General features: G+C 43.5%; 4 protein-coding genes and 1 pseudogene across 8 annotated transcripts in view; 2 read left to right on the top strand and 3 right to left on the bottom strand.

The window, feature by feature from the left end:
* Positions 1 to 9,510, bottom strand: part of rela (v-rel avian reticuloendotheliosis viral oncogene homolog A) — a 12,566-nt gene extending 3,056 nt beyond the window's left edge. Inside the window, exons 1-11 of one of the 2 annotated variants that reach the window (XM_084156169.1) lie at positions 9,249 to 9,510; positions 8,037 to 8,072; positions 7,540 to 7,676; positions 6,598 to 6,743; positions 6,084 to 6,175; positions 5,517 to 5,651; positions 2,520 to 2,624; positions 1,911 to 2,126; positions 1,556 to 1,633; positions 1,389 to 1,466; positions 1 to 1,188 (exon numbers count right to left, since the gene is read on the bottom strand). The exon at positions 1 to 1,188 is cut by the window's left edge and continues 3,056 nt beyond it. In XM_084156169.1, the coding sequence (XP_084012295.1) occupies positions 425 to 1,188; positions 1,389 to 1,466; positions 1,556 to 1,633; positions 1,911 to 2,126; positions 2,520 to 2,624; positions 5,517 to 5,651; positions 6,084 to 6,175; positions 6,598 to 6,743; positions 7,540 to 7,676; positions 8,037 to 8,072; positions 9,249 to 9,255 (1,794 nt within the window). In that variant the 5' untranslated portion in view covers positions 9,256 to 9,510 and the 3' untranslated portion in view covers positions 1 to 424. Of the gene's footprint in view, positions 1,189 to 1,388; positions 1,467 to 1,555; positions 1,634 to 1,910; positions 2,127 to 2,519; positions 2,625 to 5,516; positions 5,652 to 6,083; positions 6,176 to 6,597; positions 6,744 to 7,539; positions 7,677 to 8,036; positions 8,073 to 8,381; positions 8,518 to 9,248 lie in introns of those variants that run through there. The other variant, XM_084156170.1, reaches the window with a different exon arrangement.
* Positions 9,511 to 28,666: 19,156 nt separating this feature from the next.
* On the top strand, positions 28,667 to 56,922 carry LOC311113014 (serine/threonine-protein phosphatase PP1-beta catalytic subunit). Its single transcript, XM_084156132.1, has 8 exons — positions 28,667 to 28,864; positions 49,855 to 49,986; positions 50,305 to 50,535; positions 50,804 to 50,908; positions 51,342 to 51,413; positions 51,941 to 52,092; positions 55,828 to 55,962; positions 56,380 to 56,922. The coding sequence occupies exons 1-8, from the start codon at positions 28,813 to 28,815 to the stop codon at positions 56,482 to 56,484; spliced, it is 984 nt and encodes a 327-aa protein (XP_084012258.1). The 5' UTR covers positions 28,667 to 28,812; the 3' UTR covers positions 56,485 to 56,922.
* A 4,058-nt stretch (positions 56,923 to 60,980) lies between these two features.
* LOC311112906 (equilibrative nucleoside transporter 2-like) lies at positions 60,981 to 91,387 on the bottom strand. The gene is made up of 13 exons (XM_084156045.1): positions 91,213 to 91,387; positions 74,050 to 74,106; positions 73,564 to 73,645; positions 72,579 to 72,724; positions 72,143 to 72,282; positions 71,760 to 71,894; positions 71,442 to 71,539; positions 71,060 to 71,129; positions 70,255 to 70,421; positions 69,920 to 70,022; positions 69,614 to 69,699; positions 69,182 to 69,381; positions 60,981 to 62,379 (listed from the first exon to the last, which is right to left on the bottom strand). Exons 2-13 carry the CDS (start codon positions 74,079 to 74,081, stop codon positions 62,268 to 62,270), a joined length of 1,371 nt encoding a protein of 456 aa, XP_084012171.1. The 5' UTR covers positions 74,082 to 74,106; positions 91,213 to 91,387; the 3' UTR covers positions 60,981 to 62,267.
* Positions 91,388 to 91,643: 256 nt separating this feature from the next.
* Positions 91,644 to 123,988, bottom strand: LOC311112875 (uncharacterized protein). Of its 3 annotated transcripts, XM_084156013.1 has the most exons (10): positions 123,627 to 123,974; positions 123,354 to 123,463; positions 122,501 to 122,609; positions 122,237 to 122,355; positions 117,912 to 118,007; positions 117,159 to 117,369; positions 108,636 to 108,724; positions 106,283 to 106,409; positions 105,978 to 106,120; positions 99,375 to 99,600 (listed from the first exon to the last, which is right to left on the bottom strand). In XM_084156013.1, exons 1-10 carry the CDS (start codon positions 123,898 to 123,900, stop codon positions 99,457 to 99,459), a joined length of 1,422 nt encoding a protein of 473 aa, XP_084012139.1. In that variant the 5' UTR covers positions 123,901 to 123,974; the 3' UTR covers positions 99,375 to 99,456. The 3 variants fall into 3 exon arrangements, with proteins under 3 accessions (XP_084012140.1, XP_084012139.1, XP_084012141.1); XM_084156014.1 differs by lacking the exons at positions 99,375 to 99,600; positions 117,159 to 117,369; positions 117,912 to 118,007; ... (2 more) ...; positions 123,354 to 123,463; positions 123,627 to 123,974 and adding exons at positions 91,644 to 92,787; positions 92,942 to 93,037; positions 108,846 to 109,230; XM_084156015.1 differs by lacking the exons at positions 99,375 to 99,600; positions 105,978 to 106,120; positions 106,283 to 106,409; ... (1 more) ...; positions 117,159 to 117,369; positions 117,912 to 118,007 and adding an exon at positions 118,169 to 119,288 and having other exon boundaries at positions 123,627 to 123,988.
* A 5,862-nt stretch (positions 123,989 to 129,850) lies between these two features.
* On the top strand, positions 129,851 to 138,932 carry LOC311112997 (UDP-glucuronosyltransferase 2A1-like; annotated as a pseudogene). Its single transcript has 7 exons — positions 129,851 to 129,856; positions 133,713 to 134,087; positions 137,397 to 137,545; positions 137,696 to 137,818; positions 138,058 to 138,145; positions 138,251 to 138,470; positions 138,593 to 138,932. The product of its transcript is annotated as a UDP-glucuronosyltransferase 2A1-like (transcript).
* The last annotated feature ends 5,247 nt before the right edge of the window (positions 138,933 to 144,179 follow it).

Here is a 144,179-nt window from a genome sequence, read left to right as displayed (position 1 = left end):
TAGTACGTCAAGGTAGCTTACAGAATAGCTATAGCTAACTAGCCAGCTAGCTTTGTAGCAATGGATTGTGCACCTTCCATTGTTTAGCTAAGTAGCTAGCTGGTTGATGTTTTCCTTTTGTAACCAGAGCAGACAAAGGCAACATTCACCTCCACAAATGCTGTTTACATTGATATCCATACTGAATGAAGCAGTTAAGGGACCTCATGGGCACCCTTAACTTTTGTACTTAATTTAAGGGGAAAATTCACCTTAAAATGTTTTGTGCAACTGACTTAAAGTTAAGGGAAAATATAAGGGGAAAATTAACTTAAGGTGTTTTATGCAACCGGGCCCAGGGTCTCAAGGGCGAGGGAAAAGCTAAAAGTAGTCTGCAAGGGGGATTATGTCAAAAATCATGTCAGTCAAATCACACGGATGTCTCTTAGGTCTGATGACCGGACACAAAACCGGTCTGGTTGCTACTGTTCAGGATGGACATGAGACAGTCTTCGTCCATGGAGCCGAAGACGTCCAGGTCGTCAAGGACGGCCGGCTGGCTGGCGTTGCCGGGGGAACTGTCCATCATGCTCTCGTTCTGGAGCAGGTTGACAATGCTGTTGGGGTAGTTCATCCAGGTGCTGCCGCCACAGCTGATGGTGGAGGGTAATTGGCAGGGTGCCTGAGGGGCTGACGGCCCACTGCTCCCTGGTCCCTCTCCAGCCAGACCACTCTGGCCCAGAAGAGCCTGGAAGTCGTCAACGTTTATACTATCTAGAGTCCCTGACGGTTGTACCTCAGAAAAGCTGGGGAACTCAGGTAGCTCCTCATCCACCTTGAACTGGGAGCCCTGGACCCCGAAGGTAGAGGTGGGCTCTGGGGTAGCGGCTGCACTCACCGGCTCCTGGGGACAAGCAAAGGTGGAGAAAGCGAAGCCGTGGAGGTCCGACAGGTTTACGGTGGAAAAGGCCTGGGCGGAGGAGGAGGAGGATGTGGCTGCAGAGGCCTGGGGGTTGGTGAAGCTGGCCACGGGGGTGGCTTTGGGATGGGAGTCCAGAGTCAGGCTGTTGAGGAACTTCCAGGTCTCTGCTGTGGTGGAGGAGGCCTCTGCCTTGGGTTGGGTTTGAAACAGCTGGCCTGGCTGGGGGCCTTTGTAGTAAGGCTGGGGCTTCACAGAGACGGCACTAGGGGGCACCACTGGGTTCACCACTGAAAGAGACAAACAAACAGTCAATACCACTGTCCCTTACCCAATGCTGTATCCTGCCAAATGTACAAATAAATGTAGGGTCCCTAAACAGTAGTTTCCATGTTAACTTCTGACCACTAATGTTACATACAGAACAACACCCTTTACTGTATTAACGCACCTATTAATAATAAACAGCTAAATAAATAGTATGGTTTACCAGGCTGGCTAGCTGCTAGCTTGGCGGTGACTGTTCTCCTGGCAGTGTTGAAAGGCCTTCTCTCTGCTGGCATGGCCCCTGGAATTCAAACAAACACCATCACACATTAAAACCATCAGAGGACACAGCTGCCTAGTTCAGCAACATGGATCATTTTAGACACTTACCTGGCATGATGGACCCCAGCTTCAGATTCTGGAACATTCCCTCGGTCCGTTTTCTCTTCTCCATCAGTCTATATTCATCTGTACAGTGAAAAAATCTAGAGTTAGCCTGGGTAAAATGTTTTGCATTACAACCACACAGGCTACAGGAGTGATGCCAGAGAAACATTTTTACATATTAGTCATTTAGCAGACGCTCTTATCCAGAGCGACTTCCAATTAGTGAGTGCATACATTTTTCATACTGGCCCCCCGTGGGAATCGAACCCACAACCCTTGTGTTGCAAGCACCATGCTCTACCAACTGAGCTACAGGAGGGCCAAAGCGGGTCACCATTGTAATGGAAAGGGAAGTGACCTGGGTCGGAGGGCAGAAACTGGAAGTCCATTGGCTCGCTGACCTCGCGGTCCGAGGGCCTGCGGAGCTGCATCTTCACTCGGATTGGCTCGGTCAGGTTGGTGTCGCAGTAGGGCGGGGTGCGGAACACAATGGCCACCTGCCTGTGGACGTCCGCTTGGGAGAAGGTGCCCTTCCCCTCCCACGAGTCCTGGAAGAACCGCACCTCGATGTCCTCTGTGGAGGGGAGAAAGAAGAGAGTGGGAGAGGGGAGGGGATGGGAAGGAGGAGGGGTGGGACAGTGAGACGAGATTGACTGTCTGGGAGAATTGATTCTGAGCCAGTCTAACTGACTTGGTAACATTCTGTAACAACATTCTTTCATTGGCCACCTTTTCATGTAATACAGAAAGGAGATAACGTAGTCCATTGGTTCTAAGTTTGACCAACTAAATAAGTGGTTACCTGTGGGCTTATATACAATACTTTCAAATGTGTGTCTGGCAAAGAGGAACTTCAAAAGAGGACATACAGGAACAAAGCCGTTGATGGAAGGTTAAAGAAACTAAAAAAGGCTCAACTCATTAATACCAACAAAAATAGAAGCGCGTGTGTGTGTGACAGAGAAACCTTTTTGCACTTTGTCACAAAGTAAGAAGATCTCATCCCCCCCTCTGCAGCTTCCAGAGTTTCTGTTCACTCGACAGATCTTCAGTTCTGCTGTGTTGGGTGCTCCTGTGAGACGGAAGAGAGAGCTGGAGTGAAGGAGTGTAAAAGGCCTACAGCGGCTGTCTAGTTCATGTTTAGAAATGAGTGAAACTGACAGAGTCAACTGTGAAACATGCATGCATACGTTTTGGCACTGTTTAACTTCTATGGAAATATGTTGTTGACGTCTTAGGAAAATGTTGTCCCGCTCTCATGCTCTTTGGTTATAACCCAAATGTCCACATCTCTTTTCAAGAAAATTGATTAATTATAGCAGTTTCAACAGCTGTGAAGAAAAAACATTCTTAAAAGCTGGTTTGAACCGAATGTTGTACTGTGCAGGCTTTGGGTTTTCATGTACAACAACATTTGTATATTAGTAAGATCAACTGCCAAAATTGTGGGGTGTGTATGATTGTGTGTGTGTCAGAGAGGATGTGAAGGCCTGTGTGTGTACAGATGGTTACAATGTTTTCATAAGTTTAAAAGCTCTTTGTATCCATAGAGACAGTTATTGTTTCCTATAGTCACACTCATTTAGAATGCCTGAAGCTTTAACAGTACTTAAAAGGTGTGTGTGTGTGTGTGTGTGTGTGTGTGTGTGTGTGTAAGAAAAAAAAGTGTGTGTGCAAGTGTTAAACATCAAGGACATTGATAAGAGGGAGCAGGCCTACTTAAACATTGGGAGCATTAATAGCTGAATGTTACAGTGGCTTCTGTGTTTTTATGGTGAAAATGCTATTAAAACTTTCTGATGTAGATTATTTTGTGTTTCCGACCTTTACAATCAAAGCATAGTATGCCTGTAACTCAATGCACTGCTGTTCAAATTTAAAAAATCTTTATTTTAGGGCCAAATTTGAGCAAATTCAAAAACGGTTTAAATCGCGATTTCAAATCAAATCCCATTTTATTTGTCACATGCGCCGAATACAACAGGTTTCACCTTACAGTGAAATGCTTACTTACAAGCCCTTAACCAACAATGCAGTTTTAAGAAGCAATACCCAAAAAATAAATAAAAAAATAAAAAAAATAACATAATTAAAAGAGCAGCAGTAAAATAACAATAGCGAGGCTATATACAGGGGGTACCGGTACCAAGTCAATGTGTGGGGGCACCGGTTAGTCGAGGTAATTGTTTACTAATGCCATTAACTCAATTCATTATTTTAAAACGTTTAACAGCCCAAATGTGTATATGTATGTATGCAATTTGATTTCCTTCACTCGTCTTTATTTATTATTTAGTTTTTTCTCGTCTTTTTGTGTGATGTTGCTCCCCCTGGGTACTGCTTGTATGTACTGCTTATACACTGCTAAAAATAAATAAAGGGAACACTTAAACAACACAATGTAACTCCAAGTCAATCACACAAGGACTGGTTTTGCAGCTGGTGACCACAGACCACTTCTCAGTTCCTATGCTTCCTGGCTGATGTTTTGGTCACTTTTGAATGCTGGCGGTGCTTTCACTCTAGTGGTAGCATGAGACGGAGTCTACAACCCACACAAGAGGCTCAGGTAGTGCAGCTCATCCAGGATGGCACATCAATGCGAGCTGTGGCAAGAAGGTTTGCTGTGTCTGTCAGCGTAGTGTCCAGAACATGGAGGCGCTACCAGGAGACAGGCCAGTACATCAGGAGACGTGGAGGAGGCCGTAGGAGGGCAACAACCCAGCAGCAGGACTGCTACCTCCGCCTTTGTGCAAGGAGGAGCAGGAGGAGCACTGCCAGAGCCCTGCAAAATGACCTCCAGCAGGCCACAAATGTGCATGTGTCTGCTCAAACGGTCAGAAACAGACTCCATGAGGGTGGTATGAGGGCCCGACGTCCACAAGTGGGGGTTGTGCTTACAGCCCAACACCGTGCAGGACGTTTGGCATTTGCCAGAGAACACCAAGATTGGCAAATTCGCCACTAGCGCCCTGTGCTCTTCACAGATGAAAGCAGGTTCACACTGAGCACGTGACAGACGTGACAGAGTCTGGAGACGCCGTGGAGAACGTTCTGCTACCTGCAACATCCTCCAGCATGACCGGTTTGGCGGAGGGTCAGTCATGGTGTGGGGTGGCATTTCTTTGGGGGGCCGCACAGTCCTCCATGTGCTCGCCAGAGGTAGCCTGACTGCCATTAGGTACCGAGATGAGATCCTCAGACCCCTTGTGAGACCATATGCTGGTGCGGTTGGCCCTGGGTTCCTACTAATGCAAGACAATGCTAGACCACATGTGGCTGGAGTGTGTCAGCAGTTCCTGCAAGAGGAAGGCATTGATGCTATGGACTGGCCCGCCCGTTCCCCAGACCTGAATCCAATTGAGCACATCTGGGACATCATGTCTCGCTCCATCCACCAACGCCACGTTGCACCACAGACTGTCCAGGAGTTGGCGGATGCTTTAGTCCAGGTCTGGGAGGAGATCCCTCAGGAGACCATCCGCCACCTCATCAGGAGCATGCCCAGGCGTTGTAGGGAGGTCATACAGGCACGTGGAGGCCACACACACTACTGAGCCTCATTTTGACTTGTTTTAAGGACATTACATCAAAGTTGGATCAGCCTGTAGTGTGGTTTTCCACTTTAATTTTGTGGGTGACTCCAAATCCAGACCTCCATGGGTTGATAAATTTGATTTCCATTGATAATTTTTGTGTGATTTTGTTGTCAGCACATTCAACTATGTAAAGAAAAAAGTATTTAATAAGATTATTTCATTCATTCAGATCTAGGATGTGTTATTTGAGTGTTCTCTTTATTTTTTTGAGCAGTGTATTTAGCCTTATATAGAAAATAACAAAAAATAATTGTTCACAAAAACATGAACAGCCAGGACAGAACAGTGACAGATGAGTCAGTGTGTACTTGGTGAGTGTTTGGTGTGTGGGTGTGTGTGTGTGTGTGTTTGTGGGGCAGACTCACTGTTGTCGTAGATGGGCTGGGACACCACGGGCTCCAGAGGGCAGAGTTCCCCGGTAGGTAGAGTGATCGAGGCCTGGAAACACAGCCTCACTGCATTCAGGTCAAACTCCTCCTCCCACACCTTTGCCTCAGGAACTGCAGCCAAAACACAACACATCAGACACAAAGCAAATTGGTGTGGCATCTGAGATTGGCTATCTGACACTGACTGTATCCTGTCAGTCACAGTCAACGGAGGAAAAATAAATTCCTATTCACACAATATTATTGGATTAAACCAAGGTAAACAAACATTAAAATTTGATTGGAGAAGTGAATTATATAACTGGTATAATGTTATGACAGTGGATTGTCACGTGTGTTCTTTTGGTTTACCTATCCTTATGGGGACCAGAAGTACTCACAAGGATAGTAAAACAAGGAACATTTTGCCAGTCCCCACAAGGAAAAAAGCTATTTTATGCTTTGGGGTTAGGGTTAGAATTAGGGTTAGGAGTGGGAATCAATTGTTTGGTCCCCACAATGATAGTACAACAAATGTGTGTGTGTGTGTATGTATGTACTCACTGTTGAAGGGGTTGTTTTGGGTCTGCAGTCTACAGGAAACTGCTTCGGCCACATCCTTTTTCTTCACACACTGAATGCCCAGGTTCTGAAAACTGAGAGCAGACAGTGAGACAAGGAGTCAGAGTGAACGTGTGTGAAAGTGAGATACTGTAGATATCGACCAGAAGAGGGTGCTTCATTCAACCATCCTCTGGTTCTAGCCTTTAAAATCAAGACCACGTGAAACAACTTTTTCTAAATGGTCATATAAATCATTAACTGGTACCCTTTTGTCATCCAAGTGTATGTCCTCGATCAAGATATTGGCAGATGCACACTGCACCAAACAAACATTTTGTTCCTTTGTATTTCATCACACACCCACCCACTAACATGCTTGCGACACACACGTGCACATACACATCCATGCCTGTCTAGTAATTTCCACAGACCTGCCCTCGCATACACACACACACAAACCCTCAAGCCCCCAACACACACACACACACACACACACACACACACACAGTCTAACCTGTGTACTCGTCTCTCCTGCAGGTCTGCCTCATAGTAACCATGTTTGCAGTCTTTCCCCACCAGTTCATGGGGGTGGGGCTTGTGAGGTGGGTTCTTGGTCACCAAGGACACTCGGACACGCAGGGGGCCATTGTAGTTGTGTACCTGCATGGTAGCAAGCCAGGTTAGCAGGATGTGTATCATCACTCACCATAGAATCTCCACCACTTAATTATCACCTTCAAATCTCCATAAATCATGTGTCGTAAAGCATGGTGTAGTACTGATTAGCTATACCATGGTTATAACTAGACAAAATTGCTAATTTGTATAACAAATCTTACTTTGATTAATAGTTTATTCATTAACCATCTCAGAATATATGGTGACTTAGCTACGATTATTAAAGGGATACTTCGAGATTTTGGCAATTTTTATCTACTTCCCCGGAGTCAGGTGAACTTGTGGATACCATTTTTAAGTTGCTAACTAGTGCAATTACTAACTAGCGCTTGCGCAATGACTGGAAGTCTATAGGTATCCACTAGCATGTTAGCAGAAGATACCAATAAACTTCCAGTCATTGCACTAACATTTACATTATTGTCATTTAGCAGACGCTCTTATCCATTTTTCATACTGGCCCCCCGTGGGAATCAAACCCACAACCTTGGCGTTACAAGCGCCATGCTCTACCAACTGAGCTACACGGGGCCAATTCTAACACTACCTCTAACTTCCTTCATACTGGACACAGAGACATAAAAATGGTACCCACGAGTTCATCTGAATCTGGTGAAATGGATAAAGGGCCTTTTTTGCCACAATTCCGAAGTATCCCTTTAAGGTATCGGAATAAATTAATTGAGCTACAGTGTAAACGATGGCATGGAATCATTGTAAAATTACAGGTTAATTATCTGAGTGCCATTATCTGTGTGTTATTAAAGGGCATCCTCACCTTAATGGCAGGGTGTGTCTTGGTGGTGTCATTGCTCTTCTCTCCCGGGGTGCTTCCCGCAGAGCGCCCCTCACACTTGTACCTGAACCTCATGCCCCTCTGCTTGGGCTGTTCAATGATCTCAATGAAGGGATTCCCTGCAGAGAGAGAGAGAGAGAGCGATAAAGAGAGAGCGTGAGAAATCGATATATAGAGAAATAGAGAGAGAAAATAGAGAAAGAAATAGAGAGAAATATATGTAGAGAGATACCAATGTAATTAAGGTCACAATGTATCTCTAAACTATCACAATGTAATTTATCTAATGCTGTGTTGAGCTTTTGCAACAGCTGTGATTCATCATGTTTGTATGTGTTTTAAAACAAAGCTGGAGATTCAATTCAATACAGTCATGATGAGGGAGAAGCCAAAAAGTTGACTCACTGATTGTCACCCATCAACATGAAAAGTTGAGACAAACAGAAAACGGTTACACAGAGTGATATAACTCTCCTTACCTTGGTTCAAAGGGGTCTGTCCCCATCCAAACATTCCTATGGAGATGGCAGAAATTTACACAAAACATTTACTAGAACAAATAAATCAGTAAGAAAGGATGATCAACCAAAATACACAACCTATAATTTCCCTCAACTATTCTCTGATAAGTAATGGCACACAATAACTGGTGACGTTGAAGATCACAACAGTTCAGCACAGATCTGCTGTAGAAATTCAGCTCCTACATATGGAGAAGGGTGTTAACTAAAAGTAGAAGTTAATAGCTTTTAATTGAAAACACTGGAGGTTCCTCTTAATCACAATAGTAGCCAAGGCATAATTGCTCATAATGTTAGACCTGCTAGGATCGGCCTGAACGTGTACAGCGGATGAATAAAGAAAAGTATTCACACGGGGACAATAAAAGGTCTCAGATTAGTTCGCTCCTATTGTGTCTGTGAGTAGTCGGTGTCCAATTTAACACATCTACACTAAAAGTACTGTCCTGGTTCATGGAAAAGACTGGAAACTTCATTTGTGGTGCTTGTTCATAGCCCCACCCACCACTATTTCATGGATTACTTTTCTTTGAAATGGCCACTAACGGAAAGGGATGTCTTCCATGTGTGTTGATTGTCTACAATGTAACTTTTCGTAATGTCATATTGTTGCGTAGCTTTATTAAACATGCTATTAACCTATATAGGTATAAGCACAAAACCTGTGACGACGTTGGATATTTTCATAACTTTACATTGCAAACATTTACGCCCAGCTAGCATACATTTATCATTGATTTGATTACGTCATTTTGGGGACATCGGCGTCCCCTTATCAATGAAGTGTCAAAGCTGTATATCTTGTCATAGGCCTACAAGTTAAATATCTCCCTGTGACTAAAGTCAAATATCTCGGAGAATCACGTAGGCGCTTGACTACCGCACTAGTCTAATGTTTGGATTTTAAAAAGCATCCATCATGAGCATAGGCTATGATATGTTCTACTAGATATGATGTGCAATTCTAGAACTATAGCCTAATAGACGCAGGCCTATTTACTTCCTAGTACAGTGCGGGCAATGATCTCCATTATTTTGTATTGACTCCTCCTGAGGTAGTACTAAACCAATGGTATCCGGGCTTCACCCTTGTGCGCAAACAAGTTGCTAAGCTTCACACGAGACTCTAAAATTCATTTACGTTGAGGATCAGTTTGTAAACAAACTTACCATCCATTTCCAACTTCGGCCACGGTGATTAATCGAATAGCCTTTTCCCTATAGGTTATTTTTTCCCTTGAGCACAGTGTTAACTTCTCTTGACAGCTTGCTCTTTCGCCTCCCTCGCGCCACCACCACCTTCGAGCCTCCAATTCAACTTGCAACCACCCACTCAAATGATGCGGAAATACCCAAATTACGTAAACATATGTTAAAAAAACAATCTGCAGTTGCTACTTATTTTTTTATTTTTTTCTTAGTCTTTTTCTTCTTCTTCGATGAGTTTTACGGTGGTTGGCATCCAATAAATGTCGCATTACCGCCACCTACTAGACTGGAGTACAACTCCCTTATATTTTGCTTGAAAAAATAAATAAATAAATACCCTACCATCTAACACTACACTACCAACAACAACAACAACAAAATGCACAAAAAATAGAACAAAAGAATAACACCACCCTACTCCACTATTTAAATCTATTTAGTCCTACCTCAGGCCAACAACCTGAAAGGATGGACACCACCACTGAACACACCCTGTAACTCTTCTGATGTCAAGTCTCGCACACCCAAATACCTCTCTTCAGCTGCCACCACAACCTCCATTTTCTGTGACTTATGTTCCATCCCTGCAGTACAGTTGATAACCATTGCTATAAATGCTAAAAATCCAATCTTACTGAAACATATATAACTTGTTGGCCTATTCCTCTGTACTGGTACAGATCTACTACTCGCACCACTCCACTCAGGATCCCTCCCCCTTGACCCATCATCCTCTACTTTCTTTACTGCCTCAGCATATGACAACTTCTGCACTACTCTAACCCTGGAAACCTCAACCTGCCTCTCTCCCACGGGACATTTCTGATCCCCAGCCCCATGGGCACCCCTACAATTAACACATACCACTACATTCCCCAATGCTACACATTCCTTTGTCTCATGCCCTTCTGCACACTTCTCACACCTAGTAACCTCCCTCCTACACACTGCTCCCACATGCCCATAAGCTTGACACCTGTAACAATGTAATTTATTCGGCACAAAATCTCGTACAGGATAACTTATACACTGCTCAAAAAAATAAAGGGAACACTTAAACAACACAATGTAACTCCAAGTCAATCACACTTCTGTGAAATCAAACTGTCCACTTAGGAAGCAACACTGATTGACAATAAATTGCACATGCTGTTGTGCAAATGGAATAGACAACAGGTGGAAATTATAGGCAATTAGCAAGACACCCCCAATAAAGGACTGGTTTTGCAGATGGTGACCATTTACATTTTACATTTACGTCATTTAGCAGACGCTCTTATCCAGAGCGACTTACAAATAGGTGCATTCACCTTATAGCCAGTAGTACAACCACTTTACAATGTTTTGATTTGTTCTTCGTTTTTTTCTATTTTTTTTTATTTATTTTTTTAGGGGGGGTTGGGGTAAGGGGGGGGGGGGGTAGAATGATTACTTTATCCTATCCCAGGTATTCCTTAAAGAGGTGGGGTTTCAAATGTCTCCGGAAGGTGGTGAGTGACTCCGCTGTCCTGGCGTCGTGAGGGAGCTTGTTCCACCATTGGGGTGCCAGAGCAGCGAACAGTTTTGACTGGGCTGAGCGGGAACTATGCTTCCGCAGAGGAAGGGGAGCCAGCAGGCCAGAGGTGGATGAACGCAATGCCCTCGTTTAGGTGTAGGGACTGATCAGAGCCTGAAGGTACGGAGGTGCCGTTCCCCTCACAGCTCCATAGGCAAGTACCATGGTCTTGTAACAGATGCGAGCTTCAACTGGAAGCCAGTGGAGTGTGCGGAGGAGCGGGGTGACGTGAGAGAACTTGGGAAGGTTGAACACCAGGCGGGCTGCGGCATTCTGGATGAGTTGTAGGGGTTTAATGGCACAGGCAGGGAGCCCAGCCAACAGCGAGTTGCAGTAATCCAGACGGGAGATGACAAGTGCCTGGATTAGGACCTGTGCCGCTTCCTGTGTAAGGCAGGGTCGTACTCTCCGAATGTTGTAGAGCATGAACCTACAGGATCGGGTCACCGCCTTGATGTTAGCAGAGAACGACAGGGTGTTGTCCAGGGTCACGCCAAGGCTCTTCGCACTCTGGGAGGAGGACACAACGGAGTTGTCAACCGTGATGGCGAGATCATGGAACGGGCAGTCCTTCCCCGAGAGGAAGAGCAGCTCCGTCTTGCCAAGGTTCAGCTTGAGGTGGTGATCCGTCATCCATACTGATATGTCTGCCAGACATGCAGAGATGCGATTCGCCACCTGGTTATCAGAAGGGGGAAAGGAGAAGATTAGTTGTGTATCGTCAGCATAGCAATGATAGGAGAGGCCATGTGAGGATATGACAGAGCCAAGTGACTTGGTGTATAGCGAGAATAGGAGAGGGCCTAGAACTGAGCCCTGGGGGACACCTGTGGTGAGAGCACGTGGTGCGGAGACAGCTTCTCGCCACGCCACTTGGTAGGAGCGACCGGTCAGGTAGGACGCAATCCAAGAGTGAGCCGCGCCGGAGATGCCCAGCTCGGAGAGGGTGGAGAGGAGGATCTGATGGTTCACAGTATCAAAGGCAGCAGACAGGTCTAGAAGGATAAGAGCAGAGGAGAGAGAGTTAGCTTTAGCAGTGCGGAGAGCCTCCGTGACACAGAGAAGAGCAGTCTCAGTTGAATGACCAGTCTTGAAACCTGACTGGTTTGGATCAAGAAGGTCATTCTGAGAGAGATAGCAAGAGAGTTGGCTAGAGACGGCACGCTCAATAGTTTTGGAGAGAAAAGAAAGAAGGGATACTGGTCTGTAGTTGTTGACATCAGAGGGATCGAGTGTTGGTTTTTTGAGAAGGGGTGCAACTCTCGCTCTCTTGAAGACGGAAGGGACATAGCCAGCGGTCAAGGATGAGTTGATCAGCGAGGTGAGGTAGGGGAGAAGGTCACCGGAGATGGTCTGGAGAAGAGAGGAGGGGATAGGGTCAAGCGGGCAGGTTGTTGGGCGGCCTGCCGTCACAAGTCACATGATTTTATCTGGAGAGAGAGGGGAGAAAGAAGTCAAAGCATAGGGTAGGGCAGTGTGAGCAGGACCAGCAGTGTCATTTGGCTTAACAAACGAGGATCGGATGTCGTCAACCTTTTTTTCAAAGTGGTTGACGAAGTCATCCACAGAGAGGGAGGAGGGGGGGGGGGGGGGGGGGAGGAGGATTCAGCAGGGAGGAGAATGTGGCAAAGAGCTTCCTAGGGTTAGAGGCAGATGCTTGGAATTTAGAGTGGTAGAAAGTGGCCTTAGCAGCAGAAACAGATGAAGAAAATGTAGAGAGGAGGGAGTGAAAAGATGCCAGGTCCGCAGGGAGTCTAGTTTTCTTCCATTTCCGCTCAGCTGCCCGGAGCTCTGTTCTGTGAGCTCGCAATGAGTCATCAAGCCACGGAGCTGGAGGGGAGGACCGAGCCGGCCGGGAGGATAGGGGACATAGAGAGTCAAAGGATGCAGAAAGGGAGGAGAGGAGGGTTGAGGAGGCAGAATCAGGAGATTGGAGGGAGAAGGATTGAGCAGAGGGAAGAGATGATAGGATGGAAGAGGAAAGAGTAGCGGGAGAGAGAGCGAAGGTTGCGACGGCGCATTACCATCTGTGTAGGGGCAGAGTGAGTAGTGTTGGAGGAGAGCGAGAGAGAGAAGGATACAAAGTAGTGGTCGGAGACATGGAGGGGAGTTGCAGTGAGATTAGTAGAAGAACAGCATCTAGTAAAGATGAGGTCAAGCGTATTGCCTGCCTTGTGAGTAGGGGGGGACGGTGAGAGGGTGAGGTCAAACGAGGAGAGGAGTGGAAAGAAGGAGGCAGAGAGAAATGAGTCAAATGTAGACGTAGGGAGGTTGAAATCCCCCAGAACTGTGAGGGGTGAGCCATCCTCAGGAAAGGAGCTTATCAAGGCGTCAAGCTCATTGATGAACTCTCCAAGGGAACCTGGAGGGCGATAGATGACAAGGATATTAAGCTTAAATGGGCTAGGGACTGTGACAGCATTGAATTCAAATGAGGAGATAGACAGATGGGTTAGGGGAAAAATTTAGAATGTCCACTTGGGAGATATGAGGATTCCTGTGCCACCACCCCGCTGACCAGATGCTCTCGGGGTATGCGAGAACACATGGTCAGACGAGGAGAGAGCAGTAGGAGTAGCAGTGTTTTCAGTGGTAATCCATGTTTCCGTCAGCGCCAAGAAGTCGAGGGATTGGAGGGTAGCATAGGCTGGGATGAAGTCTGCCTTGTTGGCAGCAGAACGGCAGTTCCAGAGGCTGCCTGAGACCTGGAACTCCAGGTGAGTGGTGCGTGCAGGGACCACCAGGTTAGGGAGGCAGCAGCCACGCGGTGTGAGGCGTTTGTGTAGCCTGTGCGGAGAGGAGAGAACAGGGATAGGCAGAGGCATAGTTGACAGGCTGCAGCAAATGGCTACAATAATGCGGTCCTCTGTAGCTCAGCTGGTAGAGCACGGCGCTTGTAACGCCAAGGTAGTGGGTTCGATCCCCGGGACCACCCATACACAAAAAATGTATGCACGCACGACTGTAAGTCGCTTTGGATAAAAGCGTCTGCTAAATGGCATATTATTATTATTATTATTATTAATGCAGAGGAGATCGGAATGAAATGAACTAAACATCTGAGAAAGGAGAGACAAGCATGGAGAGGAGAGACAAGCATGGGAAACAGTGTTTAAACCCTTTACAATGAAGATCTGTGAAGTTATTTTGAAATTATCTTTGAATGACAGGGTCCTGAAAAAGGGATGTTTCTTTTTTTGCTGAGTTTATATAATCCTATTAAATTATTGTAATTGCTCATTCTATGAGTTACGTCCTAAATGGCACCCTATTCCCTATATGGTTCAGTACTTTGGACCGTAGATTCAAATATATATAGTGCCCTTTGTAGGGAATATGGGCCCATTTGTGTCATGGGCCTCTCACTCCACCGGGTTACCACCTTAATTTTCTTCCACTCTGCTCACCACTCTCTCTACTCAGCCTAACTAGCTCCACCTGTCCCTGCTCTGCTCTGCTCTAATTACTCTGCCAGCTGCGCTGCATTACCCACTACCTCTCCCAGTATTTAAGGCCCTGTCTTTCAGCTCTCCGGTGTCAGATCGTCTGCAAAGCTCACACCCGGAACCTGTTTGCTCGCGCTTCTGGCTCACCCTGGTTTTGTGACCCCGGACCTGCCTGTTTTTTGGATACTCTTCTGCCTCAGGAGATCCAGACCTGCTTCTGCCATTACGACTCCTGACTACTCTTCAATCCCGGTAACTCTGACCAGCCTTCTGCCTTGCTACTACGTATTTTGGATTTCCCTTGAACTGTACTGCTGCCTGGTTTCATTCCGCCCTGTTGTGTCTGTGTCTCCCCCCCCCAGGACTTCTGGACCACCCACCACCGGCTTCATAGGACGCATCGCTGCCACTGGGGGGGGCACAGACCCAGCGCATTGGACGGGATCCCTGTTACCCCTGGAGCCTTCATTCACTCCCTACTTCCCTTTTCCCTTAAGTTTAATAAACTTTCTGGTGTGACGCAATTGTGGTCCTCTGGTCGTCTGTCTGAACCGTGACAGTACGATCTGACCATTATGGACTCAGCGCACACTTTCCCCGACATGGAAACCGATGAGCATGAGCAGCAGTTCCGGCAGCAGCAACAACAACTCGCCATGATCATTCAACTCCTCACCAACCTTACCCCAGCCAGTCTGCCCACCAGCCCAGCCCCCGAGTTACCTGCCCCGGTCATTGCAGCCGCTGCTCCGGAACCCAAGATTGGAAACCCCGAGCGGTTCAACGGCGATTCAACCCAGGTCCGGCCATTCCTGACTAGCTGCCGACTTCAGTTCTCCTTGCAGCCAAGGACCTTCGCCACGGAGGGGGCTAAAGTTGGGTATGCCATCACTCACCTGACGGGCCGAGCTCGACTCTGGGGAACAGCAGAGTTCGAACGTCAAACCCCCGCATGTGCAACCTTCGACCTGTTTGCTGAGGAGATGCTGAAGGTGTTTGACCTGGATTCACCCACCGCAGAGGCGTCTCGTGAACTGTTCAGTATTCGACAAGGCAGACGTACAGTCGCAGACCATTCCATCGACTTCCGAACCCTGGCTAGACGAAGTTCTTGGAACACACCATCGTTGGTGGACGCGTTCTTCCATAGTTTGGCTGACTATATCAAGGACGAGTTGGTCTCCCATGAACTGCCTTCCACTCTTGATGAAGCCATCGCACTGACTGTCAGGATCGACAGAAGGATACAGACCCGTCGTCGTGAGAGGGGGCGCCAAGGTCCACCTACTACCGGCATTCGGAGAGATCCGACTGGGCTCCTGTCATCTACTGCCACTCACCCAGGTCAGCTTGATCAGTCTGAGCCTATGGAGATTGGGCGAGCCTCCCTCACTCCTGCAGAGCGCCAGCGCCGCTTCACCTCAAACCTCTGCCTCTATTGTGGAGGTGAGGGACATCGTGTGGTAACCTGCCCTTTAAAGGGCCGAAGCTCACCGGGCATAGGGGGAGTCCGGTTGAGTTCAATGACCATCCAGTCCTCCGACCGCAAACCCCTGCTGCAAGTTCACCTCCGCCTCTCTGACTCAACTCACACCCTGGCTGCTCTGGTGGATTCTGGCGCCGAAGCCAACATAATGGACATCAAGCTGGCACGCCAACTGGGACTGGAGAACCTCCGTTTGACACCTCCTATTCCTGCCCGGGCACTGGACGGACACTTACTCGGATCGGTCACTCATGTCACGGCCCCGGTCTCGATGGGTCTGTCCGGAAACCATCAAGAAACTATCCAGTTTCACCTGCTCCCCTCTCCAGGCCAACCCCTCATCCTGGGTTACCCATGGCTCCGCCGGCACAACCCTCAGCTCGACTGGGTGACCGGGGTGATCAGGGAGTGGGGAGAGGACTGCCACCGAACCTGCCTGCTTGCTGCCGCACTACCCCCTCGGCCAGTACCTACTAACTCCGCTCCTGACCTCTCCAATGTCCCAGAATGCTACCATGGTCTCAGAGAGGTGTTTAACAAAGCAAGAGCCACATCTCTGCCCCCTCACCGACCGTACGACTGTGCCATCGACCTCCTCCATGGAACAGCTCCTCCAAAGGGTCGTCTTTATTCGTTGTCTGCTCCTGAAAGAAAGTCCATGGAGGACTACATCAATGGCTCTCTGTCCGCAGGATTAATCCGTTCATCTTCATCTCCTGCTGGTGCTGGCTTCTTCTTTGTGGGGAAGAAGGACGGATCTCTTCGCCCCTGCATCGACTACAGGGGACTCAACGACATCACAGTGAAAAACCGTTACCCTCTGCCTCTGCTCACCTCTGCTTTTGAGTTGCTCCAGGGAGCCACTGTTTTTACCAAGTTGGATCTCAGAAACGCTTACCACCTAGTGCGGATCCGGGAGGGAGATGAATGGAAAACCGCATTCAATACACCAACAGGCCACTACGAGTATCTGGTTATGCCTTTTGGCCTCACCAATGCTCCTGCTGTGTTCCAGGCTCTAGTGAATGATGTACTGCGGGACATGTTAAACAAGTTTGTCTTCGTTTACCTGGATGACATCTTAATCTACTCCAGAAACCTGTCTGAACACACCCGCCATGTCCAGCAAGTCCTTCATCGTCTTCTGGAGAATTCCCTCTACGCCAAGGCAGAGAAATGTGAGTTTCACGTCAAGACAGTGGCCTTCCTGGGGTACATAGTGGCAGAGGGAAGTATCCAAATGGATCCTGCCAAAGTATCAGCAGTCACTTCATGGCCTGTTCCGGAGAACAGAAAGAAGCTGCAACAGTTTCTGGGGTTTGCTAACTTCTATAGGAAGTTTATCCGGAACTACAGTACCGTTGCTGCCCCTCTCACTGCTCTAACCAGCACCAAGCAACCCTTCACCTGGACCCCAGCAGCCGACAAAGCCTTCAGTACCCTCAAGGTGAGGTTCACCTCCGCTCCCATCCTCCAGATGCCTGATGTGGACCGGCAATTCATTGTGGAGGTGGACGCCTCGGATGTGGGAGTTGGTGCTGTGATTTCTCAGTGGGCTGCGGAGGATAGGAAGCTCCATCCCTGTGCCTTTTTCTCACGTCGGTTGTCCCCCTCTGAGTGCAATTACGACATAGGGAACCGTGAGCTGCTGGCTGTGAAGCTTGCCTTGGAGGAGTGGCATCACTGGCTGGAGGGGTCCACCATTCCATTTCTCGTTTGGACCGATCATAAGAACTTGGAGTACATCCGCACGGCCAAACGGTTGAACTCCAGGCAGTCCCGCTGGGCCCTGTTCTTCACCAGGTTTAATTTCACTCTGTCATACCGGCCTGGATCACGCAACACCAAGCCAGACGCCCTCTCCCGTCAATTCCAGAAGGATGACACCCCCTCCAAGGACCCTGTGTCGATTCTGCCAAGTCCCTGCATCGTTGCAGCTCTGACCTGGGCTGTTGAGGAACAGGTGCTGGAGGCTCTCCGTAACCAGCCAGGTCCCAGCACTTGCCCAGCTGACCGCCTTTTTGTCCCCGAAGACCTGAGGTCCCAGGTCGTTCAGTGGGGACATGACTCCCGCCTAGCTTGTCACCCTGGCTCCACCCGCACTTACAACCTGCTCGCCCAGAGGTTCTGGTGGCCCTCTCTGAGGAAGGATGTACGGGAATTCGTCCAAGCCTGCCCCATCTGCAACCAACACAAGTCGTCCTGCCAGCCCCCAGCCGGATTGCTGCAGCCCCTGCCTGTGCCCAGACGTCCCTGGTCTCACATCGCCCTTGACTTTGTCACGGGGCTGCCCCCTTCAAGTGGCATGACCGTCATTCTCACCATCGTTGACCGTTTCAGCAAGATGGCACACTTCATTCCCCTCCCCAAGCTCCCAACCGCCAAGGAGACCGCCCAGGTGGTCCTGGAACACGTCTTCAGGATCCACGGACTGCCAAAGGATGTAGTTTCTGACCGTGGTCCACAATTCTCCTCCGCTTTTTGGAAGGAGTTCTGTCACCTGCTGGGAGCCACAGTCAGTCTGACTTCCGGATTCCATCCCCAATCCAATGGGCAGTCAGAGCGGGCTAATCAGGAGCTCGAGAAGGCACTGCGATGCATGACTTCACGCAACCCCCACTCCTGGTCGCAGCAATTGACATGGGTGGAGTACGCACACAATTCTCTGACCTGCTCTGCCATCGGTATGTCCCCTTTCCAATGTGTTTATGGATACCAGCCTCCTCTATTTGCCAGCCAGGAAGAGGAGGTTACTTGCCCGTCTGCACTTGCTTTTGCCCGTCGATGTCGCCGCACCTGGTCACAAGCCCGAGCCACACTCCTCAGATCCGTTGCCAGCTACACTACCGGGGCCAACCGTCGGAGAATTCCTGCTCCCACCTACCATGTTGGTCAAAGGGTGTGGTTGTCATCGAAGAACCTGCCACTCAGGGTGGAGTCGCAGAAGCTGGCACCTCGGTTCATTGGCCCATTCCCTATCATAAGAGTGATTAGCCCAACTGCTGTCCGGCTCCAACTGCCTAATTCCCTGAGGGTGCACCCCACTTTCCATGTGTCTAAGATTAAGCCCATCCATGAGAGTCCGCTGGTCCCTGCTGCGCCTGGTCCTCCTCCTCCACGGCTCGTCGATGGTGGTCTGGTTTACACCGTCCGCCGCCTGCTTCGGTCCAGACGGAGGGGTAGGGGTCTCCAGTACCTCATTGACTGGGAGGGCTATGGACCTGAGGAGAGGACCTGGGTGCCAGCTAGTCGGATTGTGGATAGGACTCTCATCACCGCTTTCCACCAACGGCATCCTGATCAACCTGCAATCCGTAGGGGCCGCCCCAGAGGGGTCCCTAACCGTCCGGCCCGCTCGGCTTCCTGTCCTGTGCCTGATCCTGTCTCGGGACCTGTCCCATCTCCCGACCACGGCCCTCCGGCTTCCTCCGAGGATGAGGACGTTCACTCGGACCGTTCGGAGGAGTTCTAGCCCTCCTCCGGCTCCCCTCCTCCCGCCCGGCGTGGTGTTGCTCTTGGGACTTCTGGGGCCGTCCCTTGGGGGGGGGGTTCTGTCATGGGCCTCTCACTCCACCGGGTTACCACCTTAATTTTCTTCCACTCTGCTCACCACTCTCTCTACTCAGCCTAACTAGCTCCACCTGTCCCTGCTCTGCTCTGCTCTAATTACTCTGCCAGCTGCGCTGCATTACCCACTACCTCTCCCAGTATTTAAGGCCCTGTCTTTCAGCTCTCCGGTGTCAGATCGTCTGCAAAGCTCACACCCGGAACCTGTTTGCTCGCGCTTCTGGCTCACCCTGGTTTTGTGACCCCGGACCTGCCTGTTTTTTGGATACTCTTCTGCCTCAGGAGATCCAGACCTGCTTCTGCCATTACGACTCCTGACTACTCTTCAATCCCGGTAACTCTGACCAGCCTTCTGCCTTGCTACTACGTATTTTGGATTTCCCTTGAACTGTACTGCTGCCTGGTTTCATTCCGCCCTGTTGTGTCTGTGTCTCCCCCCCCCAGGACTTCTGGACCACCCACCACCGGCTTCATAGGACGCATCGCTGCCACTGGGGGGGGCACAGACCCAGCGCATTGGACGGGATCCCTGTTACCCCTGGAGCCTTCATTCACTCCCTACTTCCCTTTTCCCTTAAGTTTAATAAACTTTCTGGTGTGACGCAATTGTGGTCCTCTGGTCGTCTGTCTGAACCGTGACAATTTGGGACTTAACATTGATCACATAAGTATCAATATGGCAGCTTTCATTCAATGAGCCCTTTGGAACATGTTTTAATGTACAACTACTAGATAGATTATTTGAATAGCCTGGGTCATCCAGGATGGCACATCAATGCGAGCTGTGGCAGACCACTTCTCAGTTCCTATGCTTCCTGGCTGATGTTTTGGTCACTTTTGAATGCTGGCGGTGCTTTCACTCTAGTGGTAGCATGAGACGGAGTCTACAACCCACACAAGTGGCTCAGGTAGTGCAGCTCATCCAGGATGGCACATCAATGCGAGCTGTGGCAAGAAGGTTTGCTGTGTCTGTCAGCGTAGTGTCCAGAGCATGGAGGCACTACCAGGAGACAGGCCAGTACATCAGGAGACGTGGAGGAGGCCGTAGGAGGGCAACAACCCAGCAGCAGGACTGCTACCTCCGCCTTTGTGCAAGGAGGAGCAGGAGGGGCCGCACAGCCCTCCATGTGCTCGCCAGAGGTAGCCTGACTGCCATTAGGTACCGAGATGAGATCCTCAGACCCATTGTGAGACCATATGCTGGTGCGGTTGGCCCTGGGTTCCTCCTAATGCAAGACAATGCTAGACCTCATGTGGCTGGAGTGTGTCAGCAGTTCCTGCAAGAGGAAGGCATTGATGCTATGGACTGGCCCGCCCGTTCCCCAGACCTGAATCCAATTGAGCACATCTGGGACATCATGTCTCGCTCCATTCACCAACGCCACGTTGCACCACAGACTGTCCAGGAGTTGGCGGATGCTTTAGTCCAGGTTTGGGAGGAGATCCCTCAGGAGACCATCCGGCACCTCATCAGGAGCATGCCCAGGCGTTGTAGGGAGGTCATACAGGCACGTGGAGGCCACACACACTACTGAGCCTCATTTTGACTTGTTTTAAGGACATTACATCAAAGTTGGATCAGCCTGTAGTGTGGTTTTCCACTTTAATTTTGAGGGTGTCTCCAAATTTGATTTCCATTGATAATTTTTGTGTGATTTTGTTGTCAGCACATTCAACTATGTAAAGAAAAAAGTATTTAATAAGATTATTTCATTCATTCAGATCTAGGATGTGTTATTTTAGTGTTCCCTTAATTTTTTTGAGCAGTGTATATCCTAACATCACTTTGTCGGGCAAAGACTCAATATCAAAACTCAAAAGAACAGACAATGACTCTTCTGTTTCACCACTCACGCCACCCTGTCTGCATCACACCAAACGACGAGCATCACAAACACCGGGAATCTTCCCCTTCAGTTGGTCAACTTTTACATTTACTGCTACCCCAGCAATCACTCCTTTCAATGGTGCCCTTTTCTTGAGCACAAAACAATTCACATCTCTTGCCCCCATTCTTTTAACACGGAGCGCCTGCTCCCTCTGACCAGCAGAAACACAAACAATTATCACAAGACCACTTCTGGTTACCGTCACCGATTCCAAAGCACCCAACTCTGTTTTCACCCACCCTGAAACCACAAATTGATCAGCCAAAAGACAAGGGTCCACTTTTTCCAAAAAGTTCACTCCTACTGTCACACACTCATCTTTATCCTGACCATTGGTGCAAGCCTCGGGCTCCAACAACTTCACCACACCTACCACCTCCGGTACTTCGCCCTCATTCACTTCCATTTCTCCTCCTGTCTTCAGCTCACTCTGCTTATACTTTCTATCATTCTTCTATCTCCCCTTTCCCCACCATTTTTAACAGACTCTAGCTCACCCTCTTCCTCTCTCTCTTGGACCTCCTTGTAAACAAAGTAAATGTAAACACTATATATAGCCTCAAAACATGGATAAACAAAATGTTGATATCATGGATGGTCAATCGTTGCATCAATAGCTCTGTCTATGAATTTGAGAATGCTCTCATTTCTTCAGCCCCATCCCTCAGCTTTCTAACGTAACAGGGGAAGAAAAATGCTTTAATTTGTTTTACTGCTTAATGCTGCTATAAAGGAACATAACTATATATTGGTTTGGTAGCAGTCATAGCCCTACCGCAGGTATTCAAAGTAAAAAAAAATAAACTGTTAGACTATTGCATGGGAAAAGATCAAATCAAATCAATATTGGTCGTGTATACAGTTTAGCAGATGTTATAGCGGGTGCAGAGTTATATTACTAGCTAATGTTACGAACTATATAGTAAAATGGCAAACAAGTAGCCTACACAAATAATCTATTTTGTTTTGTTTTTTTAAACAATACATTTTGAACGAATCCAATTAACCGAAATAGCACTGTAACAGTAATCCAAATGCAATGTTATATATATATATATATATATATATATATATATATATATATACACATGTATATATATACACATACATACAGTACCAGTCAAAAAATTGGACACACCTATTCATTCAAGGGTTTTTCTTAATTTTTTACTATTTTCTACATTGTAGAATAATAATGAAGACATCAAAACTATGAAATAACACACATGGAATCCTGTAGTAACCAAAAAAGTGTTAAACAAATCAAATCATATTGTATATTTGAGATTCTTCAAATAGCCACCCTTTGCCATTATGGCAGCGTTGCACACTCTTGGCATTCTCTCAACCAGCTTCACCTGGAATGCTTTTCCAACAGTCTTGAATGAGTTCCCACATATGCTGAGCACTTGTTGGCTGCTTTTCCTTCACTCTGCCATCCGACTCATCCCAAACCATCTCAATTGGGTTGAGGTCTGGGGATTGTGGAGGCCAGGTCATCTGATGCAGCACTCCATCACTCTCCTTCTTGGTCAAATAGCCCTTACACAGCCTGGAGGTGTGTTGGGTCATTGTCCTGTTGAAAAACTATTTAGAAAAATTTGATTTCAGGAGTGCGTACAACCTGGTGTGTGTCCGGGAAGGGGACGAATGGAAGACAGCATTTAGCACAACCACCGGGCATTATGAATACCTGGTGATGCCAAACGGGTTGATGAATGATCCATCAGTCTTCCAGTCCTTTGTGAACAAGGTGTTTCAGGACATGCTTGGTCGCGGTGTGGTGGTCTACATCGATGACAATCTGGTGTATTCCCCTACGCGCCCCGAGCATGTGTCCCTGGTTCGCAGAGTGCTTGGCCGACTGTAGGAGCATGACCTGTATGCCAAGGCTGAAAAATGTCTGTTCTTCCAACAATCCATCTCCTTCCTCGGATACCACATCACCACCTCAGGTGTGGAAATGGAGGGAGACCGCATTTCAGCCGTGTGTAATTGGCCGAATCCAACCACGGTAAAGGAGGTGCAGAGCTTCATTGGCTTTGCCAATTACTATCGGAGGTTTATCAGGGGCTTTGGGAAGGTCGCAGCCCCCATCACCTCTCTGTTGAAGGGTGGGCCTTCCCGGCTCCGCTGGTCTGCTGAAGCTGACAGGGCTTTCAGTAACCTGAGGGCTCTGTTCACCTCAGCCCCGGTACTGGCCCATCCCGATCCATCATTACCGTTCGTAGTGGAGTTGGACTTGTCCGAGGTAGGGATAGGCGCTGTCCTATCCCAACGCTCGGCTATGCCACCCAAGCTCAGCCCCTGTGCCTTCTTCTCTAAGAAGCTCAGCCCGGCGGAGCAGAACTATGATGTTGGTGATCGGGAACTGTTGGCTGTTGTCAGAGCCCTGACAGCATGGAGGCACACGCTCGAGGGGGCAAAACACCCTTTCCTCATCTAGACTGACCACCGTAACCTGGAGTACATCCGGGCAGCGAGGAGGCTGAACCCTCGCCAGGCCAGGTGGGCCTTGTTCTTCACCTGGTTTGATTTCACGCTGTACTATATACCAGGCACGAAGAACGTGAAGGCAGACACACTGTTACGGCTGTATGACACAGAGGAGAGGCCTATTGACAACACCCCCATTCTCCCGGCCTCCTGCATTGTGGCGCCAGTGGTGTGGGCGGTGGATGCGGACATAGAGTCGATGAGGGCCTGCTAGTTCCACCCGGACCCAGCCGCTAGAGTTCTAAACTCCAGGGCAAAGTCTTGCGCGGTCCTCATCCCCTGCCTCAGATGGACCAGGCACTCGCCCGCCTCTCTTCCTTCGGGGGGATGATCGAAGACTGCCCGGAAGAGGCGAGCGAACTCTCTGTAGTTGTTCAACGCGTCTCCTCCTTCACTCCAGACCGCGTTGGCCCAATCCAGGTCATTCCCCGAGAGGCAGGAGACGAGGGCGGACACCTTCTCCCGCTCCGATGGAGCAGGGCTGATGATGGTGGTGAAATAGAGGTCAAGCTGCAGGAGGAAACCCTGGCAGCAGGCCGCTGTCCCGTCGTATTTCCTCGGTCGAGACAAGTGAATACCTCTGGGTGCTGGGGTGTGGGTGGCTGGATCCGGTCGCTCAGCTGGTTCCGCAGCGTCGGGTCCTCTCCTCTCCAGGCACTGGACAGCCTGGAGAACCCGATCCATCGCTTCGCCCAAGCTGGCTAACGTGTTGGAATGCCCCCGGACCCGCTCAAAGACTCCAGGCATATTCCCTGCTCCTGCTGACTTCATGCTGTTGGGTGTGTGATTCTGTAGCGGGTGATTTGGACGGAGTCAGGCGCAGTAGGTGTAAATCACAGAATAATGGTTTATTCGGCCAATACAGTGGTTCACAGCAATGCGTAAAACAACTACAGTCCGACTTAACGGCGCACTGGGGAAAACAAAACACACGGGTGAATATCCCGGCGATAAAGTACATAATGCTCCACCGAGCTATTGACACCTCCACATGGAAACAATCACACACAAAGACATGGGGGGCAGAGGGAATACTTATACAGGGACTGATGAGGGGATATGAACCAGGTGTATGTAAAAAACAAGACAAAACAAATGGAATGATGAGAAGAGGAGCGGCAGTGACGACGAACGCCGAAGCCTTCCCCAACAAGGAGAAGAGGCAGCTTCGGAGGAAGTCGTGACAAAGGGTGGCTATTTGAAGAATCTCAAATATAACATATATTTTGATTTGTTTAACACTTTTTTGGTTACTACATGGTTCTATTTGCGTTATCTCATAGTTTTGATGTCTTCACTATTATTCTACAATGTAGAAAATAGTAAAAATAAAGAAAAACTCTTGAATGAGCAGGTGTTCTAAGACTTTTGACCGGTAGTGTATATATACACCGGATATATTTACACAAGACATAGACCTACTAAGAATGATATATATGTACAGCAGTAGATATATTAGAGTGAGCTACGTCAAGAATCCAGTAGGCCCTATATTAATAAATATGTAGTGTGTATAAACAGTGTAACTAAAATGCAATGTACAGTAGTATAAATAATAGAATGAGCTATGTCGGGAATATAGTATTTAAATACACAATATTAAACCCCATGAACTGGATAGAATTGCAGGAATTCAGGTACCGGACCAGAGTCCGGAATATAGATATATATGTTTGTGAATGGTGTGTATAGACAATATGGACAGTAGTCTATGTGAATAGAAAAGGTGTGTACAGCAGTAGTTACATAGGATGAGCCATGAGTAAAATGCAGTATATACATATACAGTGGGTAGAACAGTATGGAAACATTTCCAAGTGACCAGTGTTCAATGAGTCTATCTACTGTAGTGCATTCGGAAAGTATTCAGACCCCTTGACTTTCTCCACATTTTGTTACGTTACAACCTTATTCTAAAATTGATTAAATGTTTTTCCCCCCTCATCAATCTATGCACAATACCCCATAATGAAAGTAAAAACAGGTTTTTAGAAATGTTTGCACATTTATAAACATTAAAAAAATTAAATATCACATTTACATAAGTATTCAGACACTTTACTCAGTACCTTGTTGAAGCACCTTTTGTAGCAATTACAGCCTTGAGTCTTCTTGGGTATGACGCTACAAGCTTGGCACACCTGTATTTGAGGAGTTTCTCACATTCTTCTCTGCAGATCCTCTCAAGCTCTGTCAGGTTGGATGGGGGGCGTCACTGCACAGCTATTTTCAGGTCTCTCCAGAGATGTTCGATCGGGTTCAAGTCCGGGCTCTGGCTGGGCCACTCAAGGACATTCCAAGACTTGTCCCGAAGCCACTCCTGTGTTGTCTTGGCTGTGTGCTTAGGGTCGTTGTCCTGTTGGAAGGTGAACCTTCGCACCAGTCTGAGGTCCTGAGCGCTTTGGAGCAGGTTTTCATCAAGGACCTCTCTGTACTTTGCTCTGTTCATCTTTCCCTCGATCCTGACTAGTCTCCCAGTCCCTGCTGCTGAGAAACATCCCCACCATGCTTCACCATAGGGATGGTGCTAGGTTTCCTCCAGACGTGACGCTTGGAATTCAGGCCAAAGAGTTCAATCTTGGTTTCATCAGTGCAGAGAATCTTGTTTCTCATGGTCTGAGAGTCCTTTAGGTACCTTTTGGCAAACTCCAAGCAGGCTGTCATGTGCCTTTTACTGAGGAGTGGCTTCCATCTGGCCACTCTACCAGAAAGGCCTGATTGGTGGTGTGCTGCAGAGATGGTTGTCCTTCTGAAAGGTTCTCCCATCTCCACAGAGCAACTCTGGAGTGACCATCGGGTTCTTGGTCACCTCCCTGACCAAGGCCCTACTCCCCCGATTGCTCAGTTTGGACGGGCGGCCAGCTCTAGGAAGAGTCTTGGTGGTTCCAAACTTCTTCCATTTAAGAATGATGGAGGCCACTGTGTTCTTGGGGACCTTCAATGCTGCAGACATTTTTTGGTACACTTCCCCAGATCTGTGCCGCGACACAATCCTGTCTCTGAGCTCTACGGACAATTCCTTCGACCTCATGGCTTGGATTTTGCTCTGACATGCGCTGTCAACTGTGGGGCCTTATATAGATAGGTGTGTACCTTTCCAAATCATGTCCAAACAATTGAATGTACCACAGGTGGACTCCAATCAAGTTGTAGAAACATCTCAAGGATGATCAATGGAAACAGGATGCACCTGAGCTCAATTTCGAGTCTCATAGCAAAGGGTCTGAATACTTATGTAAAGAAGGTATTTCTATTTTTTATTTGTTATAAATTTGCAAAAAAAATCTAAAAACCTGGTTTCGCCTTTTCATTATGGGGTATTGTGTGTAGATTTTTTTTTTTTAATCCATTTTAGAATAAGAATGGAACATAACAAAATGTGGAAAAGGGAAGGTGTCTGAATACTTTCTGAATGCACTGTATATAGGGCAGCAGTCTCAAAGGTGCAGGGTAGAGTACCGGGTGGTAACCGGCTAGTGACAGTGTCTAAAGTTCAGGGCAGGGCAAGGCCGGCTGGTGATGACAGTTTAACAGTCTGATGGCCTGGAGATAGAAGCTATTTATTAGTCTCTCGGTCCCAGCTTTGATGCACCTGTACCGTCTCCGCCTTCTGGATGTTAGCGGAGTGAATAGGCCGTGGCTCGGAAGGCTGAAGTCCTTAATCAACCAAGAGTTTTAGTGCAATTTCGATGCGTATTTGTTGTATGTTACATTCTATTCATAATCCCATATATTCTATTCTATTTTATAAGTTTAGCCTATATTATAGGCCTATTAATATGTTGAAGCTGAGTAGAGACGTAAGAGACTAGGTCAGCAAGGCAGAATACAGTGGTTTGGTATATACAACTGGGCCAGTGAACCTACAGGCATGTGGTATCACTATTTTGTCCAATAAAAAGGCCAAATCTTTATTGAACCTATATGTACATTTGTTGTGCTAATGTACATGTACCTGTATATGTTCTTTATAGAACATAAATTGGTACTGTCTTCGAGCGAGTTAAAAGGGTAAAGTCACCAGTGTGGGCATTTATCCTAGTGTGCTCTTGGATCAAGGGCAAAAAGCCAAGTTTAGAAGCTGACCCATCACCCTCTCTCCAGTCTCCACTAGCCTACTCAGAAAGTCAACTCAACTCCAAGAGGAATAAAATATTTCACTCCAGGAGGAATAAAAACAAGCCAGTCTACAAGATTGCCAGTATTTATATAAATGAAATTCACTATTGATTTTGAAGTGATTTACAAATCTAGGCTACCCAATGAGATGTCTTTCATTTTTACTGAATTATTTACTAATTTGTTTATGTTTTTTGCTTTAATCAAGAATAACATAACAGTGCAGTTATTATACTTTGGTTAAGTGCCTTGATCAAGGGCACAACGCAGGGGATGCTACATCGATCGAAGACTAGCAGCCTTTCAATTCCACATGTATGCTTACTTTTTCATGTATAGGCTACATAGACACGCCATCAATTATTGGTCATGGAAATGTTGTTAAAAGTCATGGAGAAGTCATGGAAAAGTCATGACTCCATCTGTCAAAATGTGTATGAACCCTTAACAGTGAATACTCCGAGCTTTATAGGATAATGTCATTTGTGAATTTCGGTGAACATATGCTAGTCTAATGGACCGACCTCTTTCATCCCTAATCAAGCACTGACATAAGCAAACCGTGAATGAAGAAATCGCTTATTGCAATTTCCTATAGCCTACCTTACTGAATATTACGCATGGGCTTTGGGCATATTGGATTTCATTCAATATGATAATTAGGCTATGACTGCATTGCTATTGATCTATAACACATACACTAGCCTACACCTATTATGATTAGCCTACATGTTCATACTGGAACGGTGTTATTATCATGAACCTGTTGCATTATATAGGCTTATATAGGCTTATATAATACATTTTGGTTCCCTCCCATTACCAATTAAAATTCGGGCGTAGAGACCCAGGAGCGTGCATTCCGTAGCTGTGAGGCGGCGGCGGTGTTCAGGCGGTGCCTGCCAGGGTCTGTGGCAGCAGTGAGCAGTGGAGAGAGCTCTGTCTGACAGCAGCACCCACTACAGAAATGGCGGAGGGGGAGTTGGACGTCGACTCGCTGATCGCCCGGCTATTAGAGGGTGAGTTAATCAAAGCCTTTATATTCTTTATTTCATATTTCAAATCAAGGCGCTGGCCATTGCATTGTGGTCTAAAACACTGTCCTTGTAGTGGTTAGTTTACAACAGGAGGCCGTGGTTCGAGGGAAGGAGCGCCCAGAGTTTGAGTGTATAGGACTAGCCGTCAGTTATCACAAACACAGGCACACCTATGCGTTTAACATCCCCTCTTTCTGCCACTAATATTTGCACTCTGCTGGATGTTACAGTTGTAAATCAAAGGTTACGGTTGCCGATTAAATAATTTGAAAATAATTTCATTCTAAATAGTTACAATCTGACAAATGATGAATTTTGTTAAATGTTTACAAAGTTGCAAAACTAAAGTGTTTGTTTGGAATTATATACAGACTGTTACTGTCAGGCTGAATTAAAGGATATAGGCTATTTTAGGAAAACAAACGGAGTATTGGGTCAATAACCGCTCTACTCACCAGTGGTGGGAAAAGTACCCACATGTCATACTTGAGTAAAAGTAAAGATACCTTAATAGAAAATGACTCAAGTAAAGGTGAAAGTCACCCAGTAAAATACTACTTGAGTAAAAGTCTAAAAGTATTTGGTTTTAAATATACTTAAGTATCAAAAGTAAATGTAATTGTTAAAATATACTTAAGTACCAAAAGTAAAAGTATAAATAATTTCAAATCATACAGTGAGGGAAAAAAGTATTTGATCCCCTGCTGATTTTGTATGTTTGCCCACTGACAAAGACATGATCAGTCTATACTTTTAATGGTAGGTTTATTTGAACAGTGAGAGACAGAATAACAACAAAAAATCCAGAAAAACGCATGTCAAAAATTTTATAAATTGATTTGCATTTTAATGAGGGAAATAAGTATTTGACCCCTCTGCAAAACATGACTTAGTACTTGGTGGCAAAACCCTTGTTGGCAATCACAGAGGTCAGACGTTTCTTGTAGTTGGCCACCAGGTTTGCACACATCTCAGGAGGGATTTTGTCCCACTCCTCTTTGCAGATCTTCTCCAAGTCATTAAGGTTTCGAGCCTGACGTTTGGCAACTCGAACCTTCAGCTCCCTCCACAGATTTTCTATGGGATTAAGGTCTGGAGACTGGCTAGGCCACTCCAGGACCTTAATGTGCTTCTTCTTGAGCCACTCCTTTGTTGCCTTGGCTGTGTGTTTTGGGTCATTGTCATGCTGGAATACCCACCCACGACCCATTTTCAATGCCCTGGCTGAGGGAAGGAGGTTCTCACCCAAGATTTGACAGTACATGGCCCCGTCCATCGTCCCTTTGATGCGGTGAAGTTGTCCTGTCCCCTTAGCAGAAAAACACCCCCAAAGCATAATGTTTCCACCTCCATGTTTGACGGTGGGGATGGTGTTCTTGGGGTCATAGGCAGCATTCCTCCTCCTCCAAACACGGCGAGATGAGTTGATGCCAAAGAGCTCGATTTTGGTCTCATCTGACCACAACACTTTCACCCAGTTCTCCTCTGAATCATTCAGATGTTCACTGGCAAACTTCAGGCGGCCCTGTATATGTGCTTTCTTGAGCAGGGGGACCTTGAGGGCGCTGCAGGATTTCAGTCCTTCACGGTGTAGTATGTTACCAATTGTTTTCTTGGTGACTATGGTCCCAGCTGCCTTGAGATCATTGACAAGATCCTCCCGTGTAGTTCTGGGCTGATTCCTCACCGTTCTCATGATCATTGCAACTCCACGAGGTGAGATCTTGCAAGGAGCCCCAGGCCGAGGGAGATTGACAGTTCTTTTGTGTTTCTTCCATTTGCGAATAATCACACCAACTGTTGTCACCTTCTCACCAAGCTGCTTGGCGATGGTCTTGTAGCCCATTCCAGCCTTGTGTAGGTCTACAATCTTGTCCCTGACATCCTTGGAGAGCTCTTTGGTCTTGGCCATGGTGGAGAGTTTGGAATCTGATTGATTGATTGCTTCTGTGGACAGGTGTCTTTCATACAGGTAACAAGCTGAGATTAGGAGCACTCACTTTAAGAGTGTGCTCCTAATCTCAGCTCGTTACCTGTATAAAAGACACCTGGGAGCCAGAAATCTTTCTGATTGAGAGGGGGTGAAATACTTATTTCCCTCATTAAAATGCAAATCAATTTATAAAATTTTTGACATGCGTTTTTCTGGATTTTTTGTTGTTATTCTGTCTCTCACTGTTCAAATAAACCTACCATTAAAATTATAGACTGATCATTTCTTTGTCAGTGGGCAAACGTACAAAATCAGCAGGGGATCAAATACTTTATTCCCTCACTGTATATAAAGCAAACCAGTTGGCATCATTTTCTTGTTTTATTTTATTTATGGATAGCCAGGGACATGCTCCAACATTCAGACATAATTTACAAACCAAGCATGTGCTTATTGAGTCTGCTACATCAGAGGCAGCAGGGATGTTCTCTTGATAAGTGTGTGAATTAGGCCATTTTCCTGTCCTGCTAAGCATTCAAAATATAACGAGTACTTTTGGGTATCAGGGAAAATGTATGGAGTAAAAAGTATATAATTTTCTTTAGGAATGTAGTGAAGTAAAAGTAAAAGTAGTCAAAAATATAAATAGTAAAGTACAGATACCCCAAAAAACTACTTAAGTAGTACTTTCAAGTATTTTTACTTAAGTAGTTTACACTACTGCTACTCACATATGATAAGAGGTAGAACCCCAATCAATCGATATAGATATCGATTTGTTTTGATGTGCAGAAAAGTGAACAGTCTAGCCTACATAATTAGGTAAGTTACTGTCTCTTTCTGAAGTAGCCTTCCTACTAAAAGGACAACATAGAAGCAAACCACCAAATATCTTTTAAAAACGTAATAAAAAAACGAACAATTGTTGGACTTTTGAACTTGATATACCTATTCAACTGTTGCAAAGAACCCTTCAAAAAATGCTTGCCTATATCACCATATAATGCTTATAATACACTGAATATACTCTGAGTCAGATGCCTAGTATTATATCGCTAAGGAAGTTGGGAAATGACCTTATGTATAGTCATCATAAAGAATTTAAGGAGGGTTGTGCTCTCCTTCTAGCATGGCAATGATTTAGTACTAGCCACAGTGTGATGGACAGGCTTCCCTGTTCAAAAGTAGGCACTTTTCACACTGTAAGGTGCATCATATCTACACAGAGTTTAAGTCTCAGCCATTTGGAAAGTCCCTGTTTGTTCAGAAGGTTACATTTTGGCAGTTCTTTCCTAAAGTTAAGAAGCTGATTACTTAAACATGGCAAAAAAAATCGTATTTTATTCTAAGATTTTGTATTATTAATGCAACACAGCATTAGAGTTTTAACCTTAAAGCTACTGCATCAATAATAATATTCTTAAGTACTCCTGACCCGGTAGGTAACCTTTTTTCTTTCTTTCAAAGAAAGCCTATTGTGCCCATAGCCAGTGTTATGAGCAGAGTTAGCTAGGGATGATGTCTCACTGAAGCAAGGCTAAATAAGGGATTTCCAGATAGGTGTGGCTATGTGCTCTTATGAACGAAAGTCAAAGATAGTGTTCTTCCTATGTGTTTTGTAAACCTGTATATGGACCAAAGTACTGATGTACAAACATTGAATACACACACAGAGACCAACAGATGGACGGACACACACACACACACACACGCACACGCACATACACACACACGCACACACATTTAGTGGAATGTAGTCTCTGGACAAACAGAGAGAGAGCGAGAGAGCCAGTAGTGGAGAGGATGGATGTCTGCAGAACAGAGCCAGTTGTGCCCAGAGACTGAGCCAGAGGCAGGCTGCATTTTTGGCCAAGCACTCCGTAGCACTGAGGAAACTCCGATGGGGAAATTGGCCTGATCTGGTCCTAAAGGCTTCCAGGTCTGTGTGTGTGTGTCCCACCAGAGACCTAGCAGGAGGACAATTAGGAGAGCTAACTTTATGCACTACTGCTGGCCCACTTTCTCTCCTGCTGGCAGGAAAAACACTGTCAAGCCATAAAGGTGCAATCCGCAGTTCAAACTACAACAACTCGGTCACCCTGCCACTGTTTTGGTAAACAGCTGAGGGATGGGGCTGGATAAATGTAACCACTCTTAAATTCATAGACGGAGCTATGGATGTAAGGACTGAACGTCCATGATGTCAAAATTATAGTTTCAACCATGTTTTGAGGCTATACAGTGTTTGTTTACCATTACATTGTTTTCAAACCAGTTCATACATTGGGTTATGATGGAGTATAACAGTTGAACTAAGCTCTTGAGGCATTTATAAGTCCTATTCTTCAAGAATCAATGGGTATTTATCATTAATTTAAACGTCTAAAAATGGATGTACCAATAGCAGATTACCCCTTTTTAATAGGGGTGCAATCAAAAAGTTGGGCCATGGATAGACCCTCATCACACACACACACACACACACACACACACACACATATACACACACACACACCTAATGAACACGTCCCAGGGTTGGAGGTTCCGGGTTACTCCCTCAAATCGTGGCCTCACCTCTTTAACGTGAGCCCTAGTGCCCCTCAGCTTCCCTCCTCCCAACCCCCCTCTGATCCCTCATTAAATGTAAACAGACGCAGCTGTCCCCCTCTGAGGAATTACCCACACACCCCTTCTGGTGACACAAACAGAAACACACAGCAGCAGCATACTGCACAGTTTTGGAAATTGCCTCTTATGCTTCACATCTGTTGTTCTCTTTCTTCTTTATCTCTCTCTCACATATACCCACTTCAATCAATCTGTCTCTCTCTCTCTCTCGCTCTCTCTCTCTCTCTCACACACACACATATACCCACTTCTATCAATCTGGCTCTCTCTCTCTGTCTCTCTCTCTCTCACACACACATATACCCACTTCTATATGTCTCTGTCTCTGTCTGTCTGTCTCTCGCTCTCGCTCTCGCTCTCTCTCTCTCTCTCTCGCTCTCTCTCTCTCTCTCTCTCACACACACACACACATATACCCACTTCTATCAATCTGTCTCTCTCTTTCTCTCTCTCTTCTCTCTCTCTCTCTCTCTCTCTCTCTCTCTCTCTCTCTCTCTCTCTCTCTCTCTCTCTCTCTCTCTCTCTCTCTCTCTCTCTCTCTCTCTCTCTCTCTCTCTCTCTCTCATTCATATATATATATATATATATATATATATATATACCCACTTCTATCTACCCCTCTCTCTCTCTCTCTCTCTCTCTCTCTCTCTCACATATACCCACTTCTATCTACCTCAACAAGATTCAACAACTGAGACATAAACTGAACAAGTTCCACAGACATGTGACTAACAGAAATGGAATAATGTGTCCCTGAACAAAGGAGGGTCAAAATCAAAAGTAACAGTAAGTATCTGGTGTGGCCGTCAGCTGCATTAAGTACTGCAGTGCATCTCCTCCTCATGGACTTCACCAGATTTGCCAGTTCTTGCTGTGAGATGTTACCCCACTCTTCCACCAAGGCACCTGCAAGTTCCCAGACATTTCTGGGGGGAATGGCCCTCACCCTCCGATCCAACAGGTCCCAGACGTGCTCAATGGGATTGAGATCCGGGCTCTTCGCTGGCCATGGCAGAACACTGACATTCCTGTCTTGCAGGAAATCACGCACAGAACGAGCAGTATGGCTGGTGGTATTGTCATGCTGGAGGGTTATGTCAGGATGAGCCTGCAGGAAGGGTACCACACGAGGGAGGATGATGTCTTCCCTGTAACGCACAGCATTGAGATTGCCTGCAATGACAACAAGCTCAGTCCGATGATGCTGTGACACACCGCCCCAGACCATGACGGACCCTCCACCTCCAAAATGATCCCGCTCCAGAGTACAGGCCTTGGTTTAACGCTCATTCCTTCGACGATAAACACAAATCCGACCATCATTTTGGCGAAAACCAAACTCTGCATTCCACAGTAAGAACATCATACCAAAGGTCAAGCATGGTGGTGGTGGTGTGATGGTTTGGGGATGCTTTGCTGCCTCAGGACCTGGACGACTTGCCTTAATAGAAGGAACCATGAATTCTGCTCTGTATCAGAGAATTCTACAGGAGAATGTCAGACCATCCGTCTGTGAGCTGAAGCTGAAGCGCAGCTGGGTCATGCAGCAAGACAATGATCCAAAACACACAATCAAGACTACATGAAAATTGCTAAAAAGCAACAAATTGGAAGTTTTGGAATGGCGTAGTCAAAGTCCAGACCTAATCCCAATTGAGATGATGTGGCAGGACTTGAAATGAGCAGTTCATGCTTGAAAACCCACACGTCACTGAGTTAAAGCAGTTCTGCATGGAAGAGTGGCCCAAAATTCCTCCACAGCGACATGAGAGACTGATCAACAACTACAGGAAGCATTTGGTTGGAGTCATTACAGCTAAAGGTGGCACAACCAGTTATTGAGTGTAAGGGGGCAATTACTTTTTCACACAGGGGAATTGGGTGTTGCATAACTTTGTTTATGAAATAAATATGTAGTTGTTGTGTTATTTGTTCACTTATGTTCCCTTTATCTAATATTAGGTTTTGGTTGAAGATCTGATAACATTCAGTATCACAAATATGCAAAAGTAGAGAAAATTAGAAAGGGGGCAAATACTTTTTCATAGCTCTGTATATCTATCTATCCATCTCATCGACAGACAGACAGACAGACACATTGTGGTTTGTTGATGGTGACAGGCAATAGGCAAGAGCAGGGGGAGCCTGTCTTTCTACTGCATAGCTGCCTAGCTGATCTAGTGACAAGAGTATTGTCTGCTCTCCCTCCTGTTTTATGAATAGAGAAAGACTTCTGGCCCTATTATGTGGAGGTGAAGAAAGCCACAGGAGCAATTTAACAATACTTTAAGATAAGCTACTTTGCTCTCTGTCTGTGTGTTTCTGTCTGTCTGTGCATGTCTGTGTGTTTCTGTCTGTCACAGGAGGTTGGTGGCACCTTAATTGGGGAGGACGGGCTCGTAGTAATGACTGGAGCGGAATCAGTGGAATGATATAAAATACATCAAACACGTGATTTCCAACCTCGGTTCTAAGACCACAGGCATGGGACTGTTCCCGCCATTATTATAAGCCGTCCTCCGGCGTTGTCTGTGCTTCTTCTCAAGCGCGTGTGTGCTTCTTCGTGAGGCCGTGTGTGCTTCTATGTGTGTGTGATGAACTGTTTACATCAGTCCCATGCCTGTGGTCTTTGATGTCACGGCCACACACACAAGAACCGAGGTTGTTTGACATTTGTTCCATCTGCTTTACTGTCAGTCTGTCCCTAAGCCACTGGCCTCCAACAGTATAGTACGATCTTCTGATAGATGGACTCTCTATCTCTCAGGGGGTCTCTCTCATTCTCCATACCATACATATACATTATATTCTCTTGTCACACTGTTCTATCTGGGTTATTTAGTGCCTAGTTTTGTACAGGAACGTGAGCATGAAAGCAAGTAATTGGAATTCCAGCCATTGGTGCATGCCTGCTAGGAAAGCATATCCGAGGACAAAATGTAATTGAGCAGTTTCCTATACCACCAGTTTCCTATACCACCAGTTTCCTATACCACCAGTTTCCTATACCACCATTAATTTTCATCTTGTGTGTTTTTATGTTTGTTTCAGTTTTACATCTCCCCCTCTCTTCTTCTCGTTAGCTTTATTAGTATGTGTGTAATATGCAAGGGAGCCAGCACTAACTGTTCCACTGCATGTCTCTCTCTCTCTCTCTCTCTCCCCCATCTCTCTCTAGCCCCCATCTCTCTCTCTCTCTCTCTCTCTCTCTCTCTCTCTCTCTCTCTCGCCCCCATCTCTCTCTCTGTATGCCCACATGCCCTAGCTTACCAACAACATCCCAACAGCAGCCTCTCTGTCTCGTTGCCATCACAGGTGGCCCATGGCCTTTTTACCGATTTTTTTTATAGGGCACAAACAACACCATTTCGCCATACATGAGCATGGCAACCTGCAGTTAGAGCTGGAGTCATTTTGTGTTATTCTTGTTTACAGGGTATTAGAGGGGCGTTTTTCTATTCATTAAGTGAACTGAGTTGAGTTGATAGAGCCTTCACTGTGGGGCACAGTGCAGCTATGGGCTATGTCCCAAATGGCACCATATTCCTTATATAGTGCAGCACTTTTGACCAGAGCCCATAGGGTGCCATTTGGGACGCAGCCATGCTGTTTGGGTCATTCTAAATGAACCAAAACCTACTTGAGATCCTTACTTACTTGTAATCTTGCGTTGATGTCAATGGAAGATCTACATGAAAATGTACGCATATAAATTACACTCATGGATCACAAGTTGTGTCCAAATCCATTACTAAACTGAGCACAGTACAGTACAGTATACAGAGTATAGCTATGTTTCTTTAGGTGTTGTTATTTTTGTTGATGGGTATGATGGTGCTCTCTGTGAAGGGGTAGAGGATGGATTGATGTTGAGCAATGACAGCGAGGGTGGCGCTCCACTGTTATGGAAACAACAATGGGGGTGCCTGTGTGTGTGGCCCGGGGCGGGCAGCGCGGAGCGTCTCCCCCTGGCACCAGCCATGGAACAGCACTGGGCTCATGGAGGCTTTTCAGCTCGAGAGCTTTTCAGATAAACTGCTCTCATTCTCTAATCTCTCTCCCTCTGGCACACATGCTTTTTCTCGCTCGCTCTCTCTCTCGCTCTTCATCCATCACTCTCTCTCTTTCTCTATTTTCTCTCCCTCTCCCCTGTTACTTTCTCTTGCTCCACAATGACGGCCATTCACCACGACACTTCACCAATAACAAAGTGCTCTGAAGAAAAACGAAGGAGAACAAAATGTCTGAAATGCCATGGAAGGCAGTTGGGATTTCTGCTTGACATTCTCTCCTGTTCTCGGACCCGGAGTCGAGCCACTGCGTGTCCACTGTGGGGCCATTGTTTTCCATCCCCTGTGTGTGGGAGAGAGGGATGGAGGAGGTATGACGGGAGTGGATGGGGGGCAGCTGAGCCAGCCTGGCCTGGTGCCCAATGGGAGAAAGCGAGATGCATGACAACAACAAAGTAGAATGGAGATGGATACTGGGGAAAGGTCACAAAGGCTATTACCATAGTTGAGCCGTTACACCTGTGGTGGTCCCGAAAAAGCTGCTTGAAATTCAGGAGTTTTGTTAACTCGTGTGAAGAGACTGCAATGTTTTTGTGGAGACTTTAAACCTTGATTGGATGTACAAAAAGCAAATATATTTAATCCGACAATTTATCTGTTAAAACCACACTAAAAAGCATTCCCAGTCAATGTGGTATGTCAGTGTGACATCAGTCTGAGTTGCCCTTGCTGCCACATAGTGAATGGGCTGACATTGTGAATGGCTGACTGCAGCTGACAGGGAATGTATTGTTATGGGCCTCCGTCATCATGGCTGCCAGTGGGGTGAGTTGTTGTTGTTCTTGTCAGATGTTGTTAATTGAACATGGCTAGCTAGTAGCTACAGGGCCGTAGCTACATACGAGGACACCGAGGTCCGGACCTCTGTAATTTATTTGAATGAAATCAAATACAATTTGGGAACTGAGTTGGGGTCTCAACTTACTGTTGCGAGGTAGAATAGTAGAATACACGAGGTGAAATTTCGAACCTTGGTTGTGCATCAGCAGTTTTCCTCTTGTTATAGTATGTCACTCACTGACAGTCACTCAATTAGCCCATGTCAGTAAAAAATGTTTTTTAGATAGCTGGCTAGACTAACTAGACTAATCTTAACTTGTAGTAATCATGGCCCAATTACCAGCCAGGCACACAGGGCACGTGCCCAGGGGCCCTGACCTCCAGGGGGCCCCCATTTGATTTTCTTAGTCACTCTCACTTAGATATTATATTACTGTAACTTGGCATAAGTCATGGCAAAATGTGTAGAATTGCAGGAAATGAGTTGTAAAACTACAACAACAAAAAGTTATGTAAAGCAAATGTATTTGTTTACCTTTTGTTTATAAAATACTTGTTCTGCGAACAAAGCCCTCTGTACGTATTAAATTATAGCTTTTAATCCCAGTGCTGAGTTAATGTTTAGCGGCTAACTGTATAGCTAATAGGCTATGACCGCTATGTGTTTGTAGATCGACTGGCGTGAATGAAGCTACAGCAACTAATGTGATAATGGCTGGGGTCATCTTTGCTTGTTTTTGCTGTTCTCCTCCAGACCTCACTAAAACCCAGACCCTGGCTACAGCCAGCCTAGCTAGTGCACTTAGCATCAGTTGGTCGTGGCTGAAGACTTTTGAAGTGCTCTCCCTCAGTCCTCATTCGTCTTGAGTGATTACTTCCTACTTCCTCTCCTCCGAAACAGCACCCATATATGGTAATGCTGGGAGAAGCACGGTCTGACTGTGATTCAGTTTCTCTCTCCTTCTATGCTCTTTTCAATGAATGGAAAACTTCTCAACCCACCTGACCCCTTTCCTAAATAAAACACAGCCAAGGAAGCGAAAAAGATGACTGCTAAATAGGCTACAAGTTGCCCTATAACTAACCACAAGACTACCTTTGTGTTGTCTAGAATACAACAACATACATACACAAACTGAAAATACAATCCCCCCCACAAATGTTTATTAAGTCTTCCATGTTCCAAATGTTGTTTTACCCACTAGACAGCCTTGCATTACTTACATTTACATTTACGTCATTTAGCAGACGCTCTTATCCAGAATAACTTATTACTTGCTAAATGTGAAAATGTTGGCCGTTGTCCAAACACTAAAAACACAAGGCAACAATAACAGGGCAAATGTAATGAAAAATTATCTCTAACTCCAATGCCTTCAGCCCTGTCTCTGAATAACAGCGCTCTCTGCTCTAAGCTGCTTAGATATGTACCCTGCTTTAGTTTCCCTCTCCACACTGTCCTTTTTAGGCTCATCATCTACCATGGATCGCTTTGTGATGCAACTCTCTCTGGTTGGGTTTGTTACATCAGGATGTAGTGTAGGAACGTGACTGACTCCTCTCCTTTTTGGCCCAGACAAGACAAGCTAGCCCTCAGGAGGTTTTCTGCTGTGTTGTGTTGTGTGTGTGTCTGTGCTCTGTGTCCCAGCTAGCACATTTTGTTCCTTGGAAGTTGTGGAAATGTATGTTTTTGGTTTGACGTTGGTTGTAGGAATGAAGCCACAATTTGAGAAACGCTATGCTGAACTACTGAAATTCCCACAGCAGAATGTTGTTTCTTAATGTTCATGGAACAATTTGAGAACATAACTTTAAATAGAACCATGAAAAAACCTGTAGGAAACGTTATGAGGTACTGAAATTCCCACAGAAGAACGTTGTTTCTTAATGTTCATGGAACAATTTGAGAACATAACTTTAAATAGAACCATGAAAAAACCTGTAGGAAGCGTTATGCTGAAGTACTGAAATTACCACAGAAGAACGTTGTTTCTATGTTGCAGCTATCCTGCATCATTCCCAGAAAGTTGTGGGAAGATTGTATGCAATATAAGTATAGGACATATGCTTCTCAGAACATTATGCGCTAGCTGGGGGGGGTGTGTGTACACTAAGTGTGTGTGTACTGTGTTGTGTGTGTGTGTGTGTGTGTGTGTATGCATAGGCCGTGTGGAATGTTGTGTGTCTCAGGGGAGGGGCAGTGCCAGGCTGTCCTTTGAAGTCACACACAGTTCACAGACAGATACAAGATAGAAGGTGAGGGGGGGTGGAAGGACCACCTAGCTAGCACATTTGGTTCCTTGGAAGTTGTGGGAATGTACGTTTTTGGTTTCCCGTTGGTTCTGGGAACGAAGCCATACGTTTCCTGACCGGTAAAACAGAACATTTTTTAAATGTTCTGAGAACGGAATTGAAAATGTTGCCTGTTCTGGAAACGTCCATTTTTAGGTTGCAGGGAGATTCCGAGAACCTTTTTACTATGGTTCCCTGAAAGTTTTCCTTGGAGGTTTTATTAACGTTCTGAGAACGGAAATTATAGGTTATTTTGAGGTTTTTGAATAACTTCCTTAACTTGCAATAACACTTTTAATAACACTGCTAGCTTAGTTTGGGTTAACTGTTTTGAACTCCAAGCACATAGGACACATGGAAATACATTTTCTTGGACATTAATGCAAACACATTTATTTTTATTATGGCAGGGCGTCAGTGAGATTTGAACCTGATTTTCTGTTCTCTATCCATAGAATTAGTCCACTGCACCACCATTTTAGTCTATTCAAACAGACCCCATTTCAAAGAAAACAAGAACTCATTAAGGTCAGGCGTGGCCAATTAGTGGACGCGGCCAACACACCTGAACACACTTAACAAAATAGAGGATAGAGAGAGTTTTGTTGACGAATGGAATGTTTTTAAATAACATTTTTAGAACGTTCTTAGAACGTTACAAATGTTTTCTTGTGGTTTTTATGGAACGTTTTCTTAATGTTCTGAGAACATGACTTTAAATAGAACCTTGAGGAAACCTGTAAGAATTGTTATGAAGTACTGAAATTCCCACAGAAGAACATTGTTTGTTAACGTTCTCTGAACTATTTGAGAACATTCCCAATGTCAAACCAGTTGGAAAACAGTAATGAAATACCAAGAAAATAACATTATTTTATCAAGTTCCTTTAAATGTGCTGAGAATGTTTCAAATCCAAGCAACTATCCTGCACCATTCCCAGATTGTTGTGGGAAGGTTGAATGCAAAATAACCTTAGGACAACCATGCTCTCACCAAGCTCTAAGAAACATATGGTTCTCAGAACGTTATGCGCTAGCTGGGCAGGATTCCACAGCTTTTAGAAGAACCATAAGATAAATAGAGAGAGGGAGAAAGGGGGAAAGAAGAGGAGAGGATAGAAGAAGAGGGTCTGGATGGGAGAGATGCATAGCAGTGATCTGATCTGGCAGAGGGAAGAGTGCAGGCCACTGGAAAGGACATTTTGTACTGGCATAGGAAGGGTCAGGTTGTGTACCCCTATTCTCCTCTGACCCCCCTTTGCAGTCTGTACGTGTGGGTACACACACACACACACACTGTCAGAACATGGCCAAATTAGGAGTGATGAATTGGATGTTGGAGTGAGAGGTTCCCTTTTCAAACAAAACCAAAGTAAAACCTAACTTGTAACCCATACCAACCTCTCATACAAAGCAATAGAAATCCACAAAACACTTCAATGTCTTTTCAACTCAAGCACATTTGACAAAATTACAGTTTATTCTATAGGGCTCTGGCTCATTTTGACTCGGCGCAACCGAACAAGTGGTGACGCCTATTCATAAACATCCTGGCCCTAGGGTGTGCTGTTGTAGTCTGCTCACCACGTCAGTCAGTGGCCATGACATGACACATTAGTATTCACACCATGGAGTAGGTGGAGTGGAGCTCTGCCTTCAGCTAGCAACCAACGCTCATCAACATCTTGCCTCGCAGATGACCTGCCTGGTGTGTTGCCATGGTGACTGCCTGTGGTACCACCCCTCGCCGTCGAACGCTGCAGTGCAGAGAAAAGGGGCAGGGTTAGTGGATTGATACCTCCCATGAATCCTCCAGTGGTTGCATCTGAAGTCAAGGTCACAAGACTGTGGGTGGCAGGCAGCAGTGTGTGTGTGTGTGTGTGTGTGTATGTGTACGTGTCAGTGTACATGTCTTTCTTTCTGTGTGTGTGTGTGTGTGTTTTACAATGATGTGTACATGTGTGTGCGCACATCTTTGTGTGTTGTGTGTGTGTGTGTGTGTGTGTGTGTGCGTGTAAAGCACATTGTCTTGTGCCTTGTAATTCCGTTACCAAAAACCCACATATCTTTAAGATATTTTCTAATTTCTCTCCATCATGAGGAGGGAGGATGATGAAAGTTCACAGAAGTAACAAGTAAAGGTAGACCTACCAATTAGGTATATTGTTTTTGTTTATTGATTATTAAGTTATTAAAACTCATAGTTCTGTTACCAAATCAGTAACGAAATTACTGCAATTGAAATTGGCTACAATGGGAAATCATAGTAGTCACAAACTACAGTTGGGTCACCTGCTACTGTCCTCCCTTCCACTGGCATACTGTTCAGCTCATAACTGTCTTTCTGTCGTCAAAGCAAGACTGTAAAAAAACAGTCTGGACAACCCCTCCTTCTCACTTTCGCTCTCTCTCTCTTTCTCTTTGCCGCTCTCTCTCTCTCTCTCTCTTCTATTTCTCTCCAGTTAATGTCACCTCTCCCGGCTCTTACTGACACCTACCATGACACTTACCACCTACACTCTTAGAAAAAATGGTTCCAAAAGGATTATTTGGCTGTCCCCATAGGACAGGGGTGTCAAACTCATTCCATGGAGGGCCTAATGTCTGCTGGTTTTGTTTTTTCAGACCTAGACAACCAGGGGAGGGAAGTTCCTTACTAATCAGTGACCTTAATTCATCAATCAAGTCCAAGGGAGGAGCAAAAACCTGCAGACACTCGGCCCTCTGTGGAATGAGTTTGACACGTGCCATAGAAGAACCCTTTGTGGTTCCAACTAGAACCATTTTGGGTTCCATGCATAACCCTCTGTGGAAAGGTAGCACCTTTCTAAGAGTGTACCCTCTTTCCATTTACTGTAACAAGCATCCTCACCCACTGAGCACCGACCCACAACGGACGTCCATGGACTCTGAAAAGTAGGAGAAATTTGGTCAGTCTGCCCTGGCCGGACCAAATCTGAGCCAATCATAGACGTCTGTTTCACAAGTTTGGACAGCACAGTAGAGAACAGTAGAGAACAGTAGAGTACAGTAGAGCACAGTACAGCTGGCCTATCAGCTAGAGCGTTGAGCCAGTAACCGAAAGGTTGCCAGTTCGAATTCCCGAGCCGACAAGGTGAAAAATGTGTTGTTCTGCCCTTGAGTAAGGCAGTTAACCCTCCTCAACAACAGCTCCCCGGATGACCAACGTGTCAGCCCCCTGCACCTCTCCGATTCAGAGGGGTTGGGTTAAAAGCGGAAGTCAGGTTTTGGTTGGACCTTGTGTGCAATTGACGATACAAATAAATGTAATCCTTTACAGAACAGTAAAGTAGAGTACAATATTGTAGACTCTTGAGCACACTAGAGTACAGTATACCGTACTCTATTGTACTGTAATCTACTGTACTGAACATATCTACTTTACTGTACTGTACAGAACTCCACTACTCTACTGTGCTGTACTGTGATGTCCAAACTTGTGAAACATAGATGTCTATGATTTGGTTCAGATTTAGTCTGGTCCGGACCAACCAAATGTGGTCTTGTTTGGGGGCGGATTACAATAACAGCCAGTGTGTACAATAATACCCAAATATGCAAAAGAAGGATATTGCATATCACCATGAAGAGAATTATATTAATATCTGTAATTATGCATTTCTGCATCAAGGATGCAATTATGCACCAGGGACCCATGATGTAATTCCGTTACCGGATGTAAATCCACTTTACCAACTTTAGTTCAATAACCAAAATAAAACAAATTCTACTCAAGGTGTCATGTCATAGCTGACACCCCATTCTTCCTGCAGACATATTTGAATCTTAATTTGGAGCAGATATTTAAGAGTTTTTGGAAAACGGGGTCACATAAAAAACAGAAGGCGATTTAACCGTAATTCTGTTTCCAAACTTTGCATCTGCACAGTTCTTCCAGAAATAGTTTTTGTTACATTTTCTGTGTAAATCGTTCAAAGTAGTCCTTGCCTTATGCATAGAGTTGTATGGTTTGTTAAACTATGAAAATCAATGGTTTTTGTTTGGCAGACATTTTAAAGTGAGAAATCTGAGTCAAAGCGTAATTCCGTTACTGTGGAATTGCCCTGTAGCTTCGGCTGCGAGTGTGTATGTCTGTCATGTAGACCTTTCCATTACGTGTAAGGCGATCCACTCCAGTCCAGTGTTGTGGTGGCCGGCTGTGGTATCTGTGTTGATGCTCTCCTCTCCTATGTTGGGACTCCCAGTCGCTTCTCTGCAAACACCTCACCACTGGTCTGAGGGGGAGAGGTGGAGGGGGTGTGTGGAGGGTCTGAGGACAACACACACAGAGACATGCACACACCCCGCTGACCCCAGCCTCCTCAGGTTTCATCCTCACTGGAGTCTGTGTGTGTGTGTGTGTGTGTGTGTGTGTGCTGGAAGTCGGACGGTGTTGTCTATATTTCTGAGTATGACTATATTTTCTGATAGAGACCCCTCTCTAGATCACCTACTAGGAGGGCAGACTGTTCAATAGGAAGGCTAGGTCCACTTAGGTCTACCTCCTGGCCTCAAGGTATATGACTCTCTTTGGGATGCTAGAATGTGTTTAGATGTGTTTAGATAACGTTCTCCTGTGGGTTTGGAGGAGAAGAGGGAATGTTTATACAGCTTGATTAAGGTCTCGGTGCAGAAATAGCCAGGTCACACAAAGTACCAGTCGATTTGAATTCAATCACTTTTTGACAGCATCCCTTTTCATTTATAGAAAACTTTCCATACATGTTTGTCCGTGGAAGAAGTGGTCAGAAATTGACTTTTTGGACCTGAATTCCAAAACATTCAGGAGATAAAGGTGCTCGAAGTTGACCCATTTTGTATACCCCAACATACCATGAGACATGAATGTCTTTATCACTGGAAAGGATAAATGGTTGAGTTTGATATCATTTAAAAGCTTACAAACAGGGTTGTCAAACTATTTTATACATTTTGAAAACATGTTTTTTAATAAAAAATTATGACTTTTTATTAACCTTTAATGTCAATTATCTAAAAGCTCGTGAACTCAGTTTATTTCCTTCATATTCGCAAATGTTGTAGTTTAGACCCTACTCTACATCATCTGTGGTTGTTGTGTTGAGCCTGCCATCGTTTGAGACACAAAATGCTCTTGAATACAGGGTGGGTGTCATTTCAATCATAGAAATATAAAGCATAGAATGGACATATCCCATCAAACCACTGCAATTTAGCTGGTACACCATTTACATTTTAATTTAAATTTGAACTTCTAATTTCTACACCGGTCCTCCCACCGTCGAATGTCAACTTAAATGGTCATGTCCATTCTATTATCTATATTTCTATAGGTTTCCTATAGAGGATTGACAGTATAATTTAAAACAACTGATATTCTCTGAGTTGAAATTTAAATTTGATTCCCATTTTAGTACATCTATCAGCCAAAACATGACACCCACCCTGTATTCAAGAGCATGTTTTGTCTCAACCGTTTGGCGGGCACAACACAAAAACCTCAGTTGATGTAAAATAGGGTCTAAGCTACATATTTTTAGATAATTGACGTTGAAAGCAACACATTTTTACAGGATTTATATATTTCAATTAAATAAATTATAAAATAGTTTTACAACCCTGTTTGTAAGCTTTTAAATGATATCAATCTCAACAGTTTATCACTTTCTGTGCACTTCTACAACGGGCAAATATGTATGGAAGGTTTCATTCAAATCAAATGGATTTACCCCAGTGCTACGGGTCGGGTGCTAGGCAGTGGCTCAGTCATTTCTAGGAATCTCTGGTTCTCTGGCTCATGCCTGATCTGTAGTCTGTCATTAAATGGGCGGCAATGAAACTGCTAAATGGTGTACATGCTTACGGATATGGCAACTAATCCATTGTGCATGACTTTGGCAATCTGCAATCTACATCTGCAATGTACAATTTTTTGAATATTTTGTGCTTTTTTCCTCCAAAATGCATGCAATGAAAACCCTTTCTCGTAGTTATAACTGAAGAAACCTAGTTTGCTCAAATCTATGATGAATTGTGCCCATTGTTCACAATTGACTTTTTCATTTGGAATACTTTAGGGCCACCTGTGTCTACATATAGCTACCTAAATGAATGTGACCCAATTATGTCATGTTAAATAACAACAACAACCACAGCCAGTGCTGTTTTACTGTTACAGTAGGCCTACCTGTAGCTAACATAGTGTGAGAAAAGGCACTTACTGTACACAGTCCCAGCCCTGCCCCAGTTATTTTGAATGGCTGGCATTGTGCGGGAAAATAGACTATCAGTCTATTTGGACCGCTGTGTTGACACAACCCAGGCCCTCATATTTACCCTGTTTGGCTTTTTCATGAAAACCTCACCCTTGGGACACTGGGCCGGACTGACTCGCCATGTGTTCCTGTTGTGGTTATAAACACAGATTTGAAAAATGTGAAAAGGAAGTAAAAGGAAGAAGGGGTGGGTGCTTGGGGGTAGTAGATGGTACCTGCTTACTAGTGTGTTGTGCCTGCGCTCCTAACCTGAACTGGACTAGTCCATTTTCCCTCCACTCCACCCCACTCCAGTTATCACTTCAGGCAGGCCTCGGTAGTACTGAATTTTTTACATGTATTTTTATTTCACCTTTATTTAACCAGGTAAGCCAGTTGAGAAGAAGTTCTCATTTACAACTGCGAACTGGCCAAGATAAAGCAAAGCAGTGCGATAACAACAACAACACAGAGTTACATATGGAATAAACAAAAACGTACAGTCAATAACACAATAAGCATATCCCAGTTTAGGTCACCAAGCAGTACGAACTCTGAGGATAGATGGGGGGCAAGCAATTCACATATGGTGTGCAGGGCACAACTGGGAGCTGAGGGGGGTCTGTAGCAAGCGGCAATAGTGAGAAACGTATTTCTGGAAAGGTGGATTTTTAGAAGTAGAAGCTCAAACTGTTTGGGCACAGACCTGGATAGTATGATAGAGCTCAGCTGGTAGAGCACGGCGCTTGTAACGCCAAGGTAGTGGGACCACCCATACGCAAAAAAAAAATATGTATGCACGGATGACTGTAAGTCGCTTTGGATAAAAGCGTCTGCTAAATGGCATTATTATTATATTATTATTATATCTCTACAGTAGATTGCAACTCCGCCCCCTTTGGCAGTTCTCTCTAGACGGTAAATGTTGTAGTTCAGGATGGACATTTCAGAATTTTTGGTGGCCTTCCTAAGCCAGGATTCAGACACTGCTAGAACATCAGGGTTGGCAGTGTGCTAACACAGTGAATAACTAAAACTATTATCACGCTGACTTCTGAGAAGCCCAAAAAGAACACTGTCACATATAGAATGTACAGTTGAAGTCGGAAGTTTACATACACTTAGGTTGGAGTCATTAAAACTCGTTTTTCAACCACTCCACAAATGTATTTTTAACAAACCTATAGTTTTGCCAAGTCGGTTAGGACATCTACTTTGTGCATGACACAAGTCATTTTTCCAACAATTGTTTACAGACAGATTATTTCACTTATAATTCACTGTATCACAATTCCAGTGGGTCAGAAGTTTACATACGCTATGTTGACTGTGCCTTTTAGACAGCTTGGAAAATTCCAGAAAATGATGTCATGGCTTTAGAAGCTTCTGTTGGGCTAATTGACATAATTTGAGTCAATTGGAGGTGTACCTGTGGATGTATTTCAAGGCCTACCTTCAAACTCAGTGCCTCTTTGCTTGACATCATGGGAATATCAAAATAAATCAGCCAAGACCTCAGAAAGAAAATTGTAGACGTCCACAAGTCTGGTTCATCCTTGGGAGCAATTTCCAAACGCCTGAAGGTACCACGCTCATCTTTACAAACAATAGAACGCAAGTATAAATACCATGGGACCACGCAACCGTCATACCGCTCAGGAAGGAGACGCGTTCTGTCTCCTAGAGATGAACGTACTTTGGTGCGAAAAGTACAAATCAATCCCAGAACAACGGCAAAGGACCTTGTGAAGATGCTGGAGGAAACGGGTACAAAAGTATCTATATCCACAGTAAAACAAGTCCTATATCGACATAACCTGAAAGGCCGCTCAGCAAGGAAGAAGCCACTGCTCCAAAACCACCATAAAAAATCCAGACTTCTGTTTGCAACTGCACATGGGGACAAAGATCGTACTTTTTGGAGAAATGTCCTCTGGTCTGATTAAACAAAAATAGAACTGTTTGGCCATAATGACCATCGTTATGTTTGGAGGAAAAAGGGGAACACTTGCAAGCCGAAGAACACCATCCCAACCGTGAAGCACGGGGGTGGCAGCATCATGCTGTGGGGGTGCTTTGCTGCAGGAGGGACTGGTGCACTTCACAAAATAGATGGCATCATGAGGAAGGAAAATTATGTGGATATATTGAAGCAACATCTCAAGACATCAGTCAGGAAGTTAAAGCTTGGTCGCAAATGGGTCTTCCAAATGGACAATGACCCCAAGCATACTTCCAAAGTTGTGGCAAAATGGCTTAAGGACAACAAAGTCAAGATATTGGTGTGGCCATCACAAAGCCCTGACCTCAATCCTATAGAAAATGTGTGGGCAGAACTGAAAAAGCGTGTGCGAGCAAGGAGGCCTACGAACCTGACTCAGTTACACCAGCTCTGTCAGGAGGAATGGGCCAAAATTCACCCAACTTATTGTGGGAAGCTTGTGGAAGGCTACCCGGAACGTTTGACCCAAGTTAAACAATTTTAAAGGCAATGCTACCAAATACTAATTGAGTGTATGTAAACTTCTGACCCACTGGGAATGTGATGAAAGAAATAAAAGCTGAAAGAAATAATTCTCTATTCACTATTATTCTGACATTTCACATTCTTAAAATAAAGTGGTGATCCTAACTGACCTAAGACAGGGACATTTTACTAGGATTAAATGTCAGGAATTGTGAAAAACTGAGTTTAAATGTATTTGGCTAAGGTGTATGTAAACTTCCGACTTCAACTGTAGGTCTGTTGCACCTGGCAGAAAAGTGAAGTGTCACTACAGATGAGATGCAGTTCTTAAAGGGACATTACACTTTCAAATCAAAGTCTGTCAGAAGTTTTCAGACCTCTGAAGTATTCTAATGTCAAGATGAAACCACAACTGATGTCGTGGGACGTGGTTTCATCTTGACATCACTGAACTTTTGAGGTCTGAAAACATATTTATGAGTGAAATGTGCCTTTTAAGTTCCAGTACCCTTTGCCATCCAATCTAACTGTCTGTGTCGCTGTGTCAGTGCGGGGATGTCGCCCTGGGAAGATCGTGCAGATGTCAGAGGCTGAGGTGAGGGGCCTCTGCATTAAGTCCAGAGAGATCTTCCTCAGCCAGCCAATCCTCCTGGAACTGGAGGCGCCCCTCAAAATCTGTGGTAGGTGGTGATGATGATGACAATGATGATGAATCCCCACTACATCCCCCTCCACTTTTTAACCTCATCACATTGAGTGTGATTATTATAGCACCATACAATTACATTATTATAGGATATCTATGTCTAGCGCATTGAGTAAATGCTTCTCCAGGGATTATGAAGATCTGTTGGTCTGCGCAGAACCTGTGTATCTCGAACACACATTGTTTCCCTCATGTCCAGTTCTGCACCTGTTATTCATTAATTGCCCTGACTGTTGATGGCTAGGCTATGGTGGTTAAGTATCTCCTTTCTCTCCCCTCCTCCCTCTCTCAGGTGACATCCACGGACAGTACACAGACCTGCTGCGGCTCTTTGAGTACGGGGGCTTCCCACCAGAGGCCAACTACCTGTTCCTGGGGGACTACGTGGACCGAGGGAAGCAGTCCCTGGAAACCATCTGTCTACTGCTGGCCTACAAGATCAAATACCCCGAGAACTTCTTCCTCCTCAGGGGCAACCACGAGTGTGCCTCCATCAACCGCATCTATGGCTTCTATGATGAGTGTGAGTAGTATGTGTGCTTGCACACACGCTCTGCTCACATACACACACAAACATTTCAATACATTGCCTCATGCAATTGTTTGTGTTTTATACAAGTAATTGAGCCAAATACCCCACCCCCACACTAATTAATGTTTTATTTGGAAAAACAAATGCAGCCATTCAACACAGGCAGCCTCTGTTACAAGAGTAAAGTTGCTGAATTGACAAGATCCCAGATGATGTTATAAAGTGTATTTAAGCTTAATCTCTCTTACTCTTTCTCCAGGTAAGCGCAGATTCAACATAAAGCTGTGGAAGACATTTACTGACTGCTTCAACTGCCTTCCCATCGCTGCCATCGTGGACGAGAAGATCTTCTGTTGCCATGGAGGTACAGTACTGCTGAAGGAGCTGTCACTCAAACTCCCTGTCTCCCGATCATAGCGTTTTGTCTTGCTCAGCAAATGAATATTAAAGTTGATGTAGCAAACCTTTTCTCCTAACTGTCAGTCAAACGAACACCCTATTGAACATCATTATTTTGTGCATTACAATACTTATTACATACTATGTATGCATGTATTCAATATGTATACAATGGAATAACAATGCAAGCAGGTGTTGGACATGAGTCATGACTATGACTAAGTGCAAAAATAGTTAAAGACTCTGTGTAGAGCAGTCTCCTACAACATGCTGGTTCTGGCAGGAGAACTGACCTTGAAAGTGTGTGGAATTGTGTGGATTTGAAACTGATGTGTTTTGGATGACTGTGACTGAGTGCTGTTGGCTCAGTGTCTCTGTGCTCCTCTGTCTCCTACCAGGCCTCTCTCCAGACCTGCAGTCTATGGAGCAGATCCGTCGCATCATGAGACCCACAGATGTCCCTGACACGGGTAGGTCCACATACACGCACACACAATCTCCTTTCCAACTCTCCAACACTACAAAAACATGTGCTATTTCCTTTAGTGGAGAGTAGAGGTCAGTATTTCCAAAGCAAAATTTGATTAAATTGCCTACAGTAAAGCGTGATCCCAGATTATTGTACTGTACAGTAATTATTTGTTAAAGTTTTTCTGATTCTCTAAACCAGTTGACTGTTGACATTACCATAGATGGGTTATTTAAACATTCTTTCAAAGACTGTTTTTCTGTCCATGATCAACCTATTGTTATTTCAATACAGTAGACCTATCTATAGTTACATCTTAATAAGGTTCTGATACTCATTGAATAATTCACAGAAAACCTGGCGGATCTGGTTCATTTTAAAGAAGTACATTTTGACCAAGCCTAGTATCTGTTCATCAGACCTTTGTAGCACACATCTCCTTATATGGGCGCGATGTGAACCACCGAGGCCATTGTTCACTTCTCAGATCCTGCTATGGTTGTGTGTGTGTGTGTGTGCATGTTCCAGGGTTGCTGTGCGACCTGCTGTGGTCGGACCCAGACAAAGACGTTCAGGGTTGGGGGGAGAACGACCGTGGGGTCTCGTTCACGTTTGGGGCTGATGTGGTCAGCAAGTTCCTCAACCGCCACGATCTGGACCTCATCTGCAGAGCCCACCAGGTACAACTGAACTGACCTGTCATTCTGATAGAAAAAAGACACTACCCACTGGGCACAAACTGGTTGAGTCAACATTGTTTCAACGTAATTAGTCAACGTATTGTGACGTGGAATCTACGTAGAAAATACATTGGATTTGAAAAAAGTAATCAACATAAACTGTTGTTTTGAGGGTAACATTTCAACCACAGGATTATGTAATCATGGTAACCAAATTTTAACAGACAAACCTTCTATAAAATGTGTTGAATTTGTACCTTTAAAACAATGTCAGATCTTCAATGTTATATCCACCATCTGAAGAAAAAAATCAATAGGCTGGGTCAGCACCTCCTACTGAAGAATTGATCTATCTACAGCTACCTTTATCTACAGTCTCCCATCCAGGGTTTTAACCATGCCCAGCATAGCTATGATATTTGTCACCGACTATTACCAATATGCTATTGTGAGAGTGATTATTGAGCAATCTCCACTTAAAAACTAAATAGATTTACTGTTGCTATCAAAGTAATTTCAAAGGGTAGATTTAACAGAGCAAATTAAATGTGACCATATTTTATCGCTTTTACCATCAATGATGGCCTATATAGCATTTGCAAAGTCATCAACAGCTATTGTTTGAATTCAACACAGAATTCAACTAAAAATAGACAGTACAATAGGCCTAGGGTTTCAAGCTCTGGTCGATTTCAAATGTAATGATATTTAGTGATATTTAATTGTGTTTGGTTGTCAACGCAACCAACTATCAACATTTAAAGGAGATCTTAGATACTTCCATCTGTGCCACTGAATTCGTCTGGCTTTAATTCCAATTGGTTTGCAAATTAATTAAACGTCTCCATCTCAACCAAAAATAAAAGTTAAAGAATGGGATTAAGCCATTTACTCAGGTGGAACTATCCAAGCAATAGATACATCTCCTTTAAATGTTGATATTTGGTTGCGTTGTCAACCAAAGACAATTCAATATGACTTTTGTAATACAGTAAATAGCCTAAAGTTAAGGCTATTTTACAAACGTTTGTAGCATTCAACCTTTTTAAAATAAGTAACACATCCATGGCCACATTTTGAGGTTACTGTACTATAAACGTCTTCTTACAGTGGGGAAAAAAAGTATTTAGTCAGCCACCAATTGTGCAAGTTCTCCCACTTAAAAAGATGAGAGAGGCCTGTAATTTTCATCATAGGTACACGTCAACTATGACAGACAAAATGAGATTTTTTTCTCTCCAGAAAATAACATTGTAGGATTTTTTATGAATTTATTTGCAAATTATGGTGGAAAATAAGTATTTGGTCAATAACAATGGCAATGACACAGGTCAAACGTTTTCTGTAAGTCTTCACAAGGTTTTCACACACTGTTGCTGGTATTTTGGCCCATTCCTCCATGCAGATCTCCTCTAGAGCAGGGGCTGTCGCTGGGCAACACGGACTTTCAACTCCTTCCAAAGATTTTCTATGGGGTTGAGATCTGGAGACTGCCTAGGCCACTCCAGGACCTTGAAATGCTTCTTACGAAGCCAATCCTTCGTTGCCCGGGCGGTGTGTTTGGGATCATTGTCATGCTGAAAGACCCAGCCACGTTTCATCTTCAATGCCCTTGCTGATGGAAGGAGGTTTTCACTCAAAATCTCACGATACATGGCCCCATTCATTCTTTCCTTTACACGGATCAGTCGTCCTGGTCCCTTTGCAGAAAAACAGCCCCAAAGCATGATGTTTCCACCCCCATGCTTCACAGTAGGTATGGTGTTCTTTGGATGCAACTCAGCATTCTTTGTCCTCCAAACACGACAAGTTGAGTTTTTACCAAAAAGTTCTATTTTGGTTTCATCTGACCATATGACATTCTCCCAATCCTCTTCTGGATCATCCAAATGCACTCTAGCAAACTTCAGACGGTTCTGGACATGTACTGGCTTAAGCATCAGGACACGCCTCGCACTGCAGGATTTGAGTCCCTGGTGGCGTAGTGTGTTACTGATGGTAGGCTTTGTTACTTTGGTCCCAGCTCTCTGCAGGTCATTCACTAGGTCCCCCTGTGTGGTTCTGGGATTTTTGCTCACCGTTCTTGTGATCATTTTGACCCCACGGGGTGAGATCTAGCGTGGAGCTCCAGATTGAGGGAGATTATCAGTGGTCTTGTATGTCTTCCATTTCCTAATAATTGCTCCCACAGTTGATTTCTTCAAACCAAGCTGCTTACCTATTGCAGATTCAGTCTTCCCAGCCTGGTGCAGGTCTACAATTTTGTTTCTGGTGTCCTTTGACAGCTCTTTGGTCTTGGCCATAGTGGAGTTTGGAGTGTGACTGTTTGAGGTTGTGGACAGGTGTCTTTTATACTGATAACAAGTTCAAACAGGTGCCATTAATACAGGTAACGAGTGGAGGACAGAGGAGCCTCATAAAGAAGAAGTTACAGGTCTGTGAGAGCCAGAAATGTTGCTTGTTTGTAGGTGACCAAATACTTATTTTCCACCATAATTTGCAAATAAATTCATAAAAGATCCTACAATGTGATTTTCTGGATTTATTTTTCTCAATTTGTCTGTCATAGTTGACGTGTACCTATGATGCAAATTACAGGCCTCTCTCATCTTTTTAAGTGGGAGAACTTGCACAATTGGTGGCTGACTAAATACTTTTTTCCCCCACTGTATGTCATCATAAAAAGCGTGCATGTTCAAGATAGCATACATAGGTTATCGCAGGTCTGTAGAGATCTTCACAATTGCTGTAATAGTCTGCGCAGAATCTTGAACGGCATTGATTACTTGCACCATGTACTTTTAATGTAATCTCAACTGCAATCCAGGTCATTTGGTTCTGCTATTAGATGAAGTACAGTGATGACACATTAATCTTTTATCAAATGGTTGAAAGCACAATGAAAGACATTTGGTTGACAACTGAACCAAAAATCTGACACAGTTTTCCCATTGGAATTTGGTTGTGCTTTTTAGATGGTTTGAAGCATAGTGATAACACATTGCAAATGTAACTAACTTTTGGCTGTCTTTTTGAGTGGGTGAATATAGGTTGTAAACTCATTGATCAACATCTCAACCAAATATGCCCAATTATCCACGTTAAAATGACGTGTGCCCAGTGGGTAGCCTATAGTTTAGTCTAGTCTAGGTTCTAGACTAAGGAAGTTCATCAATTTCATAATGTACTACATTCATGGCCAGTGACCCTTGCCCTTCCTCTTCTACCTTTCCTGTGTCTCTCCAACGGTCTATCTTTCCCATAAAGGAAAGGAAAGGGGGATATCTAGTCAGTTGTACAACTGAATGCATTCAACTGAAATGTGTCTTCCGCGTTTAACCCCCAACCGCTCTGAATCAGAGAGGTGTGGAGGGCTGCCTTAATCGACATCCACGGCGCCCGGGGAACAGTGGGTTAACTGCCTTGCTCAGGGGCAGAACGACAGATTTTTACCTTGTCATCTCAGGGATTCGATCCAGCAACCTTTCGGTTACTGGCCCAACGCTCCTACCCGCCAGGCTCATAAACCACTCCTTAAAAAAATAAATTTACAACATTCACTCTTAGATAAAGCACTCATACACTGACATGCACACAGACAACAGCACATGAAAAGTATTATACACCTCACTTGCTGTTGCAATACTACAACTTAGTCAATGTATTTTCCAGGGCTATCTTGACTGTGATATTGCAGGTCCACTGATGTGCTGACTGTGTGTGTGCCTCCCCCAGGTGGTGGAGGATGGCTATGAGTTCTTTGCCAAGCGGCAGCTGGTGACTCTGTTCTCAGCTCCTAATTACTGTGGAGAGTTTGACAATGCCGGCGGCATGATGAGTGTTGACGAGACCCTAATGTGCTCCTTCCAGGTAACAGCAGTGTCATTGGTACCTCTGACAACAGATGTTTTCTGTCTGTATGGAGTATGATTGATGTGGATGTAATCAGAGACACTGACTGAGAACATTCTCATAAGTCCCTAAAATGTATCATTCCACACAGTGAAGTTTGTACACTGTTTAAGCAATACGCCTCTTGTCCATTCTATATTGTGATTATATCACTACTATCACCGGGATACACCTGGGGCCGAACAACAACCCTTAGGTGTGATATAATCACAAATACTGTTTAGTCTCTTATTGTCCCTATTGGTTTTAATGATTCACCAAACATCTTAAAGAAGAAATTGGTACAATTATACAGGTGGTATATGCCTTTGATTGGGATTTAGATGTACGGCCTAATGGTCCATGTATATGTCCTTGTCCACTATCACTGTGCAGATCCTGAAGCCGTCTGAGAAGAAGGCCAAGTACCAGTACGGAGGGATGAACTCCGGCCGACCCGTCACCCCGCCCCGCACAGCCGTCCCACCAAAGAAACGGTGAACGAGGGAACGTGGAAGAGAGAGAGAGGAGGGAGATGGCGGGACGTCGTGGATGAGTGACGGTCCCTCATCAGCTTTCCACAAGAGAAACACATCAGAGCAAGAAGTAGATAAAACCCAAAGCAAACTTTTTGTTTTTAATTCCCCCCTCTCTGAACTGTTCTGTCGCGCACCACTCTCCTGCCAAAGGCTTTTTTAGCATCTGTGTAACCAACCACACCCGTTTTTTAAAAGTAGTGTTAAAATGAAACAATAAGAACACAAGGTGGTCATTCTGTTTGCATAGCAGAGTGTTTTTTTCTTCTTGCTTTTTCGGCTTATGACAGAATGACAGGCTACTAGCTCCAGTTGACCATTTCACTCCTTCCCACCTGTCCAGTAAGAACATGTGTTAATGACGACTGCTGGGTTTTCAATAAATAAAATGGTGAAAACCTTTTTTAGATGGTCAGTTTTTTTTATTGATAGATAGTGCCTTCTATGCAGAAACAAAAATAGAACACCTACTCCATTAATCCTTGTTTTTGTTTTGTTTTGATGTTCACCCAAGTATTGAACAAAGACATGAAAACCCCAAAATATAGAAACTATCCATTTAATGTCACCATATCAAAACTATTCCAACAGCAGCAACTCAAATTCCTCAACACAGAATAACTACACAAATGCATGTATATACATAGCGATGATTCCCTTCGCTGTAGTAGCACGTGTTAAATGTTTCTGTTGTACAATCATACAGGATGATCCTGACTAATCAAATCCCTGCTCACAGCCACAACCTAACAAACTGATTGGCATGATTGTGGACAAACTGATTGGCATGATTGTGGACAAACTGATTGGCATGATTGTGGTTCCATAAAACAAAGCTGAATTGTATGTATTAAACACTGTACAGTAACATGTACAGTTGAAGTCGGAAGTTTACATACATCTTAGCCAAATACATTTAAACTCAGTTTTTCACCATTTCTGACGTTTAAGCCTAGTAAACATTCCCTGTCTTAGGTCAGTTAGGATCACCACTTTATATTAAGAATGTTAAATGTCAGAATAATAGTAGAGAGAATTATTTCTTTCAGCTTTTATTTCTTTCATCACATTCCCAGTGGGTCAGAAGTTTACATACACTCAATTAGTATTTGGTAGCATTGCCTTTAAATTGTTTAACTTGGGTCAAACGTTTCGGGTAGCCTTCCACAAGAATGTTGGCCCATTCGTCCTGACAGAGCTGGTGTAACTGAGTCAGGTTCGTAGGCCTCCTTGCTCGCACATGCTTTTTCAGTTCTGCCCACACATTTTCTATAGGATTGAGGTCAGGGTTTTGTGACGGCCACACCAATATCTTGACGTTGTTGTCCTTAAGCCATTTTGCCACAACTTTGGAAGCATGCTTGGGGTCATTGTCCATTTGGAAGACCCATTTGCGACCAAGCTTTAACTTCCTGACTGATGTCTTGAGATGTTGCTTCAATATATCAATATAATTTTTCTTCCTCATGATGCCATCTATTTTGTGAAGTGCACCAGTCCTCCTGCAGCAAAGCACCCCCACAGCATGATGCTGCCACCCCCGTGTTTCACGGTTGGGATGGTGTTCTTCAGCTTGCAAGCATTCCCCTTTTTCCTCCAAACGTAACAATGGTCATTCTGGCCAAACAGTTATATTCTTGTTTCATCAGACCAAAAAGTACGATCTTTGTCCCCATGTGCAGTTGCAAACCGTAGTCTGGCTTTTTTAATGGCGGTTTTGGAGCAGCGGCTTCTTCCTTGCTGAGCGGCCTTTCAGGTTATGTCGATATAAGACTTGTTTTACTCTGGATATAGATACTTTTGTACCTGTTTCCTCCAGCATCTTCACAAGGTCCTTTGCTGTTGTTCTGGGATTGATTTGCACTTTTCGCACCAAAGTACGTTCATCTCTAGGAGACAGAACGCGTCTCCTTCCTGAGCGCTATGACGGCTGTGTGGTCCGATGGTGTTTATACTTGCGTACTATTGTTTGTACAGATGAACGTGGTACCTTCAGGCGTTTGGAAATTGCTCCCAAGGATGAATCAGACTTGTGGAGGTCTACACATTTTTTTCTGAGGTCTTGGCTGATTTCTTTTGATTTTCCCATGATGTCAAGCAAAGAGGCACTGAGTTTGAAGGTAGGCCTTGAAATACATCCACAGGTACACCTCCAATTGACTCAAATTATGTCAATCAGCCTATCAGAAGCTTCTAAAGCCATGACATCATTTTCTGGAATTTTCCAAGCTGTTTAAAGGCACAGTCAACTTAGTGAACGTAAACTTCTGACCCACTGGAATTGTGATACAGTGAATTGTAAATTAAATAATCTGTCTGTAAACAATTGTTGGAAAAATTACTTGTGTCATGCACAAAGTAGATGTCCTAACCGACTTGCCAAAACTATAATTTTTAACAAGAAATTTGTGGAGTGGTTGAAAAACGAGTTTTAATGACTCCAACCTAATTGTATGTAAACTTCCGACTTCAACTGTATGTAACAGGTGGCATTTATATTCCCGACTCCTCCTTCTCATAACCAGGGTTTCAAAACCATGTTAAGGCTTATTGCCTAAAGTACTTTTACAACAGCTATTATTTAACTATCTACAACTAATAATTGAATCACTATTGCCTCGATCTGGTCTCGCTTCCTAAAAATAGTGTAATGGCATCTTTGCTTACACCTGTCCAGTTGTTAGGCCAGTGATTTTTTTCAAGGAAAGAAGGATGCAGCTGCAGAGTATTCGAACAGGGCCATTGTCCTCATCAGCCCTTCATCCAGCCATTTTGAAACCAAACGGCTGTTTCACTCAACAACACTTTATGTACAGGTACCTCATTTATGTCTCTTACATATGTCTCTTACATATGACATAGTTCACTCCATTCAGAAAACACACTCTTACACTTTGATCAATCAAATCAATAGCAACGATTTCATGATAGGTAAATGAGAATAAGATGAAAGAGATTCTCCGGTACTTTTGAATACCTTTTAGCTAGTAGTTCTGAAAGTAGCGCTCACGAGCCAAAAGAGAGAGGCCTGTAATTTTCATCATAGGTACACGTCAACTATGACAGACAAATTGAGAGAGAAAAAAATCCAGAAAATCACATTGTAGGATTTTTAATGAATTTATTTGCAAATTATGGTGGAAAATAAGTATTTGGTCAATAACAAAAGTTTCTCAATACTTTGTTATATACCCTTTGTTGGCAATGACACAGGTCAAACGTTTTCTGTAAGTCTTCACAAGGTTTTCACACACTGTTGCTGTTATTTTGGCCGATTCCTCTATGCAGATCTCCTCTAGAGCAGTGATGTTTTGGGGCTGTAGCTGGGCAACACGGACTTTCAACTCCCTCCAAAGATGTTCTATGGGGTTGAGATCTGGAGACTGGCTAGGCCACTCCAGGACCTTGAAATGCTTCTTACGAAGCCACTCCTTCGTTGCCCGGGCGGTGTGTTTGGGATCATTGTCATGCTGAAAGACCCAGCCACGTTTCATCTTCAATGCCCTTGCTGATGGAAGGAGGTTTTCACTCAAAATCTCACGATACATGGCCCCATTCATTCTTTCCTTTACGCGGATCAGTCGTCCTGGTAGGTATGGTGTTCTTTGGATGCAACTCAGCATTCTTTGTCCTCCAAACACGACGAGTTGAGTTTTTACCAAAAAGTTATATTTTGGTTTCATCTGACCATATGACATTCTCCCAATCCTCTTCTGGATCATCCAAATGCACTCTAGCAAACTTCAGACGGGCCTGGACATGTACTGGCTTAAGCAGGGGGACACGTCTGGCACTGCAGGATTTGAGTCCCTGGCGGCATAGTGTGTTACTGATGGTAGGCTTTGTTACTTTGGTCCCAGCTCTCTGCAGGTCATTCACTAGGTCCCCCCGTGTGGTTCTGGGATTTTTTCTCACCGTTCTTGTGATCATTTTTACCCCACGGGGTGAGATCTTGCGTGGAGCCCCAGATCGAGGGAGATTATGAGTGGTCTTGTATGTCTTCCATTTCCTAATAATTGCTCCCACAGCTGATTTCTTCAAACCAAGCTGCTTACCTATTGCAGATTCAGTCTTCCCAGCCTGGTGCAGGTCTACAATTTTGTTTCTGGTGTCCTTTGATAGCACTTTGGTCTTGGCCATAGTGGAGTTTGGAGTGTGACTGTTTGAGGTTGTGGACAGGTGTCTTTTATACTGATAACAAGTTCAAACAGGTGCCATTAATACAGGTAACGAGTGGAGGACAGAGGAGCCTCTTAAAGAAGAAGTTACAGGTCTGTGAGAGCCAGAAATCTTGCTTGTTTGTAGGTGACCAAATACTTATTTTCCACCATAATTTGCAAATAAATTCTTAAAAAATCCTACAATGTGATTTTCTGGAATTTTTATTCCTCAATTTGTCTGTCATAGTTGACGTGTACCTATGATGAAAATTACAGGCCACTAAATGAAAAACAAAAAGTTCCCTATCTCACTTGTTTATTTTCATCTGTTAAAGTGAGAATAATAAAACAAACAACTCAACATTTACAAATAAACATATAGCCACCCTTCTTTTCAATAACAGTACATGGAGTCTGTCAGTTTCTTGATCTGTTGACGATCAACTTTTTGTGCAGCAGCAACCACAGCCATCCAGACAATGGTCAGAGAGGTGTACTGTTTTCCTTCACCGTAAATCGACCGTTTAAGAAGGGACCACAAGTTCTCAATAGGGTTTAGGTCAGGCGAGGAAGGGGGCCATGTCATTATTCTTTCATCTTTAAGGCCTTTACTGGCTAGCCATGCAGTGGAGTACTTCGATGCATGCGATGGAGCATTGTCCAAAGTGTCTTCTCAAAACTGTCAGTAGGTTTGGGAGTTGAGTTTGAGTCTATCTTCAACCTGAAAAGGTCTAACTAGCTCCATCTTTAATAATACCAGTCCATACCAGTACCCCACCTCCACCTTGCTGACGTCTGAGTGGAGCTCCGTGCCCGTTACTGAAATGTGAAATATGGTAACTTTGTTCTGATGTGTAAATAACAATAATGACGAGACCTAGCTGTAATCATGATATCAAAACCGAAACAGAAGTTTTAAATCAAATAAAAAGTTGAAAAGAATAAGTACTTCAACTTCAGAGCCGGTAATCGTATGATTTGCTCTGATGTCGTTCCTAGGCAGGATCATAATAAATTGAACTACTTTGTTGAACAATCCATTAGTTCTCTAAAAACCCATACAGCTACAGTACTTGACTAAGGTTAGTGCCTTTACATAAAAGCTCTACAGCTAAGAAAACAAATAATGTTATACAAAAAAACTCCTTAAAATGGTCCAACTCAAAAATTATGAAAACGTCCCAAGTTTAAAGCGGTTTGGCACTGACTGTGTCCATTATTCTGATGAGGCAACCAGTGCTGCCTTCTTATCACTGTAAACCACTTGTGAAGTAGGTAGCATTATTCCCTTAAAGTCGCCTCTTAAGGCCATTCTCTCAGTTATTTCAGTGAGTATAGTGTATGTATGTGGCAGCTGGAGAGGTAATACTCAATCCCTTGTATAATATCTATCGTGGTCAGTACTAACGTCATTTTGATGCAGGCTTTATCGGTATGCAGCTCTCTATTCCCAGCCTAGGTCCTTCTACGTATGAAAATGGCATTTGGTGGCAGTGGTCGCTCAATTTACGAATGGCCATGGAGGTGACCGTCACTCAAAACAACAGGGGCTGGTGACGGATGGTGGTGGTCCCTCTGGTGTGTGTGTCTAGACCAGTAGGCGCAGTAGGAAAGAAAGGGCGGCCCCGATGGAGAGGCCCAGGGCCAGGAAGAAAGTCATCAGGGCCCCGGCCGTCTCTGCATCTTTGGATGCCACCAACCTGGGAGGAGACAGAGAGAGAGCAGACTAAATAGAGGATGACACATACTGATAGATATGATGTGCCATACAATATACACATAAATACAGTATGCATATACAGTATGTTTGGTTTCAAGTTTTGGACATCTACTTTGTGCATGACACAAGTCATTTTTCCAACAATTGTTTACAGACAGATTATTTCACTTATAATTCACTGTATCACAATTCCAGTGGGTCAGAAGTTTACATACACTAAGTTGACTGTGCCTTTAAACAGCTTGGAAAATTCCAGAAAAATATGTCATGGCTTTAGATGCTTCTGATAAGCTAATTGACATAATTTGAGTCAATTGGAGGTGTACCTGTGGATGCATTTCAAGGCCTACCTTCAAACTCAGTGCCTCTTTGCTTGACATCATGGGAATATCAAAAGAAATCAGCAAGGCCTCAGACATTTTTTTGCAGACATCCACAAGTCTGGTTCATCCTTGGGAGCAATTTCCAAACGCTCGAAGGTACCACATTAATCTGTACAAACAATAGTACGCAAGTATAAACACTATGGGACCACCAGCTGTCATACTGCTCAGGAAGGAGACGTGTTCTGTCTCCTAGAGAACGTACTTTGGTGCAAAAAGTGCAAATCAATCCCAGAACAACAACAAAGGACCTTGCGAAGATGCTGGAGGAAACATGTACAAAAGTATCTATATCCACTGTAAAACAAGTCCTATATCAACATAATCTGAAAGGCCGCTCAGCAAGGAAGAAGCCACTGCTCCAAAACTGCCATAAAAAAGCCAGACTACGGTTTACAACTGCACATGGGGACAAAGATAATAATATCATTATAATATGCCATTTAGCAGACACTTTTATCCAAAGCGACTTACAGTCATGAGCGCATACATTTTTGTGTATGGTTGGTCCCGGGGATCGAACCCACTACCTTGGCGTTACAAGCGCCGTGCTCTACCAGCTGAGCTACAGAAGATCATACTTTTTGGAAAAATGTCCTCTGGTTTGATGAAACAAAAATAGAACTGTTTGGCCATAATGACCATCGTTATGTTTGGAGGAAAAAGGGGGAGCTTGCAAGCCGAAGAACACCGTCCCAACTGTGAAGCACTTGGGTGGCAGCATCATGCTGTGGGGGTGCTTTGCTGCAGGAGGGACTGGTGCACTTCACAAAATAGATGGCATCATGAGGAAGGAAAATTATGTGGATATGTTGAAGCAAAATCTCAAGACATCAGTCAGGAAGCTTGGTCGCAAATGGGTCTTCCAAATGGACAATGACCCCAAGCATACTTTAAAAAGTTGTGGCAAAATGGCTTAAGGACAACAAAGTCAAGGTATTGGTGTGGCCATCACAAAGCCCTGACCTCAATCCTATAGAACATTTGTGGGCAGAACTGAAAAAGCGTGTGGGAGCAAGGAGGCCTACAAATCTGATTCAGTTACACCAGCTCTGTCAGGAGGAATGTGCCAAAATTCACCCAACTTATTGTGGGAAGCTTGTGGAAGGCTACCCTAAACATTTGACCCAAGTTAAACAATTTGAAGGCAATACTAATTGAGTGTATGTAAAACTTCTGACCCACTGGGAATGTGATGAAAGAAATAAAAACTGATATAAATCATTCTGTCCACTATTATTCTGACATTTCACATTCTTAAAATGAAGTGGTGATCCTAACTGACCTAAGACAGGGAATCTTTACTAGGATTAAATGTCAGGAATTGTAAAAAACTGAGTTTAAATGTATTTGGCTAAGGTGTATGTAAACTTCCGACTTCAACTGTAGATATGTATAGGGGTAAGGTGACTAGGCGTCAGGATATATGATAAACAGAGTAGCAGCAGCGTATATGATGATTGAATGTAGAGTACCAGTCAAAAGTTTGGACACACCTACTCATTCCAGGGTTTTTCTTTATTTGTAGTATTTTCTACATTGTAGAATAACAGTGTAGACATCAACACTATTAAATAACACATATGGAATCATGTAGTAACCAAAAAGGTGTTAAACAAATCAAAATATATTTGAGATTATTCAAAGTAGCCACCCTTTGCCTTGATGACGCTTTGCACACTCTTGGCATTCTCTCAACCAGCTTCATGATGTAGTCACCTGGAATGCATTTAAATTAACAGGTGTGCCTTCTTAAAAGTTAATTTGTGGAATTTCTTTCCTTCTTAATGCGTTTGAGTCAATCAGTTGTGTTGTGACAAAGTAGGGGTGGTATAAAGAAGATAGCCCTATTTGGTAAAAGACGAAGTCCATATGATGGCAAGAACAGCTCAAATAAGCAAAGAGAAACGACAGTCCATCATTACTTTAAGACATGAAGGTCAGTCAATGCGAAAAATGTCAAGAACTTTGAAAGTTTCTTCAAGTGCAGTCGCAAAAACCATCAAGCGCTATGATAAAACTGGCTCTCATGAGGACCGCCACAGGAATGGAAGTTACCTCTGCTGCAGCGGATAAGTTCATTAGAGACAATTGCACCTCAGATTGCAGCCCAAATTAATGCTTCACAAAGTTCAAGTAAGACACATCTCAACATCAACTGTTCAGAGGAAACTGCGTGAATCAGGCCTTCATGGTCGAATTGCTGCAAAGAAACCACTACTATAGGACACCAATAAGAAGAAGAGACTTGCTTGGGCGAAGAAAGACGAGCAATGGACCGGTGGAAATCTGTCCTTTGGTCTGATGAGTCCAAATTTGAGATTTTTGGTTCCAACGCCGTGTCTTTGTGAGACGCAGAGTAGGTGAACGGATGATCACTGCATGTGTGGTCCCACCATGAAGCATGGAGGAGGAGGTGTGATGGTTTGGGGGTGCTTTGCTGGTGACACTGTCTGTGATTTATTTAGAATTCAAGGCACACTTAACCAGCATGGCTACCACAGCATTCTGCAGCGATACGCCATCCCATCTGGATTGCACTTAGTGGGACTATCATTTCTTTTTCAACAGGAAAATGACCCAAAACACACCTCCAGGCTGTGTAAGGGATATTTGATCAAGGAGAGTGATGGAGTGCTGCATCAGATGACCTGGCCTCCACAATCCCCCGACCTCAACCCAATTGAGATGGTTTGGGATGAGTCGGACTGCAGAGTGAAGGAAAAGCAGCCAACAAGTGCTCCGCATATGTGGGAACTCCTTCAAGACTGTTGGAAAAGCATTCCTCATGAACCTGGTTGAGAGAATGCCAAGAGTGTGCAAAGCTGTCATCAAGGCAAAGGGTGGCTACTTTGAAGAATCTCAAATATAAAATATAATTTCATTTGTTTAAAAAAATGTTGGTTACTACATGATTCCATATGTGTTATTTCATAGTTTTGATGTCTTCACTATTATTATACAATGTAGAAAATAGTACAAATGAAGATGAATGAGTAGGTGTGTCCAAACTTTTGACTGCTACAGTATGGGTGTGTGTGCGTGTTTGTGTAGAGTCAGTACATGGTTGTGGTGTTACATGTTATAGAGGAAATAAACACAGAAGTTGGCTTGAGGTAGAAAACGTGGTTGAGTGAGACAAAGTATGTCAGGTGAGTGTGAGAGAATTTCAGAAGAAGTGAGTATGTGTGGGTGTGGGAGCTGGGTTTCTACTAAGCTAACACATGGAATTGTTTTAATATGGTCATACCTGTCATACCAATGATCATTTAGCTATTAGATTTTTAATTTTGGGACCCCTTTAAGTATCCCGAATTATATAAAATAAAATATTTTATAAAACATTGAATTTGGCCTTACTGCTATTAGCCAATAGAAATGCATTGAATAACATATTAATACACGGCAAAACAGATAGTAAAAGTTTGTTTTGAAGTGCCTGTCCTATATCTGAGAGATAGATATTAGAAAGATGAGGAATATACACTACGTGACCAAAAGTATGTGGAAACCTGCTCGTCGAACATTTCATTCCAAAATCATGGGCATTAATATGGAGTTGGTCCCCCCTTTGCTGCTATAACAGCCTCCACTCTTCTGGGAAGGCTTTCCACTAGATGTTGGAACATTTCTGCGGGGACTTTCTTCCATTCAGCCACAAGAACATTAGTGAGGTCGGGCACTGATGTTGGGCGATTAGGCCTGGCTAGCAGTCGGCATACCAATTCATCCCAAAGGTGTTCGATGGGGTTGAGGTCAGGGCTCTGTGCAGGCCAGTCAAGTTCTTCCACACCGATCTCGACAAACCATTTCTATATGGACCTCGCTTTGTGCACGGGGGCAATGTCATGCTGAAACAGGAAAGGGCCTTCCTCAAACTGTTGCCACAAAGTTGGAAGCACAGAATCGTCTAGAACAGGGCTGCCCAACCCTCTTCCTGGATATATACTATCCTGTAGGTTTTCAGTCCAACACTAATTTAGCATATCTGATTCAGCTAGTTAAGGTCTTGTTGAGCAGCTAATTTGTAGAATCAGGTGTGTTAAATTAGGGTTGGACTGAAAACCCACAGGATGGTAGATCTCCAGGAAGAGGGTTGTGCAGCCCTGGTCTAGAACGTAATTGAATGCTGTAACATTAAGATTTCCCTTCACTGGAACTAAGGGGCCAAGCCCAAACCATGAAAAAGAGCCCCAGACCATTATTCCTCCTCCACCAAACTTTACAGTTGGTACTACGCATTGGGGCAGGTAGCGTTCTCTTGGCATCCGCCAAACCCAGATTAATCCGTCGGACTGCCAGATTGTAAAGCGTGATCCATCACTCTAATTACACCACTCCATCAGAGTGCGCATGGTGATCTTTTGTGCGACTGCTCGGCCATGGAAACCCATTTCATGAAGCTCCCGATGAACAGTGTGCTGACGTTGACTTGCAGAAGCAGTTTGGAACTCGGTAGTGAGTGTTGTAACCGAGGACAGACAATTTTTACGCCCTTCAGCGTATATTAGTTTGTAGGCCAAACCGTTCGGACGCTACAGACGTTTTGTAAGAAGACCGATTTTTGGGATGTCTCCTGGTCTGACAAACACTGCTGTAGCTCAGCCACCTTCAACCGCAGATGTGGAAGACCGACATCAGTGGATGTGGTGGATTGAGACGCAGCCCATGCAAAAAAACAAATATTCCTAGTTTAAACAGACAGATTTTGGCAGGGATTTTGTTATTATGCTATTTAGACTCTAAGGGATTAAGTCACAGGTGCTTAAACAGAGTGACATGCCAGAGAGAGATTGTGCGTAAACAAGCCATGAAAATGAGATTGAAGAAGTTAATAAACTCAGCAAAAAAAGAAATGTCCTCTCACTGTCAACTGCGTTTATTTTCAGCAAACTTAACATGTGTAAATATTTGTATGAACATAACAAGATTCAACAACTTAGACATAAACTGAACAAGTTCCACAGACATGTGACTAACAGAAATTGAATAATGTGTCCCTGAACAAAGGGGGGTCAAAATCAAAAGTAACAGTCAGTATCTGGTGTGGCCACCAGCTGCATTAAGTACTGCAGTGCATCTCTTCCTCATGGACTGCACCAGATTTGCCAGTTCTTGTTGTGAGATGTTACCCCACTCTTCCACCAAGGCAACTGCAAGTTCCCAGACATTTCTGGGGGGAATGGCCCTCGCCCTCCCATCCAACAGGTCTCAGACGTGCTCAATGGGATTGAGATCCGGGCTCTTCGCTGGCCATGGCAGAACACTGACATTCCTGTCTTGTTGAGATTGCCTGCAATGACAACAAGCTCAGTCCGATAATGCTTTGACACACCGCCCCAGACCATGACGGACCCTCCACCTCCAAATCGATCCCGCTCCAGAGTACAGGCCTCGGCGTAACGCTCATTCCTTCAACGATAAATGCGAATCCAAACATCACCCCTGATAAGACAAAACCGCGACTCGTCAGTGAAGAGCACTTTTTGCCAGTCCTGTCTGGTCCAGCGACGGTGGGTTTGTGCCCATAGGCGATGTTGTTGCCGGTGATGTCTGGTGAGGACCTTCCTTACAACAGGCCTACAAGCCCTCAGTCCAGCCTCTCTCAGCCTATTGCGGACAGTCTGAGCACTGATGGGGGGATTGTGCGTTCCTGGTGTAACTCGGGCAGTTGTTGTCATCCTGTACCTGTCCCGCAGGTGTGAAAGTTCGGATGTACCGATCCTGTGCAGGTGTTGTTACATGTGGTCTGCCACTGCGAGGACGATCAGCTGTCCGTCCTGTCTCCCTGTAACGCTGTCTTAGGCGTCTCACAGTACGGACATTGCAATTTATTTCCCTGGCCACATCTGCAGTCCTCATGCCTCCTTGCAGCATGCCTAAGGCACGTTCCCGCAGATGAGCAGGGACCCTGGGCATCTTTCTTTTGGTGTTTTTCAGAGTCAGTAGAAAGGCCTCTTTAGTGTACTAAGTTTTCATAACTGTGACCTTAATTGCGTACCGTCAGTAAGCTGTTAGTGTCTTAACAACTGTTCTACAGGTGCATGTTCATTAATTGTTTATGGTTCATTGAACAAGCATGGGAAACAGTGTTTAAACCCTTTACAATGAAGATCTGTGAAGTTATTTGGATTTTTACGAATATGGGTCCTGAAAAAGGGACGTTTCTTTCTTTGAGTTTATGTGCATAACTGGTGTATTGTTATGACAGTGGACTGTCACGTACAGAGTGTGCACGTGTGTGCGCCCCTGGAGCAATTAGAGTTAAGTGCCTTGCTCAAGGGCACATCGGCAGATCTTTCACCTTGTCGGCACAGGAATTTGAACCAGCAACCTTTTGCTTACTGGTCCAACGCTCTAACCGCAAGGCTACCTGCCGTGTGTGTTACTTCTACTCACTGTGGGGCGTAGGACATGGACAGGCAGACGCAGTAGCCGCTGGAAACGGAGAAGAGCATCATAATAAAGACGAAGGCAGCGTCGTGGGAGAAGAGGACGGGCAGGTAGGAGCGGCTCTGGACGTTACACAGCATCAGCAGGGGAACAAACACCATCCTGGAGACCACCAGGGCCGGGAACAGACAACTCTCCTTGGGAGGCTGTGGAACAAATACAGCGAGAAATGTTACTAATAAGATTAGTAATAATAATAACTACATGTAATGCTAGTAATAACTGAAGCTTTCGTGCAGTGGTAGAAAGTGAGAGAAATTATATTTGTAGAGGATTATAAAACACTGAGAAACTTGGAACAATAATCCATCATGATCCTATCAAGTGTGTAATAAAATGACATTAATCCACACAGATCAAATGAGATCAGACACCTACCCACTGGACCAGGGTGGTGACGGTTCTGCCGATCCAGTCACACACGTTGAAAATGAGGAAGCAACACACTGAGATGAAGTAGGGCTCTGATGGAGGGAAGAGGGAGAGGGGTGGTTAATAGGTGGTTTTAAGTCTCATGACATGCATACTAAACATACAGTATACATATCTACAAAGGTGCTATATAGAACCTAAAAGGGTTCTACCTCGAACCAAAAAGGGCTCAACCTGGAACGAGAAAGGGTTCTCCTATGGAGACAGCCGAAGAACCCTTTTGAAACCTATTTTCAAAGAGTGTATACATACCCCATTTCCCAGGGTACATGGTCTTGACGTCCACAGTGACGGCAGGAAACACAGCGAGAGTGACGGTGAAGACAAAAACCACACAGAATGCCATCACCCATATCTGAAGAGGGACAGAGACAAGGTAAGAAATATGGTGGAAACTTTCTCTAGTCCATGCTTACACTACTTCTAAATGCATGCAGGGGAGTGAACAAGTGTACACTTTGGGAAAAGGGTAGGGAATTGGACCTCAACTATAGACAAGAGCCATATATAAAAAAAAAAATATATATATATATATATATATATGACTCTGCTATAGACATTTGAGTAACAACAGAGGTCAGCATTACCTTTTTAAACACCTCCATGACGGTGGACTTCCGATCCCTGTCCTCAGCCTGCTCTAGGGGTAGGAAGTTATGCTTGGGACTGGCCCCCTCTACCTCCACCTCCTCGCCGCTGGCACCACCATTGGCCAAAGAGCCGTTGGCCTTGCCATTCACCGCCGTGTCACTCTCTGCCAGGGGAGGAAGAATGGGGAAAATGTCAGGGAAAACTGTCAATTTTACCTCAAATTGATTAATCAACAGGCAGGGGTAAATGTGTGAGGGAGTAATGGCCGATGCTGGGGGAGGGAGGGAGGGAGGGAGGGATGGAGAGCCATCTATGACACTAGTTTCTGGGGCATGTGCCCACCAGACTACTACATTATCGGTTATGAATAGGGCCCACCAGAATACTACATTATCTGTTATGAATAGGGCCCACCAGACTACTACTACATTATCTGTTATGATTAGGGCCAGGAATTTTCCCTCACCACTGGACTAAGCTAGAGCTGATAACTAGTGCCTAGAGGGTTTCCTAGACATTTGGTAATTTCCATTGAAACATCCATTGATGATCTTTCCAATGATCTTTCCTGCACCCTTCCTTGCCCTGGAGTCGTGCAGGATCTCGATGGAGGGCAGGTGGCAGCCGATGACCCTCATGGACAGGGGGACCTGATGCTAGATCCAAACTCCTACTCTGAGATGCTTGATACATACAACCCCTGAGTATAAAGGGGAATACTAGCAGTGACAGACTGCACTGTAGTGGTTGGTCATTGAGATATATAGGAGCACAACATGAATAGGCTTTCAGCAGCCTCACCTTTCAACAGCTCGTCTGTGGTCTCCACCTCATAGCTCCTGCTCTTGTCCAAGTAGAACTGGGCAAACTCCTAGATGAGACCGGAGCAGAGGCCAAATGAGACAGACAGAAAGTTCCCTGAACTTGAACACAGATTCCTTAGATAAAACATAGTGATGCCCTACTGCATGCTGGTCAGCTACAGCCCTGGGGGATACAAAGTCTGTTTTGAGCCCCAACCTTTGAAACAGATTCTTTAAATAAAACGTAGTCATGTCATACTGCATGATGATCAGCTATAGTCCTGAGGGATACAGGGTCTGTTCTGAGGCCCAACGTGTGGTATCTATCAGTGATTCTATTACATTCTAGTCCTGGGGCTTTGTAGGGCTGAGCCACTCACCAGGCGAGGCAGTAAGATGTAGCTGAGGAGAGTGAGCAGGGTTCCTACACAAGGAGTGATGAAGTAACCCAACGCAGCCGTCTCAGGGTCTGAATCACCTGTCACACACATACACACACGCGCGCACACACACAGGAATGAAAAAGGTGAGGTCAATTCCAAGTGGAATTGCAAAGGCCACATCATACTCATTTGACTATTTGCCACATTTGAATGATTTGCTAGTCAGCCACTGAGCATCTCTGATGTGAGCTGTGCGTGTTTATTTCCAAGTAGTTATTTGTATATTTGATATATTTGTTTGTGTGTGTGACTCACTGGCTATGGAGATCAGCATGGCGATAGCTGCGAAGGTGCCGGCCAGCCCCTGGCCACTCATAAACACAGCGCTGTACTTCTGAGGCAGCAGACCCACTAGGCCAAACAGACTGCCCTGTAACACCGCTCCAAACGCTACCAGGAGAGAGAGAAAGAGACAGGGTTAATGATATAGTGCACACCATCATCATCATCATCATCATCATCATCAACAAACACAAACAGTTAATGATACCGCCCCCACACACCTTACTCATGCACACTATATTAATGCTATTACACACATCTTGTGACAAATGGTTTCTCTCTTTCATACACACACACACACACACACACACCACAATGATCACCCCCACACACACAGACAACCATGTCCTACTCACAGTTGATGAACCAGATGATAGCCATGGTAACAGAGAAGAAGCGGTCCTCCTCCATAGGGATCTTGACCAGGATGGCAGTGAGGATGAAGAGGATGAAGATGAAGACCAGGCTGCCCGCTATACGCACCATCTCCGATATCCTACGCACAAACACACAAATTCAAAAGGTTAGTTCACAATCTCACTGGATTAGACAGTAGCAAGTAACACTACCTTTACGGAGTATTACACATTTGTACTTCAAACTGAGGCCACTCTAAAATCCACTGTATCACAAAGCATATTAGCTTTTTTGCACCTATTTGCAGTTGAATAAAATGGCCAACACAAAAGGGTGGTTCACACACACACTAGACTATCAGCCAAGTATGCAGTAGAACGTTGTTTCTTTAGCATTTGGATATCTTGTAAACCTGAGGGAGAAGTGCTGTCTCACCGCTGATAGAAGAAGGAGTTGAGCAGAGTGCAGAGAAGCAGGGGGAGCTGGGACAGCAGAGTCATCCAGTTGTTGAAGTAGTACTCTTTGTGGGCCACCACCGTGCCGTTTCTCCGTTCTGTCTTGTTGAGGCGGCTGTTGAAATACTGTTGACAGAAGAGACAACGAGATAAAATTGTATTTTTGCATACGCTTTTATCCACATTTTGGGATGGGTGGCCCCAGCAGGAATCGAACCCACGTTCATGGCGTTACAAGCATGCTCTATAAACTGAGCCACACAGGATTCAGGAGATGACCCAGTTTAGTTTAGATTAACAATCAATATGTTGTTAGTTGCTATCGGCTAAGTACATACAGTAATGGTACATCAGTGGTCACTTGTTCCTATACAAATAGGCCTAGTCATTCTACAAACGTGTACTGTATACCAAGAATCAAAGCTAACCCTATGAGCTAACCCTAGGAGTTGTGGAGTTTGACAATTGAACATAGAGAGAGCTTAGCCTTAGCGGCTAGGCCACACACACAACATGTTCACATGATTGACTACACAGCTCCAAAGTGGAATACTCATGTGATGTTCTATAGCTTAAGGGGGCCTCCAACCACACCACAAGGGGTTAACTTCAACATAGAGGTACTTAGTGGACACCAAGACTACATAACAACAGGGGGCCAGTCACACTAAATCCCTCTCGGACAAAATACTTGACTGGAACATACCAACAACTCAGCTAATCCTCTATGTACAATACACACAGTTACAGAACACATACAATTCCCTAAGAAGCCAATGCTCTACTTTGGCATGGCAAGTACTGCACTTGTTGAACCCGAGCCAAAGTATATCTGATCTTAGATCTGTAGCTTTGGGAAACTTTAATACTAAAGTTTCCCAAAGCTACAGTTCTAGGATCAGATCTACGTTACCCTAATCCGACTGTAACCTTGTTGTTATGAAGACATATGAGATTGGGTTTACCATGGAGGCGGTCATAAAGAAGTTCCATGGTAGCAGCGTCCCGAGGCCCAGAATGAAGAAGATGATCCCCACCAACCAGCCCCTGGGAACGGGAGGAAAATATGAAAAGATTAGAAACAAGCATGTCATTCTTAGGTTTCTGATATGTATTTACCATTTTATTACCATGTTATTTCTTTAAAATTAGCAAGTAGTTTATGTACCGTGAAATAAAGTGCTACCAGTCAGGGAGATAAAATACAACGATACAACAACAGTGAACTTTATATAAGTACATCAGAAATTAAATAGATTCACTACGTTAATTGATTAAAAACAGTACAAAAGTTCATTTTCCGCACCACTGCTCTGCTTGGAGGCATTGCAATTAAACTCAAAATATAAAAATAGGACTCTGGTTGAGAGTGAAAGCAGAAACGAGAAGGAAATGAGAGTAGATACTTCTAGTTTGCACATGAGGAAGAGGCGCCAGCGGCAGCCACTCACCTATCACGCGGGGCATCTGTCCGGCCCTTCATACTGTGCTATGGGGTTCGGTTGAAACTAGGGGCAAAAGAGAGGGGTACATAGTCAACATAAAGACCAAGTGTAGATTTGTCTATCCTCTCTAAGCACTTTAATTTACAGAATACAAATACAGGTCATTTTTCACATTCTAGAACATTGCCGCAAGGAGTGGGAGCCATTCCCACTTTACTACAGTACTGTACGTCCAAGATAGAGTTGGGCGGTATTCAGATTTTCATATCGTAATACCGTCCTTCTCTCATCCCGGATTTATGGAATTACCGTCTTAGTATATAAGGGGGCTCTAAAAATGCAAAAAAGCCCATTGGCCATCTATTACCAGAATGCTAACAATATTGGCACAAACTAATAGCGAATTTCAATAGAGGCTGCTAGCTAAATATGCTAACAAGCGCAAAACGAAAATAAACTAATTGCAAAGACAAGGAAATCAAGCTCATAAAGTTATACAAGTATAGGTAGTAGCTATCAAATCTAATTTTGGGTGAGTTTGGACATTTACAAGCGAATGTGAACGAGAGACATTGTGCAAATGAACAAAGTTTTGATGCATGCTTGTCTGAAGGAAGAGAAGTGCTGGTTCTGGAGCAGTATGTGTATATGCTGTGTCTGTGTGGAGTCGCTAGGGCAACCCTGCAGAACCAGCTGAGCGACCGGATCCAGCCACCCACACACCAGCACCCAGAGGTATTCACCTGTCTCGACCAAGGGAATACGACGGGACAGCGGCCCACTGCCAGGGTTTCCTCATGCAGCTGGACCTGTATTTCAACACCATTAGCCCTGCTCCATCGGATCGGGAGAAGGTGTCCTCCCTCGTCTCCTGCCTCTCGGGGAAAGCCCTGGAGTGGGCCAACGAGGTCTGGAGAGAAGGAGGAGACGAGTTGGACAACTACGGAGAGTTTGGTCCATCTGAGGAGGTTAAAACTCTAGCAGCTGGGTCCGGGTGGAACGAGCGGGCCCTCATCGATCACTTCCGATGTAGCCTGCGTGAGGACGTCCGAAGGGAGCTAGCCTGCTGGGATACCACGTTGACCTTCAACCAACTGGTGGACATGGCCATCCGGTTGGACAACCTGCTGGCTTCGAGAAGACGTTCTGGAAGGGGCCTGCCTGTTTCACCCCCCTTCAACCCGGATCACGTTCCGATGGAGCTGGGTGGTGCAGTGTTCCGGGAGAACGGAGGACGACAGATCCAGTGTCACTCTTGTAGCAAGAGAGGACATTCTGCTGCACGATGTCGTCAGAGTTCTTCTGGTTCTGAAGGCGGCAGGCAGGGCACTCTCGCGTCACCCCAGGTAGCGCAAACCCACACTCGTTCAGAGCCCTCTGCTGCGCATTTCACCATCCATGTCAACTTCCCTGATTACACGGTAGTTCTCCAGTGTAAGGCGCTGGTAGATTAAGGCGCAGCTGGGAACTTCATGGACAGGTCTTTAGCTCTTAGTCTATGTATTCTATTGGTTCCCCTGTCTATTCCATTACCCATTAAAGCACTTGACAATCGACCATTAGGGTTTTGCTAGGGAGGTTACAGCACCAGTCACTATGATTACACAGGAGACCCACAATGAGCAAATCACGTTTCACATTGAGTCCCCTGATTTCCCTGTTGTGTTGGGCCTTCCCTGGCTAGCACTACACGACCCCACCTTTTCATGGCCCCAGAAGGCTCTCACGGGGTGGTCACGAGAGTGTCAGGGTAGATGTCTAGCTGTTTCCGTTGGTGCGACCACAGTGGAAAGTCCAGACAATACCTCCACTGTGTGCATTCCCCCCGAATACCTCGATTTGGCGCACGTGTTTTCCAAAATGCAGGCGACCAAATTACCACCCCATCGGGCGGGGGATTGCGCGATAAACCTCCGGTTAGACGCTGTGCCGCCCAGGAGTCATGTATATCCCGTCGCAGGCGGAAACGGAGGCTATGGAGACATACCCGAGTCCCTGCATCAGGGGTTCATACGTCCCTCCACTTCACCCGCCTCCTCGAGTTTCTTTTTCGTGAAGAAGAAAGACGGGGGTCTGCGCCCTTGCATTGATTACCGTGCACTTAATCAAACTACCATTCGCTTTAGTTACCCTCTACCCCTCATTTCCTCTGTTATCGAATCAATGCATGGGGCGCGCTTCTTCACGAAATTAGATCTCAGGAGTGCGTACAACCTGGTGTGTGTCCGGAAAGGGGACGAATGGAAGACAGCATTTAGCACAACCACGGGGCATTATGACTACCTGGTGATGCCGTACGGGTTGATGAATGATCCATCAGTCTTCCAGTCCTTTGTGAACGAGGTGTTTCGGGACATGCTTGGTCGCGGTCGGGTGGTCTACATCGATGACATCCTGGTGTGTTCCGCTACACTAGCCGAGCATGTGTCCCTGGTTCGCAGAGTGCTGGGCCGACTGTTGGAGCATGACCTGTATGCCAAGGCAGAAAAGTGTTTGTTCTTCCAACAATCTGTCTCCTTCCTCAGATACCACATCACCACCTCAGGTGTGGAGATGGAGGGAGACCGCATTTCAGCCGTGCGTAATTGGCCGACTCCAACCACGGTAAAGGAGGTGCAGTGCTTCATTGGCTTTGCCAATTACTATCGGAGGTTTATCCGGGGCTTTGGCAAGGTCGCATCTCCCATCACCTCTCTGTTGAAGGGTGGGCCGTCCCGGCTCCACTGGTCTGCTGAGGCTGACAGGGCTTTCAGTAACCTGAGAGCTCTGTTCACATCAGCCCCGGTGCTGGACCATCCCGATCCATCATTGTCGTTCGTAGTGGAGGTGGATGGTTCCGAGGTAGGGGTAGGCGCTGTCCTATCCCAACTCTCTGGCACGCCACCCAAGCTCCGCCCCTGTGCCTTCTTCTCTAAGAAGCTCAGCCCGGTGGAGCAGAACTATGACGTTGGTGATCGGGAGCTGTTGGCTGTTATCAGAGCCCTGACAGCGTGGAGGCACTGGCTCGAGGGGGCGAAACACCCTTTTCTCATCTGGACTGACCACGTAACCTGGAGTACATCCGGGAAGCAAGGAGGCTGAACCCTCGCCAGGCGGGCCTTGTTCTTCACCCGGTTTGATTTCACGCTGTCCTATATACCAGGCACTAAGAACGTGAAGGCAGACGCACTGTCACGGCTGTACGACACAGCCGTGACAGAGGCCCATTGACAACACCCCCATACCCCCGGCCTCCTGCATTGTGGCGCCAGTGGTGTGGGCGGTGGACGCGGACATAGAGCGGGCGTTATGCCCAGCTGGGCTGCGGTACGTGCCATCTTGTGTCCGTGATCGTCTTATCTATTGGGACACACACGTCTCCCTCCTCTGGTCACCAAGGCATCGGCCGTACAGTGCGCTGCCTGACCGGGAAGTCCTGGTGGCCTACCTTGGCTAAGGACGTGAGGGAGTATGTCTCCTCCTGCTCGGTGTGCGCCCAGAGTAAGGCACCTAGGCACCTTCCAGCGGGTAAGTTACATCCCTTACCAGTTCCACAACGGCCATGGTCCCACTTATCCATTGACTTTCTAACTGATCTTCCCCTCTCTCAGGGTAACACCACCATCCTGGTTGTTGTGGACCGCTTCTCTAAAGCCTGCCGCCTCCTTCCTCTGCTCGGTCTCCCCACGGCCCTGAAAACTGCGGAAGCCCTGTTTCCTCACGTGTCTGACCGGGGTCCCCAGTTTACGTCTAGGGTCTGGAAGGCGTTCATGGAACATCTGGGGGTCTCGGTCAGCCTGACCTCTGCGTTTCACCCCGAATCTAATGGGCAGGTGGAACGGGTGAATCAGGATGTGGGTAGGTTCCTGCGGTCCTACTGCCAGGACCGGCCGGGGGAGTGGTCGGTGTTCTTGCCATGGGCCGAATATGCCCAGAACTCTCTCTGCCACTCCTTCACTAACCTGTCACCATTTCAATGTGTTTTAGGGTATCAGCCGGTCCTGGCACCGTGGCATCAGTGCCAGACCGAAGCTCCTGCGGTGGACGACTGGTTTCGGCGTGCGGAGGAGACTTCAGCGCACCTTGCGTCGCCAGAAAGCCAACGCTGACCGCCACCGCAGTGAGGTCCCGGTCTTTGTACCGGGTGATCGGGTCTGGCTCTTGACCCGGAACCTGCCCCTCCGACTGCCCTGCCGGAAGCTGAGCCTGCGGTTTGTGGGGCCGTTCAAAGTCCTGAGGAGAGTTAACGAGGTTATGTATAGGTTGCTGCTCCCTCCTGATTACCGTATTAACCCCACGTTTCACGTATCTCTCCTCAGGCCGGTGGTGGCTGGTCCACTCCAGGAGTCTGAGGTGCGGGAGGTCCATTGAGGGGGCCCCGGCGTACTCCGTCCATTCCATCCTGGAATTGAGGCATCAGGTGGGGGGCCTTCAGTAAATAATGGATTGGGAGGGGTACGGTCCGGCGGAGCAGTGCTGGGTCCCGGTGAAGGATGTCCTCGATCCCTCCCTGTTGCGGGATTTCCACCGTCGCCATCCGGATCGCCTTGCTCCGCGTCCTCCTGGCCGTCCCCGAGGTTGGTGTTGGCGTGCTGCTGGAGCTGCGCATCAAGGGGGGGGGGGGGGGGGGTGGGGGGGGTATTGTCACGACTTCCTCCGAAGCTGCCTCCTCTCCTTGTTCGGGCAGGCTTCGGCGTTCGTCGTCACCGGCCTTCTAGCCACTGCTGCTCCTCTTCTCATCTTTCCATTTGTTTTGTCTTGTTTTTTTACATACCTGGTTCATATCCCCTCATCAGTCCCTGTATAAGTATTCCCTCTGCCCCCCATGTCTTTGTGTGTGATTGTTTCCATGTGGAGGTGTCGATAGCTCGGTGGAGCATTATGTACTTGATCGCGGGATATTCACCCGTGTGTTTAGTTTTTCCCAGTGCGCCGTTAAGTTTACATTTACATTTACATTTACATCATTTAGCAGACGCTCTTATCCAGAGCGACTTACAGTTAGTGAGTGCATACATTTTTATTTTCTATACTGGAATCGAACCCACAACCCTGGCGTTGCAAATGCCATGCTCTACCAACTGAGCTACATCCCTGCCGGCCATTCCCTCCCCTACCCTGGACGACACTGGGCCAATTGTGTGCCGCCCCATGGGTCTCCCAGTCGCGGCCGGCTACGACAGAGCCTGGATTCGAACCAGGATCTCTAGTGGCACAGCTAGCACTGCGATGCAGTGCGTTAGACCACTGCGCCACTCGTTAAGTCACACTGCAGTTGTTTTACGCATTGCTGCGAACCGCTGTATTGGCCAAATAAACCATTATTCTGTGATTTATGCCTCCTGCCCCTGACTCCATCCAAATCACCCGCTACACCCATACAACCATCACACTAGTAGTAGTAGTTTAAATGATAATTTAACAAATGTGGAGCACATTATTGTTATAAACTTATCATTCTATTTATCGTTATCGCATCAATTCAGGCAATTTATCACGATAGGGATTTTTGTCCATATTGCCCAGCTCTAACACATACACAAACGTTTGTGGCCTTCCAGGAGAATATTAATAAAGAGTGAAAGTTGGAGAGTGATATTTCAATTCAGAATGTGAGTGGGTGAGAACAAGCAAGGCACTCATGCGAACAACCCTTACACTCTTTGCTTTGTTACATTTCATTTCACAGAGAGCAACATTTCTGCCAGGAGGCATGCTTTCACCAAGAACCTACCACTTGCCAGCATGTTCACACTTAGGCTGAGTTAAATGCCGAGCTTTCTATTGGTAAGATATCTGATTCATACACTATATCCTTTGAATTTCTCATCAATGCATGAAAGTCACTGAAGCATTATATACAGTCGCTAGTGAAGGTCTCGAAGCACCACCGCAACGCGTAATATTTTACCGCGAACACTGCAGCAGAACGTAATGCCCCATGTACACTATCACGTGGTGCCGCGCGGTGAAACACCGCTTCCCATTCATTTTCAAAGGAAGGATAGCGGTGAGAAGCGGAGAGAGCGGGGACCTTTGGGAGGCGGTGAAAAAGTAAAACTTTTCCCAACTTTATGCAAATAACCAGCGGCGACCAATGGGCGATGACCAATCATATTGAGTGGTTCCCATGACGAATCTGATGCTATGCGACCCAAGGCTGGAGACTTTCTTCAGCAAAGATGGCTGACAAAAATATTAGGATGGAAGCAAATGTAAGTAATTATAACGTCATAACGAATAATGCAAAACATTTACAGTTGAGAGGAATATATTATTAACGTAGAGACAAACGATTATGCATATTTTTTTGTCATTAAGATAATTTACGAAAATCACTATTTAGCAAGCTAGCAGATTAACTAACATTAGCCAGCTAGCTGGCTAGCTTTATTGGTGTTGTGACATGAGTATGAAATTGTAATTCTGGTTGTTTCATGATTTAGGGACTCCTGAAACAACCAGCAAACCAGGATGTCATCTTGTGAAACAGTGGATGTAAATAATCTAGCTAGCTAAAGCATTTACTGCAAATTGAATGTACAATTTTGTAATCTTGCCTTGCTGATATTTGCTATGCAATGCAGCTGAAGTAAAGTAGCTAGCTAACTATTTTCTTGCTTATTGTGCAGTGGAGATAAAAAAATACCTGTATACCTATGGATGTGTAGCTAGCTATGTAGCCAAGCTGACCCTAAAATGTTTGTTATAAATACACTGCTCAAAAAAATTAAAGGGAACACTTAAACAACACAATGTAACTCCAAGTCAATCACACTTCTGTGAAATCAAACTGTCAACTTAGGAAGCAACACTGATTGACAATAAATTTCACATGCTGTTGTGCAAATGGAATAGACAACAGGTGGAAATTATAGGCAATTAGCAAGACACCCCCAATAAAGAAGTGGTTCTGCAGGTGGTGACCACAGAACACTTCTCAGTTCCTATGCTTCCTGGCTGATGTTTTGGTCACTTTTGAATGCTGGCGGTGCTTTCACTCTAGTGGTAGCATGAGACTGAGTCTACAACCCACACAAGTGGCTCAGGTAGTGCAGCTCATCCAGGATGGCACATCAATGCGAGCTGTGGCAAGAAGGTTTGCTGTGTCTGTCAGCGTAGTGTCCAGAGCATGGAGGCGCTACCAGGAGACAGGCCAGTACATCAGGAGGCGTGGAGGAGGCCGTAGGAGGGCAACAACCTAACAGCAGGACCGCTACCTCCGCCTTTGTGCAAGGAGGAGCAGGAGGAGCACTGCCAGAGCCCTGCAAAATGACCTCCAGCAGGCCACAAATGTGCATGTGTCTGCTCAAACGGTCAGAAACAGACTCCATGAGGGTGGTATGAGGGCCCGACGTCCACAGGTGGGGGTTGTGCTTACGGCCGAACACCGTGCAGGACGTTTGGCATTTGCCAGAGAACACCAAGATTGGCAAATTCGCCACTGGCGCCCTGTGCTCTTCACAGATGAAAGCAGGTTCACACTGAGCACATGTGACAGACGTGACAGAGTCTGGAGACGCGTGGAGAACGTTCTGCTGCCTGCAACATCCTCCAGCATGACCGGTTTGGCGGTGGGTCAGTCATGGTATGGGGTGGCATTTCTTTGGGGGGCCGCACAGCCCTCCATGTGCTCGCCAGAGGTAGCCTGACTGCCATTAGGTACCGAGATGAGATCCTCAGACCCCTTGTGAGACCATATGCTGGTGCGGTTGGCCCTGGGTTCCTCCTAATGTAAGACAATGCTAGACCTCATGTGGCTGGAGTGTGTCAGCAGTTCCTGCAAGAGGAAGGCATTGATGCTATGGACTGGCCCGCCCGTTCCCCAGACCTGAATCCAATTGAGCACATCTGGGACATCATGTCTCGCTCCATCCACCAACGCCACGTTGCACCACAGACTGTCCAGGAGTTGGCGGATGCTTTAGTCCAGGTCTGGGAGGAGATCCCTCAGGAGACCATCCGCCACCTCATCAGGAGCATGCCCAGGCGTTGTAGGGAGGTCATACAGGCACGTGGAGGCCACACACACTACTGAGCCTCATTTTGACTTGTTTTAAGGACATTACATCAAAGATGGATCAGCCTGTAGTGTGGTTTTCCACTTTAATTTTCAAGTTGTGGATTTAAAAGAAAACATGAATCATCAGCGTACAATGACACCTTTGTTTTTAAGCCCTAGATTTCTAATCCCTTGATATTATTGTTGGATCTGATTTTAATAGCTCACATTTCGATGGCCATAATAAATAGATATGCCGATAGTGGACAACCTTGTTTTACTCCTCTTAACAGTTTAAAACTTTCTGAGAAATACAGTGAGGGAAAAAAGTATTTGATCCCCTGCTGATTTTGTACGTTTGCCCACTGACAAATACATGATCAGTCTATTAGTTTAATGGTAGGTTTATTTGAACAGTGAGAGTCAGAATAACAACAACAAAATCCAGAAAAACGCTTGTCAAAAATGTTATAAATTGATTTGCATTTTAATGAGGGAAATAAGTATTTGACCCCTCTGCAAAACATGACTTAGTACTTGGTGGCAAAACCCTTGTTGGCAATCACAGAGGTCAGCCGTTTCTTGTAGTTGGCCACCAGGATTGCACACATCTCAGGAGGGATTTTGTCCCACTCCTCTTTTGTCCCACTCCAGATCTTCTCCAAGTCATTAAGGTTTTGAGGCTGACGTTTGGCAACTCGAACCTTCAGCTCCCTCCACAGATTTTCTATGGGTTTAAGGTCTGGAGACTGGCTAGGCCACTCCAGGACCTTAATGTGCTTCTTCTTGAGCCACTCCTTTGTTGCCTTGGCCGTGTGTTTTGGGTCATTGTCATGCTGGAATACCCATCCACGACCCATTTTCAATGCCCTGGCTGAGGGAAGGAGGTTCTCACCCAAGATTTGACGGTACATGGCCCCGTCCATCGTCCCTTTGATGCGGTGAAGTTGTCCTATCCCCTTAGCAGAAAAACACCCCCAAAGCATAATGTTTCCACCTCCATGTTTGACGGTGGGGATGGTGTTCTTGGGGTCATAGGCAGCATTCCTCCTCCTCCAAACACGGCGAGTTGAGTTGATGCCAAAGAGCTCGATTTTGGTCTCATCTGACCACAACACTTTCACCCAGTTCTCCTCTGAATCATTCAGATATTAAATTGGCAAACTTCAGACGGGCATGTATATGTGCTTTCTTGAGCAGGGGGACCTTGCGGGCGCTGCAGGATTTCAGTCCTTCACGGCGTAGTGTGTTACCAATTGTTTTCTTGGTGACTATGGTCCCAGCTGCCTTGAGATCATTGACAAGATCCTCCCGTGTAGTTCTGGGCTGATTCCTCACGTTCTCATGATCATTGCAACTCCACGAGGTGAGATCTTGCATGGAGCCCCAGGCCAAGGGAGATTGACAGTTCTTTTGTGTTTCTTCCATTTGCGAATAATCGCATCAACTGTTGTCACCTTCTAACCAAGCTGCTTGGCGATGGTCTTGTAGCCCATTCCAGCCTTGTGTAGGTCTACAATCTTGTCCCTGACATCCTTGGAGTGCTCTTTGGTCTTGGCCATGGTGGAGAGTTTGGAATCTGATTGATTGATTGCTTCTGTGGACAGGTGTCTTTTATACAGGTAACAAGCTGAGATTAGGAGCACTCCCTTTAAGAGTGGGCTCCTAATCTCAGCTCGTTACCTGTATAAAAGACACCTGGGAGCCAGAAATCTTTCTGATTGAGAGGGGGTCAAATACTTATTTCCCTCATTAAAATGCAAATCAATTTATAACATTTATGACATGCGTTTTTCTGGATTTGTTTGTTGTTATTCTGTCTCTCACTGTTCAAATAAACCTACCATTAAAATTATAGACTGATAATTTCTTTGTCAGTGGGCAAACATACAAAATCAGCAGGGGATCAAATACTTTTTTCCCCTCACTGTACCCATTATTTACTATTTTACACCTAGGGTTACTATACATGATTTTAACCCATTTTATAAAGAGATTCTCCAAAATTGAAATGCTCAAGGCATTTATATATAAACTCCAGTCGTACTTTATCAAATGCCTTTTCAAAGTGTGCTATGAATAGCAGGCCTGAATTCCCAGATTCTTCAGTGTTCTATTGTTTCCAGTACTTGCCTTATATTATCTCCAATGTATCGTCCATGTAAAAAACCTGTCTGATTAGAATGAATAATGTATGACAATACCTTTTTAATTCTATGTGCTATACATTTTGCATCACAACACTGAAGTGTAAGGGGCCTCCATTTTTTAAAATGGACTGGATCTTTATATTTCCCACTTGTATCCTGTTTCAGTAATAATGAAATCAGACCTTCTTCTTGAGTGTCTGATAATCTACAATTTACATAGGAGTGGTTAAAACATGCTAATAACGGTCCTCCGAGTATATCAAAAAAGGTTCGGTATACCTCGACTGGTATTCCATCCAACCCTGGAGTTTTCACGGTCTTTAATTGCATCCAAAAGTTCCTCCTCTGTAATTTCACCTTCACATGAGTCTTTCTGTAGGGCTGTTAATTTTACATTATCAATGGAAACAAAATCCCTACAATTAGCTTCAGTTAGAGGAGATGGAGGTGACTGAAACGAAAACATATGCTTAAAGTACTTTGCTTCTTCCTTCAAAATATAATTTGGTGAATCATGGGTGACTCCGTCATTTGTAACCAGTTTCAGTAAATTATTTTTGGTAGCATTTCTATGTTGAAGATTTAAAAAATAATTTGGTGCATTTTCCCCATATTCCATCCAGTTTGCTTTATTAATATATTACACTTGATATTTCTTGAATGAGTTTCTCCATTAATTTTTCCTCTAATTTATTCAGAGCCTCTATGTTACAGTTTTTATTGCTTTCTATCTGTTCTGTTAGACCTATTTCCTTTGTTAGTATGGACTCTTTTGACCTAAATTGATTTTGTTTTGGAGATGAGTACTGAATTGCATGGCCTCTAAAGGCACATTTAAAAGTGTCCCATACAATAAGGGGATTTGCTACGTTATGTCGGAAAAATTCAGTTATAAATTCCTCTGTCCTAGTTAAAAACAAGTTATCCAATAGGCTTTGATGAAATTTCCAATATCCTCGCCCACGTCGCCCTTAAATACTTTGATGCAACCTGGAATAAAAATGTAAGATGACGAGTGCTTCTATAGTGAAACAAAATCTCACATCTTTGCAGTTTGCAAGCGATGTTAGGCTACATTGTATCGTTGTTTCTTCTTCAGAGCAAAACTGGCGAGCAACAATATAATTCCACTTAACCAAGAGAACCAAGAGTTCTTCAAGTTTAGCACTGTATCCACACATTTTTAAATTATCTGAATGATGATGATGATGATGATGATGATAATGAAGGGGGTGATTGAATTTACATTATAAACTGGGTGGTTTGAGCCCTGAATGCTGATCAGCTGACAGCCGTGTCAGACCATATACCACAGGTATGACAAAACAGTTCTTTTTACTCTTCTAATTATGTTGGCAACCAGTTTATAATAGCAATAAGGCACCTCTGTGGTTTGTGATAGATCGCCAATATACCACGGCTAAGGGCTGTGTCCAGGCACTCTGCGTTGCGTCGTGCCCAAGAACAGCCCTTAGCCGTGGTACATCGGCCTAATACCACACCTCCTCGGGCATAATTGCTTAAATATACAAGGAGGGTAGGCAAATAGGTTTGGCCTTCAGCCAATTTGTTCCTGAGCTTGTAGCTAGTCGGCAGGCCAGAACATAATTAGCCTATTAGCAAATAGCCTCGCTGCCCAATTCATAACCCTAAACTACACATTTAACACGTGGTTAGAGGGATAATCAATTCAATGACAATAACATAATAATTTAGATCTGATTACAGCGGTAAAATCACCAATGTCTCTTAATAGATTACCTACAGTTGAAGTCGGAAGTTTACATACACCTTAGCCAAATACATTTAAACGCAGTTTTTCACAATTCCTGACATTTAATCCTAGTAAAACTTCCCTGTCTTAGGTCACTTAGGATCACCACTTTATTTTAAGAATGTGAAATGTCAGAATAATAATAGAGAGCATGATTTATTTCAGATTTTATTTATTTCATCACATTCCCAGTGGGTCAGAAGTTTACATACACTCAATTAGTATTTGGTAGCATTGCCTTTAAATTGTTTAACTTGGGTGTAACGTTTTGGGTTACAAAAGCTTCCCACAATAAGTTGAACCCATTTGCGACCAAGCTTTAACTTCCTGACTGATGTCTTGAGATGTTGCTTCAATATATCCACATAATTTTCCTTCCTCATGATGCCATCTATTTTGTGAAGTGCACCAGTCCCTCCTGCAGCAAAGCTCCACCACAGCATGATGCTGCCACCCCCGTGCTTCATGGTTGGGATAGTGTTCTTCGGCTTGCAAGTACCCCCTTTTTCCTCCAAATATAACGATGGTCATTATGGCCAAACAGTTCTATATTTGTTTCATCAGACCAGAGGACATTTCTCCAAAAAGTACGATCTTTGTCCCCATGTGCAGTTGCAAACCATAGTCTGCCTTTTTTATGGCGGTTTTGGAGCAGTGGCTTCTACCTTGCTGAGCGGCCTTTCAGGTTATGTTGATATAGGACTCGATTTACTGTGGATATAGATACGTTTGTACCTGTTTCCTCCAGCATCTACACAAGGTCCTTTGCTGTTGTTCTGGGATTGATTTGCACTTTTCGCACCAAAGTACGTTCATCTCTAGGAGACAGAACGCGTCTCCTTACTGAGCAGTATGACAGCTGCGTGGTCCCATGGTGTTTATACTTGCGTACTATTGTTTGTACAGATGAACATGGTACCTTCAGGCGTTTGGAAATTGCTCCCAAGGATGAACCAGACTTGTGGAGGTCTACAATTCTTTTCTGAGGTCTTGGCTGATTTATTTTGATTTTCCCATGATGTCAAGCAAAGAGGCACTGAGTTTGAAGGTAGGCCTTGAAATACATCCACAGGTACACCTCCAATTTACTCAAATGATGTCAATTAGCCTATCAGAAGCTTCTAAAGCCATGACATAATTTTCCGGAATTTTCCAACCTGTTTAAAGGCACCGTCAACATAGTGTATGTAAACTTCTGACTCACTGGAATTGTGATACAGTGAAGATATTGTGATATAAGTGAAATAATCTGTCTGTAAACAATTGTTGGAAAAATTACTTGTGTCATGCACAAAGTAAATGTCATAACCGACTTGCCAAAACTATAGTTTGTTAACAAGAAATGTGTGGACTTCAATTGTATATTGATCTTAACACATTTCTCCAATACCAAACCAGTGTGTCTTGTTTACAATGAAACTCTCACTGTTTGCAAGAAATTCATTCTGAGATGTCATTATGAATCTAAGCATGGTACTTTCAGAAGTTAATTTTCCACCCCAGACATGAGACCTGAGTCCGACGCAGAAAGGAGGTAGGTGGCCTATTTAAGGAGTGCATGGTGACCGTATTGGAGGAAATAGCTATACCGACAAATATATGGATAAACATAATTGCGTCTGTCAAACAGGTAAGCCTACCTCTTATTTCTTAGCGTTCCAACAAAGCCCTCGTTAGTAAATGTGCCTACTCAACTTTCAGCACTGGGCGCTGTCCATTATTATTTTAGAAATAGAGATCTGGCTGCATCTCTAATCTTTTTTCTAATTTATACAATTATATTCCATTCTCTTGTTTTTATGGACATATTCCCACTAATATTGTAATGAAGCTTTCACGTGTGTTTTACACTTTTTATCAAGCTGTTGGTGCTTGCTTCAATTTATGCCAAATCATTTGACCGCTGTAGGTTGAGATTCATGTTTCCTAACGTTATTCCTTTACAATGTTCTGTTGCGAATAGAGAAGACCATAATCCATCACATCCCACATTATGTTAATGAAGTCCCCATGTGTATATAACACAAATGTGTGTTTGGGTCTGGATTGGAAAGGTGTGAAACGTTTCAACGAGAGAAAAAAGCCAATCAAGCTTATCGTATAAGTTCTATTCAGTTTATGAGCCATCACTCCTCATGCCATGAAGGACAAAATAATACTAGCATTAAACTTTGATTCATTGATTGAATAAAACTATATCAATGTATTTGAATCATATGATGGAAAAGTTCAAACAATTTAGATTTAGGTTTGTCCTACATGAGGAAATCTTAGCACTTCTCACACATCACATAGGCCTAAACAAAACATATTGAAAACACAGCAGGAAACAAACAATAGGAACAGCAGGCAAATACCTTTCCTACCCTCCCATCCCACCCCACACCTGCCCATATGGGGAGTTGTTCATAATAGTGATAGCCCCTGGGATGAAACTTCTCCTGAAGCGCCATTTAATTGTCTGATTTCTCCGACCTGATGGGAGATCAAAACAGTGGTAGTGGTTGGTCTGGGCTGGAGATCATGTGGTGGGCTTTGCGCTGTATAGCTTGTTCGTTCAGCAGATGAGGGGGATCCAATCAGTTTAGATGCCGTGAAAACTGGTCCTCTTAAATTGTAACTTCAAGTTGCACATCAAAATATTTAGGGACATACGACTGTATGCTTTGCCATTACTCCCCTTCACAACAGGGCTGCCAATAATATAGGGTTGCTGCTATAAGACGTAGCCTGAATGTGAAAATAATGGACCTGTGAAAAAAACTATAAAATAACTCCCCACTACCATGAGATGTATATTTATTTTATATTAATTGATTGGTGACCACAGCCCTTCTAAAAATACATTGAAATTGTGTTTTAAGGCGATTTTCTCCACCCGGCTCCATGTATTCAGTGTGTTTCATTTCAAATTTGGCTCCCAGTGCGGCTTTACCAGGCTTTACCAGGCTTTACCGGGCTATTATGGCGCATCTGACAGTTCCTTCTCTGTATGTTCATAGCAACCCTGTCCCTGTCGACAGCGGATAACATTTTTCGTCAGTACCCCCCCACCCGTCGACAGCCTCCCCAACCCTAAACATCTTCCCGCTGCCATGTTGTTGATATAGTCCCAAAATATTTTGCATGTCAGAAATCAAGTTTTCAAGATACATAACTTTAGAAATACAGAAATACAGCCGGTATGATGCATTTTGCATCATATGATGCTGCATTTAGCATCGTATGATGCAAAATGCATCATACCAGCTGTATTTATTAAGTTACATATCTTGAAAACTTGATTGCTGACATTCAAAACATTTTGGGACTATATCAACAATGGACTAATTAAACAAATACCAAAATATAGTTTTTGTGTGGAGTTTTCCTTTAAGAAGCTTTTGGGAAACGGGGCCCAGAGCCACCAGAGTGGGTTTGGAAACGTGCTGCTGCTATGTGATGAGGGAAGCATAGCGCTCAGGATCCCCATGAACAGGACACCCTTTGTATCCTGAATAAGTAATGTGTGTGTAGCGGTGATCTTGGGCTGTTTCTGGGAACGCTCTGTCACTGCCCTAAACTAGCCCCAGACACCAATTCACCACCTTGCTGTGCCTCTAGACTAGAAGTCACACTAGCAGACTAGTCCACACAGACAGTAGCCTATTAGGTACAGCAGGATAAATGACACATTCCTTTGAGGTATTTAATGCCATGACTCCGAATGGGGAGATTTGAAGAAGGCCGTCTTGCATACAGAATAGCTGTCCATCAGATTAAAACTGAGTTTTGTGGGGAAATAGGCTCATTTGAACAGCAGGACTACAAAGAGATCTTTACCAGTTTTCCCAAGCCATTGATGTGTCATACATTTTAGTCATTTAGCAGACGCTCTTATCCAGAGTGACTTACAGGAGCAATTAGGGTTAAGTGCCTCGCTCAAGGGCACATCGACAGATTTTTTTACCTAGTCGGCTCGGGGATTAGAACCAGCGACCTTTCGGTTACTGGCACAATGCTCTTAACCACTAAGCTACCTGCCTACCCAGGCAGCACTGTGTAAATGTGAAATTACTCTCTTGCTCTTTCTTCTCTCTATCTCACACACACGTTATCATACACACCAGTAAGCCAGATAGGCAGCTGCTCTACTACCAAATGTATCAGTGTCTCTGAGCACCAACTGGCCTAGTTGTTACTGTCATAACAAAAGCAGAAAGAGGACTTTCATCTATTCTGTCATTGTTTTCATATCTAACATGATAAAATTGCGGGGTTTTTTCAAATCCTTTCCATTATTATATTTCAAATCAATTTACTCAAATAGCTCATTTTATTATTTACTTAGGCTATACAGGGAAACATTTTTAAAACCTAGATGTAAATATAGCCTATTTGAGTCCTTCTCAGTAGAACTGTTGATTTTCAGTGCTGCAAATGTCCAGTTCCAAATCATATGGCGGACACCAGTCCTGAAAATAAACCCGTCTGATCATCACCCAGAACTGCCCGAAGAGATAGCCTAAAGGCCACGCAGTTTATCACTGAATCACCTATCAGGGATTATGAGTAATTCTCGACTGCGTCAGTCTTGGCCATGTGGTGTCCAGAAAGCAGCCATGTCGCATGGTGGCCTAGAGCAATTTCCATTATGAATACTCAAATATGCGTGTCCTTTCGTGATGATTTCCATAGCTACTGACTGACCAAGTACTTCGCCATGGCGCATGATGTGAAAGACTCCCTTTGTAAAGGCTGACTGGCTGAATGTTGAGAGCATGCCGCAATGCACCTGTCCGCGCCATTCTTCAACAGATATGCAATTTCAATAGAATTAAATACATCTAGTTAATTGAAAATACAGTTTAGGATTAGACATAGACTCGTAATACATATGCCTGCCTCCGTTGGCATATGAATTACGACCACATTTGAGAACTTGTGCTCAGCCTAAAGATGTCGGGGAACGTGATTAATATTTTCCTTCAGCATGTTAAGTACCAATAATCTAATTTCACAAAACAACCCATTTGACAGTTGTCCCAGACAACATTATAAAAAGGGGCCCCTTTATATATCACAGAAACCATGCTGCCAGGCTAAGAGCGCCTTTGTCTGTCGCATGACCTAACTGCGAGACCGACAATGAAGAACGCCAATTCACACGATTATACTCTCAAACAATTAATTGCTAACAATTAACTGAAACAATTTTACAATTAATTCCCGCCTTCCGTATCCGAAACCGCGGAATAGGCAAGACTCATATTGCGCCTACTTACCTTGTAATGACGAGAAATGCTGTAGTCAGCTCAATGTTTTCACTATGTTGCGACGGTAAACAAAGCTGATGTCGTTGTGAATACCAAAACGATGACATGAAGGTCATAATTATAAATTGTAACACTGTTAAATGTATCACTCCAATAGTTACGCACGACTACGCTGCAGTAACACGCTTACGTAGAGCGTAACCTTTATTTTCCCCTGATTCACATCGAACCAAATACAACATAGCATATGGCTGGGATGCCCCTCCCCATAATTGGTAGAGTAGATCATAGCCAACTAGTTTTTTCGTCATTAGGAGGTGAGAATGGGAGGGCTGCATTGAACTGTTGTGTTCAACTTCCCACATAGGAGGTTGCCTAACTAAAGAAAGGATCATAAAAAAATTCCACAACAGCCAAAAATAACACTTGAGATCATTGGTACAAACAAAACAAGTAACAGTTTTAATACATAGAGTAAACATTTCCACTCAATTATTTTACATACATCTATAATCTAATTAATCCAAATATATGGTAATTGTGTACTCAATAATTAGGCAGTTGAGAGTCTATTGACGCAATCTAATTAACGTGATAATGAAATCCCCATCAAAATCGGTCAGTTTAAACTAGAGATATCTTTGGTGGAATGTGGCAGAGCTACAGGGCTGTTTGTCAGACCAATCGATGGTGTTCTCCGTTTTGCTCTACGACCCCTACAAATGTCACGGGACACGTCTGAAGGTAATCCATACAAATGAATGGAAGTATGGAGGTAGTTGTGCCAACAAAAAAATGGGGTTAAAATGTGTCCAAAAAACAAAAATTTCCTGAGTTTTCTTATATCTCATAGATATAGGACAGACACTTTAAAACCTTATGATTTATTTTTTTGATTTATTGTCTTTTTTTCCATTTATGAATGTGTTATTCAATGTGTTTCTATGGGCTATAGTAGTAAAGACCAAATTCAATATTCTATCAAATAATTTGTAGGTTGGTCGCGGCGGGGCCCTACGCGCAGCGCGTACTCTGTGTATAGGCACTGACTACAACCCCAAAATCTCTGACATTGTGTGCCTTTGTGAAAAGATAGAGTCGGAGACATCCCACTTTGGTTTCCTCATAAAGTTCCTCCACAGTGCTTGAATTGTTTACTTGAGAGTACCTCCACCTAATTTCTCTATGATAGTCCTCCAGTTGTGTGTTTTTCTTTGAAAGTCCATTTGGGAAAAACATTTCCTCTGCCATTACTTTGATTTCTTCAACAGTTTTCTTTTTGTCAACATAGAGGTGTCTTGTACCGCCACCGTTTACTGTCCTGACTTGCTTGTACTCTTGCCCCTTTTCATTGAAGTCCATCCAGCCTAGTTCAATTATTCTCTGTTTCTTCTTGGCATTCGTATTCCCCAACAATCCAGTTTTCAATCGTGTGGTTTGTTTGTCCCTAACAGACCCTAATCTGCCTCTCAAGCTCTCTGTTATGGCATCCATGTAATTCCCTTGGCTGCAAAATGTGGATAGTCCGTCTCCATACTCTGACAAATCACTGTCCGCCATAAATGGGATGACTGAAGTATCAATCTGCAAAAACATGGAGAACAATGATTTGTAACACAAGGTTTCAATTGTAAAATAACGTATTATTTTGGTTTTGACTGTAAATGTTGTGCTACTAAGTGAGAACTTAACATATCCATTTCACAAAACGAAATATGGTTACTCGCCTAACACTTACACTTTCATTGGTTTGCACTGGTACGCCCTCGTCTTTAATCCAGTCCTCCTCTTCAATCCAATCATCCGCATAATGTACAATTCTCCTTTTCCTTTTCTGTGAAAAGTCCAAATAATGATAATGAATTAAATAATCAAAGTTATCAGTTGTCAAAATAATATACAGTGCCTTCAGAATGTATTCATACCCCTTGACATATTCCACATTTTGTTGTGTTACAGCCTTAATTCAAAATGGATTAAATATTATTTTTTTTCACCGTTCTACACACAATACCACATAATGAAGTGAAAACATGTTTTTAGAAATTGTCGCACATTTTTTGAAACAGAAATACAGAAACATCTAATTTACACCCGAGTCAATACTTTGTAGAAGCACCTTTGGCAGCATTTACAACTGTGAGTCTTTCTGGGTAAGTCTCTAAGAGCTTTCCACACCTGGATTGTGCAACATTTGCCCCTTATTCTTTATAAAATTATTCAAGCTGTCAAATTGGATGTTGATCATTGCTAGAAAAACATTTCCAGGTCTTGCCATACATTTTCAAGTAGATTTCAGGCAAAACTGTAAATCGGCCACTGTCTTCTTGGTAAGCAACTCCAGTGTAGATATTTGGCCTTTTGTTTTAGGTTATTGTCCTGCTGAAAGGTGAATTAATCTCCTAGTGTCTAGTGGAAAGCAGACAACCAGGTTTTCCGCTAGGATTTTTTGCTCCATTCCGTTTCTTTTTTATCCTGAAAAACTCCCCAGTCCTTAACAGATTACAAGCATACCCACAACATGATGCAGCCACGACTATGCTTGAAAATATGGAGAGTGGTACTCAGTAATGTGTTGTATTGGATTTGCCCCAAACATAAGACTTCGTATTTAGGACAAAAGGTTAATTGCTTTGCCACATTTTTTACATTATTACTTTAAATCAAATCAAATCAAATTTTATTGGCCACATGCGCCGAATACAACAGGTGCAGACATTACAGTGAAATGCTTACTTACAGCCCTTAACCAACAGTGCATTTATTTTTAATAAAAAAGTAAAATAAAACAACAACAAAAAAGTGTTAAGAAAAAAAGAGCAGAAGTAAAATAAAATAACAGTAGGGAGGCTATATATACAGGGGGGTACCGGTGCAGAGTCAATGTGCGGGGGCACCGGCTAGTTGAGGTAGTTGAAGTAATATGTACATGTGGGTAGAGTAAAAGTGACTATGCATAAATAATTAACAGAGTGGCAGCAGCGTAAAAAGATGGGGTGGGGGGGCAGTGCAAATAGTCCGGGTAGCCATGATTAGCTGTTCAGGAGTCTTATGGCTTGGGGGTAGAAGCTGTTGAGAAGTCTTTTGGACCTAGACTTGGCACTCCGGTACCGCTTGCCGTGCGGTAGCAGAGAGAACAGTCTATGACTAGGGTGGCTGGAGTCTTTGACAATTTTGAGGGCCTTCCTCTGACACCGCCTGGTATAGAGGTCCTGGATGGCAGGAAGCTTGGCCCCAGTGATGTACTGGGCCGTACACACTACCCTCTGTAGTGCCTTGCGGTCGGAGGCCAAGCAGTTGCCATACCAGGCGGTGATGCAACCAGTCAGGATGCTCTCGATGGTGCAGCTGTATAATTTTTTGAGGATCTGAGGACCCATGCCGAATCTTTTCAGTCTCCTGAGGGGGAATAGGCTTTGTCGTGCCCTCTTCACGACTGTCTCGGTGTGCTTGGACCATGATAGTTCGTTGGTGATGTGGACACCAAGGAACTTGAAGCTCTCAACCTGTTCCACTACAGCCCCGTCGATGAGAATGGGGGCATGCTCAGTCCTCTTTTTTTTCCTGTAGTCCACAATCATCTCCTTTGTCTTGGTCACGTTGAGGGAGAGGTTGTTATCCTGGCACCACACGGCCAGGTCTCTGACCTCCTCCCTATTGGCTGTCTCATCGTTGTCGGTGATCAGGCCTACCACAGTTGTGTCGTCGGCAAACTTAATGATGGTGTTGGAGTCGTGCCTGGCCATGCAGTCATGGGTGAACAGGGGGTACAGGAGGGGACTGAGCACGCACCCCTGAGGGGCCCCCGTGTTGAGGATCAGTGTGGCAGATGTGTTGTTACCTACCCTTACCACCTGGGGGCGGCCCGTCAGGAAGTCCAGGATCCAGTTGCAGAGGGAGGTGTTTAGTCCCAGGATCCTTAGCTTAGTGATGAGCTTTGAGGGCACTATGGTGTTGAATGCTGAGCTGTAGTCAATGAATAGCATTCTCACGTAGGTGTTCCTCTTGTCCTGGTGGGAAAGGGCAGTGTGGAGTGCAATAGAGATTGCATCATTTGTGGATCTGTTGGAGCGGTATGCAAATTGGAGTGGGTCTAGGGTTTCTGGGATAATGGTGTTGATGTGAGCCATGACCAGCCTTTCAAAGCACTTCATGGCTACAGACGTCAGTGCTACGGGTTGGTAGTCATTTAGGCAGGTTATCTTAGTGTCCTTGGGCACGGGGACTATGGTGGTCTGCTTGAAACATGTTGGTATTACAGACTCAGTCAGGGACATGTTGAAAATGTCAGTGAAGACACTTGCCAGTTGGTCAGCACATGCTCGGAGTACACGTCCTGGTAATCCGTCTGGCCCTGCGGCCTTGTGAATGTTGACCTGCTTAAAAGTCTTACTCACATCGGCTACGGAGAGCGTGATCACATAGTCATCCAGAACAGCTGGTGCTCTCATGCATGCTTCAGTGTTGCTTGACTCAAAGCGAGCATAGAAGTGGTTTAGCTCGTCTGGTAGGCTTGTGTCACTGGGAAGCTCGTGGCTGTGCTTCCCTTTGTAGTCTGTAATAGTTTTCAAGCCCTGCCACATCCGACGAGCGTCAGAGCCGGTGTAGTACGATTCAATCTTAGTCCTGTATTGACTCTTTGCCTGTTTGATGGTTTGTCGGAGGGCATAGTGGGATTTCTTATTAGTGTCCGGGTTAGAGTCCCGCTCCTTGAAAGCGGCAGCTCTACCCTTTAGCTCAGTGCGGATGTTTCCTGTAATCCATGGCTTCTGGTTGGGGTATGTACGTACGGTCACTGTGGGGACGACATCATCAATGCACTTATTGATGAAGCCAGTGACTGATGTGGTGTACTCCTCAATGCTATCTGAAGAATCCCGGAACATGTTCCAGTCTGTGCTAGCAAAACAGTCCTGTAGCTTAGCATCTGCGTCATCTGACCACTTTTATATTAGTGCCTTGTTGCAAACAGGATGCTTGTTTTGGAATATTTTTTATTCTGTACAGGCTTCCTTCTTTTCACTCTGTCAGTTAGGTTAGTATTGTGGAGTAACTACAATGTTGTTGATCCATCCTCAGTTTTCTCCTATCATAGCCATTAAACGGTTTTAAAGTCACCATTGGCCTCATGGTGAAATCCCTGAGGGGTTTCCTTCCTGTTCAGCAACTGAGTTAGGAAGGAAGCCTGTATCTTTGTAGTGACTAGGTGTATTGATACACCATCCAAAGTGTAATTAATAATTTCACCAAAGGGATATTCAATGTCTGCTTTTTTATTTTATCCCATCTACCAATAGGTGCCCTTTGCGAGGCATTGGAAAAAGATCCCTGGTCTTTTGGTTGAAATTCACTGCTCTACTGAGGGACCTTACAGATAATTGTATGTGTGGGGTACAGAGATGAGGCTAGTAATTAAAAAACCATGTTAAACACTATTGCAACTTATTATGTGACTTAAGCAAATGTTTATTCCTGAACTTATTTAGGCTTACCATAACAAATGGGTTGAATGACTCAACAAAAAAAACACAGTTCCACTTTGACATTATGGGGAATTGTGTGTTGGCCAGTGACCAAAAAGCTCTACTTAAAGCTGCAATATGTAACTTTTTAGGCGACCCGACCAAATTAAAATAGAAATGTGAGTTCTAGATCTGTCATTCTCATTGAAAGCAATTCTAAGAAGCGGTATATGTTATATGTGCACTATTTCTATGCTTCCCATCTCCTTTTTGAGTATTTTACGGTTTTGTACACCAGCTTCAAACAGCTGAAAAGACAATATTTTTGGTTATTGAAAATATATCACAGTGGTTTAGATGGTACAATGATTCTCTACACTATATACAGTGCATTCGGAAAGTATTCAGAGCCCTTCACTCTTTCCACATTTTGTTACGTTACAGCCTTTTTTGAAAATTGATTAAATTGTTTGTTTTTCCTCAATCTACACACAACACCCCATAATAACAAAGCAAAAACAGGTTTCTAGAAATTTTAGCAAATACAAAACTGAAATATCACATTTACGTAAATATTCAGACCCTTTACTCAGTACTTTGTTGAAGCACCTTTGTCAGCGATTACATCCCCACAGCATGATGCTGCCACCACCATGCTTCACCGTAGGGATGGTGCCAGGTTTCCTCCATTTACATTTTTAGTCATTTAGCAGACGCTCTTATCCAGAGCGACTTACAGTTAGTGAGTGCATACATTTTCATACTGGCCCCCCGTGGGAATCGAACCCACAACCCTGGCGTTGCAAGCGCCATGCTCTACCAACTGAGCTACACGGGGCCTCCAGACGTGACGCTTGGCATTTAGCCCAAAGAGTTCAATCTTGGTTTCATCAGACCAGAGAATCTTGTTTCTCATAGTCTGAGAGTCCTTCAGGTGCCTTTTGGCAAACTCCAAGCGTGCTGTCATGTGCCTTTTACTGAGGAGTGGCTTCCGTCTGGCCACTCTACCATAAAGGCCTGATTGGTGGAGTGCTGCAGAGATGGTTGTCCTTCTGGAAGTTTCTCCCATCCCCACAGAGGAACTCTGGAGCTCTGTCAGAAGGACCATCGGGTTCTTGGTCACCTCCCTGACCAAGGCCCTTCTCCCCCGATTGCTCAGTTTGGGCAGGCGGCCAGCTCTAGGAAGAGTCTTGGTGGTTCCAAACTGCTTCCATTTAAGAATGATGGAAGCCACTGTGTTCTTGGGGACCTTCAATGCAGCAGAAATGTTTTGGTACCCTTCCCCAGATCTGTGCCTCGACACAATCCTGTCTCAGAGCTCTACGGACAATTCCTTCGACCTCATGGCTTGGTTTTTGCTGTGACATGCACTGTCAATTGTGGGACCTTTTATAGACAGGTGTGTGCCTTTCCAAATCATGTCCAATCAATTGAATTTACCACAGGTGGACTCCAATCAAGTTGTAGAAACATCTCAAGGATGATCAATGGAAACAGGATGCACCTGAGCTCAATTTCGAGTCTCATAGCAAAGGGTCTGAATACTTATGTAAATAAGGTATTTGCATATTTTTATATATATATACACACACATTAGCAAAAATTTCTAAAAACCTGTTTTTGCGTTGTCATTATGGAGTATTGTGTGTAGATTGAAAAATTAATGTAATCCATTTTAGAATAAGGTTATAACGTAACAAAATGTGGGAAAAGGGAAGGGGTCTGAATACTTTCCAAATGCACTGTATATATTGCTTGTTTTGTCACAGACTGAAATTAGAATTTTAGCAACCAGGAAATGGCAGAGCGATTTCTGCATATTGCACCTTTAATCCATTTAAAATTCAGGCTGTAACAACATTTGGAAAAAGTCAAGTAGTATATTATGCATTCAGTAATGACATAAGGATACAAGGATTGGTCTGTTTCATCACTGATATACAATGCATTAGTGGTTTAAATAAGCCTGGCATAATGAACTTTTAATGTATTTTCCGCTACAGTAAAATGTCCCTTTAGGTGACACAATGACGATTGCTTTATCAAAGACTTGAATGCATACCACATCCAGGGCTGTACTGCAGACAACAGGGGAAGCGTTCATTATCCATACAGTAATAACAATTACTCATTCAGTGCCTCCTGGTTGTACCTTTGTGAAAAAACATAACTTTTCAGTGTTTCTCTGCCAAAAGTACTGCATTGGATTTCAGCTCAAATGTATCTCACACACAAATGCACACATTTGAATAAACCATAATATTATATGGCACACAGGCTAAGGCACAATAAAAAATACATCCATTCACGCTACAGACGATTTGAAGATAGGTATTTTGCTTTATTTTCAACTCCAATGAAAAACAACATGTAACAAGTAGAAAACTTGTCATAAGCACTGAATTTATTAACCCTTGTTTGGTGTTCATGTTCTTGTTATTCACCCAATGTTCGCGGGTCTGATGGACCCACAACATTATTGGGTTTTTAAAACAATACAGCCATAACAATTTACGTAAAAATACTTAGATGTTGACATATCAATTACAAGCAATATAGACAGCATACATGGTTAATATTTGCCATTTACCTCTGCTAGATCACATTTATCAATAAAAGCGCTATTCGTAAAAATAAATAAATCATGTTTATCTTGAACAAATATAAATAAAACAAGGTTTTCATCACTATTGACGTTTATTGCTTTGAACTGAACAAATTGGAAGGACACATTTTACATACAGTATTTTATGGAAATGATGAGCCCCATTGAACACAAATTAAGGCCGGTCTACACACCACATGAGGGACATAGATTTACTGTATGTGTGTTGCAAATGTATTTCTTGCACTTGATGCATGTGTACTGTGTCTTCCTGTCCTTCTTGGGTCCACACACATCACAGCGCTTCTTCTTGTTGCTACTGGCTGCAATCTAGAATGATGAAAACACTTAGTTCAGGAATTTTACTAACATCTCACTCGCTCACATATATAGTTACAGCAGGCCAAGGTAGGAGAGCCAGACACACACATGCAACAACATCACTCACACTTACTTCCAGTATTGGAGTTGTTGGTTCTGTGGATGGGGCACCAGCATCCTCCTCCTGAATCCTCCTCACGATGGCTGCAGAAGCTGGGGTCCTTGGGATATGTTGCCGCCTCTGGATTTGAGGTCTTACACATGCCTTGCCCAGCTCCTTGAGAAAGAGCCCTCTCCTCTGGAGCTTCCCTCTGTTCAACGCCATCCAGATGACAAACGGCGTTGTATGCCGAGATGTCAAAGAATATCACGTGGCCAGCATAGGGTTCTTCTTTTGCAGCTGTAGCCAATCACCAGCTTGTCTAAATTGTCCACCCCTCCTTTTGTGGCATTGTAATCCATTATGATTTCTGGTTTTTGATGTTCCTGGCCACAGATTCTCCCATCCCTATGCAGCGTACTCATGAGGACCACATTTTTGCCTTTCTTTGGCACGTAGGACACTAGGGACGTGTCGGCCGTGAACACAAACTTAGAGGAATTGATAGGCCTGTTCCGTGTATTCAACAGCTGAGGTGGGAGCTCTGGCTTGTTTTTTTCGTACTGTTTCTACCATCGTCAGCTTCCTCTTGAGGAGCTCCTGTCCCAGCTTGTGCGAAGTAAAAAAGTTATCGTATGTGATGTTGTGGCCACGATGTCCCTGTGTCACGTCCAGTACAACCCGTCTCCCTTGGTTCTTCTCAGGGGCAGCATCACAAGCAGCCCAGATCTTGATTCCATAGTTTGCGGGTTTAGACTGTTTGTACTGCCTGAAGGGGCAGCGGCCCCTAAATGGCATAAGCTGCTCATCAACAGTAACGTTGGGCCCAGAGTTGTAAAACAGGGGAAGGCGGTCCACCCACTTGTCCCACACTGACCTGATTGCAGCTAGCTTGTCTCTCTGCCGCCGAGCTGGTCTGGTGTCTCGGTTATCGAAGCAGATAATCCTGGAAATAATGTGGATGTTTTCCAGAGACATTGTTGCACGGAAATGTTCTCTGGCAGTTTCTGCATCCCACAGGGATTCTGTAGATTCCCCATTGGATCTGAAAACACCAGCAAGGATAAGAAGCCCAAAGTATGCATGTAAATGAGTTTGGTCCATCTCCTTCCATCTCAATCAAAAAACACACCTTCCCTCCAAATTAGTGCAGTCCAGAATGATTTTCTGGATGGTGTCTGGGATGAACAGTTCAAAAGAAGACTTGATATCCTGCATATATGAGTAACCGCCATCCGCGTCAGCCCTGGTTGCATCCTTATCACATTGGCAGCCATGCGGGGTGGCTCATTCCTTGGGCAAGAAGACCATTCAATTTCACCATTTGCAAAACATAATCTGACTCTTCACTGTTCCACAAATCCAGGAAATGGCTGATAAGAGACACTTGCTCTAAAAGAGACCCTCCGAGCAACCCCGCCAAGCAACTCGCCAGGGCAGGAGGAGGACAGCGATGGCCAGGACGCTGCCCTTAGTTTGAGGAAGTTCACAGAAGCTTTGGATGGGCTCAAGAGACATATATGATCAACTTGACACGAAAATTGACACTCTCCACAACTCTCCGCTCAGAAATGTCCTTAATTAAGGAAGAACTGAAATCATCTGTAGCTGCTCTACAGGCAACAGTGACTACACATGGCACTATCATACTTGAACTAGAACGCTCTGCTGTGTCTTACAGTGATGACCTAACCATCCTTCAGGCCACAGTGAATTCGCTCTCATCTGATGTTAAAGCGCTTAAAGAAACATGTGAGGACCTAGAAGGACGTCAACACCACCACAACATACGCCTGGTGGGCATTACTGAAGGTCTGAAGGGGCCCCGCCCTACATACTTAGTTTCCCAACTATTGCAGGACATGCTTAACCTTGAAGAAAAACCCCTCTTAGACCGTGCCCATAGGTCACTGCGAGCTAGACCCAGAGAGGGTGACCCCCCACGGCCCTTCGTCATTAGAGTGCATTACTACCATGTCCGGGACCAGATCCTGCGCCGAGCTGGAGAACCATCACCATTACTGTACAGAGGCAAAAGACTGTCAATTTTCCCAGACTTCACTGCCTCCGTGGCCAAGAAACGAGTGGCGCTCGGTAACGCAAAGCGGCTTCTGCACACCTGTCCGGGAGTCAAGTTTGGCCTCTTCCCAGCCAAGCTCAGGGTCACACTACCAAGCGGAGCTCTTCACAAGTTCAACGACCCGACCGCTGCAATTTACTTTATCAACAAGAACTTGAAGGAAACTGCTCCCCCAGACTGACCGGAGCAACGAGATGGATATTTAGCCTATCTACAGTGCAGTGTTTGATAGGTAAGGCCCAACACATGTAGCCTACTACAGTGCCTCCAGTTTATTTTTTTGCATTATATGTACATTTTCCTCATTGTTGGCTGAAATAGTAAGCCTCTATTCATATAATATATATATATATATATATATATATATATATATATATATATATATATATATATCATTTTTTGTTATTTTGTCATTGTTTTCTATGTAGGCTTGTGGAACAGGTTCCCTTTTATTTTATTGGGGCCATAAACTGTCATGCTGCCTATGTTATTTGATTTAACACCCTGTTGTCACTTTACTTGGCACTATTGGGGGGGGGGGGGGGGATGCGCGCGTCTTGTTTGGGAAGACACTTCAGCGGGTGGGAAGAAGTTCAACACTTTGTTTAATTTTTTCTCATATGTCAGGTTCAGTCTTCCAGTTACATTTAAAAGGCTACACTCATTTCCAATTTTTCCGAAGAATGACTCAACAACCTAATTTAATAGGGCAGTCGACTGGGAGTATACATACATTTTCTAGTTGGAACTGTAATGGTTTGAACCAGCCAGTCAAATGTAGTAGAGTACGTCATCATCTTCAACATCTGGGAACACAGACCCATCTGAGAGTTTCAGATCACTTTCAGATTGCGAAAAGGCTGGGTAGGCCAAATGTATCACTCCACTTTTCAAATCGAGGGGAGCTGCAATTCTGATACACAAATCGGTGCCCTTTGTTTCTTCCAATGTTATTTCAGATGCCAATGGTAGATATATTATTGTCACTGGCAGAATCTATAATACTCCATTGATCCTTGCCAATGTGGCAAATTGGGATGAGCATTTTTTTCTTGGCTAAACTATTAGCTATGCGTTTGGAGTCGGTCTTACCATCTGTTATTTCCTCTGACCAGACAGACATTCTTTCTCAAATATCAGACGACTCTTTAATGTTATGTATAATCCTTCTATCGCAAAGCTCCCAGAGATTCTAATCTCACTAGATGCTGAGAAGGCTTTTGATAGAGTGGATTGGGGCTACCTTTTTCATGGCAAAAAATGAATTGCTTGGATCAAGTTACTATACACTTCTCCACTTGCATCTGTCAGAATGAATAACACCTACTCAGACTATTTCCCTCTCTTCAGAGGCACTAGACAGGGGTGTCCAATGTCTCCCTTGATTCTTGCCATCGCCATCGAGCCCCTCGCAATTGCGTTTAGATCCAACCCACATATACGGGGAGGGTCTCACTTTATGCTGATGACTTGCTTCTCTACATCTCAAACCCCGATGTATCCTTACCCATTGTGCTATCTGTTCTTAATGAATTTGGCCTAGTCTCTGGTCCCCTGTAGCTCAGTTGGTAGAGCATGGCACTTGCAACGCCAGGGTTGTGGTTTCGTTTCCCACAGGGGGCCAGTATGAAAAATGTATGCACTCACTAACTGTAAGTCGCTCTGGATAAGAGCGTCTGCTAAATGACTAAAAATGTCAAAAATGTCCCAAAAAAAGTTACATCTGAATAAGAGCGAGCTTTTCCCTTTAAATGCTGCAGCTCGTAACTACCCATTACACACATTGACTTTCAGAGTAGTTCTCAACAAATGTACATACTTGGGGGTACATGTCACGGACAAATTTGATAACCTTTAAGGCACATTTTACTCCTCTCCTTAATCTAGTGGAGAAAGATTTTGAACGATGGTCACTACTCCCCCTATCATTAGCTGGTCTAATTAATTCGGTTAAAATGAATACCCTCTTCAATGTATACCTATTTTTATTCCCAAATATTTTTTCCGCAAACTCAATGGGATTATCTCACACTTCATCTGGGATTTTAAAAAATCCAAGGATCCGCAAGGTGTTCCTGCAAAGGCCTAAACCCTTAGGGGGAATGGCCATACCTAATTTCCAGTTCTATTATTGGGCTGCCAACTTCTGTGTAATTCAGTACTGGATCCGTGCAGATACCACACATATCATTCTAGCATGGTTGAAGATAGAATCTTCCTCATGTATGCCATCCTCACATTCCCCTATTCATTCTGCTACTTCAGGTTATACCAAAAACATTTTAGTAAAAATCACTCAAGATCTGGAACCAGTTTAGACCTCACTTTGGTTTGCAAACCTATTCATTAAAGGCCCCTCTACTCAGAAATCACATTTTCCATCCATCCCTAGTAGATGAAGCCTTCTCCATGTGGTTCAGCCTTGGCATCAAATCATTCAATGACTTGTATATTGACGGCACGTTTGCATTGTTCCAACAATTCTCAGCTAAATTTCAACTTCCGAATAGTCATTTCTTTAGATATCTACAAGGGCACAGCTTTGTCCGTGACATGACCTCTCAATTTCCCACTCTTCCTGTGTGCCCTCCCACTGAAGCATTTTTCACACCATCCCCAACAGTAAAAGGTATTATTTCTTATAGCTATGATCAAATGTACTCTCTTCCCAATCCTTCAGTCGCAGCTATTAAAACTTTATGGAAACAGGATCTAGGTGATGAGTTTACTGATGACACATAGGAAAATATTCTGTACCGTGTCCACTCCTCTTCTATTTGTGCCAAACATGGTTTGATCCAGTGCAAAATCCAACACCGCACTCACTGGACTAAACTCAGGCTAAGATCTATCCTGATGTCGATCCTGTTTGTGATAGGTGTAGGCAAGCTCCTGCTTCATTAATACATATGTTTTGGTCCTGCTCTTCTCTACATAACTATTGGTCTGCCATCTTTGACACCACATCTAAAGTATTACAAGTGCCCTTTGCTCCTACTGCCATAACATCATTATTTGGTGTAATACCTGATACTATAACACTACCAAAATACACATCTGACTTTGTAGCCTTTGTGAGTTTGTTGGCAAGAAGGTTGATTTTACTTCTGTGGAAGTCACCCTCTCCTCCCTTTCATTTTGTGTGGATTAAAGATGTCTTACACTTTAGTAAATTGGAGAAGATAAAAATGTACCCTACGGGGTTCTTCTGACAATTTCTACCGAATGTGGCAACCTTTCTTTACCTATGTAGAGACACTGCAATTTCCCTCTACTCTACAGTAAACTGCCTACCTAACATTTGTATTTAATTGATCTACCTTTGTGAGTGTTTAATATTAGCCTGTCTTATTATTATTATTATTATATAATTTTTCTATTCATTTTGAACACTAGCCTCAATCTTGGGGGATAGCTTGACCAGTTTGTCTACAACGTCGCGGGTAGCATTGGACAGAGGGATTCCGAAAGTCTCTGAGACAGTTTTATAGGAGGTCCCGTAGGCCAACCAGTAAATAAAGACAAGGATCTTGAACGTTGCCGTCTATCTGTAGTGACCAGTCAGTGACAAGGAGAACAGATAATTCAGAGATTCCCTCTTAAGTCGGTAGTCAGGATACGTGTCTCATTCAGGATCACAGAAGACTGAGGATGGGAGTGGATGGATTCAGCTTACTGCACTGAAGTGGACCTCTATTCTGTAAGAAGATGACGAATTGTATGTAAATAAACACGTAAAGAGACTTGGTAGCCTGCCTGGTAGTCTGATGCCCATGTTGATACAAAGGGCTATATCTGTCCATTCAATAAGCTTCAAGAGTTTATTTATTTATTATTGTTCTCTGTTGTCTTTTGAGGGGATTGAGTTTGTTGTTCATTTCCAGATGCTGCAGGACCTTGGGAGACGCAAAGCACTTGAAGAGCTGGGACAAGTTTACTTCTTGAAGAACGTTTGCATTGTTTGGTTTGACTGTGGTGTTTTACTTCCATTTCCTTCCACATCCTTCGTAATGTCTCTGATTCGTTTTATTTTATGACCACAACATGGCTCAATAGAATCAATCATGGAATGAAGCACTGTGCGAGTTCCTTGGTGTGTGTATAGGTCACAATCAACCTGATAATCGCAACCATGTCAACATCATGTGTGTTTGTATGACATAGTCCTTCATTCAGATAAAAACCTCTGAGAGGAAGGGGACTGACCTGATGCTGGGTCATTGATGGTCCTGGAGTTTCTTTCTCCTCTGTTCTGTCCTTATTGTCTCCTTTTTCTTTTCCGTCTCGCCACAGGCTTTGGCTCCACTCCTTGCCATACACCATGTCCACTTTGGGACACAGCTGCTCACCTGCAAACAGAGACCGGTGCCATTATAGTAAATACAACTTTCTCTTCAAATTAGCTTATTATGTGTCTGGGAAAAAAGGTTATCCACTATTCTCAAACAGAGTTGTGATGTATCCATATTTCCAATACATATAGGGCAATGATGAGTTACAGTCGCACTCACCTGTCATTGGAGATGGTGTGTCATGTTCTGTGCCTTCATTTATTTCCTTCTTGATGGGAAGTACTTTTATTCCATCCTTCTCCATGGCAACAACTTTTAGGCCTTCCCCTTCCTTGAAAGCTGTAGCCTGCATCAAACACAATGAAGTCCCACATGATTTCCACTAGGAAACGACTGCACATAACATAGTACATGCACTGAACACCTCATCTGAATATACAGGTTAGTATATAATTATAGGCAATTCCACGATAACAGTGAGACAGGCGCAGATATTTCACTTTAAAATGTGTAAAACTTCAAACAAATTATTGCAGAGTTAAACAAAGCATACAACTCTATGCACAAGAATAACAATGCAGATGCAAAGTTTTGTAACAGAATGATGACAAACAGCACAAACCATAATTCTGTTAGCAAACTTTGCATCTGCACTGTTCTTCAAGTAAATGTATTTTGTAACATTCAGTACATTTTAAAAGTGGTACTTGTGCATCGAGTTATGGTTTGTTTAACTTTTAAAGTGAAAAATCTGAGTCTCAGTAACCAGGTTGCCATCCAACATTTTTATGTGAGTAATGTCGGATAAAAAATGTCATGACAGGCCTGATGGAAACAGCTAATTTGTCAGTTAACTTTCTAAACGTCGACAAAAGTAAATAGGCTAAACAAGGTGGGATCTTTTTGTGTCTGTAAAATTAATTACGTGAGAAATGGTGGTTGAGATTCCTTTATGCGCAAATATTGATATAATAACCATATCGAAGTAAACTTGGAGTCACAATATGTTGTGTTGTCCTCCCACTACGACTCGGGAAAGCATGTTGTTTATTAGGCTACAGATGACATAAGTTATGATGAACTCCACAGGGTGATGAAAGTGCACAGTGATGAGCTGCATTCCAATAAATAGAGGGTCTTATTCTGGTGACATGACGATCGATGTTTGGCTGCCGTTTGACAAAAAAATAATCCATAACAATCTCATCATGTAGTAGGCTATACCCGCAGTGTATCTGGGAGCTGTTGACTAGAGCGCAGGTACCAAGACCAGAGTGCGCACATTCGCTATATATACACACACGCGCGGGAATTTAACCGCAAGTTATTTTTATGTGCACTATGTCATCACGCACAGCCTTTTATACGCAACAAGTCAATTTGATGGAAACATCTCGTGGGAAATACAAAAAATGTTTTTATGCAGATTTTAGAATATTTGCATGAAAATATGTCCCCAATAGAGCTCACCAGCTTGTAGTCCTAAAAAACGGAAATGAGTTACATCTGGTTCGTTCAGACATTCCTATGGGGGAAAGAATATGGTTTTGGGATAAATGCCGAAAATAAGGACAGAGGTTAACATAGGCTTAGGAGATCTTACACGTTTTGTTCCATGAGATAATATCAGTCAGTTAACATGACCTTTATGAATGATGAAGCCTTCGCTTTTTTTTTTTTATTACATAAACGCTTCAAAATTAGCTGATCTCATATAACAAAAAGTTATAAAATCTCCTAAGCGTGTTTAACACAGATCTTATTTTCAGCGTTTATCCAAAAACTTAATTTCCCCATAGGCTTTGGCCAACGAGCCACGGCGGAGTTCGTGCCTACAAAAAGACGCCATTACTATGGCTCTCTATCGGATGGAAACCTAGCTAGGGTTAGTGCTATCAGGGATCCTTGCGATGTCCCTTCCATTTTAAAATGTAAACTTCGATGGTATGGGACCTTCCCAAGGATCAGTCAGATACCATGGAACTGCCCTTATACCAAATAATTTTATAACTAACCCAAGATAGACCACAGCCTGTCATTTCCAATGGGAACAAATTAGGAGGGCAGAGCCAAGCTCGAGCTAGCGAGATCTTATTGGCGCGTTCTAGTAGGGAACGCCTCTATCGCCCTTGCAATACTAAACGGTTTACATTTTTACTTTGGCAAAGGGTAAGATCTACAAAACTTAGTCCACTCTGTTCATAACATATTTTAGTTTTGGGAAAAGAAAACTATTGGGATCAAATGTTTAATTGATTAGAATATAAGCATAATATCGGCCAAAACCCATCCCGCTCCATCTGTAGCTCAATTGGTAGAGCATGGCGCTTGTAACGCCAGGGTAGTGGGTTCGATCCCCGGGACCACCCATATGTAAAAATGTATGCACACATGACTGTAAGTCGCTTTGGATAAAAGCGTCTGCTAAATGGCATATTATTATTATTATTATTATTATCTTCTTCCACTGCCGGCCACTGGGCTTCCTCTCGTCAGCATATGTGGTATTCAGTATACATCCGGTGAAATATCTGGCTCATTGTTCCATCTGTGTTTATACGATATTACTAACCTGGGATTGGCCTGCTGACTCCAGAGATTGCAGCCCTGCGCCGGTCTTCTCTGCACAAGCCTTAACATCCTTTGTGTGGACAAATTCATCTATATAATTACCATAAACAGAAGAAACCATAACACATGTTTATTTGCCCAGAAAGAAATCGTGTAACGTTAAAAAAAGAAATACAATAACTCGAATCTTTCAACTATCCACACACACTACCTTTATCGCCACCAGCTTCGGCTACATGACAACCGACGGAACGCTGCTCCGCCGCTAGCTTTGCTTCCAAATGTTTGAGTTTATTTTTATTCGAATCATTCTCGGCTTTCAGTGCTTCGTTCTCCCGTTTACTCTTGTACAACTCTTCGCGAAGGACCACGGCGCTGCCCTCTACAAGTCTGACTATTTCCACGACCGCTGCCCTCATTACAGCGTTCATGAGAGAGGTTAGCTGACTTTGAAGGTGGGCAGCATTCTCCATTGTCATTTGCTAGTAAATCTTTAACTTTGTTTAGAAAACAAGAATGTTTGGACTATCAAAATCTACTCGAATCCTACACGTTTGCCTTTTCTCTGGCAAAACAAATGGTTGAACAATGGTAGTGCATGACTGCCTATTTGGGGCGGAGATATTGACGAGTTCTGTCACGAGGTCACGCAATAATGGTGTGGTGCAAATACCAAAATTAATTTCGAATTGAATTAATTGAATTTGAGATTGATTTGAAATGTAATTGCCATCAATTCAACTATACGACAAGCAACTGATGTCACTAGTCAAAATATTACGTTTACTTAATGGGCTACAAATGTCTCTCAAATGATGTCTTTCATTCTATTTCTATGCTCTTTCTATCTCAAAATGTGCCTCCACTGTAATCTCAATATTAATCAACTGTTTCTAATACTAGTAGAAATGGGGGGGAAACATTTAAAACATGACAATAAGTTTATTCATGTATGAATACCACCACACAAACCTCGATATGAGTCAGAAACATTTATTCTAGTGTCAAAATTGACTACAAAGTGTAGATAGGATAATTTGGGTCATAAAGTCAGTCTCGTCCAAAACCGTGATTTGCGAGATAATTTGGGGGGGGAAATTGTATGTCACAGAATGAAGGGTACCATAACAGTTTTCCTTGGGTTAATTTCAATCCTACCTACAGCTGGCAGCACCCAAGTAAATCATACATTCGGAGCAATGCTGAGACGCGATAATCCGGCATCCCATTGTGACATAGCTACACTGCTCTGAAACCCCGAACGCCACCTCCCCACACTTCCCAACCAACACTGCTCCGGTATGGGTCCTCTATTCATTTGAATGTGTTGACATTTAGAGAAACTGTTAGAGCTGTGCTGAGAATTCAAAAAGTATGAAAGCCAACGGGTCCATTATTCTAGAACCCTGCAATGTGTACGCCGCATACACGTTTTGGACTATGATAGACGCGTAATGCCCATTGTCAGTTTGTTTTGGCATTTGATATCCCCCATGGGGCTAGTTAACCTCTTAAGGATCTGACCCTTTTTTTTTCAATTTTCGCCTAAAATGACATACCCAAATCTAACTGCCTGTAGCTCAGGACCTGAAGCAAGGATATGCATATTCTTGATACCATTTGAAAGGAAACACTTAAGTTTGTGGAAATGTGAAATTAATGTAAGAGAATATAACACATTAGATCTGATAAAAGATAATACAAACAAAAAAAATATTTATTTTTCATAATCTTTGAAACGCAAGAGAAAGGCCACAATATAATATTGCAGTTTAGGTGCAGTTTAGATGGCAGCAGTGTGTGTGCAAAGTTTCAGATTGATCCAGTGAAGCATCGCAATACTGGACTATTTTGTATCAAGTCTGCCCAAATGTGCCGAATTGGTCAATTGATACATTTCCAAGTACATAACTATAGAGAACATACCAAAATGATATGGTAATACAAAATGTACGTTTACACACTCCACCAAACTGTAAGTCTTCCTACTAGCTTGGAAAGAAAGTACAGAGCAATATCAAAGAGCCCTCACTGCTGCTCGATAATCCTATTTTTCCAACTTAATTGAGGAGAATAAGAACAATCCAAAATGTATATTTGATACTGTCGCAAAGCTAACTAAAAAGCAGCATTCCCCAAGAGAGGATGCCTTTCACTTCAGCAGTGATGAATTCATTAACTTCTTCGATGAAAAGATCATGATCATCAGAAAGCAAATTACGGACTCCTCTTTGAATCTACGTATTTCTCCAAAGCTCAGCTGTCCTGAGTTTGCACAAAACTGCCAGGACCTAGGATCAATGGAGACACTCAAGTTTGTTAATCCTATATCTCTTGACACATTCATGAAAATAGTCATGGCATCTAAACCTTCAAGCTGCATACTGGACCCTATTCCAACTAAACTACTGAAATAGCTACTTCCTGTGCTTGGCCCTCCTATGTTGAACCAAATAAATGGCTCCCTATCCACTGGATGTGTACCAAACTCACTAAAAGTGGCAGTAATAAAGCCTCTTGAAAAAGCCAAACCTTGACCCAGAAAATGTAAAAAACTAAAAATCGTCCTATATCGAATCTCCCATTCCTCTCAAACATTTTAGAAAAAGCTGTTGTGCAGCAACTCACTGCCTTCCTGAAGACAAAACATTTATACGAAACGCTTCAGTCTGAGTTTAGACCCCATCATAGCACTGAGAGCACACTCGTGAAGGTGGTAAATGACCTTTTAATGGCGTTAGACCAAGGCTCTGCATCTGTCCTCGTGCTCCTAGACCTTAGTGCTGCTTTTGACACCATCAATCACCACATTCTTTTGGAGAGATTGGAAACCTTAAATTGGTCTACATGGACAAGTTCTTGCCTGGTTTAGATCTTATCTGTCGTAAAGATATCAGTTCGTCTCTGTGGATGGTTTGTCCTCTGAAAAATCAATTGTAAGTTTGTGTTCCTCAAGGTTCCGTTTTAGGACCACTATTGTTTTCACTATATATTTTACTTCTTGGTGATGTCATTCGGAAACACAATGTTAACTTTCATTGCTATGTGGACGACACACAGCTCTACATTTCGATGAAACATGGTGAAGGCCCAAAATTGCCTACCCTGGAAGCATGTGTTTCAGACATAAGGAAGTGGATGGCGGCAAATGTTTTACTTTTAAACTCGGACAAAACAGAGATGCTAGTTCTAGGTCCCAAGAAACAAAGAGATCTTCTGTTGGATCTGACAATTAATCTTGATGGTTGTACAGTCTTCTAAAATAAAACTGAAGGACCTCGGCGTTACTCTGGACCCTGATCTCTTTTTTGACGAACATATCGAGAATATTTCAAGGACAGCTTTTTTCCATCTTCGTAACATTGCAAAAATCAGAAACTTTTTGTCCAAAAATGATGCAGAAAAGCTAAACCATGCTTTTGTCACTTCTAGATTAGACTACTGCAATGCTCTACTCTCCAGCTACCCGGATAACGCACTAAATGAACTTCAGTTAGTGCTAAACACGGCTGCTAGAATCTTGACTAGAACCAAATAATTTGATCATATTACTCCAGTGCCTTCCTTTTAAGGCTAGGGCTGATTTCAAGGTTTTACTGCTAACCTACAAAATTACATGGGCTTGCTCCTAACTATCTCTCCGATTTGGTCCTGCCGTACATACCTACACATACGCTACGGTCACAAGACGTAGGCCTCCTTATTGTCCCTAGATTTTCTAAGCAAACAGCTGGAAGCAGGGCTTTCTCCTATAGAGCTAAATTTTTATGGATTGGTCTGCCTATCCACGTGAGAGACGCAGACTCGTTCTCAACCTTTAAGACTTTACTGAAGACTCATCTCTTCAGTAGGTCCTATGATTGAGTGTAGTCTGGCCCAGGGGTGCGAAGGTGAACGAAAAGGCACTGGAGCAACAAACCGCCCTTGTTGTCTCTGCCTGGCTGGTTTCTGTCTCTCCATTGGGATTTCTCTGCCTCTGACCCTATTACGGGGGCTGAGTCACTGGCTTACTGGTGCTTTCCATGCCTTCCCTAGGAGGGGTGCATCACTTGTGTGGGTTGAGTCACTGATGTGATCTTCCTGTCCGGTTTGTCGCTCCCTTGGGTTCGTGCAGTGGATGTTCGTGGGCTATACTCAGCCTTGTTTCAGGGTAGTAGGTTGGTGGTCTGTTGATATCCCTCTGGTGGTGTGGGGGCTGTGCTTTGGCAAAGTGGGTGGGGCTATATCCTGCCTGGTTGGCCCTGTCCAGGGGTATCGTCGGACGGGGCCACAGTGTCTCCCGACCCCCCCGTCTCAGCCTCCAGTATCTATGCTGCAATAGTCTATGTGCCGGGGGGCTAGAGTCAGTCTGTTATATCTGGTGTTATTCTCCTGTCTTATCCGGTGTCCTGTGTGAATTTAAGTATGCTCCCTCTTATTCTCTCTCTCCCTCCCATCCCGGAGGACCTGAGCCCTAGGACCATGCCTCAGGACTACCTGGCCTGATGACTCCTTGCTGTCCCCAGTCCACCTGGTCATGCTGCTGCTCCGGTTTCCACTTTTCTGCATGCGGCTATGGAACCCTGACCTGTTCACCGGACGCGCTACCTTGTCCCAGACCTGCTGATTTCAACTCTCTCTCTCTCTACCGCACTTGATATTTCAACCTCAAAATGCCTGGCTATGAAAAGCCAAGTGCCATTTACTCCTGATGTACTGACCTGTTGCAATCTCTACAACCACTGTGATTATTATTTGACCCTTCTGGTCATCTATGAACGTTTGAAAATCTTGAGAGAAAAATCTGGCCTTAATGGCCATGTACTGTTATAAACTCCACCCGCCACAGCCAGAAGGGGACTGGCCACCACTCAGAGCCTGGTTCCTCTCTAGGGTTCTGCCTTTCTAGGGAGTTTTTCCTAGCCACCGTGCTTCTACATCTGCATTGCTTGCGGTTTGGGGTTTTAGGCTGGGTTTATGTATAGCACTTTGTGACATCTGCTGATGTAAAAAGGGCTTTATAAATAAAATTTGATTTATTGATTGATTATACATGATGGATCATTAGCTTATACACTAACTTTCACACATCTAGATGGCCGGGAGGGGTGGGTGTGGAGCCAGTGACAGCAGGGGTTCAAACTGTAGAACCCAGTTCCTACATTTGAATATAAAAATGGATTTAATCAAACAAAAAACAATGCTACATTTTAACTCTGGGACCCTTAGGATGACAAATCAGAGCAAGATTACTGAATGTAAGTACATATTTTACCTTCAGAGGTGAATGTATCAAACCAGTTGCCGTGATACGTTTTTTGTTGTTGTGCACCCTCCTCAAACAATAGCATGGTATTTTTTCACTGTAATAGCTACTGTAAATTGGACAGTGCAGTTAGATTAATAAGAATTTAAGCTTTCTGCCCATATAAGACATGTCTATGTCCTGGAAAGTTTGCTGTTACTGACAACAGTCATGCTAATCACATTAGCGCACATTAGCTCAACCATCCCGTATACGGGACACCGATCCGGTAGAGGTTAAGGACCATCAGCAAATTACACAATGTACATGGGACAATATTGTAAAATGTCAATAGCTCCAAATTTCAGTGACTTAACTTCAAACCAACTATAAATTGTACAAATTCATATATACAAATATTGAATGCATTTAAATGAGACAACCAATTTGATCATATTACTCCAGGGCGGCAGGTAGCTTAGTGGTTAAGAGCGTTGTGCCAGTAACCGAAAGGTCGCTGGTTCTAATCCCTGAGCCGACTAGGTGAAAAATCTGTCGATGTGCCCTTGAGCAAGGCACTTAACCCCAATTGCTCCTGTAAGTCGCTCTGGATAAGAGCGTCTGCTAAATGAATAAAACTAAAAGTTGCGTAACATTAACATATTGTTCCATTTACATTGTGTAATTTATTGACGGTCCCTAACTAGCCCATGGGTTAAAGCAAAAAAAAATCCCATGACTAAAACTTAAGACGATCCTATATCGATTGTCTGGGGTCAAGTTAATCTTAAAAAGACTAGTAAGAAGCTATTTGAGAAGTTCGTAAGAAAATCATTAAATCTTAAGATATTGTTGAGGAATTGCACTTAGGAACTTATTATTTTTTTCCTTAAGAAGCTTCTTAAGTTTTTGTGTAAGAAGTGTTTTGTGAATCCAGCCCAAGGGGTCTGAATACTTTCCGAATGCACTGTATATTATCAGATGTGCTATTAGCAATAAGCATTATCACCTGTAGCCCAACTGATGAAACATTGTGGCTATCAAATGTACATAGACTGAAGCATGTCCATCTGCATTTACCCCACTGGACACATTCAGATTTTTATTATTATTAATACAATTTGTATTATAAATATATAAATAATTTATTAAGTATGCAAAAAAATTGATTTTTTTGTTTCTATTACAAAGTATGTCATTGCCCTTTTAAGAAATTCCCCCGTTACGCAGCTGAGCCTAAACTATGCTTGAAACTCTGGTTGTAAAACGATGCCATACACGCAATTGAAGGAGTAGAGAAATAAAAAAAACAGGGATCTCCCTCTTTCAAAATACATTTGCCAAAACTGCTTTCAACAGTGTTTTCCCGCAATTGCATTAAGAACATTTCTGCATTGACTTGTCAGAATACGTTTCCCTCCTATGGCTCTAGCAACTTGAATGCACCTCGAGAGCACAGGAGGCTGCTAAGGGGAAGACGGCTCATAATAATGGCTGGAACGGCGCAAATGGAATGGCATCAAACACATGTAAACCATATGTTTGATGTATTTGATACCATTCCACCAATTCCGCTCCAGCCATTACCACAAGCCCATCCTCCCCAATTAAGGTGCCACCAACCTCCTGTGCTCGAGAGGAATATTTATCTTGCATAGAACACAAAAGCCGACTAGGTAAATAGGTAAACTATTCTACTATGGGGTTGTCTGATTTAGTTTTAATAACAACATTACATGGCAAAAATAGAAGCACTGGAAAGTTCCATCCTGAGTGATAAAGTATAGGCTTTGAATTACTTTGTCAGCAGCTACAGCAGGCTACACACCATTGAGTTGAGCGCTGCTGTGTCATCAACAATCATGCATGTCAGTTCAGTGCACACAGCGTAACAAATAAAATATTTGTGAATATATTTTGTAGAAGAGACATGCTTCTGTCTGTATTAGGCTATGTCATCTCCAAACCAGCAGTGACTGAGAACTTTAAGTCCTAGGCTATCCAGTCAAACCAACTGCCCCGGTCGCACACTGCCGGCTGAAGCTAACTGGCGAAAGAAGTTGGCAAGCTTGGTAGCTAGTCTAGGCTACTTCAAGACACAACACCTGGTTACGCTGTTTCACGTTATCTAGAAAGGTGAGTGACTGTGTACTGTTTTGGCAGAGTGAAAGTACAAACGCTTCCCACGTTCAACACACACACACACATCAAAGCACGCCTCCAAAACCCAAATCTCGTTCTCAGTCGCATTTCCTAAAGAGGAGAATTTAAACCGAGGCTAAATCAGGAAGTTCAACCTCCCTTTAAAAGAACAGAAAGAATAGAACCAAAATAAATCTGACCGTCCACTCTGAACACTATGTTGGGATAATTGATACAGTATTACACATCTATGGTTGCAACTTGGTTTATGAGCTTAGCGATTTGAGTTCAGCCCCTAACAAAGCTGCTATACTGGGGGCGTAGCGTTGGTTTAACGAAAGCAGACCGTCATTGTAGGCATTTAGCTACTACAGAATGTATACTGGAGAAAGCTTGAGCCCTTTTATCAAATGCTCTCACGGTACCTTTTAATTAAAGACGATGTGGTCGATGAAACTACGGAAAGCCATTCATTTTCAGTGGAAGAGAAGCGAAGTGGGCAGGGAGCGTGAACAGAGCGGGACCTAAATTGGGGAAAGCTGAACTTTATGCAAATACTCTGCGATAACGCAGCGCGATTGACCAATTGAAGCACACTATAGCTTCCAGACCCTAATGGATTGGCTGTTGATACCTAGCATGCTAGCTATCACCCACGAGGGCGAAGCAAGGGCTAGTTAATCCCTCCGTCAGGCGTGAGCTGCACATCAATTTTATTGAACATGCTGCTCACGCGTCCAGTGTAGCAGCTCTGTAAGAACCGCTTCTTGCCGTAATGTTCTTGGTTTTTATCTCCATCCTCAGGTCTACAAGGGCATCTTCCCATGTGCCTCCGCACATCTTGCCAAATGAACATACCTTTACAGTAAAGACAAGGTTCAAATCTTTTCGCGCCACTATTAGGTTTGGGTTTCCTTTTTACTTTGAGACACCCGGATCCCTTATTTACGACGTTAGTGTTGTGTTGGAAATTTCCCTTGTTCCTCAGTTTCTCCAGCAACACTTTCCGCTGTCTTGAAGCTATGTCAAGACTTAAGGCATAAGCAATTTCAGCATTTTCCTTCTCATGCTGTTTCAAGTGGCGGGAGATCTTCGATTGGGGCTCTCCACATACAAAACAGTAATTGACATTGCCTTTACAAGGGCCAGTTTTTCTACCTCTCTTCTTTCTTCCGGAGTTGTTCATGTTGTCAAAGTCCATGGACTTGTCTAATTGGGTGTCCATGACAGCTGCTGCACCTGGTAGCTTCACACATTTCGGGACCAAGATGTTGACTGGTGAAGTCAAGAAGCGGTTTTCTTCAAAGTTCAAATAACTTTCTGGTTCAAAACTTTTCTCCACATCACGGGATTCAGTGGTGTTCTGGTGCTGAGGAGAAAGACCAAGAGGAACGTTTGTCACACTGTCTACACATTAATTTCATACAACTCAATATACTGAAGTTGTACCTGACACAACGCATTTGAGCCGAACACTGCACCTTGCCATTAATTACCTCTTATTCTAATAACTGGACTATACTGCATTTGCACTATGTACACAACACTGTATATGCACTGAATATATTTGTCACGGCAGCATCCCTTCCTCTGCATACAAAGATATTACCCCTTATATTGTATATCATGTATGTTGACTTTGTTGACTGTGTCTGTACTCTGTTTGTACATTGTCCATTGCTTGCAGCACCTATTCACTAAGTCAAATTCCTGGTATATGTAAATGTCTTTGATTCTGATTGAGTAATCAGCCTCACTCTCAGGGCTTGACAGATCAGAAGCATCATCTTTCCTCTCACGTTCTTAAACTCAAGTCAGTGCAACAAGCAGCTTTCTTAATTTCACTTCCCTTTTTCCCCCCCTCCTATTTTTACCACAAATAATGATGGAAAGAGGCCTATTTAGATGTACCTGTATACCAGCATCTGATGAGTCAGCAGGTTCATCTTCTATGACCGACTTCTTTACACAAACACGCCACCTTTTCTGAGCCGAAACAGTCTTGACCTGTGTGTTTGAGATATTACATGTTACAGCTTTCATTTGTTTCTTTTTTCATGGCACATGCCGATGCTTCTCTGTAGTGCCAGCACAATCACATAAACACATTCACACACACGCTAAGGTACTAAAGAAATCAAACATAAGAAAGAGGCACTAAGGATTTTGAGGTGCATATATTTATTTTCAGAAACTTCTAATACAGTTGATTTAATTTAACCTATATATAAGCAGGGAGTCATGCTGATACCATGGTCTCTTTCGAAGGTGAGCCCTGCATGAACACAGCAATTACACTATACACACACACACACACACACATCAATTACACAATACATATCTATATACACACATCAATATACACAATACATAAAAAGCAAACAAACCCGTATGTGGTTACCTCATACAACACATCAGCCAAGTTACATACAATTGTTATAACACCAAACCCATCCATCCCCTTACAAAATATATGAAAAAGCATTGATCTGAATAGTTTGCTTCAAAAAGTTTGAAAATTCATAAGTGTAAACACTAAAGATATCAAAGATATGAACTGCCAACACCAACTTCAGAGAACACAGCACAATGGCATCAGGTTACATGCTGCATGCAGATTCTCCTAACCACACCATCACACTGGAAACCAGTCAACATGGAATGTTACATGTCTTCCTTAACTTCAACACACAAACATGAAGAATTCTCATTAATGTAAAAACACTGTCCTAACAGTAAAGGACTCCTGCAATCTCTTCACTACCTCTTTGACGTGATTCTATTTCCTGCCAACCGCCGGAGCCAACAGCGAGCCCAATTTGTGCTGATTAGGATATGACCGCCATTCTCTGCCAGCATCTCCGGGTTTCTGCGCATCACAATGTCTCGCGTGGCTACCATCAGCATGGAAGGGCTAACCTGACCTCCGGCTCTTCTCCTCACCATTACGAAGCGAGTAATCTCCTCATCAAACATGTCTGTTCTGAATGGCCTCAAATGGGGTAGGTCTTCCACTTTCTGGACGCCCATGCTTTCAACCGTCTGTTCGTAGCTGATCCTCATGGACCTCACAGTGTTGGGGCTGATGCGTCTTCCCAATTCCTCAGACATCATGGCAGCGGCCATCTGTGCACCCACCTCCATGCACATCCGCGCAATCTTGGCTCTTTGCTCGGGGGTGTACCTGAGGTAGGTCCCTCTCCTTTGCGGATGTGGTTGAGTTCTTACTCTTCGGCGCCTGCGCAGATTTCGTAAGTCCACAGAGCTTGACTGCCCAGATGTAAGCCACTGTGGAGAGAGAGCTATGTTTTTCAATCAGCGTGTTGGAAATAAAGAAAATAAAAAGTGTGTTTATGTGTGTGCGTGTCAACGGTGTGTGTAGGTACCTGAGTTGAGCCATAGATCCGTGCTATCCGGGATCCTTGGGACATCCCTACCCCATTGAAGTTGAACTTTTAAATGGTTACGGTTAGGTAAGGGTTATGGTTAATGTGCACCAATCCGGTTTTAGACCTGGACATAGCACCGTTTCAGCTGCTACGCTTGTTTTAGATGTGTTAAATTGCTTAGATCATAAAAATCATTGTGCTACCTTATTTTTAGACCTTTCTAAGGCCTTTGACGCTGTTGACCATCACAATTTCATTCAAAGGTTGACTGAAATAGGCCTGTATCAGGCTTCTTAGAAGTGGTTTGAGAATTCTCTGTCAGACAGAACAATGTGTGATTTCTGATGGTGTTAAGTCTAAATTCCTGGATATTAAGAAAGGTGTACTACAGGGGTTGGTTTGGAACATGTTCTCTTTACTATTTATATAAATAATATTGGTCTATTTGTTAAAACTTGTAATATTCATCTGTATGCAGACTATACTGTTATGCATGTCATTGCCCCAACTAAAGACCAGCCATTGTTAGAGCTGCAATCTGACTTTGTTGCCTTACAAAATGCCCTGGTTGGTTTAAAACTTGTACTTAAATGTGACCAAGACTAAATATATGTTGTTCTCTAATTCTCGCAAAAAAATTGAGATGGACTACATACACTGAGTGTACAAAACATAGGAACATTGAGTTGCACCTCCTTTTGCCATCAGAACAGCCTCAATTCGTCGGGGCATGGACTCTACAAGGTCTTGAAAGCATTCCACAGGGATGCTGGCCCACGTTGACTCAAATGCTTCCCATAGTTGTGTCAAGTTGGCTGAATCTCCTTTGGGTGGTGGACCATTCTTGATACACACGGGAAACTGTTGAGCGTGAAAACCCAGCAGCGTTTGCAGTTCTTGACACACTCAAACTGGTGCGCCTGGCACCTACTACCATACCCCGTTCAAAGGCACTTAAATATTTTGTTTTGCCCATTCATCCTCTGAATGGCACACATACACAATGCATGTCTCAATTGTCTGAAGGCTTAAAAATCCTTATTTAACCTGTCTCCTCCCCTTTATCTACACTGATTGAAGTGGATTTAACAGGTGACATCAATAAAGGATCATAGCTTTCACCTGCTCAGTCTGTCAGGGAAAGAGTAGGTGTTCCTAATGTTTTGTACACTCAGTGTATTTATTAATTGAATGGTTCTCCCATTGATCGGGTTGCCACCTATAAATATCTGGGATTTTGGATTGACTAGGATTTAAAGTTTAAAAACATACTGATGAGCTAGTTAAAAAGATAAGATTTAAAGTGGGCTTCTTTTTTAGAAATAGATCTTGCCTTTCCCTAAACAGCAGGAAGCAGATTGTACAGTTAACTTTTTATTAAAGAATAATAAGAAAGTGAGGGTAGGGACATCAAGGAACCCGGATAGCACTGACCCTGAGCCATAGAGCAGACAGATTCTACCATCCCACTAGCAGATTAGGGGTGGGGGCAATTTATGCTTTTTGTCCCCCACTTTTTATCTGAAATCACCATCACCCACTGATTAACTTCTCATATTTACAGATAAAAAAATATTGTGAGCTAGTCCTATGACAATATTTATCTTTAGAAATTAGCACGGCATTTAGCCAATTAATATAACGAAGCTTTGGATTTTACCCCGTCTCAAAAGTGAATGGTTAGACCGTTTGGAATTTTACGCTTTGACCAATGAATGCGACCATGCGCAGCTCCAAAAAATGTTGCCGTCTTACCCTGTTCATGCAAAAAGGACTGTTTAAAGAAAAACTACCAATACTATTTATGATGGTGAACCTGAGCATTCCAAATAAAATCTGAATGACTGAAACCCCCAATCTGCAGTTGGATGTGAGTTGCGTCCACTCCAATAGGCTACACAACTCCGGTAAAACACAATTTTCTACAGTGCATTTGGTAACAATTAGTTGAGTTACAATTAGTTGAGTGACAAGCAAATGACATTGCTTGTCACTCAACTAATAAAGCCTATGATTTGACATTGTGAAAGACATTTTATAAGCATCTGAATGCTGAAGATGCCGTGAAGATGTACAAATAGCCTATTGGAACAGGGATAGGCCTACCTCTCGTTGGCTCGAGCAGCTGTCTCCCCAACTGTGCGCACAGTTGTTATCTGACAGTCACACAGTTACGTGCATAAAAGTTCAATAGGGCTACTGAACTGAAGGAGAGGACGCATCAATTCAGTCACAACAGATAAGAGGTATTTTCAGAATAAAACAATGAGTAAAAAAACATTAGTGAACCTGTGATTCGCAATGTTTGAATCGGTTTGGCTCCTCCTAAACATTTGAACCGGGGACCAGTACATATATACGTGAATAATTTCATCCCTGCTGTTCTTGCCATCATATTCCTCCAAGTTCACTTCTGTCAACTCTTGAGTTTGCGTTACGTCCTTTACTTTTATTTCCCATTCATTGTCAAAGGCTCTGAGTCTGTTGGGATTTGAATGTGAACTCAGTAAAGTGAAGTAGAAGAGGAGGTATGAGACATTTACTTAAAGGGATATTTTACTCACAAAAAAAACAGTGTAGTATTTGTTCATTAGTCCACTGTTGAAATTATCCCCACATAAAGTTAATATACAACACATTCAATAAAAAAATCTAAAAGTGTTAGCATATGATGCCCCTGCATCATCATCACACTTTGTACTGAAGATGTCGAGAAAAATGTTATGTTCTAATTCTGTGGCTGTAGGTCTCAATCTGACACTCCCAACCCTGTCAACAGCTTGTGTATGTAAAGCCTACAGGCCTTTATTCAGATAAGAACCTCTGTCTTCGAGAAAGAGAACTGACCTGTCGATGGGTCACCGATGGTCCTGCAGAGTCCTCCTTGACAGCATCTCCGTCTCGCCACAGGTTTTGGCTCCACTCCTTGCCATACACCATGTCCACTTTGGGACACAGCTGCTCACCTGCAAACAGATACACAAGCTTTGTAAATATGAGGTGTAGGACTCATGAGGTGTAGTACAGTTTGAAGTACATTATTTCAAACCATTGACAATAGGACCTGATGTAACAATACTTTCTACATTTGAGACAATTATGAATTGTTACCTTCTGTTGAAATTCCAGCCTGTGTGTCTTTCTTCCGTTGTGTGCCTTCATGTCCCGCTTCGTTCTTAATGACAACGATTTGAATCCCATCCCTCTCCATGGCTGTAGTCTGAATCAAGTACAGTAGAATTAAGTCCCACATGTTTGCATACAGACCATGAAAGAAAATGCACATGGAAATGATGCATCCATCTAGCCCAAGATGTACTCTTAAGGAGCCTACCTGATCCTTAAGGTCCAAGGACCTTAGGCCTGTTTTTTCAGATGTAGACTGGCTATGGCAGCCAAAACACCCAAATACTCCATATAAACGTGAATCGTTTCATTTTACTTTCATTTCACATTTAAAATAATTTCACAGATGCAAAATATACACTGTTTTAACCGGCTTTATCACAGTTGTAGTTGACAGTATGATTCAGCGACAACACGTATCTGGCAGCCTTCTTCCGTTACACACAGGTGTTAAGTGAATGATAGATAACTAATAACAGAGGTGGTCGCTCTGTCTTCCATAAACACACACTTTCATATAATATGTAGATAACCCTATAAAAAGGTGTGTATCAATTTAACCTTTTGTTTCTTGGAAGTTATTTCTAGCTGATATGAATGCTAAGGTCCTTATGCTTCCAAAACCGTACAACAACGCAAGCAATGCCTGTTATTGTTCAGATTGAGCGTCGGGGCTCTTAACAAAACTGTACAGAACACGCCTTCGTCCAATGACAACGTTATATGTAATGGAACAGAGAATGATCAAGGGCTACCATCTAGCTAGCTAACTAAACATATTAGGTAATAGACTGCTATTATGACATTAGCTAGGTAGCACTCTAGGTTAGTTAGCTACCTCTTCCATTGTATGAGCAGATTGTTGCAGCCATGATGATGCATCGTCCTCCTCTGAAGAATTAGGAGGACCAGCAGCATCTTGATCTCTTTTGGGACTGACGTATCCACCTGGGCCACACACAGAAGAAACACCATTAACAAGCTACCGTTAACTAGCTAGATACTGTATCTTGCTTATCCATTCACTGTCCAGTTTGCAACGCCCCCACCATTGCAAGCAATTAAACTAACGTAAGCTAGTTTGGCTAACTATGTTAGCCAGTTTACCTACCTTTACCGCGACCTGGAATTCCAACACAACGATTACAAATGGAACATGGTCGATTCCCCGCTGTCCACAGTTCTGCTTCCAAACGCTGTAACTTATTTTTGTTAGATTCGTTCTCATTTTTCAGTGCTTCGTTCTCAAATTTACTCTTGGACACCTCCAGACGAAGTTCAACAGCGCTATCCTCTACAATTCTCAGTAGTTCTACGACCGCAATTTTCACAAGCGAGTTCAAGACTGATGTTAGCTGAGTTTGTAAATAGTCACAGTTCGCCATGGTCGTCTCTTTCTTTATACAATGACAAGCATGTGAACGTGCGAAGTACTTTGAAGGTGATAGTGCTAGCTTTCACCTATGTGAAGCTAGCCACAATAGGGGAATTTGTGATTGACCTTCAAAATAAAAGTCCTTAATTGAAAGCGATGCAAATGGATACAAATCGTGGAATCATGCCATATTTGTACTAGATAATGCTAAACAAGGTTGGAATGTTGTTATATGAATTAAACAAACAAAAGACAGTAATTAGTTTTTATTTTATTTGTTGAAATTGCACTGTTGATCTCCTCAGTAGCTGTTAGAGTTAGTGTATTAAGCAGACACCGACCAGAATAATTATTTTATGTGGGGTCCTCTAATCCCACATTGCTTGGTCTGCTGCTGTATCGTTTTGGACATATGACAGGTATTGCTTGCATGCATGATACAGAGGCTGAAGCAAAAAAAAAAAAGAAATAGCTAAATAAGCTATTTTGCTTACTGTTGAAGAATGATAAATAGCCAGAATAGTGGTGTTTCACTGTGACGCTGATATTGCTGCTGGTGTTTTATTTCTAATGGCTTGTATTGAGACAAATTCATACAACTGTAACACCCATGCATATTATTCAATGACACTGATGTTCAAGATAGCTTGCTTATATATTCACCTTATGCATTGATAACTAATATTAGCAGCGATATATGATGCAATATAACTAGATTAGAAGGAATAGCTACTTCATCCTAATGTAAGCTAAATGCATTGGATACAAAACACTCACTGGCATATTATGAAGGAGAACATGTCCTGTCCAATTTAACTACACTGAGTGTACATATCATTAAGAACACCTGCTCTTTCCGTGACATAGACTGACCAGGTGAAAGCTATGATCTCTTATTAATGTGACTTAAATCCACTTCAATCAGTATAAATAAAGGGGAGGAGACAGGTTAAAGAAGGATTTTTAAGCCTTGAGACAATTGAGCGGGATTGTGTATGTGTGTCATTCAGAGGATGAATGGGCAAGACAAAATATTTAAGTGCCTTTGAATGGCTTATGGTAGTAGGTGCCAAGCGCACCGGTTTGTGTCAAGAACTACAACGCTGCTGGATTTTTCACACTCAACAGTTTCCCGTGTGTATCAAGAATGGTCCACCACCCAAAGGACATCCAGCCAACTTGACACAATTGTGGGAATCATTGGAGTCAACATGGGCCAGCATCCCTGTGGAACGCTTTCGACACCTTGTAGTGTCCATGCCCTAACAAATTGAGGCTGTTCTGAGGGCGGGTGTGCAATTCCATATTAGGAAGGTTTTCTTAGTGTTTTGTACACTCAGTGTATATGCATGCATATCAAACAGGAATATATACTGAACAACAATATAAACGCAACATGTAAAGTGTTGGTCCCATGTTTCACGAGCTGAAATAAAAGATCCCTGAAAAATTACATATGCACAAAGAGCTTATTTCTCTAAAATGTTGTGCACAAATTTGTTTACATCCCTGTTTAGTGAGCGTTTCTCCTTTGCCAAGATAATCCATCCACCTGACAGGTGTGGCATATCAAGAAGCTGATTATTTTTACATTTTATTCATTTAGCAGACACTCTTATCCAGAGCGACTTACAGGAGCAATTAGGGTTAAGTGCCTTGCTCAAGGGCACATCGACAGATTTTTCACCTAGTCGGCTCGGGGATTAGAACCAGCGACCTTTCGGTTACTGGCACAACGCTCTTAACCACTAAGCTACCTGCCGCCAGCATAATCATTACACAGGTGCACCTTGTGCTGGGGAAAATAAAAGGCCACTCTAAAATGTGCAGTTTTGTCACACATCACAATGCCACAGGTGTCTCAAGTTTTGAGGGAGCATGCATTTGGCATGTTGACTGCAGGAATGTTCAACAGAGCTGTTGCCCGAGAATTGAATGTTAATTTCTCTACCATAAGCATGACTAAATTTGCCCTCATGTACTAAACAAGATTTTGAATGTTGGAGGTTCATCTGCTCCATATGTCCCCCACTTGGGGATGACTTATTTTGTACAATGGACTGTGTTCTAAGGATTCATGCACAGATACAGGAAAACCAATAAGTGTTCATATTTATAAAAAATGACAAGTGTTGATGTCTCCCCATTCCCCACGGTTCTGGTTTTGAAGCTTGGGCATCTGGGGGCTGCAGTTCATCTGTCTAATTCCCTGCAAGGAGAAAAAGGCATGAATAATATTACAATGGTGTATTCATTTAATTCATTACAGTGAGGGAAAAAAGTATTTGATCCCCTGCTGATTTTGCCCACTGACAAAGAAATGATCAGTCTATAATTTCAATGGTAGGTTTATTTGAACAGTGAGAGACAGAATAACAACAAAAAAATCCTGAAAAACGCATGTCAAAAATGTTATAAATTGATTTGCATTTTAATGAGGGAAATAGGTATTTGACCCCCTCTCAATCAGAAAGATTTCTGGCTCCCAGGTGTCTTTTATACAGGTAACGAGCTGAGATTAGGAGCACACTCTTTAAGGGAGTGCTCCTAATCTCAGTTTGTTACCTGTATAAAAGACACCTGCCCACAGAAGCAATCAATCAGATTCCAAACTCTCCACCATGGCCAAGACCAAAGAGCTCTCCAAGGATGTCAGGGACAAGATTGTAGACCTACACAAGGCTGGAATGGGCTACAAGACCATCGCCAAGCAGCTTGGTGAGAAGGTGACAACAGTTGATGCGATTATTTGCAAATGGAAGAAACACAAAATAACTGTCAATCTCCCTTGGCCTGGGGCTCCATGCAAGATCTCACCTCATGGAGTTGCAATGATCATGAGAACGGTGAGGAATCAGCCCAGAACTACACGGGAGGATCTTGTCAATGATCTCAAGTCAGCTGGGACCATAGTCACCAAGAAAACATTTACGTCATTTAGCAGAAGCTCTTATCCAGAGCGACTTACAAATTGGCGCATTCACCTTATAGCCAGTGGGATAACCACTTTACAATATGTTTTTGGTTTTGTTTTACCAAACAATTGGTAACACACTACGCAGTGAAGGACTGAAATCCTGCAGCGCCCGCAAGGTCCCCCTGCTCAAGAAAGCACATATACTGGCCCTTCTGAAGTTTGCCAGTGAACATCTGAATGATTCAGAGGAGAACTGGGTGAAAGTGTTGTGGTCAGATGAGACCAAAATCGAGCTCTTTGGCATCAACTCAACTCGCCGTGTTTGGAGGAGGAGGAATGCTGCCTATGACCCCAAGAACACCATCCCCACCATCAAACATGGAGGTGGAAACATTATGCTTTGGGGGTGTTTTTCTGCTAAGAGGACAGGACAACTTCACCGCATCAAAGGGACGATGGACGGGGCCATGTACCGTCAAATCTTGGGTGAGAACCTCCTTACCTCAGCCAGGGCATTGAAAATGGGTCGTGGATGGGTATTCCAGCATGACAATGACCCAAAACACATGGCCAAGGCAACAAAGGAGTGGCTCAATAAGAAGCACATTAAGGTCCTGGAGTGGCCTAGCCAGTCTCCGAACCTTAATCCCATAGAAAATCTGTGGAGGGAGCTGAAGGTTCAAGTTGCCAAACGTCAGCCTCGAAACCTTAATGACTTGGAGAAGATCTGCAAAGAGGAGTGGAACAAAATCCCTCCTGAGATGTGTGCAAACCTGGTGGCCAACTACAAGAAACGTCTGACCTCTGTGATTGCCAACAAGGGTTTTGCCACCAAGTACTAAGTCATGTTTTGCAAATACTTATTTCTCTCATTAAAATGCAAATCAATTTATAACATTTTAGACATGCGTTTTTCTGGATTTCTTTGTTGTTATTCTGTCTCTCACTGTTCAAATAAACCTACCATTAAAATTATAGACTGATCATGTCTTTGTCAGTGGGCAAACGTACAAAATCAGCAGGGGATCAAATACTTTTTTCCCTCACTGTATATATTCTTGTTTGATATGCATATCATTCAATTGGACATGTTCTCCTTTATAATATGCCAGTGATTGTTTTGTATCCAATGCATTTTGTTTACATTAGGATGAAGTAGCCAAGGCCTTCTAATTTAGTTATATTGCATCATATCGCCTGCTAATATTAGTTATCAATGCATAAGCTGAATATAAAACCAAGCTATCTTGAACATCAGTGTAATTTAATATGCATGGGTGTTACAGTTGTATGAATTTATAACAATGCAAGCCTGATCATTAGAAATAAAACACCAGCATTCCTAACGCAATGCAATATTAGCTTCACAGTAAATCACCACTATTCTGGCTATTTATCATTCTTCAACAGTAAGCAAAATAGCTTATTTATCTATTTAAAAAATGTTTAGCTTCAGCCTAGCTATGTACTATGCATGCAACTGCAAGCAATACCTGTCATACGTTCACAACGATGTAGCATGAGGCCAAGCAATATGCGAGAGGAGGACCCCACATAAAATAGTTATTCTGGTCGGTGTCGGCTTAATACACTAACAGGTACTGAGGAGATCGATTCTGTTACTTGTTTACTTGTTATTTGTGTTTAATATTTCCATTCTGGGATAGTTGTTCACTGAATTGCTAGCTGCTACATTGGCTACAATGTAAACAAACAAACAAGCAAGCTAGCAATATTGACGCCGGCTGCGCGAAGATGCGGTTTCCTGTTTAGGTTATAGAGGTCACGTCGAAGTACAATTCAAATTTAAAGGATTTTAATAAGCGCTCTGCGTTCTCCCATACTTGACAGTATGCTCTTTGGTGTTTTTAGAAGAACACCCTTGAAAGAATGCAAGTGTGCATTATGAAACAGACTTAATTTCGCATATGGGGGCTAAGAAAGTTGTAAAAGTAATCAACAACTACTGTGTGTGGGTCGGAGTCACGAACAAGTCAAACAACAGGGACTTGCAGTAGCAGTGCGTGGGAAAGTCAATAGGGAAGCCAAGCCCGGGAAAATAAAGCCATATTACAACCTATGTGTTGTGATAATTGCGTTGTTTGCTTTATAACCTGTTGGTTCATATGCCTTGCCACCGTGATAGGCCTAAGGCCAAGCAAATAAGAAGACACAGTGAAGAATAAATTCAACCACATCTTTGTTTCATCACAAAACCGGAGAGCAATGTCTGTCATGTGAAGTCCACAAAGCATATTGCATGTAACAAACAGTTACATGACCTACAGCATGGTCAAGCAAGTTAAAACCAGTTAAATGTAACTACATGTAATCTATGTAATCTCCAAAAGTAATTATTTATCATGAGAGGGCCATAAACAATAATATTTTATATGTATTTCCTATTGAACAAAACTGTATGAATAAGGCTTGAAATTACTTATATGCTTTCGAAATATAGTATAATCAAATTATAAAACAACTAACTATAAGATTTCACCTTCCTTATAACTGTAAAATACATATTTGTATGTTTAGTGTTAGAGACAATATGCATATTTTCTAACGGTCTCTCTTGATCAAAATGTCTGCCCACATCGCTGTGAATGTCTCACAGAGCTCTAGCTTGGCTTCCTGAACTCGTTAGGAACTCGCCTTTCATCTCATATTAATCTTGTCCATCTATGACAAACAGAAAGTGTTTTTTTGTTTCAAATCTATGATTTATTTTAGATTAATGACTATAAATCGATCTCTGAATGTGCTACCATAATGAAACCACTCTCTCCTGCTGCGCTACAATGTAACGATTGCAGGCAAGTGCTTTGACAGTGGCTGTGATGTAGGGTTCAGCCAGGAGTTGATGGACAGCCGGATGAGCGAATGAAATGGTAAGAGGGACATCCCAGCTTCAAGTGGTTTCAGATTTCACTTCCTATGTCACACAGGCTCAGAAAATATACTCTGTGTCTGTGGGAACCAGGCTGTCGCTCAATGCAAGCCATTTAGATCTACAGTGACACAGATCGATTTATAAGCGAAAATGTCGGTTGGAACCAGTACCAGAACCACGCAGGTCCCCTAAACTGGGGACTTTACATCCAAGAGATAATTATTATTGTTTGATTAACCATTGATTTAGATCCACGGAGCGTTACCGCAACTAGCAATGAAAACAGGAGCTGCCTCCACTATTCCAGCACCATTTCAACTTCAACATCATCAAATCACCTATGCTTAGACTAATACAGTGACAACTAAAAGATACCAAAAACGATTTAGTCTAATCAACGTACGCTAAATATGATGTGGCTGTCCATAGTATTGATTATGTGTGCAAATAGAAAAAACATTGACTCACCCTACTTGTAGAGAAACGCATGCACAAACGGCAATGCCATCCTCCTCTCTTTCATGTTGATGAAACGTCTGAGGCTACCTGGCTAAAACTGCTTGCTCGCTAGCCTAACTTCCTTTAATGGGCAACGATGAGCTAGCTAGTTAACATTAGCCTACTAGCTACATCTAGTTACATATTGAACTTCCATCCTCTCAGGCCAGGGGTACAATGTATGAATTTATGGTTGGATCAGAATCGCCATTATAAGTCCAAATCCCTATCTCCATCCATGGCTAATTTAGGAAAGGGTCAATTTTTGCTAGCTAACCACCAGAGGACAACGACACAACTAGATGCAACAATTCAAGTTTTTTCAATCAATTATGTTTGGCTTGTGATGTGATGTGATGTGATTGGTGTGAAAGCCAAATCCAAAAAAATGTTTTAATGCAGCAGGACCATTCACAGTTGAGCTCGCTCAGTTTAGCTCAACACTGATTGTCTATTATTTTATCATTTTTTTATTAAGGGAGGCCAAATGCTAACTGGCTTCCCTTGCATTCAATGCTACGGGCGGCAACAATGTCATACTCCTTTTGACCAGACAGCATCAGATAGATGGGCAACACATCCTGAGACAGAGGGGCGCTGTTTCGATCGCTCGGATGCTTTCTCCGGTGAGATACATTCAGCCTCTTGCGAATTGAAGAACAATTATGAAACAGAGAGACGAAAGATACATTATGTAGTTTTTTTTCTTTGTAAATTTTTAAGCCTGGCTTCCCTTGGAACCATGAATACACGCCACTGGGTTCTTGAACAAGCGATCGACAACAGCAGTCGACAATGGGACAGGTCATGAAGCTAGCGCATGAAACGAAGCAATAGCAAACATTATCAACCTGTGCACAATAGCAAATTACATCAGCCTGTGCATGGTGTGGCGTACCGCAGACAAGCCGGACAGAGTCTACATCACGCGGAGGTGGCTCCCTCTGCTGGATGAGCCTTGTTTCGATGGCTCCTCCGGCCAGGACTAATTGAGTCTGATTGAGGCTGGTGAGTAATCAAGGGGCTGATTGTTCACCAGCCATACGGAGCCCATAAAGCTGCCAGGAGGGAAGCGGTTGGAGGTAGTGAGAGGTTGCTACCGGATAGACGTCCTCACGGTCTGCTAGAACCGAGGGGCTCGGTGTTCTACCCCAGAGGAGACCGCATTCCCTGAAGCCCAGAAGACGGTAACCCGGAAGAGGTCTCCTGGAGGAGACCTGTTTTCTTCTCTTTTTCTTTATTGTTTGAAATAAACACCCTTGAAACTGAGGTATCACACGTGTCTGATCGGTGTAAACATTTAGATCAGGGCTGCCCAACCCTCTTCCTGGAGATCTACTGTCCTGTAGGTTTTCAGTCCAACCCTAATTTAGCGTATCTGATTCAGTTAGTTAAGGTCTTGTTGAGCAGCTAATAAGTAGAACCAGGTGTGTTAAATTAGGGTTGGACTGAAAACCCACAGGACTGTAGATCGCCAGGAAGAGGGTTGGGCAGCCCTGCATTAGATCAAACCCCCTGGTCTGCAACAATGGTTAATAGCAAACGACAAAACAATAGACATCAGCAAATTCAGTATACAATATAGTATTGGAACATATAGAACAACCTAGATTAACCCAATGATAATGAGCCAGCTGTGCCTTTTACACATTTAAATCAGCCGAAGGCCAGTCGTGACAAAAAATGCATCAGGTCAATCTCTTGGCCTGACAAATAAAATATTTTTGAGGCAGTATCTTAGTAAAATCATGTTGCTATAGGTTTATATTACCCCAAGTATGCATTACCTTCCAACGATTTTCTTAAACCCACCTTGGTCGCAATCAATCAAAAGGTTTGTCTCTTGAACTTGGGTTCTGGACTGAATCATGGCCCATATAGCCCATCTCTCCAAATTGTCATTTGTGAGAAAATACAAACGATTACTACGTGGTCTTTGTCTTATTAGAAGTCCTACTCTGACACCCAGAGAAAACAATTCTGAATAATGACAAATTGCAACAGAAATAATGTTATAATCCGTATTTATTTAAATAAACAATTTGTGTAATCTCTTCACAGTTGTGTTCTGTGGTTGTCACTGAGTAGACTGATAGCCCATTTCATTTATCCACAATCAATAGGTAAGGCTGTAAAATGCAACGTCAATGTCAATACGCACAATAGGCTAAATGGGGAGGTGATTTCCCACAGTCAAAGTCCTGCAATATGAGCTACGACGCTAATATTTGTATAACCTTTTCATTGTTATGTTCTGTTGGTGTCACTGAGTAGACTGATACCCCATTTCATTGATCCACAATCCACAGGTAAGGCTGTACAGTGAAATTTAAGTATGTCCCCAATTCTGAAGTCTAATACATCCACAGTGCGATTTCAACTGATGTAACTTTTTTTGGTCAAATTAACTCATTATTGTCTTTTGTTGATTTTATATAACAACATCCCAACATTGTCTAGTCCAAATATAGCATGATTCCACTATTTATATCCATTTACATCACATTAAATTACACTTTTATTTTGAAAGGGAACCACAAATTCCATTATTGTGGCTAGCTTCACATAGGTCTAGCTAGCTACTGTCCTTCGGTTGTCGATAGTTACCACAGTCACAAAGTGGCCTTATCGTAAAAATTAATGAAAACAAAAAATAGCTTTTGGTCTTCATTTAAGGTTAGAGTTATGCATAAGGTTATGCATAAGGTTAGAGTTATGCATAAGGTTAGCAGTGTGGTTAGGGGTAGGTTTAAAATCAGATTTTAGGAAGATACATTAGCGGGGTTTAGCCATAATTAAATAAAGGTTAAATAAATAAAAATATTTAAAAAATATGACTTTGTGGCTGCGGTAACTAGTGACGACCCCGTCAAAGACAGTACAGTGAAGATAGGCTAAAACTGCTTCTCCAATAGAAATCCCTGATCACACTTGTAGGCGATTTCATGACGACGTTGGCGAGCATTGCCCATGCGTAGAAACAAGTCATCAGGTCTAACGGTCGTCTCGCGCTGAACTGCGCATGTGCTGGCCGACAAATCAAAGGCACTCCTATATAAGGTTGTTTTTGATGAAAATTAAAACGTGTCAGTTTGTCACTTTCACGAGGTTGGAGTAATAACATCTTCAACTACTTGAGACATTGGTTCGAATCTAGATTGTGCCTTTAGATTTCGAGAAAATCAACAAGAATTTTACACTTCTTTCATTGACTTCTCAAACACCGGCCTGGTCGGAAGCGTTCCTGAAAGTCTTGCAATATAACGCCTCTGGGTTTAGAAACTCTGTGATCCTGTCTTCCTCCTCCTTCGCCTTCTTCGCCTTCTTCTTCTTCTTCTTCTTCGGTGGGGTTTTACAACGCACTATATCTTATTATGGTGTATTGCCGCCACCTACTGGGTGGGGTGAAAACGGAGAAACTTTAACGCAAAAAGGGAAATTGCTAAATAGGGTGAAGGGTGAAAAACAGTCATAATATTCACCCCAAAAAACGTAAACAAAAAACAATAACGAGGCTCAGAACGCCTCCATGCTGCAGGTGGGCCTGAAGATCCGAGCGGTGATGGGGAGAATGACAGCTCTACAACTCAACATGTGTGATTCTATGTTCCATAATGAAGAGCTTATGGACATACTGAGACAGTGGAAGTTTAACGCACTCCTTTCTGATCCAATGATGCCTTGCAGTGACTTAATGGCAGATGCTCTTAACATACCTCTCATTATCTCGTTAAGGTTTACATTTGGCATGGCTTTCGAGAGGCATCGTTGCCAGTTACCAGCAACCCCCTCTTTCGTTCCTACAATTTTGTTATGTATATGATGCAGTCTAGTCTTTTCTGTATACACTGCCTAGTGACCCTGCATAATTACTACAGTGAGATCAAGGGTAAGTTGATCATAATTTGTCAAAAGTTTGAAGGGTCCTTGCATCAGAAGCTCAATCTTATCTCTGGTATTTGAATATCTGCAAATAGAACATAATGTCATAACTTGGTTTATTCTTGTCTTTTTTTTTTTTTTCACCTTTATTTAACCAGGTAAGCCAGTTGAGAACAAGTTCTCATTTACAACTGTGACCTGGCTAAGATAAAGCAAAGCAGTGCGATTAAAAACAACAACACAGAGTTACATATGGGGTAAAACAAAACATAAAGTCAAAAAATACAACAGAAAATATATATACAGTGTGTGCAAATGTAGCAAGTTATGGAGGTAAGGCAATAAGTAGGCTATAGTGCAAAATAATTACAATTAGTATTAACACTGGAATGATAGATGTGCAAGAGATTATGTGCAAATAGAGATACTGGGGTGCAAATTAGCAAAATAAATAACAATATAGGGATGAGGTAGTTGGGTGGGCTAATTTCAGATGGGCTGTGTACAGGTGCAGTGATCGGTAAGGTGCTCTGACAACTGATGCTTAAAGTTAGTGAGGGAGATAAGAGTCTCCAGCTTCAGAGATTTTTGCAATTTGTTCCAGTCATTGGCAGCAGAGAACTGGAAGGAATGGCGGCCAAAGGAGGTGTTGGCTTTGGGGATGACCAGTGAGATATACCTGCTGGAGCGCATACTACGGGTGGGTGTTGCTATGGTGACCAATGATCTAAGATAAGGCGGGGATTTGCCTAGCAGTGATTTATAGGCCTGGAGCCAGTGGGTTTGACGACGAACATGTAATGAGGACCAGCCAACAAGAGCGTACAAGTCACAGTGGTGGGTAGTGTATGGGGCTTTGGAGACAAAACGGATGGCACTGTGATAGACTACATCCAATTTGCTGAGTAGAGTGTTGGAGGCTATTTTGTAAATGACATCGCCGAAGTCAAGGATCGGTAGGATAGTCAGTTTTACGAGGGCATGTTTGGCAGCATGAGTGAAGGAGGCTTTGTTGCGAAATAGGAAGCCGATTCTGGATTTAACTTTGGATTGGAGATTCTTAATGTGAGTCTAGAAGGAGAGTTTACAGTCTAACCAGACACCTAGGTATTTGTAGTTGTCCACATACTCTAGGTCAGACCCGTCGAGAGTAGTGATTCTAGTCGGGTAGGCGTGTGCCAGCAGCATTCGATTGAAGAGCATGCATTTAGTTTTACTAGTGTTTAAGAGCAGTTGGAGGCTACTGAAGGAGTGTTGTATGGCATTGAAGCTCGTTTGGAGGTTTGTTAACACAGTGTCCAATGAAGGGCCAGATGTATACAAAATGGTGTCGTCTGCGTAGAGGTGGATCTGAGAGTCACCAGCAGCAAGAGCGACATCATTGAAATACACGGAGAAAAGAGTCGGCCCAAGAATTGAACCCTGTGGCACCCCCATAGAGACTGCCATAGGTCCAGACAACAGGCCCTCCGATTTGACGCATTGAACTCTATCTGAGAAGTAGTTGGTGAACCAGGCGAGGCAGTCATTTGAGAAACCAAGGCTACATTTGATTGTTTTAGAGTGAATAAGCAAAAACAAGTAAGGCACTCCTTTGATACAGTTCTGATAGAAGCAGTGCTTTTCCTATTTACGTTATATGTGAACAGAATCTGTTCTGTGTGCAAATTTGAAAAACTTAATGCATATTACACACTTTTCAGTACAATAACTGTTCCATTGTGATGGAGAATCCTCTTTGAAAGTTTGGTCCTGCTTTAAATTACGTTCAGCTATTAAAGGCTTCATAAAGCCTTCAAAATGCCTTCATACACACTACATAAATGTGTTACAAAGCATCTATAACTGTATGTCATGCTTTATAAAGGGTTCATAAATGTGTCATAACTGAGTGACAATCACCATTGTCAAATGTGACATAATCCACTATGCAGAATATGATATATACACGTGCTTTATAAAGGGTGACATGTTGTGCTGAAGGATGGCAAACACTCTAAAGTGAAGTCATGTTAGTCGCTTAAGACCTAATCCGTTCCCAGAAACTTCAGCCGAAATGCGCGGAAGGTTTGGTGGACTAACGCATCACACTTGGCCTTCATTAGATAGGGTTAGGTTTCAAATCTAATTTTAAGAAGAGAAATTGTGGAAATGGGCAGGGTTTAGCCATAATTATGACTTTGTGGCTGTGTTAACTAATGACGACCTGGAGGAATGATGACAAATACTTAGAATTATAAGGTCACTCCCACTAAGGCCAACTTTGAATGGTTGATATCCCAGGCTTATACACTACCAGTCAAAAGTTTGGACACACCTACTCATTCAAGGGTTTTTCTTTATTTTTAAAATGTTTTACATTGTAGAATAATAGTGAAGACATCAAAACTACGAAATAACACATATGGAATCATGTAGTAACCAAAAAAGTGTTAAACAAATCAAAATATATTTGAGATTTGAGATTCTTCAAATAGCCACACTTTGCCTTGATGACAGCTTTGCACACACTTGGCATTCTCTCAACCAGCTTCATGAGGTGTCACCTGGAATGCATTTCAATTAACAGGTGTGCCTTCTTAAAAGTTAATTTGTGGAATTTCTCTCCTTCCTAATACGTTTGAGCCAATCAGTTGTGTTGTGACAAGGTAGGGGGGGTATACAGAAGATAGCCCTATTTGGTAAAAGACCAAGTCCATATTATGGCAAGAACAGCTCAAATAAGCAAAGAGAAACGACAGTCCATCATTACTTTAAGACATGAAAGTTAGTCAATACGGAACATTTCATGAACTTTGAAAGTTTCTTCAAGTGCAGTCGCAAAAAACATCAAGCGCTATGATGAAACTGGCTCTCATGAGGACCGCCACAGGAATGAAAGACCCAGAGTTACCTCTGCTGCAGAGGATAAGTTCATTAGAGTTACCAGCCCAAATAAATGTTTCACAGAGTTCAAGTCACAGACACATCTCAACATCAACTGTTCAGAGGGGACTGTGTGAATCAGGCATTCATGGTCGAATTGCTGCAAAGAAACCTTTTAAAACACAGGCTTATGTCATATTTGACATAGTGGGTTATGTCACATTTGACATTGGTGGTTATATCACACAGTTATGCCACATTTATCAACCCTTTATAGAGCATGACATATGGTTATAGATGATTTCTGACACATTTATGTAGTGTTTATGAAGACTTTATGAAGGCTTAATGAAGCCTTTATAAGCTGCACGTCATTTAAAGCGGTCTAATGCTATAGCTACTTATTCAGCAGTACTGTGTCTCATTCATAATCCATCTTTATATTTATCAGGCAAACCTACGACTTTATGTGAGACCATGGGGAAGGCAGATATCTGGTTGATACGAACCTACTGGGACTTTGAGTATCCTTGACCTTTCCTTCCAAACTTTACATTTGTGGGCGGCCTTCACTGTAAACCTGCAAACCCACTTCCAGAAGTAAGGCCTTTAAATACAGTCTATCAACTGTCTTACAAGATAATTCAACAGTCCTGAAGGCTGATATCAGCGAATCACAATAAAGTAACATGTTATCAGTCCATTTAGTAGGATTGCACTGAGATTGTGTTGTTTTTTCAGGCCATGTAGGAGTTTGTGCAGAGCTCAGGAGATGATGGAATCGTGGTGTTTTCACTGGGGTCCATGGTCAAGAACCAAACTAAAGAAAGAGGAAACACCATAGCCACTGCACTGGGAAAAATACCACAAAAGGTTAGTCGGTTGCTTAAAAAAAATTGCTTTGTACAATTGTTATAAGCAGAGGTGTCATCGCCATTGATCCCTGATTTTGATCAATTTGTAGAATTCAAACATACAAGCAGCCTACAGTTTTCCTTTACACAGAATTCTGTCAGAGATATTGAATTGAGCTATTAATGCCCCTTCAAAAAGCATATTAGAGTATCGTTTCAATCCAGATTCTCTTTCATATTCCTGTTTTCTCACCAAAGGTGTTGTGGAGATACAGTGGGGAGAAACCAGAGACTCTTGCCCCCAACACAAGAGTTTATGACTGGATTCCACAAAACGATTTACTTGGTAATATGTCCTTCTTTATAACAGTCATATAAACATATAAACAGTCCTTGTGTGCAACACCGTGTTCAACAACCCTGCTTTCTCTCATTGTGTTGTATCAAAAAGGTCATCCAAAGACCAAAGCCTTCATCACCCATGGTGGGACAAATGGATTATATGAATCCATTTACCATGGATTACCAATGGTGGGCACCCCCCTGTTCGCTGACCAGCCAAGCAATATCATCCAGATGAAAAACAAGAGAGCTGCTGTGATGGTGGACTTCAACAAGATTACATGCAAATACCTTGTGGATGGCCTCAACAGTGTGATCCATGCTCCATCGTAAGTCACAAATATACAACTGGTTCCCTCACTCACAGATTGGCTTATTTCAAAGCCACAACCATTTGGACAACTGTTGAACATGTGCAGTGAAATAACTGTGTCTATTCCCCTTTCACCATGTATAAAGCAAGCATAATGAGGCTGTCAAGAATCCACCACGACCTACCAATGAAACCCTTGGATACAGCTGTGTTCTGGATTGAATTTGTGGTGCGTAACAAAGGGGCTAAGCACCTGAGGGTGGAGGCCCATAACTTGAGCTAGTACCAGTACCACTGTCTAGATGTGGCAGCTGCCCTGCTTGCTATAGTGACACTTGCCATTGTTGTATGCATTAAAACATGCATTTTCAGCGTCCACAAGTGCTGCAAGAAAACTAAAGCAAGACAGAAGACAGTGACCCCTGGAATAATGTTAACGTCAGGGATTATTGCAGTGAAACAGTCATCTGTGCTCTGATATGTTTTATATTGACATTTAATTGTACTTAATTACAGGATTTTTGTTTGTATGGTATATAAATGGTTCACCACTGGTTTTCAGTCATTTCATGTGTACGAGGGCTAGTCTCTTGCTCTGTTGGCTAAGATGGTTTGCTTTGTTGTGTGTGCTGTAGTTATACTGCAGAAGGTTGCTATGATCCCTGCTCGGGATCCACAGTTGGGCTTTTATTTCTATCATAAGACATGAGTAAAAACAACCTTTCATGATGGAAACATTTATTATTTTCCAGTAGGCACATTGTGAAACTGTCTGGCAATGCGTCTGTATGAAACAAATAGGTTCAGCATGGTCACTCCCACCGGTGCTCAAATGCAGTTTATTGCTAGTTTTACACTTGCGTTTAGCCTTGTGGGTTGCCATGGTTTCAGAGCTTCGTTCTTTCAGATTTTCAGTACAGCACTGGCTCTTTCTCGATTCAAACTGCGTATTCTCACCACTTCATGACTGCTTTTGTAGTATCTTGTTAGAAGAGTTAGACACTTTTCACAAACTGCCAGTAACAAGCTATCTCCCTCAGAGATGGGTCCAACTATCTCCCCCAGTGCTGTACAGTAGCCTTGTCGTAGCATTCTCCATTGGTACGGAAAGAAAGTGCTTGTATTATCTTACTTGGATAGTTTTCTGCACAACCGATACCTGACTTTGATGGTGTATCTTTACCTTTTCTACCTGAAACCATTCTGTCCTAGTCGACAGATTTGAAGCAAGAGCCGTCTCTTTACACTACAGAAATATGTGTTGTGGAACTAGTATGTGTTGTCAAACTAGTGTAGTGTAAAGAGGCTCTAAGTAATGTTTGTGCTGGCATGCACATTCTTTTTGACCTTGGTTTTCGGGAAAATATTTTCATGGAACATCATAGATAGCCATCCCCCTTAAAAACCCAGTTCAGTCAACATTCTGATTTTGAGTTTTATATCATTTTTGGAAAAAAACAAACACAATAAAAGTGAAAAATGTGATCTGTATATCACAACACAAAGTAACTACCCACTGGGCACACCATATCATTTCAACGTGGAAATGTGGGTAATATTTGGTTGAGAAGTTGATCAATGAGATTTCAACCTTTATTCACCCACTTAAAAAGACAGCCAGAAGTTTGTTGAATTCCCAATGTGTTATCACTATCCTTTGAACTATCTAAAAGCACAACAAAGTTAAATTCTAAGATATTTTGTACATATACAACAACTTAATGTGTCAGGGGCGCATCTTTCACTGGGGACAGGGGACGGGGGACATGCCCCCCCCCCCCACCACATTCTGAAATTGCATTTTTGTCCCCCCCAGTTTTCTCATTGGAATGTGATACAAAACGAAGCAATTGTGTACTTTAGGACCATGCGGACGCCCCCTGAGTGGTCGGGTAGGCTGTTTGGAGTGTTTATAGACTTGATTTAGGACCATGTGGACACCACAGAGCAGGCTGGCAGGCTGTGTGAAGGCAAATCTTCTGGAAGCTGGCTGGACCAGCACAGGAGAGTTGAGCATAGTTCAGTGTGTACGCGTTGCGCTGTTTCACCAAGTTGTAAAAGGAACAGAAACTGGCCACTCTTTAGTTGACTGATGTAGCTGGCAAGGTAATGATGTGGATTTTCCAGTTAAGCATAGTAAGCATAGTTAATTACATCATGACAAGCTAACAATGTATGGTTAAATAGTTAATCACAACATGACAAGAAGAGGCCAGAAACAGATCAAGGAAATAGCTCAGGGAATTGTGAAACAGAGCCAGGAAATGGGATAGACATGGTTAATCAACAAACACGGAGCCAGGGTTAAACATTGATACATCTCTGTTGCTAGGCAAGAACGTAATTGGTTTCTCTCACTGGGTTTATGTGTTTGTTCTCTGGTCATCTGACCTGTCTTCGGTTGTCTTATCTTATCAGTGACTGAAACCAGGCTGAACCCTTTGTCTCTCCTTGAGCGTCTTCCCGATTAAATTACAGCATGACGGGGTGGGACAGAGGGGTTAGGCTTGGGTATGTTTGAGAGATTGATTGAGGACCTGCCATGTCCACAATCAATCTGCAGGTCAAGCCAGGATGAGCCAGGGTTGAACAAAGTTCAAACTGAACATTATTATTTTTACATGACAGGGCTGTTATTTGTGCATGACAAAGCTTGATTGGTCACACCATCATTGTTTCCAAACCGAATACATAGAAGGAGGAGAAGTCAGATTTCGCCACTATCATAAACTAAGGAAGTGGGCGGAGGGGTCAAGAGGTGGAAACTGGAGACAGTGGTGGTGGAACCCAAGAGGGAGGGGTTAAGCTAAAATGTATGTAAAATGACTATATAAACTGAGAGCTGAGAGGTGGAAGGGAGATGCTTTGCAAACCACCTCGGCTCTATTGCTTATGTAATAAAGTCTATCTTAATTCAACAAAAACTCGGAAATACTTTGGTTCTTTGATCAGTATAAGGACGAATTTGCCACAACAGTAACTGCTTTTTAATTTAACAGAATAAAAACTAAACTAGTGTTCATTCACAGTGTTGCGATAGTATTGGAACTGACATGTAACGTTAGCTAATGTTTCATCCCCTCTCGACTGAGGTGAATTAATTTTTATTTTACCTTTATTTAACTAGGCAAGTCAGTTAAGAACAAATTCTTATTTACAATGACGGCCTACACTGGCCAAACCCGGACGACGCTGGGCCAATTGTGCGCCGCCCTATGGGACTCCCAATCACGGCCGGTTGTGATACAGCCTGGAATCGAACCAGGGGGTCTGTAGTGACGCCTCAAGCACTGAGATGCAGTGCCTTAGACCGCTGCATCACTCGCTATGCTAGTGAGTAGCTACCACAGCCAGGTCAGCTCTAGCTTCTAGTTATCTGTCAGATAGCGATATGAGGTGGGTATTATTACTATCTAACAGTAGTTGTTTGTGTGGAAATATATTTTTTTGCCTTTGTTTTGTCATGTTTCAGAAGTAAATGAACTTGGCAAGCTTTCGCCAGTTGATGTACTGTTAGAGAGAGAGCTGTCCAAAAATTGGCTTACATTATTTTTGCCTCAATCAAACTAGACCTGAATCAAATGATGAAACCATCGCCAAACGATTGAAGATTGATATTCTGACGTTTTTTCAGTGCAATGTGAGTTGTATTAGTCAGTATGTCAATGTAAGGTTATTGATCTGTCAGTTTCCTGAGCTAATTCCCTACTTTTCAAACTGACACAGTAATAAGAAGCTCTAACGTTACAGGCTTCACTGTTATAGTGCACAGTAGAGGTCTGTGCAGGACCGATTTCTTCATTCTGCTCCCACCTGCACCTGCTGGCTTTCTGTCTGACTCCCACCCACCACCGGCAACAATTCTTGCAGATACAACACGTTATTCTCTCTGTCCAACAAACACTGGACAAGCCAGATGCTATTTTAAGGCAGTCTGACAAACCTCCAAAGTTGATTTCCAAACTGTATCAAGGGTTGATAGAGGCTTTTCCCGATGACACAAAACAAAAATATGAGGGAGACGCTATTGATGATGATGAATGGATACAGATATGTTAAAAATGCCCAGTCATGTTCATATAATCTCAGACATAAATTACTGCAGTTTAAGACCATCCATAGAACATACTATATGCCAGTGAAACTGAATATCATGTACTCAGAAATTGTATTATTCTGCTGGAGGTGTAAAGCACAAAAGGGGACATACAGTGGGGGGAAAAAGTATTTAGTCAGCCACCAATTGTGCAAGTTCTCCCACTTAAAAAGATGAGAGAGGCCTGTAATTTTCATCATAGGTACACGTCAACTATCACAGACAAATTGAGGAAAAAAAATCCAGAAAATCACATTGTAGGATTTTTAATGAATTTATTTGCAAATTATGGTGGAAAATAAGTATTTGGTCACCTACAAACAAGCAAGATTTCTGGCTCTCACAGACCTGTAACTTCTTCTTTAAGAGGCTCCTCTGTCCTCCACTCGTTACCTGTATTAATGGCACCTGTTTGAACTTGTTATCAGTATAAAAGACACCTGTCCACAACCTCAAACAGTCACACTCCAAACTCCACTATGGCCAAGACCAAAGAGCTGTCAAAGGACATCAGAAACCAAATTGTAGACCTGCACCAGGCTGGGAAGACTGAATCTGCAATAGGTAAGCAGCTTGGTTTGAAGAAATCAACTGTGGGAGCAATTATTAGGAAATGGAAGACATACAAGACCACTGATAATCTCCCTCGATCTGGGGCTCCACGCAAGATCTCACCCCGTGGGGTCAAAATGATCACAAGAACGGTGAGCAAAAATCCCAGAACCACACAGGGGGACCTAGTGAATGACCTGCAGAGAGCTGGAACCAAAGTAACAAAGCCTACCATCAGTAACACACTACACCGCCAGGGACTCAAATCCTGCAGTGCCAGACGTGTCCCCCTGCTTAAGCCAGTACATCTCCAGGCCCGTCTGAAGTTTGCTAGTGTGCATTTGGATGATCCAGAAGAGGATTGGGAGAATGTCATATGGTCAGATGAAACCAAAATATAACTTTTTGGTAAAAACTCAACTCGTCGTGTTTGGAGGACAAAGAATGCTGAGTTGCATCCAAAGAACACCATACCTACTGTGAAGCATGGGGGTGGAAACATCATGCTTTGGGGCTGTTTTTCTGCAAAGGGACCAGGACGACTGATCCGTGTAAAGGAAAGAATGAATGGGGCCATGTATCGTGAGATTTTGAGTGAAAACCTCCTTCCATCAGCAAGGGCATTGAAGATGAAACGTGGCTGGGTCTTTCAGCATGACAATGATCCCAAACACACCGCCCGGGCAACGAAGGAGTGGCTTCGTAAGAAGCATTTCAAGGTCCTGGAGTGGCCTAGCCAGTCTCCAGATCTCAACCCCATAGAAAATCTTTGGAGGGAGTTGAAAGTCCGTGTTGCCCAGCGACATCACTGCTCTAGAGGAGATCTGCATGGAGGAATGGGCCAAAATACCAGCAACAGTGTGTGAAAACCTTGTGAAGACTTACAGAAAACGTTTGACCTGTGTCATTGCCAACAAAGGGTATATAACAAAGTATTGAGAAACTTTTGTTATTGACCAAATACTTATTTTCCACCATAATTTGCAAATAAATTCATTAAAAATCCTACAATGTGATTTTCTGGATTTTTTTTTCTCATTTTGTCTGTCATAGTTCACGTGTACCTATGATGAAAAT

This window comes from Coregonus lavaretus (genome assembly GCF_964263955.1).
Source record: "Coregonus lavaretus genome assembly, chromosome: 39".
NCBI classification, from domain to species: Eukaryota; Metazoa; Chordata; class Actinopteri; order Salmoniformes; family Salmonidae; genus Coregonus; species Coregonus lavaretus.
Note: the sequence above shows the minus strand (reverse complement) of the source record. Positions and strands in the feature narration are given on the sequence as shown.

Bases quoted from the DNA above. Each gene is read 5' to 3' on its own strand.
- LOC311113014 (XM_084156132.1), top strand. From the start codon at position 28,813: ATGGCGGAGGGGGAGTTGGACGTCGACTCGCTGATCGCCCGGCTATTA. The intron at 52,093-55,827 runs GTACAACTGAAC...TGCCTCCCCCAG, and splicing joins TCATCTGCAGAGCCCACCAG to GTGGTGGAGGATGGCTATGA. The intron at 55,963-56,379 runs GTAACAGCAGTG...ATCACTGTGCAG, and splicing joins CCCTAATGTGCTCCTTCCAG to ATCCTGAAGCCGTCTGAGAA.
- LOC311112906 (XM_084156045.1), bottom strand. From the start codon at position 74,081: ATGAAGGGCCGGACAGATGCCCCGCGTGATAG. The intron at 70,023-70,254 runs GTAATGCTGACC...GTCCCTCTTCAG, and splicing joins TCATGGAGGTGTTTAAAAAG to ATATGGGTGATGGCATTCTG. The intron at 62,380-69,181 runs GTGAGTAGAAGT...GTCTCCTCCCAG, and splicing joins TCCATGTCCTACGCCCCACA to GTTGGTGGCATCCAAAGATG.
- LOC311112875 (XM_084156013.1), bottom strand. From the start codon at position 123,900: ATGGCGAACTGTGACTATTTACAAACTCAGCTAACATCAGTCTTGAAC. The intron at 122,356-122,500 runs GTAACAATTCAT...ATCTGTTTGCAG, and splicing joins GGCTGGAATTTCAACAGAAG to GTGAGCAGCTGTGTCCCAAA. The intron at 99,601-105,977 runs GTCAGTCCCCTT...TCATCATTCTAG, and splicing joins CATCAATGACCCAGCATCAG to ATTGCAGCCAGTAGCAACAA.